The sequence below is a fragment of the Trachemys scripta genome, chromosome 2 (assembly GCF_013100865.1).
Source record: "Trachemys scripta elegans isolate TJP31775 chromosome 2, CAS_Tse_1.0, whole genome shotgun sequence".
Classification (NCBI taxonomy): Eukaryota; Metazoa; Chordata; order Testudines; family Emydidae; genus Trachemys; species Trachemys scripta.
The window spans coordinates 19,389,200-19,523,643 of NC_048299.1; the positions used below are offsets into that span (position 1 = coordinate 19,389,200).

Consider the following 134,444-nt stretch of genomic DNA (forward strand, 5'->3'; position numbering starts at 1 on the left):
TTTTTGTTAAAATTGTTTAAAATAGTTAAAGGAACTTTAAAAAAAGTTAAATCAAGTATGTCAGCCAGGTCAACATGAGAAACTTAAAATACTGGAAAAAGAAGAACAGGAGTACTTGTGGCACCTTAGAGACTAACAAATTTATTAGAGCATAAGCTTTCGTGGACTACAGCCCACTTCTTCGGATGCATACCGAAGAAGTGGGCTGTAGTCCACGAAAGCTTATGCTCTAATAAATTTGTTAGTCTCTAAGGTGCCACAAGTACTCCTGTTCTTCTTTTTCCAGTATTTTAAGTTTCTCATGTTGACCTGGCTGACATACTTGATTTAACTTTTTTTAAAGTTCCTTTAACTATTTTAAACAATTTTAACAAAAACAAATCTGATTTTTTTAAAAAAACTTGAATGTTGAACTAAATTAAAAAATTCATATGCTTGTTTTGTTAAAATATTATGTTTGCTGTTGAAGAAAAAAATCCAGAATACTTGTTGTTTAGTTAAATAAATCAATTTAAATGTCTGTCTGGTGATCTCCTCCTAATACAGCATGGCAAGAAAGTTCTCCAAATAGTAATGATTAACCTACTGAATTGTAGATAGTTCACCTCCCAATAACTTCATAAATACCTGCTTCAGTTATCTTTGGTAAATGAAATAACCAAACAATCATTCATTTTCTCATATAGCTGTAAAACTAATCTGAAAAGTTTTCAAAATAAATGACTTTTAAAATGTATAGTGTGTACCTTCTAAAAATGAAACCTACATCTAGTTGTGAAGAATATGTATTAAGCTTATAACCACCAAAAAGAATGCAATTTTACATAGAAATCCGTGATTAAATCGAGTCTTCCTGACTAGTGACTTAAATCATGATTTAAAGCAATTTGACTTGCACAAAACCAGGGTTGATTTGATTTGTAGAATATCAGGAAAAAAACATGGTTTTGGCCTAGTTTGAGTGATGGGAATGGCCTTGGGCTCTGTTAGTTCCATGCTCTGATTATATGGTCCTTTTGCAGTTATTGCAGTACTTCTGAAGGGTGAAGAATCCAGACCCATATGATTATTCAGTTTTTGGGGTATGAGGTATTGTTTAACTCCAGTTAGAAAAGATGTTTGTCTCCAGATGGGGAGGTGTAAGAACTTGGCAGTTAAGTTAAACGGTAGTTATGTTACCTTACTGGGCTGACTAAATAGTCAGCTGAAGTCTGTGTAAGCCAATGGGCAAATATGCTTGCCAGGACACTTATGATTTTTTTTTAATTGTGAAGAACAGGGAATGAACAAATTACGTAAAGGTTGGTTTTATAAGCTCATTCATTTGAGCCCTATAGATAGTCCTTGTGTTAGCTCTGGCTATGACCACAGAGCCTTTCTTATCAGATGTTTACATAATTTGTTGTTTAAATCCTCTTTCCAGTTTCTTAGACTGAATTCAGTTTGTTAGTGGACCATGGAATTGTTTATATTTTGTCACAAGAAAATTATCACTAATGTCCAGTGAAAACATGAAAATAACTTTCCTTTGAAATTTAGAAGTGAGAACAGCAGGATTTTTTGACTTCCTGTAGCTGAACAACTAGTCCCAGCAAAATCAAAACTTCAGATATAAATTAGCATAATTTCAGAGCACTATAAGAAGTTTAAAAATAAACCTGTCAACTTTCTCAAACTTTTTTCATCTCCCCCCAATTTTTTTTTTTTTTTTTTAGTGATTGTTGGATTAAATCATTTTGAGGAAAAATTTTTAAAATCTCTGGAAAAAATCTTAACTTTTTGAAATGTTTTATTTTCTCATAGTGGGGAAATTCCCCCTTGCAGTGGGGGAAGAAGGAAGGGAAGTAAAATATGAAGTGCAGAGGAGAGAAGGAAAATCCTAAAATTCAAAACCATTTTCTTCAAACAAGCAATTTCAGATATTTTCATCAAAAATCAATTTCAGCCAGCTTTACACAAAAGTAATTGCCTTTATTCAGCATAATCTGTTTTTCTACCTCAGTTACTTTCGGTTTCAACAAGTTAATCATTTTCCAATGCTGTCTTCCATTATGGATAACACTTCAGGATTTTTTAAATTTTAATACAGGGTTTTTAAAAAATCTTTCAAATTAAATTGGAAATTGTCAGTCTGTTAAGTCCGCAAACTGAACATATTGAAATCATTTAAACTAAATTAAAAAAAAAAAAATGAAGGTCAAACCACAAATTGTGGAAGTCATTGTTTAAGCACTTGGAACCAGAGTCTGTTGAAGGCCTAAAACCAGCTTTTTACAGCAGTTGCTTTTTTTACTAGTGCATAGAGAATATTTTCTTTTCAGTTTATTCAACTGGTTCAGTTCAATGCTGGTGCAAAGTTAAGAAACCAGTTGGAAAAAGCAGGAAAGCTTGTTTTCCTTTTCTAATTTAGGAATAATAAAAACTAGGTGTAAGAGGATGAGCTCTACTAGTTTTTAAATTTTTGATGGACGTGGTGTCCGCAAAAGTATTTAGTCTAACTTTTGCTGAATTCAGTGGAAGTCAAGAGCCTAAATACCTTTGTTTCCAATCACCGTGGCCCAAATATACAATCAGCTCAGTTCACTAGCTATAGATAATACTACCATTGTTTAATAAATCAGTTAATTTTAAATGCAAAACATGCTAAACTTTTTCTTGTATATCTAGTATACCCGCGGACACAAGGTCTTCCTGACTCTTGAGGCAAAGACAATAGAATTAGGAAAATATAAAGGGAGTAAAAAGACATTCTGCTTCGGCAGCACATAAACTAAAATTGGTTGGGGAATAAAGCACTCTCTGATTCTGTGAGTATGGGATCCCCATATCTGGTGGGCTGGTAACCTGATGTAAGTAATACTCCTGGGGGAATTCTGCACCAAAAAAAAAATTCTGTGCACAATATTTTAAAATTCTGCATATTTTATTTGTCAAAATAAAAGTACAATCCCACCAGTTACAATTATTTTGGTAATTTATTTCAAAATGCCTATCAGCAAGTACATCTGTAACAATACAGACGACGACAAAAGATTCAGGAAATGTTTTTTACAAATTCCTTCATAGGTATATTAATACAGAACTCTAAGTAATTCAATACAGAACTGTATTTCCGCACCCCCTCAGAAGCAGGGTAAATGCTTGGGGGAGTCCAGGGGTGCAGTGGAGCAGAGCTGAAGGAGAGGGAAGTAAATTGCTGGGAAGGAACCTGGGTCTGAACTTGGAGGGTTGTTGGGTATGGGTGGGAAAAGTATGTAACAGGTGTTTTTTGGGGGAGGAGGGAGGGATTGTTAGGGAGCTTCCGCCATGCAGACCTGGCTAAGATTGTAACTTGCTAAAATTTAAGTTTTAATTGCTAGATAACTTGTCTTGTTTGTAACCATATGTCTTTTCCTCTTGCTTAGAATCACTTTTAAATCTGTTTTTTGTTAATACGTTTATTCTTGATTGTTTTGTAATAATCTCTGTGAAGGGTGAGTCTTCAGCTAACCTAACAGATGTGTGCTCTGCCTTTTTGGAGGCAGAGAACCTAATTTCTGAGTATCCAGTGAGACTGACTGGATGCTGCAGGGAGATGTCTTAGGTGAACTTGGGAACTGGGATTCACTGATGTGTTTGTTACCTGTTAGGCAAAGTTTAGACTGACAGTCTTGAAGAGTTTGCTGGCAAGGCAGATAGGCTGTTGTGTCAGAGAGCTGACACTGAGTTTAGCAGCAGCAAAGCTCTCACTCTTGCTAAGTCAGAGTGATAAAACAGTGGCTCACAGTTCTGCTAGTTCTAAGCATGACATTACAGTTCACCAGATGTAGAAACTAAGCAGCAGAACATAGTTAACTTTGGCTGTAACTGTACCTTTCTCACTTTCTCCACCCACCACGTTCTAGCAGCAGCAGGGATGTGGATGTAACATGCACGGAGAGGAGACATCAAGTTCAAATCTCCCTGTGATGGGTTCCTCCGGGGTGCCACCTGGAACTGGGGTACCACTGAGTTCCCCTGAACCACCAGCCTGGGCTCCCTTTTACACTGTACTGCTATGACAAGCTGCCAAGCCCTCTCCAGGCTCCATCCTGCACATATACCAGCACACACAGGTACGGACACACCTCGCTGCAGTACATGCAGGCAGGCTTTTTAACCAGCCCCTGCATGGTAAAGCTTCAGCTAGGGTGCCTCCCAGTTCCTAAGGCACGCACACCCTGTGGAGTATAAACCCAAACCTATACCGTCTTGCGCTGCATAGGGAACTGTTCAGTATAAGCTCATGAAATTCGCCCCCTCCCTCAGTGTGGAGAGGAATATACAACAGCTTTCTGCCCCAAGTTATGACTCCCACAAACTTTTTAGATAAAGCAGAAACAAGTTTAACTACAAAAGAGAGATTTTAAGTGATTATAAGGGATATCAAACAGATCAAAGCAGATTACCTAGTAAATAAACAAACTGCAAACTAAGCTTAATATCACAGATCAGATATGAATAGCAAATTCTCACCCTAAATGATGATACAAGCGGACTGCAGATTCTTAAGGGGCAAGCTGCACTTGCTTACAGCTTGGAATCCCCAGGTGTTCCATTCACAAGCTAAAAATCCCTTTAGCCTGGGTCTAGCACTTCCCCTAGTTTAGTCTTTGTTCCTCAGGTGTTTCCAGGAGCCTTCTTGGGTGCGGAGTCATTGAAGGACCCAGATGATGTCACTCCACTGCCTTATATAGCTTTTGCACATGGTGGGAACACTGTTTCAAAGCTTGTTCCCACACCATCTTGGGAGGTCTATTTTCCCCACTGACTGAAGTCCAGCACCTGGTGACCTGATCACATGTCCCTGTAGCGTCACAGCAACTATTACTCGGATGCTGTCTGTAGCATCCTCAGGAAGGCTACCCAGGTGGGAGATAAGCTTCCCCGAAGACCTATTGTTCTCTCTAATGGCTCATTAACTTGATGGCTGGCTGGGAAGGACCCATTCTAGACTGAGAGCCTTTGCCTAGTGGGCGTTCATAATTTCAGATACAAAAATGATCCATTCATACAGATAGGATAATCATTCAGCAAATCATAAAATTCCCAATGACCTATGCAAGTCATGTGATAAAATACATCCTAACTATGTCATAATCATATCATTGTGAAGAATATGGGATGGAAGTGTGACACTGCACCCCAATTCCAAGAAGTCCCAGTTCCTAACTGTAGTGGGGCAATGCAGGGAGAAGGGAAGTGAGGATTGTAATAACATTAACTTGGTATTTCCATGGTGCTTATGAGCACTAGTTAGGGACCACCACCCAATTGTGCAAGGCATTGTACAAACCCAGCAAAAAGATGGTCCCCCTACCTGAAGGAGCTTAAGTCCAAGTGAAGGTGTTTGACAAGTAGCAGTAGCTGTCCCAGTACAGGAGCCCCTTCTGCCTACTGGTCGTCTTACAATTTGCCAGAGAAACTGCTCCCTGGATCCTATGGGTTGTGGTTGGCCTGGATGTTTGGCTTACCTGTGGGTTTTTTGTTTTTTTTTGTTATGTGACAGCCCTACTAAATACACAAATGTTGGGGGGAGGGAACTATATTGATGTAAACTAGAGAACCCCCCCCCAAACAAAACTTAACTTATTATTAACGTTATGCAGCTTCTTTTTTAACCAATGCAATATTTTATCTATTGTCTATCCCTGGAAAAAAAATCGCACTTTTAAACAATAATAGAATACCATTTATTTAAATGTTTCTGGATGTTTTCAACATTTTCAAATAGATTTCAGTTCCAGTACAGAATACAAAGTATACAGTGCTCACTCTATATTTCTGATTACAAATATTTGCACTGTAAAGAACAAAAGAGATAGTATCTTTCAAGTACTGCAGTGCAATCTCTTTATTATGAAAGTTGAACTTACAAATGTAGAATTATGTACAAAAAATCCTGCATTCAAAAACAAAACAATGTAAAACTTTAGAGCCTACAAGTCCACTCAGTCCTATTTTTTGTTTAGCCAATTTCATACAAACAAGTTTGTTTACGTTTGCAGGAGATAATGCTGCCCGCTTCTTGTTCACAATGTTACCTGAAAGTGAGAACAGGTGTTCACATTGGACTTTTGTAGCTGGCATTGCAAGGTATTTACATATATGCTAAACATTCGGATGCACCTTCATGCTTCGGCCACTAATCCAGAGGCCATACTTCCATGCCGATGACACTCTCTTAAGGGGGGGAGGGGGAAGCTAATTAAATTTGTGACTGAACTCCTGGGGGGAGGGGGGAAAGAATTGTATTTCTCCGGCTCAGTTTTACCCACATTCTGCCATATAGTTCGTTATAGAATTCTCGGATGGTGACTCAGCACATTTGTTTTAAGAACATTTTCACAGCAGATTTGACAAAATGCAAAGAAGGTACCAATGTGAAATTTCTAAAGATAGCTTCGGCACTCAACCCAAAGTTTAAGAATCTGAAGTGCCTTCCAAAATTTGAGGGATGAAGAGTGGAGCATGCTTTTGGAAGTCTTAAAAGAGCAACGCTCTGATGCAGGAACTACAGATGCAGACCCACCAAAAAAGAAAATCAACTTTCTGATGATGGCATCTGACTCAGAGGATGAAAATGAACGTGCATCAGTGCACACCGCTTTGGATCCTCTGGAATGGTGGCTGAAGCATGAAGGGACATTTAGAGCCTCTGGCATGTAAATATCTTGTGACGCTGGCTACAACAGTGCCATGCGAACAGCTGTTCTCACTTTCAGGTGACATTGTGAACAAGAAGCAGGCAGCATTATCTCCTGCAAATGTAACCAGACTTGTTTGTCTGAGCCATTGGCAAAACAAAAAATAGGACTGAGTGGACTTGTAACAATCTACATTTGTAAATTGCACTTTCAGGGTAGAGATTGCACTAAATGAGGTGAATTGAAAAATACTATTCCTTTTGTTTATAATGTTTACTGTGCAAATATTTGTAATAAAAAGTAAGTGAGCACTGTACACCTTGTATTCTGTATTTCTGTAATCGAAATCAATATATTTGGAAACGTAGAAAAAATCCAAAAATATTTAATAAACAATAGGATACCAATTGGAATTTAACAGTGGGATTAAAACTGTGATTAATCGGGATTAAATATTTTTGAGTTAATCGCATGAGTTAAATGTGATTAATCGACAGCCCTAGTATTTAAGTTTATGGTGTCCGCTTCATATAAACTAAACCTGAACTTTATAAAGCTGGCCATAGAGGCTGCATGCTCTAAATTTGTTATGTACTTAAACTGTGTGCAATTTTTTATTAAAACAACTTTGAGAAAGCTAATTTCAGGAATGTGGGACTTGAATCACTTAAACCATTTACTTACAAGGGTATGTTAGTGTGACGGGTTCAGTTGCACACACCCTTGGGACTTGTCACCAGATGTGCTGAGATTACCTCTGAGCCCATTTTCCCTGCCAGCTTGGGACTCCAGAACCCCATCTTGTTGAGCCAGACATGCTAGCCTTCTGCAACACAGACCCAGGTCTGGTCATGCCCCCAAAGCTGCAGACTTTAACCAAAAACTGCTGAGCAGGTCACTTATCTCCAGCACCCAGATATCCAGTTCCCAATGGGATCCAAACCCCAAATAAATCCATTTTACTCTGTATAAAGCTTTTACAGAGTAAACTCATAAATTGTCCATCCTCTATAACACGGATAGAAACACGCACAGCTATTTGCTCTCCCTTACTCTGGGTTTATCAATAAACAAAAGTGAGTTTATTAAATATAAAAAAGTAGGATTTAAGTAGTTTCAAGTAATTACTTCGTTCTGTCTATAAGTTACCAAACAAAATAAAACAAAACACGCATGTCTAAGCCTAATACATTCAGAAACCGATTACAAGTAAACCTCAACCTCAGAGATGTTCCAATAAGCTTCTTTAACAGCCCAGACTCCTTCCTAGTCTGGGCCCAATCCTTTCCCCGGTACAGTCCTTGTTCGTTCTAATAGGCATCTTGGGTGAAAAGCAGGGGCTTTCTCATGGCTGGGACCACCCTTGTCCTGCTCCACCTCCTTTTTATAGTTTTGGCACAAGGCGGGAATCCTTCATCTCTCTGGATCCCAACCCCTCCTTCTAAATGGAAAAGCCCCAGGTTTAAGACTGATTCCAGTATCAGGTGACATGGTCACATGTCACTAAAGACCTCATTTTTCATTACCCACGGGCTGGCGTACACATATACAGGAAGGCTTGCAGGTAAATAAACTATTTACAGCCAATTGTCATAGTCAGTGGGAACCATCAAGATTCTAAACCAGCATTAATGGCCCACACTTTGCATAATTACAATAGCACCTCAGAGATATACTTTATATTCCTAGTTTCAGATACATTCATACAAATAGGATGAATATATTCAGTAGGTTATAACCTTTGTAATACTTTACGAGAGACCTTTTGCATAAAGCATATTCCAGTTACATCATAATCACACATAAACATATTTCCATAAAACATATGAAGTGCAACGTCACAGTTAGCTTCATAGTTTTAACCAAATGAAAGTTTTGTTATTCTACTGCAATTAAGTCACTGTTTAGAAAAACTTGGGCCATGTCTACACTTACCCGGGATCGATGCTGCTCTGGTTGATGCAGTAGGGGTTGATTTAGCTTATCTAGTAAAGACCTACTAAATCTGATCAACTCTCTTACTCCATTGGAACGAGAGGAGTAAGGTAAGTCAGCAGGAGAGCATCTCCAATCAACACAGCGGGATATAGACACCACAGTAAGTCGACCTAAGCTACGTCAACTCCAGCTACGTTAATTAGGTCAATTTACCCTTGTAGTATAGACAAGGCCTCAGTCTAAAACTTTCCTCAGTTGGTTTTAGGTTGCTACAAACCATAGCCTTTGCTGCCTTAATTGATTCTGGATTAATCCCTCTTAACTAGTAATCCCTACATTTGTGACTCAACGCTCAGGCTTTGTTTATGTTTGCGGTGGTGTGAAGGGTACGTGTAGCTACACACTGCAGTGTGAGGCTCTGGCATGAAGGCACCGGGATACTACTCAGCAGTGTAGACATGGGAGGCATTCCGTGGATGTGCAAAGAGCCATGTATATAGCCTAAGACTCTGGTGTGCCTGTGCTCTTTTCATTTAAGCAGTGCCTCACTGGCTACACTGCTTTTTGCACTCTTAGTGTGTGCCGTGTCCGTACTCTACATGCTGCCGTAAGTAGACCTACCTTTAGTGAGATGATTCTGGCTTCTAGTTTTTCTTCCATTTGATCATTAACTTTGTTTAGGGACTTCTTGCCGACTGATAGCTCGTGATAAGAAATTGCTTTACAATGTCAGCACTAATTTCACAAATGTCTGAAGTAGCAGATCATGATACAGTCAGAAACATAGTTTTGGTTTCTTTCTAAGCCTGACTCAGATGTCTATGCACTTACCTTTACTCTCTCTGTGCGGCTTGTTTCAGGTACTTTTTTAATTCTTATAAAGCTGCTTTCTGTCTGGAAAATTTAAGTTCTGAGATAAAGCAACTTTTTAAGAAAGTTTGTCAACAGACAATGTAAGTGAGCTATGGGACTAGAAACAATTATCTAACTATGGCTGAGACAATCTTATCTCAGATTGCTTGTTTTAAATGCATCAGGCTTATATCCCATGCTGACTTCAAAATGTAAACCCCGTTTCCACATTTTTGATGTCTGTTTAGTTCAATTTAACATTTAAAAAAAACCTTCTGTTCAGCTTGTTAGGGACACTAGAGTATCTATGCTGAAACAGGTCCGAGATCCATATGAAGTCCAGTATCCTGTCCCCAATACCACATGCGTCAGAGGAAGATGCAAGAACCATACAGTAGGTAAATATGGGATAATTGGCCTTCCACATTGGGGCTTATCCTGATAGTCAAAATATAAGGTTTAGCGCTAAAAAAAATTCTGGAAGAGATACTATGTTCATTCTGGATATTGATATCTCTCTATATATCCAGTCCTTTTTGGAATCTTGTTAGATTCCAGTGCAGTGAAGTCTGAGTCCCCCTGTTAATGGATTGACAGAGCCTGTTCCTCAGTTTTGAACAGATGTAGCCAAAGTTTGGCAAGATTTGTTCTATGTTTGCTGGACACGGATGCAATTATTTTTCCCAGTGTAAACCTCTGGTCTTGCCTGCAGCCCCAGCTCTGACCTTGGCACAGCTCCATTGCTGGCTATAGCCCTGCCCCTGGGGTGTGCGGACAAATTCCATTACAGATGGTGAAGGGGAGCATGACATCAAAAGTTTGGGGACGCTGCTCTGTGCTGATGGGAGATGCTCTCCTGCTGACATAGCACTGCGCACACAAGCACTTATGTCTGTGTAACTTATGTCACTCGCAGGTGGAATATTCACACCTCTGAATGACACAAGTCATGTAGACATGGCTTGGTTTAGTTTGTGTCTAGGCATTCAGTTGTCTTTGACATTCATGTTTAATATCCTCACTTTAAAGTTGATGACTTTTTTCCCATGTGAATCTGCTGCTGAGTTTCACAGATGTATATGTGTTAGCCTGTGTTAGGGGTAGTATCTCCAAGCTCAGTGGTCAGATAGCATTGAAACTATTTGTATTTTGAAATACCCAAGTCTATGTTTTAATCTGCATATGTGATCAATGGTCACAAAGAGTTAAAAACACAATTTATTTCTGAAGATGATAGCAACATTTAAGCAACATGTCACTAGTTGAATAAATCTTTTTTCTGCTGTATTCCTGTGCCTTGGCATCAGTGCAGGAGCAGCTTTCGTTAGTTTATTTGGCAAATGTATTGTTGTAAACCAGCGGTTCTCAAACTGGGGGTTGGGACCCCTCAGGGTCGTAAGGTTATTACATGGGGGGATCGTGAGCTGTCAGCCTCCATCCCAAACCCTGCTTTGCAGCCAGCATTTATAATGGTGTTCTTATAAATTAAAAAGCCTTTTTAATTTATAAGGGGGGCACTCAGAGGCTTGTTATGTGAAAGGGTTCACCAGTACAAAAGTTTGAGAACCACTGCTGTAAACTCTCACTTGTACTATATGTTTGGAAGGTTAGGGGTCCACCTAGATCTCTAGGTAGCCAAAGGTGAATCCTCAACATTTATTTCTAGGGTGGGAGGTCTGTTGGTTCAGTTACACTTTACCCACAAGTGCTGTTGAAAAGCTATTAGGAGGAATTATGTATTGATTTCAAGGTGTTTTCTCTTCCTAACTATGTGAACAACACCTATTATATTGCAGATGCTACTGCAATAAAAACATCTGAATTCATGCTAGCCGAAAATGCATTCAAATGGATTTTGTCTGAGTTGTGGGTCTCTTCTGCACCTGAAAATTGAACTATACAGCAGTTCCTCTGCTTTTTCTTGACCTAGCATGGAGGGCATTTTTCACACCCAGGCTCCTTCTGTAAAGGGCAGTCAACTCATTCAGACTTTTTTTTTTTTTTTAGTGAAGCAACAAGATTTGGATGCCATGGCTAGTAAACAAACCTAACAGCTGTATATGGAAGGTTAATTGGAAAGGGTCAATGGACCAGCAGTCTGCTTGCCCCTTGATGCATTGATTGGACTCTGGTCTCTCTCTCTCTCCATTCCAGTTGACTCAGACTCACAGGGCCACATATTAAGAACTGTGCAGCCCACAAAAAGAGAACTAACAGTCTTTAAATAGCTAACTTGGAGGCTTTATTCCCTGCTCCTTTCAGTAGTGGGCTGAGTAAATTTGCTGAATTGGGGGGTAATAAAAAGCTTAAATTGCAGTCTTTACAAAACAGATGTATGAAGTTAAAATAGTGGATATAGGACCTCATGCACACTTCTATGAGTAGGTCTTGGTTCCAAAGATGCAGAGCTACTGCCTAAGAATTTCCCCCTTAAGCCATGTCCACATTTAAAAACAAACAAAAAAAACGAGAATAATCCCTCCCCGGTACTCTGTATTTACAAGCATTCTAATTAAAGCTGCTTTACTGTGTTAAATGCCAGAAGCCTTGGGAGCTTAGCCTACACTTCCAACTAACAAAATATTTTTTATAAACTTTCACTCTTTTATAAACCAGACCCCGGACATCTGCTCCCCTTCAGCATCAAGACAATTTGTATGTGTTACAAAACAAGCAGGTTAAGTTAAAGACTAAGCCTCACAGGTCTTTTCTTGCCACCTAGGATTTACAGCAATGTACAGAGTACAGCATTACTCATTTAGCTATACACTGCAGTGAAAGGCAGGTAGTGTCCATATTTGTTGCTGGTGTGTAGCTACATGCAGCAAGGGAAGGCAGTGGGTTACCAAAATAGCCAAAAATAGTAGTGTACATGTCTGAGGCGCTGTATAGGATGTACACTCTAGGGGGGTTCAGGCACTGTAGGGCACTCTACTTGCCTAATCCATAATTCTGTCTCCACTGCTATTTATACCTGTGCTAGCTGGGTGTGCAGTTTCTGTACTTTACATGCTGCCATAAGTGTAGACATACATTAAATGTTCTAATAAAAGGACAGACTTCCCAGTTCTCAGGGAGATTGTAGACCCAGCTGTGCTTAACACAGGGTCTCTGTCTTGATGGAAATGTACCACAAGGAAAATACCAATTATATGAAGTTTTGTAGGCTTTTCCCCACCCAACACTAAATATGTTAAAATAAAAACACCCCCTACTGTCCCTGAGATACTAAATCTCCTAAAGATTCATTTGAAACAAACATAGCCCCAAACAAAGTAGCTGCATTTTAGGTTTAGGTTAACATCTGGGGCAGTACTAAGCATGGTATTAATACTGTTGTTCCCCCCAATTTCAGGCTGTTCATGGCCTTTCAGTAACCCTCTGTCATAGGACCTTTCTTGACCAGCAGAAAGATGGTGCATTTCAGTTGTTAGCTCACTTGAGTTACCTTAACCTGACTGGCCGCATTTTAGCCTCGTGTGGAGCCAGGTAACTCAACTTCAAATTTGTTAGCTGGCATCTTAAACAGGATTTTTTTCAGTCATGTTACGTCAGTCAATTGAGCTAACATGACTGAAGACAGTACAAAACAGATGAAGGTGGAGAAATTTTTCTCTGCTCTAGCTGACTTCTAGAACTTGTTCAATTTACTGATGAACCATAGTTGCTCCTTGAGGGCACATTCAATAGTCGTTACCACCCAATGACAAATCAAACTTAAGTTAAATCTGAGTTTTTAAAAATGAGGACTAGTTCCTATTTTTAGAAAAGGTCAGCTGTTCTCTGAAAGGTACGATTCCCGCTGGTACGATAAGTTAGTCATAGAAGCATTTGACCTAACTTGTCACACAATCAACCTGATTTTCTTGTTTTCCCTATAGCTGCTTATTTCCAGGTTGTATAGCCTTAGAATGGGGTTATGACTACTGTAGGACACAGCAGTCAGTCATTAGGATTGCTTTTGTTACTTGTATATCCTTTCTGTAAGAAGATGTTTACAAGGACTTTAGAACTCTAGATGTACTGGTATATCTAGTAAAGCATGTGAACCGTTTATGAGAAATACTCAAATGTACTTTCAGTTTTAGTTTCTAAATGTTAGATAACATAACCCATTGTCAGGGTGGATAAAAATCTAAAAAAAAACTCTTTAAAATTGGATTTTGGTATAAATCTTAAACATGTTCTAAATATTGGGAATTATGGCTACCTGTATTAGGGCTAAATTTCACCACTGAACTAGTGGAAGTCACTGGCCAGTCACCTGGAACTAGTCTGAAGTGCTAAACCAGCTTTTTGCAGCATCGTCTTTTCTGCAGGTGTAAAGAGAACTTTCTTTTTATTTTATTCAGCTAGTTCAGTTCAGTGACTAATCGCTCATTCAAAGTTGAGAAACTGATAGGGAGTTGAAAAAGCAGGAAAGCTTGCTTTCCCTTTCAATTTGTCAATAACATTTAGATGTAAAAGGATTAGATCTTCTAGTTCTAAAATCTCAAAGGATATGATGACTGGGAACAATCAGCTTGATTAAATACAGATAATACTTTTTAATCAGTTTTAAATGCAAACCATGTTAAACTTTTTGTGGCCAGCACAATTAAGGTAACATTAAATATTAGTTAAATACACCATTTTACAATTTGGGCCATTTTCTAGTGTAATAAAAATGTAAAAAATTAATCTGAAAGTGTGTATAAAAAGCTATTTAATTGCTTAAATAAATGTGTATAGAGTGCATCCTTCTGGTTAGAAAAAAATACCAGATTATGCCAGCCAACGAGAATCAACTTTTCTCTAGGAAAATGAGTAAAGTAAATTGTAAAACAAGATTAAAAGTGGTGATTTAAAATCGCTTCACCCTGCCCATTTTTACATTAATGATGCTCCATAGTGTTCAACGTCATTTTTAATATAATGCTATTTCATTCACCTGTCCCCACGAACATAAGGCATTTTTTTGGTCACATCAGCTTGGAACTTTGTACTTAGGCTGAAAGTTTGCTGTTTTTTCTTTTGACAGTTGTGACGACTGAGAAGTTGAAGTAAAATCTGTTCCGTACTTGCTAAACATGTGAACAATAGGTGACTTCATTCTGAAAATGCAATTTCACTAGCACTTTAAATCTTTCATAAATTTTCTGCGATTCTGATAACTTTTTTCAGACTATAAATAAGGACTAACTACTGAACAGAATGTAGTTCAGTTTCTTTAATTCGTTTTGTCACATGCTCCCCTATACGATTTCATAACTTGGCTATTTTAAATAGCATTGCTCTAAACAAATTTGAAAAATATTGTAACTTGGACATTTTAACTTTATACGGTGCTGTACAAACTAGCAAATCCTTTTAAAACCTAATCTGTTTGGCTTTCCTAGAAGTTAATTACATATGCCATACAAAAACACAAAGATAACGTTAGTTGTACAGCTAAACACGCTAAAGAGAAGTTTCAGAGTTGTAGCTGTGTTAGTCTGTATCAGCAAAAACGAGGAGTACTTGTGGCACCCTAGAGACTAACATATGTATTTGGGCATAAGCTTTCATGGGCTAAAACCCACTTCATCAGATGCATGGAATGGAAAATACAGTAGGAAGATATATATATATATATATATATCCCATCTTTTCATATTTGCAGTGCAACTACACTGTAATCACGTATTTTCTATAGCCCTAGATATACATATCTCGTAACTGTGTTCTCTTTACTAATTTCACAAAGAATCAGTTTAATTTATACTTGGTTCTCTAAGGTGTATATTTAATGGAGAGTAAATGAATACTAGACATTTTCTTCTCTTCAGTCAGTACTTGGGTGCAGTTCAAGTGACGATTCAATTAACAGTGAAATTAACTGTAGGTGGCCCATATATGCTGGCAAACTTTCACTAGAAGGCTGTATGTATCTGACTGTTATGGGCTATGTCAGACATAAGAATGTCTACACTACAAATGCTGCAGCAGCTATGCCACTGTAGTGTAGATGTTTGAATTGACGGAAGGTAGTTAATCCACCTCTGAAGCCTGGTCCACACTAGAAAATTAGGTTGGTTTAATTGCACTGGTCAGGGGTGTGGGGAAAAATCCACACCCCTGAGCGGCATTATTAAGCTGAGCTATATCCCTGTGTAGACAGCACTGGGTCACTAGAAGAATTCTTCTATTGACCAACTACTGCCTGTGGGGAGGTGGATTGTCTACACTGACTGGCCCCTGAAGCGTTACGGTGGTGCAGCTGTACTGCTTTAGCATTTTAAGTGTAGACAAGCCCTCAGAGGTGGTAGCTAGGTTGACAGATGAATCCTTGGGTTGATTTAGCTATGTTTACACTGGGAGTTAGGTTGACCTAGCTGTTTTTCAGGATGAGACATTTTTCACAGCCCCGAGGAACATAGCTAGGTTGATCTGATTTAAGTGTAGTCCAAGTCACAGTAATAAACTCACAACTTTTAGGCATATAGCTTCTTGGAGAAATAGAATGTCATAATGCAAGTAAAGACTGAAAGCTCTTCAGGGCAGGGACTGTCTTTTGTACTCAGTACAGCACCTAATAAAAAGATGCCATGATCTTGATCAGAGCATCTGGGTGCTATTGTAACAAATAAATGTCAAAACCTAGGCCAGGTCTACACTAACCCCCTAATTCGAACTAAGGTACGCAACTTCAGCTACGTGAATAACGTAGCTGAAGTTCGAAGTACCTTAGTTCGAACTTACCTCGGTCCACACGCGGCAGGCAGGCTCCCCCGTTGACTCCGCGGCACTCCTCTCGTCTAGCTGGAGTACCGCAGTCGACGGCGAGCACTTCCGGTTCGACTTATCGCGTCCAGACAAGACGCGATAAGTCGAACCCAGAAGTTCGATCGCTCGCCGCCAAACTACTGGGTAAGTGTAGACCTACCTCTAGCAATACATATTTTGACTGAGTGCTTAATCCTGCAGTTTATAATGTGCTCAACATAATGGGGGTGCAGAACATCCCTAATCCACAAACTACTTGTTTGGAGGAAATAGTGACTTAGCAACAGGTCTATTTTGAATATTAGTATTTACCTTGGGAAAATGAATCCATGACTGGGTGCAGCTAAACTGAATGTGGAACATGATTAAACTGCAAACATAGCCAAGGACAAATTCTGTACAGTGCCATCTCAAACAAAAGGTAACTTGATCTGTGACAACTTTTTTCTAATTAATTTGAAAGTTCAAACATTAAACGATGCCAGGCATTCAGAACAATTACTTAAGCATCCTTGCAAATTCTACTTTATCATGGGCAAGTAACCTTTTTGTTTGAAAGAAAAAATAAAATATCAGTAGGTCTACATCATGCTAGAATGCAAAGGTTGACTTTTTGCCTTGGCTGGTAAGTTTTCATGACCATTTTGCAAGCCTACATCAAAAGGGATGTGGAGATGTCAAATTTTTCTCAACTGGTGGATTATTTTTTTTTTCTTGTTAAAAACTGGCTATTTCAGTAACACATGCCTTTTAGCTCCAAGGGTGGATTTCACAACAGATCTTCCTTATGCAGGCTGTCTCATTATTGATGGGTTAGCTTTCACCTCATTTAACTTTTGTTACAGTGAAAATCACTTGTGCTCACAGAAAAGTTTCCTGCCTTGAATATTGCTGTATTTTTTAATTCTTGATGTATATACTCCTGGCATTGTCATGATCGTGGAACAGTATGCTTTTAGTGCTGTGTACTAGAGCAGTATTTTTCAGCAACTGGTCCATGGATCAGCACTGGTCCCAGAGATCTCACTGATACAGTTTAGGAAGGCATGAAGCTGTTTCCTGGTATCAAAAAGTTTGAGAAACCTTGTACTAGAGAATTATGCCGAGACACTTTTTCTATGTTAGTTCTATTTGAATCAAATTGTGTAACATACTGGTGATTTTATGAGCAACAAGGATGTCCCAATAATTTCACATCTTGTTAGACATAGTCATATCTGGACTCCTATTACAAGCAAGTAACCTTTGGCTACTGTTCATAATAAAGGAGGCTGAAAGTCCTGGGGGAATTCTGCAACAAAAAAATTAAAATTCTGCACAATATTTTAAAACTCTGCATGTTTTATTTTTCAAAATAACATAATATAATCACACCAGTTTCAATTATTTTTGGTTATTTCAGAATACCTGTCAGCAAGTATATCTAACAATACAGACAACAAAAAAGATTTAGGAAATGTTTTTTGACAAATAGATTCCTTACTAAGCATATTAATTCAGAACTCCTGAGTAATAATTCATTTAAACTACAATACATACCTGTATTTCCTGTGCCCCTCAGAAGCAGTGCAAAGCTTGGGGGAGTCAGGGATAACAGAGGAGCTGAGGGAGCGGGAAGTAATTGCTGGGAAGGAGCCGTGAACTTGTTCCATGCTTTTCCCATCCATACCCAACAAGAAGTTTTTTTGTAGGTGCGGGGAGGGATTGTTAAGGAGCTTCCCCCATGCAGATGTTGGCTGACCCCATTCTCATGTGTCCTTCTACCCCATCCACATGTCCCTCCAACCCCACTCAGACACCCACTCCCCCATCTCCATGTGGGCCTGCACCTCCTACCCCTCTCCCCATGTGTCTCTGTGCCGCTACTCAGTCAGCCCCTGTCCCTATGTGGCCCTGCACCCCCTTCCCCATCTGTCTCTGTGCCCCCACTCAGCCATCCCTCCCTCCCTCCCCAGGTCTTTTGTTTTTGGCAAGAAACTGAAAAAGATCAGTTTTGGTTACCAAAATATTGGTTGGGTGTTTAGCTTAGCTGTACTAAATGAATTTAGGATTCAAACCTTAGGCTTCTGTGTCTAAAGTTATTGGCATGTGTATGAAAATTCATAAAACTTAATGTAGTCAAAGTCTAACCTAACCCCTTAACACTGAAGCGACTTTATTGTGGAGTGGCACATTCTGTGCTACTAAAATTTTCATAAATAAAATTTGTATCTGCTAGTGCTAGAAATACATAAGCACATATTTAATGGTAAGCACGAGTAATTCAAAGTCAGTACTTCAGTGTGACTAATCATGTGGGTAAATTTACACACTTACATGTGTGTCAAACATCTTGCTCTGTATAGGCAGCAATGGGAAAAATGGATTGTGCCACCAACCTCACAAATTCTAGGTCTAAACCCCTCTATGGTCTGAGTCCTCTTCCAGGTCCCAGCTCAGAGTAGAGGGCAAGGGGGATCTTGCTTCCCTAGGGATGTCTTGAGCCCTTTCCCCTTTGCCAGGATTTTGGTGACCCCTACCCATTTATGGCCGTCTGACTGCCTCCATTCCCCCTCGTGAGTCAGATTTGGGGGTTGGGTATCTTGCCTTTCTTGCGGTATGTGAGATCCACTCCCTGTTTGTGTACCAGGATCATCTATCAGTTCTGATAACATATCTGACACCAGTTGTTGGGGGTGGTTGAATTAAGCTGGGAGGAGAACTCTCTCCTGCTGGCTAAGAGGAGCTACATAGGAGAATTTACCGTGGCACAGATGCCGTGACACAGCTGAACCATTACAAGGTATGTAGTGTAGACGTAACTTGAGAAATTGCCTAGCACTGTGTGGCTTAGTGGAAAGACCACTGGATTGAGACTAGTCCTAGCTCTGCCTCTGGGCTGCTGGGTGACCTTGCCTGAGAGTTTCACATCTGTAAAATGGGTATAGAAGTGAAAATGTGAGGCATGATGTAAAGTTCTGAGATCTTCTGATGAAAAGTACTATATAAAAGCTAGGTCTCTTTATTATTACCACAAAAGTATATCAGCTGCAAATCTAAATGAGAACTACAACTAGCTGAATGACCACTAACTCCTACCACCAAATATTTTTCTTCCTGTTTTTTAAAAAATTAGGAAATTAAATGGCAAAAAAAACTTCATTAACACAGTTAATGTTGCCTGATGATACCTCATGACCTTTCAGAATCTAAAGTTGAGCGAAACTAAAACATCTGAAAACCAGGAAATAGAGGTAAGGTAAGCACCCATACAGCCTTCACTTTGTCCTCTTTGAGCAATGCCCCAATATGCTCAACACACACACACTTTCTCCCCTTTACTATAATAGACAGGCAGTGCCTGCACTTGCCCTATACAAACATTGAGCCTGCTCTAATGACAGAATTCTGCACTGTTACATTTTAACAACCACTTCATATCCTCTTACAACCCATTCATACTTCAGCACAGGGTAACACTTAGTTATACTTTCCCCACCCATCATTAAATCCACAGACTGCTGTTGTATCCCACCTCACTACTGACAATACCCATGGCATGAAGACCGAAGTGCCCTGCTGCTGACACAACCTGCACAATTCTGTATTGAAATGATGTAGACTGGAACCTCAAGGTACATACCCACTCTTTTCCTTTGGTAACACACACAGGTTGGTTGCGGGGCAACTCAAAACCGGATCTCATGTCGCTGTCAGAGTTGCCCCCAAACTACTTCAACTCACTCCACCACCATTCAGTACAGTTGCATATAACACAGTGCATGTAGATGGAATGCATGCAGATAATACCCAGTGGCTATTGCCAGTCCCAGAGGGCAGAGTTACGGTTTTATGGATGTTTACCTTAACTCTGGTTTTTAGAAATTTTAGTTTTGCTGAACTCGGCATTCTGGAGGGGCATGAGATACCACTGAGCAACCTTTACGCTGCGTTAATGAAGTTTGCCATTTAACTTGAGTGACTTTGTATTTCATGATTTCTTAAATGTTGGCTTGATGTTCCATTGAATTTGTCAATCAGGATTTAAAACTTAAAAAAAAAAAAAAAAAAACCAGAACTAGAACAATTAGGTTCAGAGATGACTGGAAATCTTAAAGTGGAGGAATATGGGGATCGATATGAAAATCCAGAGGTGGATAAAGAACTGGTTAAAGGGGAGACTGCAGCGGGTCATACTAAAAGGTGAACTGTCAGGTTGGAGGGCGATTACCAGTGGAGTTCCTCAAGGTTCAGTTTTGGGTCCGATTTTATTTAATCTAGTCATTACTGACTTCGGAACCAAATGTAGGAGTGGGCTGATAAAGTTTGCGGACGACACAAAGTTGGGAGGTATTGCCAATTTGGAGAAGGATCGGGATATCCTGCAGGGAGATTTGGATGACCTTGTAAACTGGAGTAATAGTAATAGGATGAAATTTAATAGTGAGAAGTGTAAGGTTATGCATTTAGGGATAACTAACAAGAATTTTAGTTATAAGCTGGGGATGCATCGGTTGGAAGTAACAGAAGAGGAGAAGGACCTCGGAGTCCTGGTTGATCACAGGATGACTGAGTCGGCAATGTGACGTGGCCGTGAAAAAAGCTAATGCGGTCTTGGGATGCATTAGGCGAGGTATTTCTAGTAGGGATAATGAGGTGCTGGTTCCGTTATACAAGGCACTGGTGAGACCTCATTTGGAGTACTGTGTGCAGTTCTGGTCTCCCATGTTTAAAAAGGATGAAATCAAACGAACGGGTACAGAGAAGGGCCACTAGGATGATCTGAGGAATGGAAAATCTGTTGTGTGAAAGGAGACTTGAGGAGCTCAGTTTGTTTACCTGAACCAAAAGAAGGCTGAGGGGGATATGATTGCTCTCTTTAAATATCAGAGGGATAAATACCAGGGAGGGAGAGGAATTATTTCAGCTCAGTACTAATGTGGACATGAGAACGAATGGATATAAACTGGCTGTCGGGAAGTTTAGGCTTGAAATTAGACGAAGGTTTCTAACCATCAGGGGGTGAAGTTTTGGAACAGCCTTCTGAGGGAAACAGTGGGGGCGAAAGACCTCTCTGGCTTTAAGATTAAGCTTGATAAGTTTATGGAGGGGATGGTTTGATGTGATAAAGTGATTTTAGTCAATAGGTCAATAACGTGCCATCGCTGGTAATTAGCAACAATGGTCAATGATGGGATGTTAAGTTACTACAGAGAACTTTTTCCAGAGGGTCTGGCTAGAGAATCTTGCCCGCATGCTTGGGGTTCAGCTGATCACCATATTTGGGGTCGGGAAGGAATTTTCCTCTAGGGTAGATTGGCAGAGGCCCTGGAGGTTTTTCGCCTTCCTCCGCAGCATGGGGCAGGGGTCGCTTGCTGGAGGATTCTGAGCGATTTGAAGTGTTTAAATCATGATTTGGGGACTTCAACAGCTGAGTTAAGGGAGAGAATTCTTCCAGGAGTGGGTGGGTCAGCTTTTGTGGCCCGCATCATGCGGGAGGTCAGACTAGATGATCATAATGGTCCCTACTGACCTTAGTCTATGAGAATAAGCAGGGATAGTTTAATGCTGAAAGGAGGGGAAATTATTTACAGAATAAAGCAAGGAGGTAAAAGCTAGCTGAGGTCTCTGGTAGAATTCCAGAAAAGCTGAATAGTCTCTGGAGTACATGAGTCTAAGTGGGGACTTTAGATGAACTGCCTCTAATACTGTATTTCTGTCTCTTAATGGCCTTTTTTTAAACTGGACAAGACTGTTGCTCTAAGCCAAATAAGTCAAAATTTGTTCACTAAAATTACATACCATAAGATGCCTAACTATTTGGCTGTTAAACATCTAATATTAATCTTAAAATAAACTCCATTTGGGTATTTTACTCTTAATAAATAACCTTAATCTTGTTTTCAAGGTGACTGATTTCATCTTCTAGATTTGAATCAGACTAGTGGGGCCTTTTCACTTGGCTATAATTTTCATAATAAAAGAGATGAATGACTAGCAAACTTGAATTTAATAATGCTTTATAGACAAATAACGTCTGTAGTAACTTTATGGCTGGGTTTGGATATATACATTCTTAAGATAATTAACTTTCTGAATTGGTTCTCAAGTGACTTATGACTGGTTTATTTATAATATATATACTTTATTTTAAAGAATACCATTCTGAAGCTTCCTTGGGATCTTATGAATAGCTACGAGAAATTAAACCTGTCTAGTTCCTTTAATTGAGCGCTCTCCGGTACTCCACCAGAAAGAGAGGAGTAATGCAAGTCAATGGGAGAGCATCTCCCGTTGATGCAGCACAGTGTAGACTCTGCATTAAGTCAACCTAAGCTACGTCTACTCCAGCTAAGTTATTCACATAGCTGGAGTGGCATAATTTAGTTTGACTTACCCTAGTAGTGTAGACAAGGCCTTACAATAGCAGCAGTACTCTGGTGTGAAGAAGGTGCTATGGAAATATAGGGTAGCCAGACTTCATAATGGCCTGTGACTATAGATGTATGGCGTAAAAAGTGACCACAATAGCAATAGATCTTGACAAATTTTAGTATGCAAGAAAATATATTAGTGTCCACGTACATAGTGTCAGTACTTCATATCCACTAATGAGAAATGACTTGAATTCCTGTCTAGTCCAATGTAGATATCTGCCTTAATAACAGAATCGGAGAACATAAAACCAAATTGCATCAGTATAACTTTTATTTTCTATCAACATAGGCTTGGACTAGTACTCCTTGTACTAACGTTTGTAGGAAGTGTTTGGATTTAAAAAAAAATCAATTCTATTAAATCATGTTACTCAGTTCTAGTACTGTACCCCTTTAGTAAAAGGTTCTTGTAATTGCAGGACTTGCTGTTAAGACAACTGTTAAAACATGGTGGATTATTATGAGGTTCTAGGAGTGCATAGGCATGCCTCACCAGAAGACATTAAAAAGGCGTAAGTACCATTTTCTTCAAGTAAGATCTTTCACACCTCATAAATGTATAAACTTGATATCTAGATATCAAATTTCATATCAAAAGTATTGGTAATTGATACTAGTAATTCAGAAAACTATTGAGTGCGCCAGAAAATCTGTCTTTCATTTTATGTACACACATCAGGAGAAATGTTTCTAAGGTACTTTTGTATCCTAATAGAGCACATTAACCATTCTAAAAATTGATCCCAAGCTCTTTTTAAAAAAAGAGAAACTATCTATACTTTTTGTCAGTCACTTTCAGATAGAGGTTTTATGAAATGCACTGGATTAGATCATAATCAGATGTTCATTCTAGTGTACTTATGCCAATTTTGTGTCTCATTTAGACTAGATTAGAAACTACAGAGTTAAGTAATTCTCTTATTGTAGATCATTTCCGGTTAGAACCTTTCTTAGCTCCCTCATGCTTCCTTGGCTTCAGCCTCTCATCAGTTTTCTTTTCTCTCCCTTGGTGTAGACTGCATGTTTACCAGTACCAAATCTCCTCTTGCTTCCTGGAAACACCCACTGCCTCAAGTCATTCAGCATTCTGATGCTGCACTCCTGTGTATGCACTATCCATCCACTATCTGGTGCCACTTTGCAAACTTGATCAGATTAAGAACTAACACAATAAAAGACCTGAAGCAGCCATTCATGCGTGTGGAGAAGAGCTTGTTTTGTAGATTGGGCAAAAAGCTTCTAGAAACCCTTAAGGTTCTAGACTTTTCAGAATTCTCAGGAATAGTCATTGTTTCCAGACTGAGCACTTCCTGGAAGTATACCCTGGTCCACCATTTGAGAACTGGCTTACCGTGCTATATGCAACTTCCTTTATACTAGGTTTTTAACTGGCTTCAGATTATCATTGTAGATCAGTTTGTAGATACCTCTTCAAAATGTGGAGTAATGATTTCAAATACTATTAAAGATTTCCACAGAGCACTGAATGGGGCAAGAATAACATTGAGCTGTTAGAGTACTTTACAGCTTCAGCCTAACCGTATGGTACCTAGAAGTGCTCCCTCCTAATCAATACTGACACTGCCCTGCAAGCTTGCCTCAGATTTTGAGGCAGCAGTGGTAGTGGCAACATCTGCTGTGTGGATCAGCTAAAGTTATCAGTCTGACTCCATTTCCTTCCCATTTCCAAATGTTCAGAATGCCCCAAACCAAGATGAAGTCTCCTCCATTTAAAAAAAAAAAAAAAAAAAAAAAAAAAAAAGTATATGAAGCAACTTCTTTGGAAATTAACTCTCCAGCTTTATCAGATGAGATCTGTTTTCCATGCTTTGACTTAATGGATTGAACATCTGCTATAAAAAGGTGAACACATTTAAATTAGGAAAGTTTTTAGAGAAATCAGATACAGCTTTTAATTTAGATTTTTGTGCATTACTTGCAACTATAAAATAGCTGTCTGTCAGCAACGCTAAAGTGAATGAGTGACACATCTTAGTTTCCAATCACTTTTTTCAGAAACAACTTGGTGGAAGCTTTCCTTGTGGAACATCTTCCTTTCATGGGCTGCCAAATATTATGCAACATTTCTAGTTTCCAGTAACCTGTACATGCTGTATCAGTTTCCTGCCACAGTCTAGTATAGAAGGCTTATGCTGATCAAACCCTGGTAGCGAATGAGAGCTTTAATTTCGTAGGCATACCTTTATGGATAACTACTTAACTCAAACATTCAAGCCTATGCTCCTGTTTGATCATAAAACTATCCCAAATATAATCTGTACACTTAAATACTGAGAGGGACAAGACTGTAAAATTGTTTTACACTAAATTATTATTCTTGGGAGTACTCTCCTAAGGCTAGGGATTGTGTATACGGTGTAGCCTCCAAATCTTTCAGCGTAGTTCCTCCAGCTGTTGTCTGTCCACCAAAAACACACTATCTGATTACAAACACTGAACGAGTTGCTACTACGGTATAGCATTAAATCCTACTTGGATGTTTGTTAGAACTCTGTGGAGAGCATGCAGCAGAAAGTGTCTGTGGTCTCCAGATCTACAGGCTTGGGCAAAGAGGTTTCTTTGTACCCTCTACCTCCACCTTCCTACATGCCAACCCAGTTCTCCATTCAGTCGTTGGCAGAGGAGGAGGTAGGGCTAACTTTTCTTGCAAGAATTGCCTCTGAAAACCAGATTGTCAACAGCCAACCTTCTCAGATGTAGCAAGGTTATTGAGAGAACAGAGGGAATCACGGAAGCAGCTAAAGGAATTTAGCTGCAAACAGGGCCTCCATCAGTCAGCGGCACCCAGGAGTAATTGATTCCCAGTAAAATATTTCTTTAGCAAAACTGGAGGGTAGCCTGACAGCTTAAGTTACTTATCTGTGTATCAGCAAAATTTCTTGGAATAGGTCTACAAATAAGATTTGAGCGACTAAATGTCCTAATTAGGGTGACCAGACAGCAAGTGTGAAAAATCGGGACGGGTTGGGGGGGTAATAGGCTTCTATATAAGACAAAGCCCCAAATATCGGGACTGTCCCTATAAAATCAGGACATCTGGTCACCCTATTCCTAATTCATGATTTCCTATTTTGACACCTGTATTTCTTATGTATATCTGTCTGAGTGCAGTTTACTGAAATAGAGCATGATTTATCTTCCCTTTTCATTTCAGGTACCGCAAACTAGCGCTGAAGTGGCACCCCGATAAAAATCCAGATAATAAAGAAGAAGCTGAGAGGCGATTCAAACAAGTAGCTGAAGCATATGAGGTTTTGTCTGATGGTAAGTATCTTAAAAGGGATCTTGGCAACTGGTCATCTTTGGTTATGGAATGCTGTAGTAGAAATGCTGAAGAACATAGTGCTTTAAAGGGGTTTTCTTAAATTGATGCACAAATGGCACTTTTTTTTGGTGGTGAGCAATTAGTTTGGTGCTCTTGGAAAGAAGTGGGAAGTAGTTGTACAGTCTGGTGCCGAGAGGGTGGGAAGTGAGAGATTCTGAGACACAAGAAATATTTTTGAATGAGTTAATATAACAGTTTAATCCTACATGTTAAATCCTGAGTCTACAGAGACCTGTGATTAAGAATGAATCTTAGAATGAAACTCTACAGAAGTTCATAAAGATTTGAAAGCATGGAATTTTGAGTAATATAACCTTGGAATCCATTAGCTGAAGCCACGGTGGTCATACTTCCTCCTAAACCCCTAAAAGTCGCTTCTCATCACTTGGTTCTCCATTTTTTTTTTCTAATTCATGTCCTATTAATTGGGATAACAAGTCCAATTTTTTTTTCCTTTTTTATCAACTAACCAGCTGTATGCAGGAACTGATCATGTTAGATGTGTGTGTATGTAGATCTGAATACCAAAAGCCTCCCTTCCTCTCCTTTCAGTAGCCAAAACAAGCAATAGGGTAACACTGAATATAACATTTAATTTCTAATACACTGTCAGAAGGGCAGTACCCTTTTAAGAATTTTGTGGCTTTCAAAATTCTGTGGGAGAGGTGATATGTCATGAGGGAATCTCCTAAACAGATTATGCAGCCTTCCCACGTAGCATGGTGGGTAATGTATGTGGAAGAATCCATGGAGTGGCTCACTGGCAAGTGGTTTGTGTCGCAATAAGAAACGTGAAAGAATGTATGGGTGTTTATAAAGTTAACTTTATAAATTTAGTGTAGAAGTTGTCTTGCTTTGTTTTGGGCTCCATAATAAGAGCGCTGACAAGGCTTACAGAATGTTTAGTATTGCCTGAAACTACTTGTTATGTGGGTTGGGAGCCTTAAATTCTAATCAGTTTTAATATTTTATAAGGATTAACCTCTTGTAGGAAACATTTACTTAGAATTGGTCAGAATCAAAATTGTATAGAATGAGCTACTATAAGCAAGAGATCACTTTGGTTTCCCTTCAGTGTAACTCCTTGACTCATAAGGAAGCATCTCTTTTGTCAGAGCATTGTCAGCAGCTAATCTGAACCATAAATCAAAGGATTTGTGCATCTTTTATATTCTGTATCCTCAGATAACTTACTGGAGCTGTTAGTATTTTTTAAACACTAAAAAAAAGGTTAATAAAGATCTTCCTTGGTATAACATCCAGAAATACATGTTATTTCTGGTGTTTGGTATAAACACCAGAAATAACATGTATTTCTGGATGTTATACCAAGGAAGATCTTTATCAGCCATCTTTTTATTTTTTGTCTGTGTTTAAAAGCACCGAACATTTTCCCCACTAATCTAGTTCATCCTTTGATGTTTTTTCACTCTTCTTCCTTCTCTGCTTCCCGAAAAAGTAAACTGGTACAATCGGGCATTTTTCCTCTTCACCTATTCCATATGCATTAATCCTGCCAGAAACATTCATTGCTCATGGGCTGGTCATAGGAAGTTAATTCCTGCTGGTAGCCTTAACGTGACTATTTAAGACCTACAATATAGAAACTTCTCCCATTTTTCCATATGCTTGTCTAATTTACATAAGAATGTCCATACTGGGTCAGATCAAAGGTCCATCTAGCCCAGTATCCTGTCTTCCAACAGTGGCAAATGCCAGGTGCTTCAGAGGGAATGAACAGAAGAGGTAATCAAGTGATCCATCCCCTGTTGCCCATTCCCAGCTTCTGGCAAACAGAGGCTAGGGACACCATCCCTGCTCATCCTGGCTAATAGCCATTGGTGGACCTATCCTCCTTCTCCAATGTTCAGGTTAATAGAGGAGTAACACCACTTCCTCCCCAGAAATGTCCTTGTGAACTTCACTTGCAACAAGTGACTATGGGAAAAGTTCTGCTAGAGCAGCACCATCGTTTGTCTAGTCTGCCTCTCAAAATAGGGCCTGGTTTGGCAGGCTACAGACTTGTTCACCCTGCCTCATGTTTTGGTTTCTGGTGCCTAATTTATAAGGCTAGGCAGAAACTTCCTCTGTGGGCAACTTATTCCAGAACTGTCATCCTCTAGGTTTCTTGCACCTTCCTGTGAAACATTTTCCTCTGATTGTTAAGGACAGGATATTGGACTCAGTGGCAAAGTCTCTTACCAGTTTTGCCACTGTGCCTTTAGTTATCTTGCTGAATATACAAACATGAAGACCATGTTTCTTCCTTCCAAGGAAGAGCTACCTTTCAGCATACTAAATCATCTCTCAGTGGAAATAGTAATACAGTATGGGGAACTTGACGCCTTATTCGTAGCTACTAGAACTAAATTGACACGAACAGTTTTGTCTTCACCCACAGTGCTTTGATGATCCTTAGCAAAACATTTGTACTCTGCATTTGCTGTAACAAACCTGGCTTAAATAAACTTGCTGTGATAAAATTCAACTGAGTACATTAATGATACATACTGCATTTCTACTGATGTAATTAACTTTTTTGTAGCTAAAAAACGTGACATCTATGACAAATATGGAAAAGAAGGCTTAAATGGAGGAGGTGGAGGTATGTAGACTTGGCATGTTTTTTCTTCCATATCATCTGAATGATTTTAACAAACTGTTCCACTCTGCAGACTCACTTTAGTTACATATTATTTCATGCTCTGAAAAGCATTTGTAGCCATAAGAGCTAAACTCTTTTTAAATGCAATTAAATTATGTAGAAACAGAGCCACTGGTGATGTTGTGTTATCACATACCATAGAGTAGCAACTTGACATGACTCTGATAGGACTAGTTCCAGCTAGTAAATTTGCCTATCTAGTCCAAAACAATATTTTAAACATATAACAGGAATTAGTCTGTATAGTCAAAGTAAGAGAGGAAAATCAAGTTAGACTCTAACTTGGCCCAACATTTAAATTTTGAAAATTTTTTACATTGCATAAGACCAAAAGAAGACTACATTTTTTTCTAAAATGTGTTCCAGTTATCAGGTGCTTTTTAAACAAATTGACATTAACCTGCAAAGCAGAATCTGAAAGTTTCATTTTTACTCAGTCATGTTTGTTTAAAAAAAAAAAAATTTAGTTTTGTTTTTGAAAGAGACTATCAGGTAGTCCAATAATAAATCAGAGGAGAAACTCTTCCCAAATTCTGCTAGGAGAGTCTACAATCATAAGCATAGTATTAACAACTGAAGTGTCTAATTTTAGCTTGTATTTGCCAAGTGCAAGTCAGATTCTTCATGTAATATAAATCAGTGATTTTTTTTTTTTTTTTTTTTGACCTGTGGTTCCCAGACTCCTGGGGGTCTACAGACTAAGATTTCCAAAGGGCTCTGCACCTCCATTCAAAATTTTTTTTGAACAGTCTGCACATGAAAAAAGGTTGAAAATCACTGATCTAGATCAAAAGCTGGCAAGTGATACTATCAAATAAACCATCACAAGATTATACTGATTCAGGCAGTAAATATGTACCAGACTTCAACACCAACAAAGAGCTCTGAGTTTAAAAAAAAAAAAAACTTCATTTTTAGTCAAATGTGTACCTTTAAGTATAATGAGAAATATTGATATCTAGAAACCTGCAGAAGAACATAAATGATAAAAAATCTATTGTAGAATACGATTAACTTTAGGGATATCTGGAAAGGGGATGGGCAGAGAAATTGAAACTTTAGTAATAAACTACAGATAACTGCTTTGTTTCCATATTTTACTAATTGGACAGTCATTTTCTGCTGTTGAAAAACTGATTACAGTAATTACAGATACAGTAGAGCTTTTTAGCAGAATGTGAGGAAAATTTAACATGAAGTCTCGCTTAATTGTATTAAATGTATTTTGAAGAATATATTAAGAAAATCCATCCAATGAGCCAGGAATGAACTATTGTGGAAAAACTAGAATTCTGTATTTTAGAAAATATAGAAACACATACAGCTTATATGTACAACTCAAATATTTTATGCTTTTGTAGTGTGAAGAGTTGTAAAATGTGACTTCTTTTTCTGCAGGTGGAAGTCATTTTGACAGCCCATTTGAATATGGATTTACATTCCGTAACCCAGATGATGTCTTTAGGGAGTTTTTTGGTGGAAGGGACCCCTTTTCATTTGACTTCTTTGGTAAGTCAGCGGCTTTTGGGGAGTGGTGGTGGAGCATCAAAGTAGTGGCTAAAATTCATATCTACATAACAGATGTGTATAATTTGACTTTCACTGGAAATAGTCCTATTACTGATCTCTTAGACGTTTTAAAATGTCTTTTTCTTTCTTCTCTCCTATCTCCCTCCTTGCTTTTTGCTGTTGTACGTAGGGTTTTGCGATCAGTTTTTGCTCTCTCAAGGTCTGATTTGTTTAAAAATAATATATCAAGTTTGCTATGGTCTTTCTAAAAGAAGAAACTAATAAATCACACAGAAGAATTTTGCTTTAGTAAATGTGGATTGCTCGGTCTGTATGGCATACAAACACTTTTTTCCCGAGTCTGGTGCCACATGATAGTCAGAAAAAACTACCCTCTCCCCCCACCAAAAAAAAAAGCAAAAGCAATAGGTGCAGTGAAACCAGCTTCTGAAGCTTCTAGCTACCATGGAGTTAAGGAAAATAATAAAGAATTAGGTTGTCAACAAAGCAGTTTAAAAAATACTTTATGCTTGCCAGCATCATGCCAATGAATTGTTTGCTTGTGAAGGCACCCACGGCCATACAAAAGATCTCAGCAAAAGTATTAGGGATCTTATTCAATCTCTGCCAGTGCAGCTGCTTTCCTCTTTTGATCCATAAAAGTAGAACACCTCCTGTGTTCAGCCTTTCACTCCTGGAACTGCCTAGAGGAACCAGAAGGAGTAACATCTGGAAGATTGCAAGACGAATTCTCTGCCTGTTTACAGACAAGACATGAGAAACAAGAGAGGCCTCCTGGCTATTCCATAGAGCTGAAGAGGAATTAATGCACCACTAATGCAAACTGTAGATGACTTTTATGATTAACTCCAGAATGGGAAAGGAACAAAAATCATTCTTTTATTATAGGAATTTGGAAAAAATGCATTAGTGGATCAGAGGAAGCTTGTCTACTAAATGTTCTCTGTACACATGTACAGTTAAGGTTGAGTGTGCAGTGAGAGAGATTTGTACCATGAATTTGTTTTGAGAGCAGTGTAGCTTCCCATAAAGTAACACATACGCACCAACATCTTTTCATAATCTTAATCAGAATGCATTTTTCCTTCCTCTCCCCTTGCCCTTCTATTTACATATATGCCAACACTATGTAAGCATATGAAAGATCAAGCTAGGTTGACAGAAGAGGCCAGTTTATTTCCCAGAGATTTTGCCGAGTCTACCAAAACATGCAAAACAAAAAGGGGAAGATGAAGAAATCTTAGGAAAAGGGGGGAGCTTATTTTCTAATGCTTTAAAGAGGCCGGAAGTGGGTTTTTTTTTTTTATGGTCTTGTATTTCTTTTGCCTTCGTTTTTAAGGAGGAGGAGAGGTTTGGATTCTCCCCGTATTGTTAATGAAAAAACAAATTTCGGTTCTTTTGGAGATGAGCCCCATTGACCTGCAGGAAGAAAAAAGGGCTTATGAGGGAGAGGGAGAAATGAGGAGGAAAGGAGTCAGAAGATTTTGTTTCCTATTCAGAAGCTAGCTCCATCTTCTTTTAATTGCTCTTTAGATTTCCCCCACCTCACCCCCTTTGGGCAGGAAGTGTGTTCTGCTTCCTAGTGGGAATGAAGCTGAGGGTTACGGCGTTAGTACTGGCAACATTTAAAAATGATCCAGGAACAAAGGTGGTTACTTCCTAGTGGAGTACTGATGAGTGGTGTGGTTATTTCTCAAGTACTTAAACATAACTGAGTGCAAGGAATCCTATGACAAACTGAAGCATCCCTACATGCTGAGACAGTTTCATTTCAGTATCAGATATAGTAAAATAACGAAGTAAAAATGCCTACACACGAGATCTTCATTTTAGTGATCAGCTTCTAAAACAAAGCATCCCTAATTTGAGTAACTGTTCAATACAAATATTAAACCATTTCGTTAGCATATAGAAATCATTTATTGTTGCTGCTTTCCTGTTTAAGTGGCCAGATAATGGGGCTAACGTATAAAGGAGGAAGGTGTTTATCGGTACGGTGACTTAAATTTTTTTTAAGATGACATGCAACTTCTTTGACATAAAACACTGGTAAGTGACAAAGTAGCTAAGAATTATGAACTAACTTACTGATTACAATGGGCATGTTTCTTTAGATTCTTACTCAGTGGTCATCAGTTGGCTGCCTGAGGAATCTCATGGAGGATCAGAGGAAGGGTTTGTGGAGGATCTGGAGGAAAAATCTAGTGGAGGAATGGCAGAAGAGTTAGCGGAGGGTCTGGAGGAAGAACTCAGTGGCAGATCAGCGGGGGAAGAATCTGATGAAATATTGGAGGATGTCGGAGTAGGATTAGAAGATTCGGTCTCAGCCCTGGGCCCCAGCAAGTCTAACACCAGCCCTGGCGACCTCATTAAAATGCGGTCACAATCCACTTTGGTGTAGCCCAATAGCCTGTCTTCTAACAGTGGCCAGTACAAGGTGCTTCAGAGGGAATGCCCAAAACAGGACAATTGATTAAGTGATCCACTCCTGTCATCTGGTCCCAGCTTCCAGTGTCAGAAGTTTCAGGACACCCACAACGTGATGGTTGCATCCTTGACCATCTTGGCTAATTGCCATTGATGAACCTATCCTCCACAAAGATATCTAATTTATTTTCCGAACCCATTTGTGCTTTTGGTTTTCACAACATCCTATGGCAAGGAGGTCTGCAGGTTTTATAGACCTCTGCCATGCCTATCTTCTAAGCTGAACAGTTCCTGTTTTTTAATCTCTTCTTGTATGGAAGCCATTGTATATTCCTAATCCCTTCTCTGTATCTTTTCCAATTCTAAAATCTTTTTTTTTTTTTTTAAATGAGGTGACTGGAACTGTATATAATATTCAAGGTCTGAGTGTATCATGGTTTTATATAGTGGCATCATGATATGTTTTTTCTTACCATCTATCCCTTTCCTAATGGTTCCTAACGTTGTTAGGATTTTTTGACTGCCTCTGCACACTGAGTAGATTTCCCCCCTCTCCTCCTGCCCCAGAACTATCCACAATGAGTCAGATTTCTTTCTTGAGCAGCAACAGCTAATTTAGACCCCACCATTTTGTATGTATAGCTGGGACTTTTCTCCAATATTCATTACTTTGCATTTATCAACATTGAATTTCATCTGCCATTTTGTTTCCCAGTCACCCTGGATAGTGAGAGAATCTAGTAACACTCTGTAGTCAGCATTACAGTGCCCATAATCTCGAGTAACTGTATCGTGCAAATTTTGCCACCTTACTGTTCAACCCCTTTTCGAGATCATTTATGAATAGGTTGAACAGCACAGGTCCTTGAGGAACCCAGCTATTATTTACCCCTTTCCATTGTGAAAACTGATAATTTAGGAAACAAAAGTAGGAATATCTTTTAATCAGTTCCATGAGAGATCCTTCCCTCTTATCCCATGACTGTTTACTTTGCTTCAGAGCTTTTGGTGAGGGATCTTGTCAAAGACTTTCTGAAATTCCACGTACATTATATCAACTGGACCACCCTGTCCACGTGCTTATTGACTCCCTCAATGAATTCTAATAGATTGGTAAAGCATGATTTTCCCCTTACAAAAGCCATGTTGACTTTTTCACAATGACTAATATAATCACAGTAAATATTTTATTCGGGAAAGTATAAAACCTTGATTGTACATATGAGAGGAGGGGCTTGTACATAACTTGATGCTTCCCTGATCTATACTACTATCTGAAACCAAGATAAAATTACATCTGTCCACAACTTATGTATGCATACATTAAATAACTGTGTCTTTGAATTCCAAAATAGTTGAATTTCAGTAGCTTGATGCTGATTACAGCCAGCAATCAGTATTTGTTATGGAAGCATGCATAGGCTCTGTACAAAAGGAAACCAGTCTCTAAGCTTGCAATTCTAGGAAAACAATTAAGATTGAGGAGGAGAAAGCAATACTACGTGCAACATGATCATAGGCATGTCAAGTTCCATTTTTATAAATATGCTTGTTCTGTGTTTTAGAATGTAATGTCTTTTGGGGGGCACTTAATTTTAAGTGAGAGTAGGGCACTGAAGTGTACATGGTGTAATCTATGGGGTAGAAAGTGGAGGACTAAGCATTAAAGATGGGGAATGAGGTCTGGGCAGCTTCAGGGTTGCAGCAATAGAAGTGGGCGTGGGGAGGAGGCATCTGGAGTCTAGACTCCATAGGATAGCTGTAGATTTATGTTGGCATAGCCCCCTAGTATAAGTGCAGCCTATACTGGCAGAAGATCTTTCTTCTTTTGGTATTGGAACACCATCTTTCTGGACAGTGTTAGTTACATCTGTTGAAGCATTGTTCTGTCAACATAGCTGTGTCTACACTTGGGGTTTATTGGTGTAGCTCTGTCAGCTGAGTGTCTCTCCCCCCCACCCCACACACAGAGCTTTGCTGATATAATTTAAGTGTAGGGTAAGCCCATGTATCATGAGTGGTGATGGCAACAGCCTGGAGACTTCTATAGTCCATCCCCTTCACGCTCCCCCTAGCTTGTGTTGCTATTTTGATACGGTTAAGGGGCATGTGGGTCTGGCACAGGTCACCTGTAAGTGGCCAGTGATGCAGTGAATTATAAAAATATATAGTATAGCTTTGACATGAGTGGTTTTTGTTTTTATTTTAATGCCAGGTAACTGAAGATAAACTGGACTATAAATAGAAAGCATAATAGTGGACAGTAATATAATATAGATCACTTGTATGCATGAGTGAATGACCTTCATAACTCACTAGTGAGTCATTCTCTAACTAGCAGGAATAAATTGGACTATAGCACTGTTAACTGCAATGGCTTTATTTGCTGGCTAATACGCTGGAGTGAGAGACTCTTATATGCTAGTCTTTGAAATTGCTACTCCAGGTATATAATGACTTGGAAATATTAAATTCCAATAATATTTTTGTGCCAAGAGTTTGTACTCAGATTTGCCAATGCACATATAGTATTAAAGGTACCTACAAAGGATTAAAAATATATAAAAAAAAAAATTGAGGTTGTTACAAACCTTGGGGTTTTTTGATGGAAAAGAGGGGCATTTTGGGGGAGAAAAACAATGCCTGTATCTTACCTCACAAATTTAAAGTTTGGTCTGTATTCCCTGGTTTTGCTGGAGGACCAGTGAGAGGTATAAGAGCTGTTTGCAAGTTCTTAACATCATATTTGATGGGGCTAAGAGTATTGGAGGTCTCCAACAAAGGCTTCCTTTATTCAGACTTTGTTAATTTGTCATTCATGTTAAGTAGGTGTAAGCAAACTAAGCAGAGGTTTAAACTGTGACTAAAAATCCCATTTCCCTTTCAGTTCATCTTTTTTTGCTTGTAATGTAATCATTTCACTAATTCTCAGTAATCTGTCTTCCAGCCTAGGTTGGAACTGGATTTTAATTGGGGGGGGGGAGGGGGAAGAGGGAGGGAACCTGCTCTTAGTCTCTGATCTTCACTTAAAATCAACTTGGAATTCTAATTGGTACAGTGGTTATTCTGAATTGGCCCAGATTCAGCAAGGACATGCTTTACTTTAGATATTGCCTTCAATGGGACTTAAGTATATGCTTAACTCTTATCCTGCATGGGAATATCTTCCATTCTCTGAAACATCACACTGAGATTTGGTTTAGAATTGGAAAGTTCTATAGTTGAAGAAAATATAAATGCTATTACAGACCTCATATGTTGGAAAATAACTTCTTACATTTCACTTTTAAACTATTTTTTTGCAATGTTACATTTTTCAACAACACTTCATCACTGGTCAGGCTAACATGCCTAAAATGGTTGTTCTGTAGATAACCCATATTTGTAAAATATTTTGTAAATGTTACCAGTGTCCTGTGCTGTGTAATATAGGGTCTTGTAAAGTTCCGCTGCAGTGGGAACTGAAATCCAAAATAGCTTATGTTCAGAACTAAAGATCTACAACTTAATGGTACACTGTGTTGTGTAAATCATGGTCCTACAAAATGCTGATGTTATGCTAGTATGGTGTAAAACTCAAACTTCAGTTTTCTTATACTTGTTACACCAGTTAATAAAAGTGTGGGGGGTTTTTAAAAAAAAAAAAAAAATTGCTTGAGCCCTAGCACCTCTTTCATTACAAATTAAGCACTGCCTTCAGCCCTTATTTTTTTTCTTCCCATAAAGCTCTTATCGTCTGAATTTCCTCTTAAGCATCTAACCCTCCAACTAGTTAATTTTAACTAAACTAAAACATTTGCAGATCACTTAAAGTTGTATTATGACTATTTTAATTCCCTGTCTCCAATACCCTTTACATTTCAGTCTTAATGGAACACTAATATAGTTGAGCCTGTCTTAAGCAGAGTCCTGGTGGTGGTGGTCCTCAGATAAATCTTGTATGAAGTTATACAAGTAGTGTTGGATATTTAGGGATTGAATCAAATTTCATCACATCAGCAATATTAAGTTTAAGCCCCCAAAACTCAGCTTGACAGACAGGGTATTCTACAGAGAGAAGGGCTTCTCCTGCAGTAACTTCAGATATTTGACATTCTCATGTAGAACAGAAAGCAGATTGTTGCCTCTCGGAACAAAAAAAGTCATCAATTCTTTAATTGTGCTATCAAGAAAAGTGGTTTTTTATAGTTAATGGCCATGTGAGGAGGAGACAAATTCCTAATTACCCAGATGTTAACTGACCTGAACTATCTAACCTACATGAATTTGATATAAAACATAGATTTGTGTGTGTGTGACTATATGAATATACATACTTATTGTATAAGTGATAAGATTTGCTTATGTAGCCTAATTCACATGGAACACAGTTTTCTGCTGAAAACTGAATTTCTGCATGTTCCCCCTGATGTTTACTAGTCACTTGCAAACTGGCACAGCACTAAGGAAGCAGGACTTTGTTTGCGGCATGCCATTACTTTAATAATAGTATCTAAAGTTCTGGAGACCAAGAAGAGTTGGGTGTGTGAGAGAGATAATATTGGTCTCTTACAGGTCTCAAAGGAACACAGAATTGTTATAGTGAATCAGATCTGTGCTCAGATATTCTGTCTGACAGTGGCCAGTACCAGATGCTTCAGAGGAACGTGCAAGAAACTTCCTTCTCTACTAGAAGTCCTCATACTTATTAAATATAGCAACTACTGAATAAAACTGATCACAGCCTCCTGCATTAAAATCTGTTTTTTTGTTTTGTAGAAGATCCTTTTGATGACTTATTTGGAAACCGACGAGGTCAACGAGGGAACAGAAACAGAGGTGGTGGGCCATTTTTCTCTGCATTTAGTGGATTTCCTGCGTTTGGGAGTGGTTTTTCTTCATTTGATACAGGTAAATATTTTAAAGCAAACTTCAAGCCAAATTTAATATTGCTAGAGAAGGAGTTTCTCTGGAACAGTAAATTGGTACAACACGGTTAAAAAAAATTATATATAACATGAGGCCTGTTACATCCCCTGTAGAGTCCCCTAGTTTTAAATAGAGCCACGGTGTTGTAGAGTATTTGTTATAGCTAAAATCTCATGAAAAGGGAGTAAGCCCTGTTAGAAGGAAATTGGATCTATTCTGCTTCTTGATCTTTTACTGACACCATTAGACTGGACAAGTCTTAACTTCTCAGTATGTCAGTTTCTATATCAAAATGTTGCTTGCCTTACCAGGGGGTGTGTTCAATGTTTTTGAGGTCTCCAAAAAGGGGGCTACAATAGTGTGTGCCTTTAAGCGAGATTATGGACTCCAAGTGCTCTCAATTATTGGAGCCTAGTTGAATGCTAAAGGCCTAGTTTTCGCCACTTCACTTGAAGTCAGTGGGAGTAACAGTTACCCAACAACTCTGAAATTGAGCAACTTGGTATTTGAAATTGGGGAGCTAGAATTAATAGACCAAAATTTGGTCGAGCAGACCTTCCTAAAGTAAGAGTTGTTAAAGGGTTTCTGATGAAATTGTTTACTGTGCTTTAATCAAATACTTACCACGTCTTCCCCCCAGGTTTTACTTCGTTTGGTTCATTGGGGCACGGGGGCCTTACTTCATTCTCCTCTACGTCATTCGGTGGCAGTGGGATGGGTAGCTTCAAATCGGTATCAACTTCTACTAAAATAGTTAATGGCAGAAAAATTACTACGAAGAGGTAAGTGATGTAAAAAAGATAAATTTTGTTGTAATAAAAACGAGGAGTCCGGTGGCACCTTAAAGACTAACAGACTTATTTGGTCATAAGCTGTCGGGGGTAAAAAAACACTACTTCATTCCACAGGGCTACCCCTCTGATATTTGGTACCATGCAAGTTGTTGTAATAGAATTAATCAGTATTTTTCTGATAACTTTCTTTATGCTTACAGTTTTGTTTTCCCGTAACTTAGATATCCAATTCTGTGTGAATTGTAATGATAGACCTATTAGATTCTCTTTTCTTTCCCTACCATTACAGGATGGTTCTCTGCTGTAGTATGTGTAAGCATGCAGGGGTTGGGCAAAAAGTACCTAATGCCCTGTAGCCAAGAGTTTATTTAAAAGTGGGGAAAACCCTTAACAGTACCCTGTGTAGCCTAATTGACGGATTGGTGCATTGAATAACTTCTTTTCTTTCACAGTAGTTAAGGGTTCAGTTTCTTGAACAGCTACAGCATCAGGAAGACTACCGATGTTGTTAGTATTAGAGACCCAAGGAGTACAGGACAAACAATTGAAGTTTATCACAAGTCCCTTTTATTAGCAAATCTATTAAACAGATAATCCCACAAACACTGAAATACAACAGTAGATAGTGTAATGTGTTTAGCTCTGTGACTGGCATCACTAACATCTTCTGCAGGGGATCCCCACAGTGTCGGTCAATATACTCATCTTCATTGTCACCATCACCAGTGAGTGTTATCCTGGCATCTCCCAAGGACTTAGATTGGGATACAGCTTCTATAATGTGTTATGCTGATGCCCACGGGTTCATGCAGATTTATGAAGGTTTTCACCCCTTTTCCTTATTTGAACTTCCACCTCCCACTACCTTTTGGAATAGCCTATAAAAAAAAATGAACAACTTGTTAATTTTCCATATTATTCCATTAATATTTACATTACTCAGTCACCATAACTTGTGGCTGGCTGCAAAATCCAAAAAAGATTATAACCAGCTTTCACCAATACATTACAATATATATTTCCGAAGTAGAATGTTCCATTGCTGCTAAACTGCTATCTTATGATACCTTGTCATGTAGGGTCATTGCTATCTTGGGACAAATTTTGATCTAGTTCACCTACTGGTTAGTTGCTTTATGTCAAGTCTGTCTTTAGTCCTGAGGCCTTGTTTGGCTAAGCTAAATATCTTACAGGCCTGATGGCTGTAAGCCATGTTATAACGTTAATTCTTTTATTTCCCCTTTAAATCCTGAAAATATATATATATATATGATATCTTTTTATTCTTGGGTACACCTTCTGAGAAGCTCAGCCACCTGTCAGCTGTTGGGCAGGGAGTGGATACTGGGATTACCAAAATGCTGCTATCATTGGAACTTGCTCAGGGATGATGCATCTTTTAGTACTGGCTTCTAGCTAGTAAGTGTCTGAAAACTGAAGCCCTTCTCACTAGGCCGCTGGAAGAGAAAAGGAGTATGCTCTTGCTTTCCCTTCACGCATGGAGCTATTGATTGGGGATTGAGGCCACTGTTCTGCTCCAACCCCAGCCTTCTGGTTGTAAGTAGCATGAGAAGCATAGCAGGTGGTCTACACTATGCTCCAACTTTCCTCAGCCTCTATTTTGAGAGTTGACCCTCCACCCAGTAGGCTTTCCCAAGCAACATTAGCAAAAGTGATCTGTTCAGTGTCCCTACTGACCGTATGGATTTGAAGTGCAAATAGTCTTGTCAGGTAAGCTAATAGCAAGAGTTAAGGTTCTCTACCAGGAAAAACTTATTGCTCACTACTGGTGAGTGAGCGTTCAAGCACTATACCCATCAGAACCTCTCCTCACTATTTTACACCAGTCTTTGGGAAATCCTCTGCAAATATTGTTTAGTGACAAAATAACATGCAATAAATTAAAGAGATGCATTACAAATGTAATTGACAGTTGTCAAACTGAAGTGTTCTTAGCCCCATGAGCTCTACTAATAAGTACTGAGACCTCCATACCACGTACTAAATCTTTAAGAAGTGGAGCGAGACCTCTCGGTTTGTTTGTTTTTATACCATCTGTAAACTAGCAAAAAAATACAAGGTTCTACTGTGTAAGTGAACTGGAGAGGTGTCCCTTAGAACAAACCTCTTGACACATGTTTGTAATTAAAGTGAATTAGTGACAGTGCCAAAAAACCCCAATGTTTTGGTATTTATCCAGTGTCAACTGGACAAATACCATGACACAGAAACTGCAGTTGGCATTCAAAACGATGCTTAGACAAGGCCTGGGTAACTGGATAGGCCTTGCATCATGCCTTGCAAGTAGCAAAATCAAGCCCTGGCAAACCCAATGTTGAAGAATTTAAATAGAGCAGTGGTTCTCAACCAGGGGTCCTGGGCCCTTGGCGGGCAATGACCAGGTTTCAGGGGGTGTCCGCCAAGCATGGCCAGTGTTAAACTCGCTAGGGCCTAGGGCAGAAAGCCAAAGTCCTGCTGCATGGGACTGCAGCCCAGAGCACCCAGCCCCACTACCCAGGGCTGAAGCCAAAGCCTGAGCAACTTAGTTTCACAGTTCCCCCTGGTGCGGGACCTCCAGGCAATTGCCCTGCTTGCTACTCCTAACTCTGGCCCTGGCTTTTATATGCAGACAGACAATTGTTGTGGCACAGCTGGACTGTGAAGTTTTTATAGCCTGGGGGGTGACTCAGAAAGAAAAAGGTTGAGAACCCCTGGAATAGAGGACCTTCTATCAGCCTGGAGGAACTGACATATCTGGATTATTAAGTAGAAAGTCTCTGCTGTTGACAGGGAGGCTGTCTCCATGCCTGTAATCCATTACATCTTTACCCATCTTTTGTAACCAGTTAAGAGGCACAGTCATCTCAACCAGTTAAAAGTAACACAGTACAGTTTGTGTCCACACAGCAGGTTTTCTGTCATCACAATTACTTCATATGGTCACACCATTGTATCAGTGGGTTCTGGGGAAAATCTGGACAGCTGTTTCGTAGCATGTCATGAGGGAATCAGTAGCTCAGAAGACATTCAGACTACAGAAAGTAGGGCAGTGCATCATGTGATGTCCTGTTGCATAGACTTGGGAAGAACAGGTCAAATTAATTACTTTATGCAGACATAATTAGGAGATTCCATCTACAGAGCAAACAAGTGTGGTTAACTGCTTATAGGAAGACAGTTGTTTCAGTCTAGGAGCAAAATGCTGTTAGCTGACATGGTGGTTAACCAAGTGGTACTCTCCATATGTAACAAAGCATGCTTAGAACTACCCAGGCCACAAACTTGTTACAAATGTTAAGGTGTAAGATAGACAGGAGCTCTTTATCTTTAAGTCTAGTTAAAAATAACAATGAATTGCTCCCCAAAGCTGATAAGAAGCCATTGCAACATACGGAACACAGATGTACTGTGCTCAACATAACTAGCACTCTGAGAAAAGGGGTGATGTTTGCATGATGACCATAATGTTATCCTTTTGAAAGAAGACTACCATCTTGTGACCTGTGACCAAGCAAGGAAGAATTCCTGGCCGCTACTACTACTTCCTCTCTAAAATTTGGGTGTAGTTATATAATTAAAAAAAAAAAAAAAAGCCAAGCAACCCTTGATAAGTCCACATTGAGACAGCAGGCAGTCCTCTTTGGAGAGAACATACAGCATTTGCCTGTTCATCAAACTTTCTCCTAACCACAATTGTTGTCTCGGATTCTTTACTGAGTAGATTCTGTCTCTGTCTGTCTGATCATCAAAATAGAATTCTATTGATTTATGAAGTGAAAAGCTTCTACATGTTTCTGTACTCTAAACACAGGTTACTTATGGATAGTATTTAATACAAACCAGCCCTAAATATGGCCTACATTTGTGCTTTGAACATACAATTATAATTCAGTGACCAAGAGAATAAAATGAACTGCTTTGCAAACCCAAAATTATACATTAAACATTTAACAAGGGGGGTAAACCCTACGTGCAGCATCAAGATTGCCTGGTGAAAACCAATCAAGAGGTGCAAAAGTTAATCCTGCTTGTGAACCTTAACTTGGCCATGTGTAACACTATTTTGGTGCTGTTGCACATGTTCTGTGTATTGTTTCATCCTGCTTACCTAGTTAAACATATCAGTGTAATATTGTGGGGAAAATATATACCATAAAATACAATATGCTGAACACAGCTGTCAGAACCTGAACTGTCGTGGTTCCTAACTACTACTTTTAACTGAAACTCAAAACTAAATTGCATATGATGCTTTTTGAATGGGAGGGTGGGGAGAAAAGGGGAGAGATGGAAAAAAACTTTGACCTAAGAGGAGAACTGTGATTATGGAGAATGTAGTGCCAGCTGCAGTGACTGTTACAATGCTGTCTACAACACTTCAGTGCAATACACTGGAGGACTGGGAGTTAGTCGCTTCCAGAGAGGCTTTTCAGTGGGCTGGGAGAAGATGCTAATTGTTGTGGCTTCCCCACTGTTAAATGTGATCACTTACTTACTGTAGTTGCATCAGCCAAGCTTTGGATCTAGACTTGGCACTGTATTTTATTACCTAAATATCTGCGTGTAGTGTACTTTAATCATATTGAACATGCTTTAAAACTATGATTAAATGGATTTTTGTCCAACAGAATTGTTGAGAATGGACAAGAGAGAGTGGAAGTTGAAGAAGATGGCCAGTTAAAGTCATTAACAGTAAATGGTAAGGAGCAGCTGCTACGCTTGGATAACAAGTAATTCAACGCACTTGTTAACAGAAATTTTAAGCTATAACAAGCACCATTTGAGGAGTAAAAGGAACATTTTTTTTTTTTTGAAGATTTCAAACGAACTCTTTCAGTATCTGTACTTAATCTAAAGTATTTATAAACAGCTCGTCGGAGCTCATGGTATTTTGTCATAGACTTTTGAGTTAATTGTTGGGACCACATCAGTAGGACCATTTTTTGTCCTTAAATTGTTGTAAATTTCTGTATGCACTTTGCTTTTTATTAAACATGATCCAAGGTGAGCCGTGATCCTTCAGTAGTGCTAGGGCAAAATGTACACTAACCACTAGCATGAATCTTGCTTTTCCCACTTTGTTTGAAATGTGAGCCAACTAGTAGTTTGTCTGCTGTGAAGTTAACATTTCAAGGATGAACTTTTCAATAATTTCAACTTTTTTTAATATTTAGTAGTGAAAGATGTTAAGTTACTGGTAATGCATTTCTGGTTTAAATAAATTAAGGATGTTTTCTAGTTGTGCATGAATGCCGACAACTTAGTTAGTTCTGACAATGTTTAAATATGTAATGTTTAAGCTTAGGAAAACAACAAAAAGTAAAGCTGGTGAGCTGGGTCTTTTGTCAATTGCTAAAAAATTCAAAATGAATAAATGCTGATGTTTGTGGTGCATTCTTTCATGGATGGCATTTGTAGCCTTCTTGTGTCTGTGTGTGATTTGGGCAAGTGGGGAACCATATTTTGCTTTTCAACACCTGCTTCCTTCAAGCTTCAGGCTGAGGGGCTTTTCTTTGCAGATGTTTTCTTCAATGTGACTGAAAACATGGCTTGTAGTTTCCTTTCCAAACCTATATGTGAAGTATCTATTTATAGGGTGTTTCCCCAGGACTGGCTGGATAACTCACTTCCCCCCACAATGTATACATTTCAGCTTGTAATAGTCTGCATTATTGTCTTGTAAATAAGATGTTTAACATGAGTATACAATATCTCTGAAAACACTGCATTAAAAGTCCTTTCCTTCATATATGGGGCAACATGCCCATCTGTCGATGGACTTCCACAAAATTATCAATGTCTGTCAGTAAATGAAAAGCAAACCCAAAATATCTAAATTAGCAGTATTTTCTAATGTTCTGGCATAGATGTAAAAGGAAGAGTAATTGTGATTCATAAATGTCAGCATCTTCAAACCTGAGTTAAGAAAGTAACTGTAAAACTCTGCTATTAATGTGGTGTCTTCAGCTGCATAGACTTGAGTACCATTGGTTTACACACTTACTAACCAACATTAAAATGGAGAAAAGTGCCTACTTACATCAATGGAATGGGGAGTGAGGCAAAGTACTAATTTGTAGATAATATAACATGGTCAGATTTTCAAAGCTAGGCAAAAGCAATTGTTTGCAAGACTCCTTATATGCCTGCTTTATACAGTAGATACTTATGCTCATTCATCAGGTATTTTGTGCACTGGGTATTTATGTATAAGTGATGCATGTGCAGTTTTATGCATGCAGCTAGCTCTGAACATCTGGCCTACAGTGAATTATTTAGGCTAGTTTAACATCCACAAACTTTATGTAAGACCTCAAAGTGTATGGTTTGAAGTGATCAGTTAATCCTTTCTAGAGAATACTGTCTGTGATGTTGCACTAATGAATGTCTATGAATTAAAATTCAGGAGGTGGATGGAAAAAAGTGGCAAACTATTCTTCAGGATAACTGATTCAATTTAAACCAAGAACAAATAACCTAACAAATTGTGTTAATTGTTGGTGACTGCAGTGAGGTTAAACACTGTGAGGTTATAACATTTTAAATTTTTCTCCCACTCAACTTTATAGTCAAACAATTTAAAGATGGTAGGAGAAGGAATAAAATACAAATTATACTTTAAGGTTGGGAGATGAGAAGGTAGGCACATTTTTAAAGTATGTGCCAAGGTCCTTGTAATAGCTCAAAACTTAATCTAGCAACTCTACATTTTTCCTCATCAGTTTTTCTCTCTCGTGCACATCACTTGTTGCCCAGAAGATGACTAAACAGAGAAACAAGAAGTTACTTAAAATGGTTTGAAATACATTTGTCATTGGGTCTGAAAATGTTAGCCACAATGCACTCCCCCTTCTACTGGCATGTCTTCAGTCTGTTACAACTCCTGCCTATGAAATACATGTGGCTTTTCAACCTCTTCATTTAGCTGTTTGGCATAAGCTGAGTTGTAAATTGCATAATGAGAGCTTAACATGGTGACTTCACTGAAGATCCAGTCTGGATGGTGCTTTCTCTGCCTTCAGATTTGCATGGTTGATATTTTCAGTGGTAGGCCCCATGCGGTTATGAAATTGCACTCTTCAAGTAAAAAGAGAAAACAGGCCAAAAAAGCTGGCCAGTTGGTCCACTCACTCTCTATTCAACCAGTAAAAGATCTGCACGGTATTTAAAAAAAAATAAAATCTACACACTGGCATCTGAGGGAGTTGACCCTGGAATCAAATAACTATTTTGATTTGGTCCCAACTCTATTACTTGACTGGCAGTCCCACTTTCACATACAGTGGTGTAAAGACTTTAAGGCTCCACATAGTTTCAACATGCAGAGTGCTGTTATTTCAGAATAAATACATACTTGCTGCTCACTCTCAATTGTCACTTGCTGTTCATTCTGGATATAAAAATCAAATCCTGACCTCCAACCCTTCTTCCCCCATATAGATCCATTGTGCACTTGCAACACAAGGGTGTGAGTTAGGCTTCTGTGCCTGAGACCCTATGACTCCATGTCTCTGGTAGCCTTACTGTGTTAGAATTCTCACTATTGTAATACAGAAATGCATGACTATTTTCTGCTCTGTTGTAAACTCACTTTTATTAGGTTGCATTTAAGAACTTTGCATCACTTTTCTTACTAATACATTCTTTGCATGCAAGGCCTGCTCCTTAGGAGTAAAGAGTTACTTTGGGCACCAAATTGAAAGCCTCATTAGCTTTCCCTTCTGCATGGCCACTAGAAAAATATATAGTAACTGGTAAACTTTTTCACTTCCAGCAAATATCTGTACAATGCTTTATCAGGTATGTAGAGTAAAATGGGACTAAATGTAAACTTGTCCTCTTAAAGCTATTTGCCTAAAAGTAAGAGAAATTTTGTGCAGATGCCCAATAAAATGCTAAATATTGGGCATTTGAAAAAGCAGGGCGGGACACATGCCAAGATCAGGGCCGGCTCCAGGCACCAGCTTAACAAGCAGATACTTGGGGCACCCAAGGGAGAGGGGCGGCAGGTCCCTCACTCCCTGTAGGAGCGAAGGACCTGCCGCTGCCAATTGCGGCTTTTTTTTTTTTTTTTTTGCTTGAGGCAGCAAAAATGCTGGAGCTGGCCCTGGCCAAGATAAAACTTCCTTCTGATTTAGAAAAATTAGAGGTGGTTTCTAAGAACTACTGTCCTTTCTGTGATCTGGACTTAGTTTTCAGTCTATTGGTAGCATGCAGTATTCTACTAATGCTTTTACTTGGTGAATCATCTCAGCCCCTTCTGTGCAAAACCTGGATAATTCTTTACAGAGCAGCAATTTAAGTACTGCATGTTGTACTATATATTATGTGGGGGTTGAATTATCCAGTTTTCAATGCTTTCAGTAGGACAGTCACAAAATGCTGTATAAACTAATGGTTTTGACTGAATGTATTTAGGTGGCAACATACTATTTGTTAATCTTGTTCATGTTTTTGAAATGTTTACTGCAGCATTCAGTCTTCATTTGTAATCCATAAGGAAGCTAAACCACACTGAGCTATATGGTATTAAATGACAAAGCTCTGCACATATGTTGTATAGCTTGGTGTGTGGGCTACAGTTATAACTATGGGATTGATGTTTCAGGAAAAACTTGTCCCTGCTGCAGTTTGTAGTGTCCTGCAGCAACAGTAAATTGTTTGCAAAGCTACTGATATGAAACTTTTAACTTCTTAAAATTCCATCAAAAAGGAGGTCAGTATTAGTTATCACCTTCCTGTCTGTGTTCATGCTCGTATTCGACTTTCCTGTTGTCTGAGTTTGCTTGGCTAAGCACAGTGGGTTTTATGTGAAAGTGATGCTTCTTATTGTTGTGTTTGTGTATAGTTGTGCTTCTGTGTGTGGTCTGGTCTGTGGGAAGCAGCTTTGGTCAAGGAGGTTTGGAGACTTGAGTATCTAAATCTGCCGGTTGTCATAGTGAGTGGACTCATTTTTCTGCCTCAGTTTCTTCATCATTAACATGGGCATAATGCCAACTCTCAAGACTGTAATCAAAGTAAAATGGTTATACCAGGATCATATTACGCTTGTAGTTAAAGTTTATTTTAAGAAAATATAGGATGGGATTTTCAAAAGCACTCAGCACTGGCCTAGCTATGCTTCCATTGAAGTTTAGTGGTAAAACTTCCACTTAAATGGAAGAATAATTATCCAAATTGAGTACTTGGGAAGACCCACCTCTAGCATCAATGCTTAGCACTGTTTCTTTATTAATAATTAATAAAAAAACTACAAAAGGATTTTCCACAATATGGATGCACAATAGGTATTATCCTGCCAGCAAGCTGCAACCCTGACTTTAAGGTTTATCTTTTTTTTTTTTTTTTTTTTTAAGGGAAAAAACTGTTGAATCTCCCATTCTGTCCAAGACTTGTTTACTTTGGAACTGAATTGTGACCAAAAATTCACTTCCAATGCTACCAACTAGATACAGATGGCTTCCTTTTTATCCCTGGATTTGAAGTGACTACAAGTAAAAAGTTTTCACCCCCTCATTCAGTTTCTTTGAAATAGATATTAAGACTTAAAAAATGGGTTTCTTTTAAAGATTACTTGCAAATAAGGACTTGTATTGCTTTACTGCTAAAACCCAGAAAGATCTTAGACTTTCGGCTCTTAAGGCCTGTACAATGTGCACGTATTACGTGAGGGTGTCCACATAGGGTAAATTTTATATCTTCAGGCTTCTAATTACTGTGGGATTTACTATTTGTTCTGAACTTGGATTTAGTAAAACTCTCCTTTTAATAGTAAAATGGAATGACAGGTCAAATTGCCTCAAGGCACTTCTGTTGAGTTTGGCACCTTTTTACAGTGATGCTTTGCTCCGTTATCTGTCTCCACTATACAAAGGGAATATTCCTGTATTTTCTGCCGTGCTATTTTTATTATATTTAGAGCTTGTCTACACTACCAGCTGGATCGATGGGCAGCAATCAATCCAGCGGAAGTCAATTTATCGTCTATACTATAGACTCAAATCAACCACTGATCGTTTTAGCATAGACTCCAGTACTCCCTCAATGAGAAGCGCAGGGGGAATCGACGGGAGAACACCGCTATGAAGACACCACAGAAAGTAGATTTAAGTACGTTGACTTCAGCTTTTGTTGTTCACGTAGCTGAAGTTGCGTAGCTTAGATTGATTTTCCCCCTGCCCCCATCCCCCCATAGTGTAGACCAGCCCTTAGAGTGCAGTAGTGCTCAAAATGTGCTACTGTTTTCTCACTTGAGAAGAAGACTGTTCCTTTCCTGAGGCAGTACCAGTCTAAAAAGGCAAGGGCTGGTGGGTGGGAGTGGGGAGAGACAGCTCATGCAAAGGATGGACAAAATGGATGAAGGTAAATAGAAGATTTAGGCTTGGTCTACACCAGCAACTTTTGTCAGTATAACTGTCGCTCAGGGATGTGGAAAATCCACACCCCTGAGAGGTCAGTATAACTGCGTCGAACTTCCAGTGTAGACAGCACTGACGAGGGCTTGTCCCTTTGCCCTATTACCACCTCTCAGGGAGGTGGATTACCAACGTCAATGTGAGAAGCCCTCCTGTCAGTGTAGCTAGCCTCTTCACTGAGGCAATGTCTTGACTACAAAGTTATGACTACCTAAGTTATGTCAGCATACAGTCATTGCTTGTGCATGTGCACACTTTGCTCCTTGTTGGTGGTGCATGTCCTCACCAGGAGTGCTGGTATCGATGTGCAGTGCACTGTGGGTAGGTATCAGACTGCAAATCACTACTGACCAATGCAGGGTGTTTTGGGAAGATTTTGCAATGCCTGATGTGGCCAACATGAGTCATGTAGGGGTGACTGGGAGCATGGGGTTGACAGTGTTCTCCATCCTATAATTTTATCTGTATCCCACAGTATATTTCACCTTTACAAAATCTGTACAAACCTGCGTGTCCCTTCTTGCTGTCTGCTATATCTGACAGAAGCGTAGAGCTGTGTAGGCTCCATACTATTGTCATGAGCATTGCAAGCACAGGGCACACAATTTTGCAGTATTTGCAGAGCTGCAAGAGGAGCCATGGGGAACATGATGATTCACTGCAGGTTAGATTGCTATGGTACATAGAAACAATTCAAGGTTGTTGGCATTCATGGAGCAGCTAGAGATGGTAGAGCACTGCTTCTGGGCACGAGAAACAAGCACAGACTGGTGGGATCACATTGTCATGCAGGTTTGGGATGACGAGCCGTGGCTGCAGAACTTTCGGATGCACAAGGCCACATTTCTGGATCTGTGCTGAACTTGCTCCAGCTGAAGGACAACAAAATGAGCTGCGCTGACAGTTGAGAAGCAAGTGGCAATTTCACTGTGGAAGCTGAATACTGGCAGAGTTTTCCACAGGCAGTGATGATTTTAGCTGATCTTTCACTCCTGAGGGTAACACAGGCTGCTGTTGGCATCCCAATGACACCTGTGCCCATATGCTGCTAGCCTGTGTACTGCAGTAGTGCCTGCTGAAGTAGTCAGAGTGGTGTGGGAAAGTGTCCTGCCGTGGCAGAAGGAGGAAGGCAACTCTGCAATCCACTGCTGAAGGTTCCTGTGGAGAGTACCTCCGTGGAAGTTTCATTGAGATGTCTATGGAACATCCCGGTGGACGTAAAGTGCTCCATGTGGCTCCCTCTGCCTAACTCTAGAGGGGAATGAAATGTAGATAGGAACTCTACCTCTCTTAGTGGTTCCACTACTGCTTCTAGCACAAGTGGAAAAAGAGTAAATCAACAGATGAGCTGCCACTTTGGGAGTTCCATCCCTATAATTTCAAAGCAAACTACATACTTACCAGAGGCTCCTTCTCCTACGTCGGGCTCAGTCGTGAGCTGCTGTTGGGACTGGCAGGACTGCAATGGAGTCAAAAACACAACCTGACTCACTGCATAGCTGGTTCCCCCTAGCAACTCTCCACCAGATCAATTGTTGGCCTCGCTGGCCTTCTGGTACACCTGCTGTAGTTCCATGGCTTTCACGTGACACTACTGCTGATTCCTCTTGTAGCCCTTCTGCGTACCCCGCGCAGTCTGCCATAGATGTCCACTTTTCTATGGCTGGATTGGCACTGTGTCTGTACAGCCTCTTCTCCCCTCAGGCCCAGGAGATCAAATATCTCCCCTGTCCTCCAGGCTGGAGCACATCTGCAGCATGTAGCCAGTCTGGTCAGCTAGGCGGTTACACTCAACAATGGAGCGCTGCTGTGTGTGCTTGCCAACCTGGAAAAGAAATTTCAAAAATTCATGGTGCTTTAAAGGGGGAAGGGTAGATTCCTGTCTACCTGACCCCTGGACAGCAGAGTGCACAACAGTGACCAGAGCAGTCAGTGTGGGACATTAGGACAGCACATGGAGGCCACTAACAATTGATGTCAGTAATGCAGTGTCTACGCTCTCAGTGTGTTGACCTCACTGCATCGGCTTTGACTCCATGCCACTCAGGAAGGTTGTGCTATTAAGTTGGTGTAGCGGGGCACTTGTTGGCAGGAGTCAAATTTGAGGGCTTTTCTTTACTACAGACTAAATCAGCACTGCTGCAATCAATGCAGCAAGCATCGATTGTTAGCGGGTCTGGTGAAGACGTGATAAGTCGATTGGCGAGTGTCTCCTGCCGAGATAGTGTGGTGTAGACACTGCTGGAAGTCTATCTAAACAACCTCGACTTAAGTTATGTAACTTCCGTAATTTAAATAGCGTAACTTAGATTGACTTACTTCCTTAGTATAGACCAGGCCTAAGTCATGACACAGCTGCAGGTAGGGCGTTGACCTAATGATGCAGTGTAGACCAGCCCTGAATTGCAGCAGCTGCATCGCTGCAGCCTTTTAAGTGTGGACATCCCTTTAGTTACGGATGTTATGAAGGGGAAAGTGGGTTTCATATGGGATTTAAATGAAAATAGTGGCTTTGCAGCAGGGTGGATTGATTTTTTTTTTTTTTTTTTTTTAAATGAAAGTGATTTAGATCTTGATTTAAAACTGATTTAAATCAGCTAGCAGGAAACCTGAATTTAAAGAACTGGTTTTAGTCTTGTTTTGCATTAGTACTTTGTTTTCCTAAAGAGGTTAATTCTCACTGGCTGATATAATCCATTAAAACATGGTGTTTTGCCACCATTTATTGTCTTTACGCTAAATTTAGTGTAATCCTTCTGGTTCACAGGCAGTACAATCAATATACATTTAATTATATAGCTTACACGTCTTGAGATTCTTAATTTTTGTTTTTTATTGTGAAAATAGTGAATATTTACTAGATTTTTTTTTTTTAAGATCAGGATTTGGGTTTGAAGTGTATCTTGGGTGGAAACTGGGATTAAAATACAAGAACAACATTTTAATATTGTTAAATAAAACTACTTTAAATGTTTGGCAGAAAAGTCTACTCTGCCAGTCTCAGGAGGAACATTGCCAGCTTTCAGGTGCTTCTGGCAAAATGACTATCTCCTCTGGGACACGTTGTTCATTTATGGAATGACTCATGCAGGAGCATGGAAGAATTAAAATCCATCCTGCTGGAAGGGCATCTTATAGCTGGGGATTCCTTGCTGGATGCTTTGGATACATTTGATACAGCCTCCTGCACCATGCCTACATCAGTGGAGATGTGAAGATCCTCCTGGCTCCAGTCATGGGGAATATAAGGGAAATACAAACCATGATGAAGGACCTTCCATTTGACGACTTGTGATCAGTTCAAATACAGGTGAGGCCCTCCACTCATGAGAGGTCTTGAGAGCCACTTTTCATTTTCTGGTCTTTATATGCACCAGTCCAAAGGAGAAAGCACATCAGACTACAAACCTCCTTCAGTCAGCATCCCTTTTTTTATGCTTTTACAACTCTGAGGGAATTGGAGCCACTGAGGGAGAAGCAAAGGTCCAGTGCAGATAACCCCCCACCTCTTTCTTAGGTATGACTGACTTGATAGGCTTCTTGCCACAATTCAGAGCCTGGCATAACATTTGGAGTATCTCTACCCTATTTAGCTATGGCCTTTTTCGGGGGAGAACCTGGGCTAGAATCGCTGTGGACAAGTGGGGCCAAGAGATTGTCTGCAACAGGTACTGCATACAGTTCCTGTCTCTCTTCAGGGACCCCGCATGAGATACTGTTGAAGCAAGAAGCTAATTCTCTGAATCTTGGAGCATTTGAAGAGGTGCCCTTAGGTCAGGTGCTGACAGTCAACACCGCAGCTATGCATTATGCCTGTAGACCAGGAGGAGCTAGGTCATCTCTACTGTCAGGAGGCCACGTGGCTCTGGACTAGCTGTATCTGTCACTGGATCACAGTGCTGGCCCCACCTCTTACAGGTGTTCAGAACTCATTAGCAGATCACTTCACACAGTTCTCAGGCAACCCCCCGGTGCTGACTGAGGACCCAGTGTTGTAGAGCATCTTTTGCAAGTGGAGATGGCCGCAGAAATGTTTATGTTCTACTGCAAAGTGGGTTCCAATCCGGGCTGTCCCTCATGCTTTTCTCATCTCCGGATACTGGGACTAATGTATGCCTTCCCTACCCCCAGTCCTCATGACATTAAGGGTCCTGAGGAAACTGAGGCAAGATGCTGGATCAATGATAATGGTAGCCCTGGCATAGGCCAGGCAGTTTAGGTGTTTGGATCTGGTGGCTCAACACAGTCCTGATTACTTTGCCTGACAGTGTCTGAGAACGATAGCCAGATCCTACACCCGGGTGCAGCTTTGTTACATTTGGATGCTGGTTTGCTGATAGCCATAGAGAGAAGCAGTTCAGGTGAAGTTCAGAATATTTTTCTCCAAAGCAAAAAGTCTAGTTGAGGCTGACCTAGAGAAACACTTTTATTTAGCTTTACAGCTTGGCATCTCAGCACCTGCTTTCTCCCTTTACAGCATTCAATTCAGTGATACTGGCTATTTACTAGACTTGAAACAATTGGCACTTTCTATTCATAAGGGTCCATTTAGCATCAATATCTGCACATCACTTTCCTATCAAGGACCCACTATTTTTTTCCCCACTAGCTAGATTCTGTGAGTGCCTTATCTGTTTTCCCCTAGCTTGGGACCCCCTTCTTCTTGGGACTTCAATAGATCTTCCCTTTGAGCCCTTAGCAACTTGTTTCTTATACTATCTCTCAGTGAAGGATGCCTTTTTTTAGTCATTACATTAGCTTAAAGGGTAAGGAAGAGTGAGGCGCTCAGGGATAGGTCCCCTTTATACAGTGTTTTATTAGATGAAGATTACACTACAGCCTCATCTAAATTTTCTTCCCGAAGTTGTTTGTGTTCCACAGGAACCAACTTATTTCCCAGTTTTCTTCCCCATGCCTCATTTAACCCCAGGGGAATTTAAACTTCAAATACTTAAAATTGTTTGGCAGTTCCCTTACTATCTTTTAACAGGTCCAAATCAGGAACTCACCTAGCCTGTTCATTGCCTTAGTCCTATCAGCAAAGGGTCAAGCAATATTACAAATTATCAGAATGTGTTTCTAAATGTGTAAGAACATGTTATGAGTTAACCAAGTTAGATCCACCTAGCTAGTCATTCCATTTTCAGATAGGCAGCAGAGGGATGATTAGGACTGGTCCTCCCTCTCTGCCCTAAACGGTGGTGGGAGGGGCGAGGGGACCTCTAGAATACAAATTCAACCTCAACGGAAAGATCTGATCTTGCGTGCATGAGGCACATGTGCACCACAAGTGAAATCCATGTGGACAACGCATCTTGAACCACGCTTATTGTAAGGTAAGCAACCATTTCTTGTCAGTGGACAAACAAAATACTGAGGTTATTGGTATTGCTGAAGTGGAAAAAACTCTAAGTGATAAAAAGGGACCAAAGGTATACCTAGGACCTTGAAGGCAGTTTTTCAAGGAGTTTGCATAGAACCTGGTGCCTGCCATGCCCTTGTATTCTTTGTATCTCGGCCCTTCAATGGAGCACCCTGAAGCTACAGAGGGTGAAGCGGTCACATTACTACTCCTGAGATGAAGAGATCTCTTGCCAAATGGCGCTTTTGTGGTAGAAAAAGGATCATGACTGGCAAGTTGCACTATATATTTTTTTTAAATTTGGATACTGCCTTAGTGTGTGTACATCTTAAAGCTTGCTCTAGTAAAGCTATGAAAGCTTAGCTTAAAATTTGTGCTGTTACAATTAAACAAATAGCCTGTCCCAAATTGTTTTAATTATCTTTGGTAGGATTTCATGTCTAAGATTACAGAAATATAACTTCCTTTTTCTGATGTCTCTCTCTCCCAGGATTTGTCTACATGAGACTCATCTGTATAGACACTTAACTTTGGCTTTTATCTTAAAATCATAGGACTGGAAGGGACCTCGAGAGGTTATCTTGTCCTGTCCCCTGCACTCATGGCAAGATTACGTATTACCTAGACCATCCCTGACAGGTTTTTGGCTAACCTGCTTTTAAAAATCTCCAATGATGGAGATTCAACAACCTCCCTAGGCAATTTATTCCAGTGCTTAACTATCCTGACAGGAAATTTTTCCTGATGTTCAACCTAAACCTCCCTTGCTGCAATTTAAGCCCATTGCTTCTTGTCCTATCCTTAGTGGTTAAGAACAATTTTTCTCCCTCCTGTTTGTAACAACATTTTATGTACTTTAATACTGTTATAATGACCCCTTTTGTTTAGTCTTCTCTTTTCCAGACTAAACAAACCCAATTTTGTCAATCTTCCCTCATAGGTCCTTTTCTAGACCTTTAATCATTTTTGTTGCTCTTCTCTGGACTTTTTCCAATTTGTCCACATCCTTCCTGAAATGTGGCACCCAGAACTGGACACAATATTCCAGTTGAGGCCTAATGAGCGTGGAGTAGAGTGGAAGAATTACTTCTAGTGTCCTGCTTATAACACTCCTGCTAATACATCCCAGAATGATCACTTTTTTTTGCAACAGTTACACATATTTAGCTTGTGGACCACTATGACCCCCAGATCTCTTTCCGCAGTACTCCTTCCTAGGCAGTCATTTCCCATTTTGTATGTGAGCAACCAATTGTTCCTTCCTACTCCAAAGTGGAGTACTTTGCGTTTTGTCCTTATTGAATTTCATCCTATTTACTTCAAACCATTTCTCGAGTTTGTCCAGATCATTTTGAATTTTAATCCTATCCTCCAAAGCACTTGCAACCCCTCCCAGCTTGGTATTGTCCACAAACTTTATAAGTGTACTCTCTATGCCATTATCTAAATCATTGATGAAGATATTGAACAGAACCAAACCAAGAACTATCCCTGCGGGACCCCACTTATTATGCCCTTCCAGCATGACTCTGAACCACTGATAACTACTCTCAGGGAATGGTTTTCCAACCAGTTATGCACCCACATTACAGTAGCTCCAGCTAGGTTGCATTTCCCTAGTTTGTTTATGAGAAGGTCATGCGAGACAGTATCAAGGTTTACTAAAGTCAAGATAGACCTATCTACTGCTTCCCCCCCTTATCCGCAAAGCTTGTTACCTTGTCAAAGAAAGCTATCAGGTTGGTTTGACAAGTTTTGTTCTTGACAGATCCATGCTGACTGTTACTTATCAGCTAGATGTTTGCAAATTGATTGCTTAATTATTTGCTCAATTAACTTTCCGGATACAGCAGTTAAGCTGACTGGTCTGTAATTCCTGGGGTTGTCCTGAGTTCCTTTTTTATAGACAGGCACTATATTTGCTCTTTTCCAGTCTTCTGAAATCTCTCCCATCTTCCATGACTTTTCAAAAATGATTGCTAATGGCTCAGTCAGCTCCTTGAGTGTTCTAGGATGTATTTCATCAGGCCCTGGTGACTTGAAGACATCCAACTTGTCTAAGAATTTTTTTAACTTGTTCTTTCCCTATTTTAGCCTCTGATCCTATCTATCTTACCACAGGGTTTTGTGCTACTTTAAAGGGTTGATTTTAAAAACAGATTGATTTAGTTAAATCATACAAGCTTGTGAGTAGGCAAGGCCTTAGAACTATCACTCAACCAGAGTCATGTAAATATTTACTTAATTTTTTTCTTCCAGAAAGTGTTTAACCGTAAACCTTTGAAACCACAGGGATTTTGCAATACAATCTGAAGAAATAATTTCTGTGCAGGTTCCACAACTTTCTTGGAACAAATACTACCTTTAAAGCCATGGGAACACTAGACCCCTAATGCAACCTTTCTACATTGGAGTTTACTATAAATTTCCTAAGACGTAGTATATTATCCACACTACTTTAATCAGATCTTTTAAATTTGTTCATAAGGCCTTGTCTAAACACAAGTTGTACTGCGTAACTATACTGTTATAGTTAAAATAGTGTAACTCCTGTGTATGGAAGCAGTTATGCCAGTATAAAAGTGTGTCTACTTTGCAGGAAAGAGAATACACTCTACAAATTGCATTACTTAACTGTGTTAACAGTTTTTAGACATTTCAATAATTTTTATCAGTACAAAATGTGCATACACTGCCCAATGATTCAGAACTGCTGATCCAGCTTTTTAAGGACAGTTGGTCATTTTTATTTAATGTAGGTTTATTGAAATGTATGTTAGAGATAGTCAGTACAACCTCAACAGAAAAAAGTCAGAAAATGCCGTTATTTCCAAATTGAAACACTTCGGGAAATCTTACCTCTTTCACAGAAATTTTGTCGTGGGGAATAAACAGGGAACAAGTTGTGAACGTTGAAATGTCCCTTTCTTTCATTTTTGGAATGAAACAATTTGACTTAATTTTGAAACTCTTTTCTTTGATATTTTTAAAAATGTTTTATATAATATGTTGAATATAGACTTTGACCAAAATATTTCATTTCAACAATCTGAAATTTTTTTTTAGTTTTTTCATGATGATCTTAGAAATGTTCAGGTTTCATTTCAAATTGGAATGAAAACAAATCTTGAAATCCCCAAATTCTTGGCAAGAATTTTCATCCTCAGCACAGTTGTAGTGGACAGTGACATTTATATTCTGGTTTCAGAGTAGCAGCCGTGTTAGTCTGTATCCGCAAAAAGAACAGGAGTACTTGTGGCACAAGTACTCCTGTTCTTTTTGCAGATTTATATTCTGTCAATCTTTGCATAAGAAGCAACACTTCATCTAGAAAATGATAGGTAGTGGGGCTTGAACTAGATTTAGAACTGGAGAGCTAAAGATAGCTAAGCCTCTAGTAAGGTGTTAGACTCACTCCGAGGTTTTTGAAATGTTACTTAAATGCTGTCTGTGTTCAGTGCTGTACATGACTATTTAAAATCACATTTCCAAAGCACTGCATATTTAGAGTAGCACGTTTTGAGTTTCTTATTGACTTTGAGCCATCTTGAAAGTATTAATCAAAAGGATAAAATGAAGTACAGTCAACCTTTTAATAAGGCTTAAAAGTTCTTAGGTGCTGTTTGTCCCTGAATTACCTTAACATAATTTGTGGTCTTTACCATCACATTTTCTTGTCTAAATTTCTTTCCTTTTGCAAGTATGGCTCTTTTTACACAGCAGTGAAAGAAAATGAGACTAAGCAAAGTGTTGTGAAGTGCATTAATTAAATTTAATGTTTTCTAGATTACAGTAATCTTAGATGTTGTTTACAATAAATTAAAAAAAACAGATGGAAGTGATTATATTTAAATGTGAGGATGTTTGTTTAAGCCTTCCCATTTAAAAAAAAAAGTTGATTGCACTCTGCTTGCTACTTGAAGAGTTATTCTGTCTCCACATATATAAACTTTCCAGGGACAAAGCACATAAGATTACATCTATGGTGGTAATATTTTATTACACTAAATCACTGTGACTGGGTGCTCAAATGTTCAGTGTATTGTGGTTTTTTCCCCCCTTCTGGACAAAAATTTCCTACTATAAAAGGCCATTTTAGAAGAATTGTTTTGCCTGGCGTCTCCCAGCTATGTAAGTAAATAGCAGACTTTAACTGTTAAGTGATTAGCATCTGACTCCAGATCTAAGTTCATTGCTAGTTTTTCTAGGCATGGTAAGAAAATTCCCTAAATTGCTACTGTCTTAAGTGTCAAGTAGGGGCCTGTTAATGGCAAACAGCCAATTATAAGGGATTTGAAATACAATTTATATGTAGGATATATAATACCACACAATGTGGGGCATAGCCTCTTCAGTTTTACATTAATTATCTTGATGTTTCTGGCTAGTCTCCTAACTTCAAAGGGACTAAAATAAACTCTTAAATTTTTTAGATTGAGATAGAAGTTTCAGTTATTAACAGTACTTTGTTCTAGGGCTGTAGTCTTGAATTTACCCAGTGCATAAGTGTGTATGCATAGAGAATTTCATTCAATGTATTTTTTTGGGTCTGCAATGATTATACAGTGTTTAATATTTCTGGATAGAAGATAAGCCCAGGGAGATATTCATTAATGATGACTTTGGTATGGTAGAATTGGGGTAGGTGTATACATAAAATTACAGCTTTATGTGCTGTAAGAATTTGCATCTGCTCTGGTTGTGATATGTTAACACAAGATTGTTTTAAACATTTAGATTATGGTTAGCAGCAATTATATAACCAAACATTCTTTACAATGTTTGTTTTGATCAAGGCTTTCTTTTGGGAATGTCACCCGATGTTAGTACCCAGATTCTGACCTAATTCTCTGTAAACTTAAATAGGGGAAAAACTACTAAATGTTCTCAGTTTAGTTTTCTTCTTTTGGAGCACAGAATCTAGGTTGTGGCAAAGAATAACAGGCATAGGCAAGACACCAGTATTGTCAGTTTTCTCTATTCTTATTGTTTTGAATCTGCTTTAAGGTCAGAACATTGACTACATGAATCTAGTACACATTTTTCTGTAACTTGTGCTAAAATGCACTAGAGGACAACTTTTAGTTATGGATCATGTAAATTAGATGCATTTTGCATTTGTAAGTATACTTAAACCCTTGGCATGTTTCTGCAATTAAAAGGGATTCTAAAGTAGCATTTTTAGATCTTTATGATATAATATGGCGATATACCTATCTCATAGAACTGGAAGGGACCCCGAAAGTTCGAGTCCAGCCCCCTGCCTTCGCTAGCAGGACCACCTGGGGGCGGGGGGGATAGCTCAGTGGTTTGAGCACTGGCCTGCTAAACCCAGTGTTGTGAGTTCAATCCTTGAGGGGGCCACTTAATGATCAGGGCAGAATCAGTACTTGGTCCTGCTAGTGAAGGCAGGAGGCTGGACTAGACCTTTCGGGGTCCCTTCCAGTTCTGAGATGGGTATATCTTCATATATTATCTTTCTAGAGGTCTATCAATACTTTAATCCTCAGAGCCCAGTTTCCAGTCAATGACAATGTGACCTTTTTCGTATGTGAATGAAGTTGCATCCAGAAATAGGACCTATCAAGAGAAATTGTGCAAAACTTATTTCAAGCGCAGATTCCAATTGCATATTAATTCTGACTGATATTTGTTTGAATAAGAGGGTTTAGGAAGTCCACTATAATTTATTGGCGCACAACCTGTTGTATGATGTGTCCTAAACAAAATTGGTCAGTTGTGGTTCTCTGTGTGTGTGTGTGTGTGTGTGTGTGTGTGTGTGTGTGTGTGTTAAGTAACGCTTGCACATTTCAATGCCTAGATTGACACAGGAATTCAATAGGAGCTGCGGGTGCTCAGCACCTTTAAAAATCAGGCCACTTCTTCAGATGCCTAAAAATAGAAATCCATTCTTGAAAATCCTGTCTGCATAATTTATGCTCTTCTAGCTCCATGTTTATTTTAATATAATTTCATCACGTGGATGCCACTGTCACTTTCACCTGTCATTCAGGCATATGGTGACTAATTCAAATGAAGAAATTGTTCCCAGTTTCTTACTGCTTCTCCAACCTGCCAGCTCTCTAGTTTGTTGTTTTCTCTTGACAAAGCAGCCACATCTCTTAGATTCAGTCACCTTTTTGTTTGGTGTCTGGCCTAGACCAAAGAATGGTATGGCACAAGAGGGGAAACCTCAGGAAAATGTAAGGCAAGAGTGCCAACCTCTTGCCATCCTTTTATAGCAGGCCCAGACTACTTCCACATAAGGCTGCTGCAGCCAGTTGACTGCAGAAGCAGGATCAAAGTAGGCATGTGCTTCATGCTTCAGGGCTCCCAGTGGAGGACCGGGCTCCCACAAACCTGCAGAGAGAGAATCCTGAAGGGGAGGATGTTACCCCACGTTCGCTTTCTTCTCTCTGCACGAGAACCTTATTCCAGGAGCCATCCATGGAATTAATAAACTAAATAACCTATTTCTCCTCCCTCCCCCCCCCTCCGTTGAGAGATCCTCTTTCCCACCAAAGAAGTTTGAGTATGTGCACAATCCTCTTGCTCCTTCTTTAGTCCTGTCTAGGGATTTTTCTTCTCCCTCCATTCCCCCAGTTTCTCTGTCACTCTGTTCATAGTTTTTAAAGCTAGAAGGACCACTGTGGTGATCTAGTCTGACCTGCATAACAAAGGCCATAAGACTTCCTGGATTCCTGTTTGAACTAGGGTATCTTTGGGGGGGGAATCTCAACTTGATTTAAAAAATTGCCAGTGATGGCGAATCTACAGTCCTTGGTAAAATGTTCACTCTTTCCTTCATAACCCCTTCTTCTTCATTTCAGCCTAAACACTAGCAATATTTATATTTTAGTAGTCCCCAGCCTCTGATCATGATCAGGTATCCCCACCCTTTCCCTACCAACGGCTTTATCCACAGGGCTCAGGGAAAAACCTGGTCAGTTCAAGTACCTGCCCTTTCCCACGGGGCTCAACGCTCTACAAGTCTCTGGGATCTTTTCCCAGTGAAAGAGCCTTACACAGCTGTGCTCTAAACATCTGTTTATTAGCAGCATGCACAGAATACAAATGCCAAGCAAATCTGTTATGCTCACTACTCCCAATATACAAACTTAACCTGATGGCCAGTAAGGATCCACTTGTCTGGGCTGTAGTGTTTCTGCATGACCGTGACATGCAGAGGGGACAGAATTCCAGCAGCTTGATGTTGAACTGCAGTCTGGAGATGGTTCCCAAAGAACTTTGTTTTTCATTTACATTATATAGATAAAACTAACTACCTCCTTCAAATTTACTAAACCTGACACATTATTCAATACCCCTAGGTAACAAAATTTAACCAATCACGTACTGGCATCTGTTTCCTCCTCCCTGCTCAAATCTTTGTTTTATCTCTCATGCCCAAATTACTTATTTATGACTTTCTTTGTGCAGATGGTCAGCATAAATTCGCAAATCAGAGCTTTATCTATTTTATTGTTTGTTGGCTCTTTTTGTATCCTCCTTAAACTTCCCAGCACATAGGTGTCTACTTTACAGCCCTTGGTGTTATAACTCCTGTTAGGGGCATTCCTGAGGTGGGGGTGCCCTTAATTTTAGTGGTGAGATCCCCGAGTTTCAACACAAGGCTAGTCAAAGCTAGTTTAGTGTGGGGGTGAGTTAAGTCCCAGGCTTACAGCAGTCCTTACCCCACAGTTTATGATCTGATAAGACATGATGCAAGTGTGGATGGTGGAGTAAGGGTGGGTGGAAAGGAATTGTGCAGTCCCTCGAATGCTAATCAAACACAGAATCTGTACTAGTGCAGCCATTCCATAGAAAAATACATTCGTTCTTACCTGCTTTTCTGTGGCCTGGCAACACATTCTCCACCAGTTGTGCATATCCTGGATAGGTGTGTAATCTAGGATAGACAGTATAACCTAACACATTGCAGCATTATCAGTTATCACCCTGGGAGGAGTCTGGGTAATATATGCCTCATCTTGACCGGGCATTTGCTGCCAGAGTGCAAGTATCAGTTCTGCTGTAGTCACGCCAGAGAAAATGATGAGTAAAAGAACTGTTTTGCATTTATCCTAATAGTTGAAAGAATTAAATATCTTTTCACAAAAGAAGGAAACTGAGGTAATTAACAATGGTCTGGTTCCTAAACCCCAGTTGTTCCTGTTATGACTCATGCTCAAGGCATACACACAAAGAAAACTGCCTTCCTGGTATGTATATTCTGATAATTTATCTGTTTACAGCACTCAAATGTGAAAAATCATAGCCCTTCTTTGTATCTCTAGATTGAACTTTTGACTAGCGTATTGGCACACGCAGAACAGTTCAGTGGTGCAAAAATAGTGATAAATGCCATGGGCAACCAAAATGGATGAGAATCTTTTTTTCGGCTTAAGTTGGAGATGGCTGAAAAATGAAAAGCAGAAAGGATTTGCGATGCTCAGTTGCAAAGGCTTTCTTTGAGGAGTTTCTGTAAATATGACTGACTAAAGCCCATTCAATCTGAGCTAAAATATCGTCAAGTCATCTTAGGCCTATGGAATGGCACTGTGGCAACCTGAAAGAGTTCATCTGCAAGGTCACTAGCCGCTCTTTCCTTGGTGTCTCCGTATTCTCAAACAAAATGCTCAAGAATTGCTTCGCTTTATTGCAGGTGCCCTTTTTGACACTTTGGCTGAGATGCTGGACAGAGAGACTGGTTCTCATGCCAAAGTTTTTTGTATCAATTTTTAACTGTAAGCCACAATAAACATATAAAAACTATGACCACAGGATTGTAGAGCTGAAAAATTTCCCACAAATGAAACACTTGCTGTTTCCAAGATATTTCCAAATTCCCTTTTTAGGAGATGTATTCTCTACTTTCCATTTTGCTCTGTCTTAACCAAAACCTGCCAAAGATTCTCTAAAGTATTTGGTTAGAACTTAGTTGGTGCATTTCAAGTGTCTTTGACTATCAAGTGTCACCATGAATGCTGGACAAATCTAGTGACAGCTATCTGTTTGTTCCTTTCCACCCAATGATCAGATCAAGCTTTTGAGGCGATCCTCATGAAAGAAACTTGGATGGAGTTAATGGAGAATCTTGGCATTCTTTAATTTGCAGTTCCATAAATCAGGGGGGATACATAGGCATTGCTTGGCTCTGCCTGTTAGGCCTGAATATCTGTCTAGCTTCATCCAATTCAGTTCACGTGCATCAAATTTGGATCATATCTTTCAAAAAACAACCTTATTAAAAAACAAATAAACCTTGCTTGGAACTGGTTCTGAGTTAATTGCCTGCATAGGTTTTTGCCATTAGAGAGATGCCCAGGTGTGAATCTCTATAGGCGATACTCCAGAATCTTGTTAAAATTAGTGTTTCCATAAGGAATTAATCCTGAGGGGCAACTGCTTGCTTTATTTAGCGCTTTGCAAATATACAAATGACCATCATAATGGAGTATAACATTATGGACACAATTATGCATAAAAACAATCTGTACACTAAACACACCTGCTTAAAGAAAATCACTAATCTTTGATGTGCTTCACTAACATTAGTGTTAGACTTAAGAATTCAACTAAAATGCTGCTACAGAAGTGGAAGTATAAGAAAAATGTTCTGAAAAGATCTTAGGACAAATATTTTCATGGATTGCTGGCTTTGCGGTAAACCCCTTTTGCTAGTCACCCTCTTCTGTGGCAAATAACAAATGGATACATTAAAGAAATTTCAGTTTTTCTGTGTTAAACAACATTTCTAGACCATTTCTTTGTTTAGTCAGTTTCTCCTTGTGTGTGAGGGTGAGGGAGGAGTCTTGCAGAGCAACAGGGAAGAGACACATTCATAATTAAAGAAAATATAATCAGAAAACCTCCAAAATGGAAAGAGAATCCTGAGGCACTTTTATCTAAAACTATTTTTACCTATGGGCTTGTCTGCACTTAGAATTTTTATACCAATATACCTACTCTGGCAAAAACACCCAGTGTATGTGCAGTACCAGTCTGACTTTACAGTGGTTTGAAATGAGTGAATGACACATGCAAACATTGAGATGTCAGATCAATGTCCTCTTGGTTTTCTGATCCTTTACCTCTCCATCACAGAGGACAAGCAGAATCAATGGAGACATGGTTATGACATGTGGCTTCTAAAGTTAATCTTGCTTTAACTGCCCCAGAGCATTTTATTTCTATTCACCTTTATTTTTATATTGACTTCAGAATGAATTCCTGCTACATGCTTCTCTTCCTGGCTACTAGGTGCACTTTTTGTTTTGTGTGATGATTCAAGTTTTGCTACACAAGTTATTCCCATCTAGCAACAAGTCTGTCAAGTTTAGATTTTTAAATCTAGCTTTGACCTTATAGCACCCTTCACTCTGCAGATCTTAGCAGCTTTGATCTGCAATGGCCCCTGAAGACTTCAAAGTATTTTTCTCTTAAGTGAGATGAAAATGTTTCTTCCTAGTAGTTGCCTATGACAAGCTGTGGAATTAGTTTTCTTTAAGAAAGGAAATAATGTGTTCTACCCTACAAGATGTTTGAGTTACAGGATTGGATTAGAGGAAGAGTCCTAGCAAGAAAACTATCCACCAGAATTTGAATACTGTACTTACGGGTCAGAAGTTCTTTACAGTTGGCTGGTGGAAGACTTCATACAGGTATAATCTTGTTCATGTGCCTTGTTGGTGGCAGTAGTCTTGCCTAAATATAAAATCACTTGCCTGAAAGGATGGTCGTATATGGTATCTTTTTGTGGGTTTGGTGACTCTTTCAGGAGCACATCTTCTGGGTTAGAAGGGAAATAACAACAGATCTGATCAATCATGGGTGAAAATTGGGCTTTATTTTGTTTTAAATGTGTAAAATTGTTAGTGCAGCATCATGATCAAAATTCAACATACAGATGAGGAAAGCTGAAATGACAATAGTTATTGGACTTGGAAGACTGTTATTGTAAACTAAGCAGGGTCAATACAATACAGAATTTGAAAACATGCAACTATAATTCTTTGCTTCTCCAAGCTTTCCATATGGTGTCAGCTGATCTAAGCCAATTTACTGAAATAAAAAATTAAGGCATTTGCCAACTTATTGTGCTAGAGTTGACAAAAGAGATGACTCTAAAACCAGTATTCATCACACTTTTGTGAAGCTAATCATAAAGCCCTTATATAAGTTAAAGCTATCATTGAATGCTTTTTGTTTTTAATCAAAGTTTATTTCACTACCTCTTAAGAATCTGAAAATAATTCTGCTCTAAAATAATCTCTTGTAAGACTGAAATTTCCATTGTTGCTATCAGTTCAAAAGTAAATCTGTAGATCACAGGCTGTCACTTGATTTATGTTGATGGCTTTACCTAGTGCAATTGTCATTTTCCTGTCTCCAAGACAGTTTTAAGTAAGACACTTTCTCTACATTTTAACTTTAAAAACGGTCAGGTTGGTATAAATATATGCATTGATAGAAGTAGAACACCAGTTTTATCTCCTGAGTGAAAGGGATTTTATAACTAATTTGAAGTCAACAGGCTTTAATCTAGATCTGAAAACGCTTGATCTAGCCCTCTCTTGGGGGACGGTGCGGGGAGGGGTGAAGCAAGGAGCTCTCCTCTAGGACAGCTAAGGAATATTTTGTGTTTATGTATAGCCTCTTTATCTGCCTCTCCTGAAATTCTTTATTCCAATCTTGCAATGTATCTGTGCAAGCGCTCTTTTGAAAGTTCAAATAAACGAAAGGAACATGACCAAGAGTGAATCTCGATGAGAATGAAATGTACAGTAGTTGGCTCATGAAATTAGGAGATTATCATTTGTCTTGGAGCTATTGAGTCAGTAACAGGATGTTGGTTGACCCTTACAATGCAAAGTATGATGTAACTAGCAACGTATGAGTAGTGTGGATTATGGAGAATTGTGTGAGAAGGTATCATTTTGAAAAGTTTGTGGAGGATGTGTAGAGATAGTATCTAGCAAGATTTAATGGTTTTGAATTCTTATAGATCCATTAGTTCCTCTCCACTGATAGCAGGGGTGGAATTGGTGAGACGGTACTTTTCCGCAGGGAGCCCTTGTGCTCCCAAACCTAAGATTTCACTTTTAGAAAATTCTTCAGCCTTCATGATTGTAGAGGTGTATGCCTGAGTCTGCAGGCCAGCAGGCTGCTTGAAATAGCTGAGAGGTGTGAGCTGCCTCTGTGGGTATCAACAGGGTGTTGATTCTGAAGCCTAATAACTATTTAAATGTTAGTGTCAGCTTTTTCACTGCTGGGGGAGAAAGCATGCAAGAACAGCTCGTTAATATATAAATCTGCACCTCTCCTGAGTGGCATGGCATTTTAGTGTCACGTGGATGGAGCATGATTTGTAGACAGAGCCTGGGAAAGTACCACCATTTCCAGTCTGACCCCTAACTAGCCTAGTGGTGAATCAAAGCCTGCTATGAAGAAAGTGGGAACAAAGATGAGGCACTGTACTGAGTTAGAGGACCTCGGTCTCTAAGGTGCCACGAGTACTCCTGTTCTTTTTGCGAATATAGACTAACACGGCTGCTACTCTGAAACCTGTCAAAGTTTCTGTTATCCAACACATCAGTGAAATGCTGAGTGATCTAGAAACCAGTATTAGCTGCAAATTGGACACAAGGGAGCTGATCAACAGCCACATGAATTACTCGAACAGTAGATCTTATCCACTGAGTTGTAAGAGACAGAAAATAGAGACTCAGAACTGTGACCTGAAATACACTTGCCATTAAATCATAAAGCAAAATGGAGGGAGGGCCTCCCGTGTTTGCTGTTAGGCTGGTTCACTCCCTGTTAGACAGTCATAGAGGAGCAGAAAAACTCTCTACTAAAAATGTCCTAAAGGATTTTTTAAACCATTCTAAATGCTTTTTTGTAGAGCTTGCAGTGTTGTAGCTGCATTGGTCCCAGGATATGAGACGCAAGGTAGATGAGATCTTTGATTGAACCAACTTCTGCTGGTGGAAGGGTTTCAGGCTTCTCAGAGTTGTTTTTCAGGTCTGGAGTAGGTAATTAGGGTGTCCAAGCTAAATACAAGGTGGGACAGGTTAAGAATGACAATTACGGGTGTGTGGTCCAGGGTGTATTTTTTTCTGTATTGAAGCAGGGGCTCTCGAGATATTTGGGTGGCCCGTTCCATGATGCAATCTGCTTCTCCAGTAGAGTGGCCTTGTTTAGTAAAGGCAGTTTTAAGTGTGTATAGGCATGTATTCCAGACTTTCTCTGAGATACATTGATAATATTTTCATCCTCTGCACTGTCAACCTAAACTCCATCAAATTCCTGCTTGATCGCTCCCACACCAGCATCAACTTCCTGGGCACCACAATCATCCTCAGCAGTGGAACCTTGCAAACAACTATATCCAAGGTTTCAGAGTAGCAGCCGTGTTAGTCTGTATCCAGAAAAAGAGCAGGAGTACTTGTGGCACCTTAGAAACCAATGGATCACTACAATTGCCTCCACAGAAATCACCCCAGACACACCAAGAAATGGTATCTGCAGCCAGGCACTCGGATACCACCAAATTTGCTGCAAAGTGAAAGTCCAGGATATGCATCTAAACACACTTTTTTCTAAACCAAGTGTGTGTGTGTGTGGGGGGGGGAATCAGTCAGCTTCTTTCCAAAAGGAACAGTGTCTAATGAAAAATTGTTTCTGTTTCATATACTTAAACTCAAGCAGTGGCCTGTCAATAGAATGGTCTCTGTTCTCTCTTACTGGAGACATGAGGATTGATATTCTGTCTCCCTCTCAATGCTCCATCTCAGAGGCCTTCCTTCTGTACAAGGACAGCGGAAATCGCCTCTTTGGGGCCTATTATGTCTGCTTCTACAGGAGTGACAATTGCATGTGGTTCTCCAAGGCCTAGCAAAATCATGTCACTACATTTCATAATGGAAGTTTTAGTTCCTTTTTGTGCTCACAGTAAACTTAAGAGCCGCTTGAGGGCGTCAGACCTAAATACTCTTCCTGTGTGAAAGCTTCAGCATAAATGCTGCCTCTGATAGTAAACTTTGGCAATGGAAGGGTAAATTCAGAATTATTTGCCACTCATTGGCTGGCATTTCTATGCCGTAGGCTGCACTATTTCAGTGTTATCAGATGCTGTCAGATGGAAAAACCATGAGCAGTAGCGTAACACACACTGGAGGGAAACCAAATAGGCAGCCTCTATCTTATCCTGCTAATACCTGCTCACTGTGAGAACATTACAGGAGCAGAGTCTTAATGACTTTTACCGTATTCATAGTACTGTACCATGCTAAGTTAGTGCTGATTTTTTTGTTTGCACAGCTCATATCCAGCATACTGCTTAACTTTCATAATATAAAGCAATAGGAACTTTGTTTTAATGTGTTCTTCAGTATCTGTTCTCTTTTTTCTAAATAGTTTCTCATTCTGAAAGTGGCATGCATGTTAACACATGTTATGTTAAACTACAGTGCACATTCTAGTCTTTAAGGAGCATTTGTTTGGCTGGCTGGAAAATGCTGTCTGTGTTAAGGTGAACACACTATCTCAGTGCTTTTGAATCTATGGTATTATCTATCTTAGATTTGTCTCTGGTGTCAAATAAGGTGAAGAAAGGGGTAGGTTTATGGCAAAGTTAACCAGAGTAAGTTGCTCAGTTAGGGGAGAGGAGCAGCAAAGGGGAAAGAAGGGGAATTCCCCTGCATTTCCATCCCATTAACGAAACTCAAGACTGTAGGAACAGCATGAGCTGGCATGGGAGTAGCTGGATATGAAGTCAGAGATAAAAGGACTGAGTCCATTGCCAGCTCTCAGAGCCAGAAGGGAAGAGGATTGCCTTGTTTCTGTTAAGCAAGAAACAGTGAGCCCTGCCCTTTCCCAGCGATTGAAGCATGCTGAAGCAATGGCCTTTCCATGACAGAAATAGAACAGTAGTGCTTGCTTCATCTCTCCCCTCCTTTTTGTTGTCCCAGATTGCCTGCTGTTCTCCTCTTTACTTACTGTTTTCTTCACACAACCACCCATATCTCCATTTCCTGTCCTGTTATAAGTAACATTCCTACTTTTTTCTCTAGCCACTTCCCTCACCACCTTTGGCTCATAAGTGGTTGTCAAAGTCCTGTCCCAATCTATAGTGTGGGTACATTGCTGTTGGAATTCCCATGCTACCTAAGGTTCCATTATTATGTCTCTAATGGGGAATCCCCAACCTACACCATCAGTTGCACATGCAGCAAGATTGGTGGAGGTGGGAGTTTTTCTGAGCAGCATTCCTACCTCATAGGTCAGGATTTAATGTGGTGTGACTCCTTGCCTGGGGTCCCCATGTCAGAACCTCAGAAGGTAGTAACCTTGGGAGAGCAACTTTAACCACTCTAAATCCAGTTTGGACTTCATAAAGTGGCCTTGATAGGAATAGGTTCCTATGGCAGTGTTGTGTGGGTTGAAAGCAGGGTGGTAATTCCAAAAGGGATGGAGAGAGACAGGGTGGGTGACGTAATACCTTTTATTGGAGGAAGGGATGGACTGAGACAGGGCAGGGCAAGCTTCTGGATAGAACATTGATCAAGAAACTGTTAAGCCTTATGATATCTCTACCATAATAACCAATAACAGTTGAGCATCAGAGAAATGCCTGGAAATGGATTAAATTGTGCCCTTGTAGAGATGCCCAAAGGAAAATCCATATTGGTGAATATTGGTCAAAGTGACCAGTTTATCCGAGACCAGTCCAAGTTAATACTTTCATTGTAGTTTATCAGATAAACTGCTATGTTGAAGCTACGCCCTTTATAGTTTGTGGAAATGCTGCCATGAGAAATAATGGTGCACACTTAGCAGCTGCTCTAACATTCCATGGATAGCTTCTGAATGATTTCAGGCCCTTTTGGCTAAGAGGCTATAACTGCATTTTTATCAGTAGATTTTAAAATGGCTGTTTATTTCATATGAACATATCAAATATCAAGCATCTTTTTTAAGACACGTTCATTGCTCGCCTAACAGAGCTACATTTTTCTAAAAAGATTTAATGAAAACTTAGCTTCTGTTGAGCATTGCAAAAATCTGCAGAGCACGTACTTAAGTGGATTTTATAACTCTCATCTTGTTGAGCTTTGCTGCAGTATTAGCATTTCCTGGAATTTAAAAAACAAACATAGCAATTAGTAATCAAAAGAATGTACACAATATAGTCTGCAGTAGCATACCCTGAGCACAGACTTTCCCGTTTTGCTATTTGAAATGTTATGCTCAAAACTTAGAAAGTGGCCTCTGAATTTTTGGGGGTTTTCACTTCGTGAGTTCCAAATTTTAGAAAAAGCTTGGGTCTGTTTTTTCAAAATTTTGAGGATCTGTAACTCCAGTTGAAGTTTGATGGAATCTGTGGGTGTGCAGCAACTCTGAAAATTTGGTCTAAATTCACCACCCAAAGTCAGAAATTTTAAAAGTTGGCCTTGGTACTGTTTTGTGTCTCTTTAGGTTTCAGGATATCTCTACTCTTCACATGGTTTGCTTTCTGTTTGTGCCGTCATGTGCTAAATAAACATAAGTGTGGGTGTGTGTGTACGTATGTACATACGTACATACATACATATAAAAAGTGGCTTTCAAGAGCAGAACAAGAGAACCAGTTTATCCACTTGGGTTTTTCTCAAAAAGAAGAACAGGAGTACTTGTGGCACCTTAGAGACTAACAAATTTCTAAGGTGCCACAAGTACTCCTGTTCTTCTTTTTGCGGATACAGACTAACACGGCTGCTACTCTGAAACCTTGGGTTTTTCTGTATATAATAATCTAGGACTACTCTGATAACTTCTTAATTGAACAAGTTATCTGCTCTAATGGGCTGTTCTAATCAGATTTATTTGAAATAGTTTAACGTTTTTACATGTGCTGATTTCAGATTGAGTGGGAAGAGTTTTGAGCAAATAAATCTTAGCACATCCAAAGGTGGTATACTGCTAAAGCTCTGTCCTGTCTAAGAGAAGAAGCTGCACTTGTGTCCATTGTGTGCCTCCTCATTCCTGAAAATACAGTTTTTATCCTTAGGAAGAGGTGAATGAAAACTAAAACTTCTAGAGCAACACTAAGCCCCATAATGTTTCATTGAGCTTATTGATTCCTAGAACAGCTCTCCTTGGGTGGCATCTTGGATGGTTTTACAAAAGGTAGACGGTGCCAAACCAACCTGATCTCCTTCTTTGAGAAAGTAACCGATTTTTTTTTTTAGACAAAGGAAATACAGTGGATCTAATTTACCTCGATTTCAGTAAGGCATTTGATATGGTTCCAAATGAGGAATTATTAGCTAAATTGGAAAAGATGGGAATCAATATGAAAATTGAAAGGTGGATAAGGAACTGGTTAAAGGGGAGACGACAACGGGTCATACTGAAAGGTGAACTGTCAGGCTTGAGGGAGGTTACTAGCGGAGTTCCTCAGGGATCGGTTTGAGGAACAATCTTATTTAATCTTTTTATTACTGACCTTGGCACAAAAAGTGGGAATGTGCTAATAAAGTTAGCAGATGAGACAAAGCTGGGAGGTATTGCCAATACAGAGAAGGACTGGGATGTCATACAGGAAGATCTTGATGACCTTGTAAATTGGAGTAATAGGATGAAATTTAATAGCGAAAAGTGCAAGGTCATGCATTTAGGGATTAATAACAAGAATTTTTGTTTATAAGCTGGGGATACATCAGTTGGAAGTAACAGAGGAGGAGAAGGATCTTGGAGTATTGGTTGATCACAGGATGACTGAGCTGCTAGTGTGATATGGCGTGAAAAAAGCTAATGCGGTCTTGGGATGCATCAGGCGAGGTATTTCCAGTAGAGATAAGGAAGTGTTAGTACTGTTATACAAGGCACTGGTGAGACCTCATCTGGAATACTGAGTGCAGTTCTGGTCTCCCATGTTTAAGAAGGATGAATTCAAACTGGAACAAGTATAGTGAAGGGCTATTAGGATGATCCGAGGAATGGAAAAGGAGACTCAAAAGAGCTTGGCTTGTTTAGCCTAACCAAAAGAAGGCTGAGGGGAGATACGATTGCTCTCTATAAACATATCCGAGGAATAAATACCAGGGAGGGAGAAGAATTATTTAAGCTCAGTACCAATGTGGACACAAATGGATATAAACTGGCCATCAGGAAGTTTAGACTTGAAATTAGACAAAGGTTTCTAACCATCAGTGGAGTGAAGTTCTGGAACAGCCTTCCAAGGGGACCAGTGGGGGCAAAAGACATATCTGGCTTCAAGACTAAGCTTGATAAGTTTATGGAGGGGATGGTATGATGGGATAGCCTAATTTGGGCAATTAATTGATGTTTGCCTATTAGCGGTAAATATGCCCAATGGCCTGTGATGGGGTGTTAGATGGGGTGGGGTCTGAGTTACTACAGAGAATTCTTTCCTGGGTGTCTGGCTGGTGAGTCTGGCCCACATGCTCAGGGTTTAGCTGATCGCCATATTTGGGGTCGGGAAGGAATTATCTTCCAGAGCAGATTGGCAGAGGCCCTGGGCGGTTTTCGCCTTCCTCTGCAGGGTCGGGCATGAGTCACTTGCTGAAGGATTCTCTGCACCTTGAAGTCTTTAAACCACGATTTGAGGACTTCAGTGGCTCAGACATAGGTTAGGGGTTTGTTGCGGGAGTGGGTGGGTGAGATTCTGTGGCCTGCATTGTGCCCCAGGTCAGACTAGACTATCATAATGGTCCCTTCTGACCTTAAAGTCTATGATTCTATGATCTTGTGCTTAGTGACTTGAGTCAATCAGGGCTCCACCACATTACATCTTGTGTACTCCTAATTATTTTTGATCAGTTGACTTAAGTGCCACCAGAATGGCAGAATCTCATATTAACCAAGGCAAGTTTTTAAGCTATTTAATGAAGATGTTAATTGCTGCAAAAAATCCCACTGTTAACTGACTATAAAGATCTGCAGACAGCACCTTGGAAAGCTTTATATTCAGATTGTTTTAAATTTTGTTTGCAAAATAAACTCCTTAAGGAATAACGCTTATCCGCTCTTTCATTTGTAGCCCTAATCTTCACAGCAGCCACTGTGTTGTCATGGCCTCTTGATCTCCTCATCAGGAGCAGGGGTGGGGTATGTCTACACTGCAGCTGTGCCTCTGTAGTGCTGTTAAGAAACAAGGACATAACTAGATGAGCAAAACTGGGTGCTCTTCTTTTACAAAGTCTTATTGGTCATTCATCCCCAGTGGTAAAAGTGAAGCCTCCAGGGGGCAGTTCTTGAATATATAGTTCCAGTTTTGACCCCATCTCTACAAACAAATAGAAGCAGAATTGTTTCCACACTGAGGTGGTTTTCCCCCCCCCCCCCATGTGTCATGTTCTATCAGCAGCTCTTGAGGAACATTAATATATGTTAAAGGTGCTTAGATATTCTGGGCACCCCTAGAGGAACCTAGGTAAGGTGGAGGGTGAAAATTAATAGTTTATTTTAAAGTGCTTTTATGAAATTTTGTAACTTCTGAGGCTCAGCATAGCTTTAGTTGTGAATTAGTGCGTTATGTCTCCACGTATCATCATGTGCACCTATTCCTGACAGTATTCTCAATAAGGGTATGTACTTTCACGTACTTAAAAAAATTCTTCCATTGGGCTGTGCATAGGCCAGTTTGTACTATTGTTGCTCAAGACAGAACATTATATTACTGGTAATGTAAGGAAATAAAAAGCATGTTCTAACCCTGCCTTACTGGAACAAACTCCTCTTTCAACTTAGATAATTTTACTGTCATTATTTCCTACTGAAAAGGAAATAAATGATGCAATGTCTTCAAGGTTTTCCTGCCAGTGCAGGTGTTGCATATTTACATCACTGTACCAGTAAAGTTGTGCTGCTTCATAACAGGGATTTCAAGTCCAGTCATGCTTAGCCCATACTAATATTACCTTCTTAAAATGTAGCTATGTAGAGGAGAATTTAACCTTCCCTTTAAAAGGTTTATAATTTATGTTGTATGAACATTCAGATGCTCATTGGAGCTGGAGAGATCTATCAATTAGGAAATGAGAATAATATAATCCCATATAATTTATGTGTGGTCGTAATATATAGTTGTTCTCTGTTTAGATATGACTACTAAATGAGGGCTACTTCTAAACTGCAATCCACAGGACAAAGAGAATTTAAATAAAATAATTGCCACTTCCATATCCCCTTCTGTCCAAGGACTTCAATGTGCATTGTGAAGATAAACTTACTTGCTTACCTCATGTGCATATTGTGAAATTATCACTACCCCCTTTTACAAATGGGAAACTGAGTCACAGATTAAGCACTTTGTCCAGAATGATGTGGGGAAATCTGTAGCAGAGCCAAGCCCAGGTTTCCTGCCTCCCAGTCCTATGCCTTAACCAAAATTATTCTACCTTGGCTTCTAAATGAAGGTATGTTTAAAATAATTGTTTGCAAACCTCTTAATGCAGAAGAGACTAAATTGCAATAATCACTCACTTTTTAGTGAAGTACTCAAGAAAACTTTTATTCTTGCTGTCCAAAAACCATTTTTCTAGCTCTTATGAATCTGGTTTTTTAAATAAACTATGTGAAGGGATGGAATTGCTAATGAACTGTGCCCCACCTATATAAAATATTACCTACCATATACAACTGCCGGCTACCAAGTACTTTTTTCTTTCACTTAAAGAAAGTTACAAGGGAAGAGGGGTTTTTCCAGGAGCAAATGAAGCTTGTACCTGGGTGGCATCCCCATTGAAAGTGCTTGTTTAGGGAAATAATCTGTTTTGTTTTAGGTGTGTAATACCTACAGGATGCAAATACTTTTTATTAAATGAAAGGCTTGACAGCTATCTTTTATTTTGACCGATGTGTTTTTCTTTTGATATGCAATATTGCCCTCTGCTGGTTAATGATGGCTTAAGTGAATTTAAGGCTTTTCCCTTTAGATCAAAAGACCTTGATCTAACAAATTATAAGACTATATTCGGCCCAATGAGCTGCTTTAACTGGCTGTAACAGAAGGCAGAATTTGGCCCTAATTAGATTAATTGTAAATACATTCTATGGTGGTTCTGATTTTTCAGATATGCAAAGCACCGGGAGCCTTGTTCTAGTTGTAGAAGTTCTGTGCTTCTAAATATAAATCCCAGCCTGTATAGCCTTACACTATGAAAGTATTTTCACTAGGGGTAGCAAATAATGAATAATTGATTCTAAGGGTCTAAATATTTCACATTTAATGGTAAACATACCCCCCAAAAATCTGTTTTCACAGGCAAAAATAAACAAACATATATGTTTAATCTTGTGTAGTATTTAGTAGACTAAGGAACTAAGATATAATCTTCAGATGCTTTCAGTTTTCAGAAGATTACCCTTCCCTACAAAAACACAGATACTGTGCCTCTCATTCAGTACAAACATTGCAGCTGACAAATAACTTCTAAATGTTTGTGTAAACACACTTGTGTGTGTGTATATATACAAATATATAGATTTTTTTTGTAATGTCCTGCAATGGCTGTTTTTTATAGTAGTTTTATTACTTGTATTGTATTCACCAATTGTCTGAATTTTTACAAACAAAATAAAGATGCACAACTGCGAAATCGAAGTAGGTAAAGAATACAGCATTCACATGCAAAGTAAGTTTTAATCTGTTTTAGTATACTATGGAAAACAAATATGAAAACTTAAGTAGTCAACTGGAGTACAGACACGGTCATCAATACAATATCTGGTGCACTGTACACTTGGTATTATTGCATATAGCTAATTGTGAGGAACATTCAAATGCTTCCCGATGTCATAAATCTAGGAAGGGGAAAATGTTTTTTCCTCAATGTATAATGAAGTGAAACTTGCTGTGCATTTGATTCAGAGGAAGATGAGCTAAATCCTTGTATACTGGAAATAGGGGACACAAGTTAGTGGAGATCGTTTGTATGGTGGGGGGGAATGGGAGAGGTGTTGTGTTTATAGCTTAATGAGAGACAGCTAACTGTATATTTTACTTGTTTAATTAGGGTAAATATTCACATCAATAGTATTTGTTCTTTAGCAGCGTTAACACTATATAGATGTGATGTCTGTGGTGTACAGTTAATGTTGTGTCCCTAGGCGGCGTTACACGAGGCAGTATATAAGGAAATGCAATTTCTTGCAATAAAGCGCTTACTAAACTAGGTTTAAGATTACAATTTCTAGAGGGGTGTAGTTCCTTCGTTGGAGAGAATATGAGACTAATCAAAATTCCTTGAGCAAACCTTTAATTCCAGGATAATACGCAGGACTTATAAATAAGTTAAAAGTATTTATTTCCATAACAGGTGCTGTATTGCTGCGTTCCATATCACAGAGCTGTACTCTGTTTTAGTGTGGATTGCCATCCCCTTCTAGGCAAGAGATAGGCTTGAACTAGTTTGGAAACATCCCTTGCTGGCTTTGCTCTTTGCTGACAATGCCTAAATATTTCATATTGTTTTTCCACAGCACGCTAAGCCTTTTTGTGCTTCAGGTGCAGCTGCATCGCTCAGATAAGCCCTAGACAGGGTGAAACCTGTCTTGTGTTGGTGACTTGATTTTGGCAGACCAGGTGTTAAGAAACTTTCTGTGTGCAACTTTTGGTACACAGCAACTAGCATGGCTGACAAGTCAGCTGGCTTCAGTGGGCCTGTGGCAGTTTGCAGTAGTATACTCATGTGCCCTTGACATGGCTATATAGTTTCCCTAGCCCAAATAAGTACCAGAGAAATCTCCTAATGTTTTGTATCACAGCATAGCACCAGAAGTACTAACCAAAGACCTTGAAGGGCTAGGCAGTGTACTCTTTGAAGATGGTCCTTCCCAAATTGCTTACTCTAAATGAGAAGGATAAAGAGAATGTTCTAGATAGGGAATGGTGGCACAAAGTAAGTGTCTTGCCCAAGGTCACAGTCTGGCACAGCCAGGGTTTAAACCCAGATTTTTGTATCCCAGTCTACAGTTTTAACTAAAGACCATCCTTCAGCACTTCATACAACTGAGGTCTAATAGGAAGAGCATCTGCCATGAAATTCAATAGAAGCCAGACAGTTGGAGCCTATCTCTTACCGAGAATGTAGTTGAATTCAATGGGAGTTGATGGCATTTGGCATCTTTCAGAGTACTTTAGTCCACTTAAAATAAAGTTTTAATGTGTAAAATGTCATTTTAGAAGCCTGGAACCAAGAGGACTTGTTGGACTTTTCTGCTGCTTTGTTAGGCTTTTTTTTTAGTGCTGTTGCTAGTTGATGGAGTGAGCTGCAGTATCTGCATGACACACCCAGACACAGAAAGAAGGGAGGGTAACTGCCGGATAGGGGATTAGGGTGTAAGAAGCTGAGCACAAAATCATGCTGAGGAGTGTGTTGCTGGAGTAGTGAGATTACAGTACTCTGAATTCTGGGTCTTTCAAACTCTTCCTTCATATTAGCTGAATAAAAGTCAAAACTGTTTCAGCCGTGTTAGTCTGTATCAGCAAAAACAACGAGGAGTCCTTGTGGCACCTTAGAGACGAACACATTTATTTGGGCATAAGCTTTCGTGGGCACCCGATGAAGTAGGATCTAGCCCACAAAAGCTTATGCCCAAATAAATGCGTTCGTCTCTACAGTGCCACAAGGCCTCCTCGTTGTTTTAGTCAAACCTATGGAATTCTGGGAGTGACAGGGATCTAGCTGGAACAGTTCAGTGTGTCCATGTTTGTGTAGCATATAGGTAGGTAACTTAGCACCCACCCCAGTATTTACAATAGTGCCCATTTTCATTTCAGCTGGTATAAAGCAGCCTTTCCTGAAAGGGGTACAAACATAAAACTCCTACAACTAATGGCTAATGCACATTTCTAATGTGTATCTGCTTTCAGATATAAACTATAAATGTGCACCGGAGAACTTTGATGTACATCAAAGGGAGAGCTGTGCGGCCTGTGTTCCTGCAGGAGGGGAGCAATCTCTTACCAAGCTTGCAAAGTAATTTGTTAGGAAATCAACTCCCTTGATCTGCCATGATAGCTTAATTGGTACATCGGACTTTTCCACTGAGTCTGATTTCTATTCTTACCATTTTTTAAAAGGATTCCTCTTAACAGACCTGGTGTAATGAGATTGATACATGTGTAAGAAGTGCCCGTGCCAAGTGCTGCATAGACAGCATCTCAAACGATAGCGTGGACGTGAAACCCTTCACAAGGACTCTGGTTTCTCCTGCAGGAAGCTAAAGATTTGAATTAATGTTTGTTCATTGGCTTTGATCGTGCACAGTGCAGAGCGCGCTCAGCTGCTTTCCATAGCAATGACAGCTGAAGGTGCTCTGCTCCACATGGGATCGAGGCCATTGCATTTGTCGGGTGAAGCCATACTGCCAGGGACCACCTATTAACAGCACAGTAAAACTTTAGGGAACAGCTTGCCAATTGTTCTCTTAAAGTCAATATAACAAACACAGCCTGGTTGCTCCTCTATGTGGAAATATCTGGCTTTTTTTTTTTTTTTTTTTTTTACAGAACTTCTCTTCTGTCTTGCTAGTGCCTTTCAAATAGGGGGAGGTTTGACTGTTAAATCTATGAAGGAGGCCAAGGCCTAACCAAAACATCGTACAGCATAGACAGTCAGTTCTGCCACCTCTATAATGCACCAGGTTATAGTCAGGAGTATGTTCAAAACTGCTGTTAAGCTAAATTCACTCAAATACAAGTATGATAAACACATCTGCCACTTGTGTAGGATTTTAATTGCTCCATGTGGCTGAGAGCTGAATTGTCCTGTGAAACAAGTAAAAAATTATACCCCATCTCCTTTTCCTGATCCTTAAAATATAATACTCCATATACAACAATGACTTTAAAAAGAAAACAATCCCTCCATGTGTAAGTATCTCAGCACTGTTTTAAAGCACACAAGAGTTGCTTAGGTAACTGGATAACAACTGACCCTGGATTACTGTTATTGCTTAATGCATACATAGTGTTTTACCATCTTCAAAGCATTTCCCAGACATTAACTAATGCAACACACCCATCCCTATGCAGCTGATGCATGAAATAGTGTGGAAAAACTTATAGAATGTGACATGCCAGTTTTGAGGCATATAAAATGATGCCACATTTCCTCAAATACTAAGTGATAAAATAATTGGATTAATAAAAAAACAAAAAAGCTCCTTTGTCTCCTATTCACTTCCCTCTTTTCCTTCAGTATTTTTCCTAATGTATAACTAACTGTTGTTCAGGTCTTCAGCTTTCTTTCCCATTATAGATTTTAGCTTCTCTGTGCCTTTTTCCTCCTGTCCCTGTTTGAGGTTTTTTCCTCCCTCAGTACTGTGTTCCTTTCAGTGTCTTTACTCCTAATGTGGTTTTGATATGGTAGCTCCATCAGAAGGGGCTGAATTCTCTGCTTTATTGTATTGATGTTGTCACAGCTAGTGCAGCAAGGCAAATTCACTTGAACTCCCCCAGTGGTACGACTTTTTCTTATATTTTACGGAACTCTTAATCTTATTTCCATCATGTTTCTTTTCTTCTCTTCTCGTGTGTGCGCATGTGCGCTCGTTCTCTCCCCCTTTCTTTCACTTCAACCCTATTTCCTCCCTCCTACTTTTCTTTCTTCAATTTCAGAATCTCAGTTCTCTTCCTTCCCTCCTGAGAGCCAAATTAACCCTCTCCCCTCATTCCTGGAGTCAGCCTAACTGGACTCTTTCCCTCTTGGCAGTAGACAGTGCTTCTCTCTGCTGCAGTGCTTACCCCTTCTGTGGAGGCCTCAGAGCTGTAGTGGGATGGCTTTTTCAGCTGCAGCAGGGGAAAAAAGGAAAAAGCCCTTGATCAGTACGGTGGGGCTCAGCTTGCGTGCTTTGCTGCTTGGGCATGAGTAGCTTGATTTTCCAACAGAATCTGGCAGGATAACTTCTGGCAGGGTGGATCCACTGTGGTAAGATTCTGGGGGGAAAGGGGGACATTCCCAGACTTTGTGCAGTAGCTCAGAGGACAGTAACATGGGCTGGTGGTAGAGAGTAATGTTATCCTTGTCTTTACCATGGAGAAACTGAGGCATGAAGAGTTTAAATGGCTTGCTCAAGGCTACAGACTGAGTCTATCAGGGTGTAAGTAAGTACCAGGGTGTAACTTAGTGTTCCTGACTTCCAACCTGATTTTCAGTTGTTTCAGGTTAAGCTAAAGCCTTGATGTGCTTCCAGCTCATTTCTCTTGACTTGTCTGCTTTTCAGGTGTGGCAGATGAGGAAGCTCTTGCTGAGGAGTGCAGCCGTAGAGGACAACAGGCCCTACCTTTCCAGTCTACCAATATCCGCCTCCCGAAGTCCCACAAGCCTGCCACTTTCCCCAAACATGCCTATCATAACGATGAGGTGGAAGAACAAGATAGAGCTCGGATTACAAGCAGCTTGGAGACCCCTTTATATACATCAGGTGTGCACATAAAGGTTAATGAGAAATGTACAGAAAATGACTCAGTTAGTCAAAAGAGAGAATCAAAAACCCAAGAAAGAAAGCATTGCTGTATACTGACTTAATGCTAGCTCCCCAGCAGGTAACGAATGCCAGCTTGTCGGCTTTCATTCTGTGCTCTGCAGTTCAGTCTAGATTCACAAATGCCCTGGCTGTATATGGCACATCCTCCAAAGGGGGGGGGGGGTTCAGGGGGTGAGTATGACCCTGTAAGCAGGAGCAAAAAGTAATGCTCTCAAAAATAATATCCATACTTTTTGCCTTTAAAGACAGGGAGGTCCTTAACTAATCAGTGTGCTTTCATATTTATTTAAATAAACTGCTTGGTTTTCCTTCCCAAATGAGAATAAATCCAGACTTCAGCAACTGAATATTGTTTCTGGAAGTGAGAATTCCTTGAGGCCTAAGTCTACAGTGAAGCCCAGATAGACAGACTTGCACTGGCATGCTAAAAGTAGCAGTGTGACCATTGTGGCTCGGGCTCTCCTGCTCCTAGATCTGAGCTTGAGTGGCTAGCCTGAGTCTCCACCAGCACTGCAACATCCACACTATTTGTAGTATGCTATCATGAACTGGCTTGCTTCCAGTTTTAGCATGGATATACCAACGGTGCTTTGCACGGATTGTGCATCTTGATCTCTAGTACTGAGAGCTGAGCAGCCTCCAAAGGTAAATAAGGAAGCCCAACAATTGCCATCATTACTTTCTGCCATAATTTTGACCAGGTGATCCTGTCATCCATCAAATTCTAGATCTGATTAGATTCCCCCTCCCCTCCCCCCGTATTCTTGCCTCCTGTAATACTTATGGCTACAATACATTTGGCAGCTAGGACAACAAAATCCATTTGACTACTTCAGTTTGTCTGAATAGCAAGTCCTTGGCCACACATAGAACCTGATCCTGCGGTCCTCAACACAATATATGGCCAAACCCATATTAAAGTTAGCTGGAGATTTTCATATCCAAGGACAGCAGCTTTTAGTGGCCGAAATGAAGGATCTTTTTCAGCAGTGGTGAAGCAGGCCCACTGCCATAGCTTTCAACAGGAGTTTTGCCTTTAGGAGCAAATGAACTTGAATAGGGCCTAGCAGAGGAGGTGATGACTCTCTCTAAAAATACCAAAAACATTGGCGGGAATATTTCTATTTATCGATCCTATTTCCTTGCTCATCGACGCTGAAGGACAAAAACCACTTATCTTAAGTTCCTCAGCTCCTGCTGTTTCTCCACCTATGATCCTCTGCTTGTGACATTGTCTTGCACCGCAACTCAAGAGATGTCAAACACAGAATTACTTTAGATTGGGAAATCAGCAGAAATGAGTGAATGTTTGAGAAACCTCCTTTTCCTGATCCTGGCATCCTGGAGTCCCTGGGAGTTTTGCCTGCATAAGGACTGCAGAATCAGGCCTTTAATGTGTATATATGATATAGCAAAAACTCTTTTAGGGATTAGTCTGAACCAAACCCTGGAGCTGAAGATCTGAAATGAGTCTGGATTTGAATTTTGTGGCTGTCCCTGTGTCTGTGACCTCCAAACCCTAGATCTGACCTTTGAGGGAATTCAGATTCCATTTCCTCTAACTGGAATGGGAATTGAACACTTTCTAAGCAGTATCCAAGTTTCTGACAAAACATTTGAATTTCCTTGTTGCAACTTTAACACCATTTACATAAAGTTTTTAGTTGCAAATCTTCTTACACCCCTGTGTCACTTTAATTACAGCCTAATGAAGTCCCAAGTAAATGTGCACACAGACCTAAACGTGACTAATGTAACTATAGGTCACCGTCTGCTATACAGAATCTTCTCATCCCTCATATAATCCCTTGCTACTTTTTTGTGTTCATTCAACAGATGGAAGGACTTGGGGTGGGGGGGAATCCTGACCAATTAAAGTAAGTTTTGCCAGTGACTTCAGTGGGGTCAGGACTTCACTGTCATTCTGTAAGTATTTTACAGCTACTGGTTGTTCCCCTGGCAGACCATGGTTGCCGAAGAAGCTTTTTGTAAGTTTACATGATAGGATTCAAAGTTCAAAAAAACCTTCCACCTTTCTCCATTAAGACTTTTTTGTAATTGAAGTTTAAGCCAAGAATGCATTTCTTACTGCTAGGTTATAAACCTCTGCATAATGAGCCTTTATGATAGGAAGTGGACTTTATGTGCACCTGCTGCCCCTCACAGCCTTGATTATGCAGCTGACCTCCAATCTGGCTGGGATCCCAAACATCACTGTGGCAGCTGCATCAGTTGCTCTCATGGAAGAATGTTAAGAAACTATCTAATGTAGTACTGGCATCTTTTAGAGTCTGATCCAAAGCCCATTGAAGTCAATGAGAGTTTTACCATTGACATCAATCAGCTTTGAAATGAGGAGGAGAAGCTAGCACAATGTTACCACCAACAAATGTCCGTAGGTCACCAGTGGGACACAGACCACAGTTTAAGAACCACTGCTGCAACACAACACCTGAGATAAGATTAAGGTAAAATTGAGTTAACTATTTTTGTTGAAGAAGCCAAATAATTTCCAACCATCTTCAAAAGTGGGATTAAATTTGTGGCCGTTGTGCAAAATTGTTGCAAAATAAAAAAAGAAAAAAGTCCCTGATAAGTGTGGTTGGGAGAAATTAAATGTGAGTTTCCCATTCAGTGGGACAATTTGTCACAAACAGAACATAATTTGGGTTAAAGGTATTGGGATAGAACAAATCTGTACTCACATTTTTATTAGCTTCTTGTTGCCTTCCTATAGAAATGTGTTAAATCACACATTACTAATGATTTTTAGTGGATAGATGGCTTAACTGCCTTTTAGAATACAGAAATCTATGTTGAAACCACATTTACCTCAAACAGTTCTATAATTAGAACAAGTTCATTTGCTATTTGTGAAGTCCAGATACTCTCCAGGTATATCTGAGTTTGAACTTTAAAAAGCTTAGTTGCATAGTGAAGTGGTTTAAATGTTATATTGTTAAAAATAGTGTAAATAATACATATAAATTAAAAGTTCTTAAATTGTAAATTAATATGGCAAGGTTTGTGTTTTCCCTTTTGAATGATAGGTTCCTGTATTAACCTATATCTTAAACCCTAATCCATTCATTACTTGACACCTATTTTCATCTGCTGGCATTATTGAAAAGGAAACCATTTTAAAAAACCTAGCTTAACTAATCTTGAACTAATTCTGGCATGGATTCCTCAACTGAGAAGCTACTAGAATTTACTGTATCCACAATGCAGTCTTTCTTTGCACATCATATGAATTATGTTACTAAATAGTAAAATCACCAAATGTTGGTTATCCCCAGTTTATTACTCTCTAATTGACCAAGGTATTATGATTCATCTGTAGAATGGATGGAAAAATGTTTGGCAAGCTGCATGAGCAGAGTTGCTGGGTTTTTTGGGAGGGTGGGGAAGAAGGTGGGAATGGAGACCTAACCCAAGGAATCTTTGGGAGGCAGGGATAGAGCTGAATAAATACTCCCTAGCCGCTGCTAGACTGCATGTGATATGGTAGCAGCTGCACTCCTCTGTGGTCAGAGGGTGGGAAAATTGGCCAGTGGATTTAGTCACTGGCTTGCTGCCTCCTGGCCTGGGCTCAGAGAGCTGCTTTCAGACACTGCTCTCATGAGGGTGGCATCCCCCTGCACAACTGTCCCCCGTGGAGAGAGCTATGTTGGTGAGTCACTTTTGGTGTAGGGCTTCCTAAGCTGCATAGCCTTGCAAGCTTCTGCTTGCCCAGGGTGAGTTTAAAAAAAAATCAGGGTTTCTTCATTAGCAGTATCATCTTTGCAAAAGGCAGGCAAGTAGACTTTGTTTAGGTCATTATATTTTCATGCAATTCTGCTAGGCTGACTAAACAAGTAGGTAACACGGAGCTTGGCGAACAATATAAAGGGAAGGCCTAAACAGGTGGTTAAAGTGTGGTGGTGTTCTCCACCCCACACCCTCCCTTCTTAAAAGCCTGTTTTACTTAAAAGTGAAGCTAAATTACTTCAAATGGCTGGAGGATGAAGCTACGTAAACTCAGGTTACAAATAAGGTGCAGCATTTGAGCAGTGAGGGTAGTGAACAATTGAAACAACTTACCAAGGCATGAAGTATATTCACTATCCGTTGAAGTCTTTGAATAAAGATTGTTGTCTTCCTAAATGATGCACTATAGCTCAACAAAGTTATGGACTTGGTGCAAGAATTAGTGAGTGAAATTCTATGGCTTGTGTAATGCAGGGTGTTAAACACCCGTCTGGTGTTACAATGTCTCTGAATCAAGTCGTATCTCAATAGTTATTTGTGGTATAACTTATTAGGTCTGAGGGCTTTGTAATGGCTCATAGGAAGGTATGAACAATATAAAGTAATTAACAATATCAAACAATCACATCTTGTTAGCCTTTGTTGTGTTTGGACTTAAAGTAATCCAAATATATTTTAAAGCAGAATAATAGAAAATATTTTCTTTCTACGTATAGACCAATCCCCTCTGCCCCTCCCATAGTCATATGTCACCCTAGAAAGCCCTGTGTACAGAACTGAGCCACTGCTGTTTCACTTCATGGGGAGATTTTGTGCAGGGGGATTCCACCCTCATGAGAGTCTGAGCATTACTTAAATGTATTCCTCTCTCTGGGACTAGAGGCAATGAGCCAGTGACTGAATCCATTGGCCAACCTTCCCACTCTCTGCCCACACAGGAGAGCAGCTGCTACCATACTTCAAGCAGGCTGGAGCAGCAGCCAGGGAGCAATGCTGCCAACCTGGAGCGGAGGAAGGATTGATTCACATCCATCCCCTGCCTCCCTGAGATTCTGTGGTAAAGCCAATGTAAAAAGATCAGATGTGTTCTTTGCTGCTGATCACAATGGGTTGGGGGGCAGGAAGAGGTAGAGAAACTGCTCTAGGGTATGCACTTTGTGCTAGTTACAGGCAATGAAACCAGCCTGCTGAGTGCATTGTTTCTCATTGCTGCCTGCCAATCTACTTGGCTTATTCTCCTCTCTGTGGGTCGAGGGGAGGGGGAATGGTGCTGCTCTCACCGTCCCACTGTTCTGCTGTCCTAGCAGAGCAAAGGATTCAGCATCTCCCACTTTTGCCTCTCCCCTGACCTGATTCTCTCAGGATGAAGAGGACCGCAGAGGAGCTGGGTGGTAGTGCTCTCTGCAGGGCACCAGTATATTTAGGTATACGCTCTGTCTATACGTCCCTCTTTGTTGCTTCTCAAGGGTGTGATGTGCTTTGAAGTCCTAGACTAAATACATCTGTCTCATGCCTTCTGGAGATTCAGAAACCTTGTGTGCTCTGAAGCCCACTTAAATGGAGGACCCGGAGCATTGGAAAAACTAAAGTAAGGGGCAGCCTTGGACCCAGTGAAGAGGCTGCCAGATTTATTGATCCCTGATGGGGGGGGGGGGGGAGAGTTTGAAGTCATATAGCTTCAGTTTTACTTCAGTGGGCTTTTTAAGGATAAAACTGCATTCAGTCTTTTGAAGTCTTCCATTAGGTGGAAGCTTTGTGGAGAAGGGGGTTCAGGTGGGGCATGAAGTAGAAAGGGCAGGTAAGGAAGTAGTGGCCTGTAACCAAGGTTTCAGGTTCTAGAATTGGGTCACAATTCCAGATGGTTACATTGGCTGGACTGCTTCACCTGGCTCTGTTTGTGACAGGAACAAGAAAGTGCCGAGTTAGTGGCTGCCATCTATCTTTAAATAGGCCTATTTTCTGCATATTGAGGCTTTGTGAAGATCTGACAAACCTTTACAGCCTCCCTATCAATGTATAATCTCTGTGTTGCAATACCTAACCTTTAGAAAAGTACTATGGTCATTTCTGGATGTGAGAATTCTCTCTCCTCTCCTCCCCCTTGACCCCCTCTTCTCTTTCCACCTCCCCCCACCTAAAAAAAAAAAAAAAAACCAAACTATTTGACTGAAGAGACTGTAAAAACCCTGAACCAGTTGCAACAAATCTTGATTGTGACTTCTCATCTTGTTGGCCACTGACTGTCTCTCTGACTCTCCAGAGACAAGTATTTCAAATTAATCAAATATTAACATTAATGAAGCAGCAGTGTCATTATCTCACCACAATTTGTAATCTGCCTGCTGTTAAATTCTGCTGCTTGATCATTCAAATAACTGTTTTCCATTGACTTTGGGGGCAATCTTGCATCTTATTGAAGATTACTAAATACGCTTCAGTTGGGAAGGTCAGTGGGACAATTCCTATAAGAGTTAAAGGGTTGAGCACCGTGTCTCATAAGGAGTTACTCAACCTGTTTGGGTCAGATTCTCTGCCGGTGTAAATCACCTTAGCACCACTATGTGTGGAGCTACGCTGATTTATCCCTGCAGAGATTCTGGCCCATTTTGAGAGGGGAGAGGGATTTCTTCATCACAGAAGCTTAGAAATGGAGAAGACCCATTACTCCTGTCTTTCCAGGAATGGTCCTTATTGGAGTGTTTTGGCGGTCTAGTTTTAAATGTCACTGTTTCCTGTGAGAGATCATTCAAGAGACTAGTCAGAGATCTTGCTGTCAGTCTCCCAGTTCCTTAGTTTCTATTCTAACATTTAGTGCTAGTTTTGGTCAATTATTTACGTAATGAAGCATATTGTGTCCATATACAAGAAGTTAACTTATATTAGATTGTCTGCATCCTGGTTAACTGATATAGGGTTCCTTTCTATGTTTTTGAATGTTTTTTTAAAAGCCATGTAGTGAAATATCAACTTCAGAAGTAGTGTCACCTATCTGTAAAAGCCTCTTCAGAGTTACTGACAGTCTTTTGTGAAGAGAAAATGAGAATAAGGGTGTAAATCATTAGGCTGTAATGGTTCCATTCTGAATATCATTGCTAACATAGTCATTAAACTGGCTAGTTTGGAGTGGCTGATTATGCTACTGATTTTGCTTTTCTCACTAAAAGGAAAAATCCTGTGAATTCAGCCCATTGGTAATTGATTCTTTTTTATAGGAGATTCTTCACCTGACCACCTTATTCTGCATTGTTTTCTCTTCCCTATTCCAAGGGGGCTGCTAGTGCCCTTCTGAGATAAGATCCCTCTGGTCTGTTGCATTCAGATATAAGGCAACTCAAGGAGTTTTTCCAATTGTAGGTCAAGTGCAGTTTGTGAAGGGGCTTGACTTTCAGAGTGAATTACTTTAATACATGAAGCAAAGTGTTGATGGTGCTTCATTCTTAGTGGTAAGCACATGTTCAATAACCTCTGTCTGATGGCAGCATCTGTGGACACCAAGGTGGTATGATGCATTTGAATAGGAAAAACTTTGTCAGCATCTCCACAAGTTACACTCTGAACACTGCTGTTTTTTCTCATCCTTAAACAGCCAAACTGGTTTTCTCTTTAACATGCCCAGGCTAATAGTCCGTGGCTGAACTATTAAATAAAGAGCACAGTTTCTTAAAACTTATGGTTACTAAGTATAAATTATGAAGTAATGCTGCTGTTCAGTGTAGGAGCTGAAATAATAGCCAAGGACGAAATTCACCATTGGCATAAATAGGTTCAATTCCAGTGAATTCAAAAGCTGTTTGATTGCTTGTTCCTGAAGTGAATTTGGCCCAAAAGAATACCATATGGTTCTGCTGACCTAGAGCTGGAAACTTTCCCTTAAGTGCTGCAGTTGTGAGGTGGGCAAAGCTCCCATCGATTTTAAATAGGTATTCTGCTTATGAGAGGACTTAAGGGTAAAGCCCACAGAGATTGTAAAGCACGATGGTTAATACATAGCTCTTGTCTAGGTTTTTTAATCAGTTGATCTCGAAGTACTTACATAGGTAGGGAAGTATCATTATCCACCCTTGACAGATGAGGGAAATGGATTTAGAAGTGAAGTGATGTGCTCATGATTACATAGCAGGTAACTAGCAAAATCAGGATCATAATAGACCACCACATTCCCAGTCTGATTCTTTATCCTACTTATCCCACTCTCCCTCTATATCTGATATGTAGTGGTGAGACTTAATCTGTTTTGTGTCTGCCCCATCCACTGGATCATGCTGCTGCTCAGTGACACAGTATCGCTGAATTAGAAGCATGTTCTTTTTCTTAAAGCTTTGCGTAGCAGATCTTTAAGGGAATTGTAAACAGATATCGTCAGTTTAAATCTATTGGCTTTATTTCAGATTAGAATTAATAGAATTCAGTAGACTTGAATGGAGATGGTTCTGTTTTCCATGGTGAGTTGTACACAACAAAAGTCTGGGTGGACAGTTTCATTTTACCCAAAGTTTGAGAGGAAGCAGGTGGGTTCTGATGCATCACTCTGGTTTTCATGTCTCTTAAATGCATGGGATAGTGTGCCAGTGCCAGTTTTAGGGGTAGGCCAGCAGGGCAGTCATCCCAGGCACTAACTTCTAGGGGGTGCCGTACTGCTTGGCCTCTTTGCTCCACTCTGATTGGCTGCCCTTTTTTTGTCTGGCTGGTGGAAGTGGAGCCAAAGAATTGTCCACCCTGGCTGATATAATGGCCAGGGCCGTTTTTGCAGTGTGATCATATGACCTGATGGAGAACCAAGGAAAAAACATATTTTTCCTTGATGCTGCAAAAACAAAGACTTCATTTGCATGTGCTCCCCTGAAGTGGAGCTAGATAGTTACTTGAGTTTATAAGTAGCTTAGTCCTTATATTTAATCCTTGTTCTCTTGCACAAGGCTTACAATATAAATCCACTTAGTTTAACTAGCTGATGACGCATGCGCAGGCTAATGTTCGGCGTACACAGTGGGCTCCACTAAATGTTAACGTTTTTGCATATTGTTTTTACTCAAGATCATTTTCTATCCTTAAAATGAGGAAGACAGTGCAAGTACTATGGTAACTTCAAATGCTGGGAACAGGCAGTAGCACTGTCTGCATATGCTCTAGGCTTATTTATTTGTGTGTCCATTTTGTAAGTTATCTTTATTTTTGAGGCTCTTCCTGAATGGCTTTGAAGTTCTTTGGTGCGTGTTTTTACATCTTTCCAAACTTCAAAGATACCGAAGCTTTTTCTTTCCTAGCTTTGTATTAGATTTAGTGGTCACTAAAGAAACAAACCAAATTAGGCCCAGTCTTCTTGAAAGAATATCTAAACCATTCAGAAAACATGTGTGCATTTATAAAGGAAAAGTCAATTGAATATTATGAACTGTGTTTTACAAGCCATATTTCCTCAGGACACAAAGAAGGCAGCAAGAGGAGGAAGCAGAAGCAGAGAGAGGAACAGAAGAAGAAGAAGCCAACCAAAGGAAATCACTAAAACGGACTCCTCCGATACTCAGTACCTTTACAATGACACCATATGTTATCGTTACATTTGAGCACACTTTTTTGTGTATATTTTTTTTTGGATTGTATACACTGTTAGTAAGGAAGATGATTCGTATTTAAAACTACACTAAAATTGCACTATATTACCCTTTAGCAGCACAGAGTGGCTTTTTTGCCAGTCAGATTGAGGACTTCAAAGTAGGCTGATCTTGGTTAGAGGTGCATTGTATTTGAGATTTTGGAAAATCTTGCAGAATCACTTACTACTTCCTTCCCGGCAACTAGATCTACTGTAGTCTAGTGTTTTCCTCTAGGATATAAGGGGTTGTAACAATGTCTCTTTATGTCTACTCCTCCTGGTATCCTCAGGCCTGTTAAAATATCTGAGTTAAACCTTGATCCTATTCCTATTGATTTCAGTAGGCGCTTTCCCATTGACTTCAGTGGGAGTAGGACTAAGCCTTTAGAAACTAGCTTTAAGAAACAATCTAGTAATAATGCACACTTCATAATTGCATTTTACATTAACTTTTTTCTATCTTAGGCAGAACAATTACTTTTTGTTATAATTAAATATGCTGTCACATTTATGTTGCATTGTGAAGTTACATCTGGTGATTTAAGAAAGCCAGTGTGATTTCTGATCTCCTGTAAATATTCATACTGATTCATTACGCATGGTAGACTCCCGGTGAGTCACTGAGTGAAATCATTCCTTGTGTTTTTCATCATTTTCAATTTCTACCAAGTCTCTCCAGACAAATTATCTAAATGCTACTTTAAATTTACACTTGATTTCTGCTGAGTGGATTTCAGATCCTGAACATGTTTTCAGGTTCCATATGATTCTACCAAGTAATTCTTTGCAGAAATAAATATCTAGAATGTCAGTCACACATGAGGAAAGTATATTTACATCAGTTATATTGCAGGACTAAACATTTTAGTTTGGAAACATTTTCTTCACCTTTTAAAAAAAATTTTGAGTCTGGCAAGATTACTTCCTTGCTTCCCCTAATTGTTTCATGTGCATGACACACTGCTTCTCCTAATCTTTTAATTGAGCACTAAGTAGAATCTTTCTATTGTCTTAACTACTTCCCTGCATGTTCCTTGCCAATAGGTTGCCTTTTCTCTTTAACCTATGAATAGTGATTATCAGCCATGTTTATTTTGTTCTTTTGTCTCTGCTCTTTTTGCTAGTATGTTGGTGATGTAACTGACTTAAAACTGGCACTGTTGGAAACCCAAATTTCCTGGAGAAATTCACTCATCCTTGGTATTTACAAAATGTAGCAATGCACACAATGATGTAAGGAAGATGCTAAACAGAAAAGTAAAATCTGCTGTTCTAGAATGACTGTTAAAATATAAGAAATCTTGATAATCTACAATATTTGGATGGTTTAGCATATAATGCTTGCATTAGGAATATGTAACCGTATGCAGATTGTTAGGGTACTTAAATTAGGTTTATCTGAAATTTAAGATTGAGAACAGTTTTTGTTTGTCACTTATAAGTACCACTTAATTGTTTTGTGCAGTGTTACTAATATTTAAAAATAAAGACAATTCTCTTTATTTGTCATTTTTAACTATAAAAAAAGTCTTGCTCTGACATCAGTTGGCTATGCCTAAATTAAGCTTCAGGGTATTAAAGAAAATGGAGGCTATACATTCACAAGACAGTCAAGTACCCACGAGGAATGGTTTCTTTAGCAAAGATTAACAATATACCGTATATTTGTACATATGGTAGACGTGCTACAGTGGGAACACAGTTAATTCTAGTTTTAGAGGGTATAATTTCCAAAGAGATTCCCTACACTTAAAATAGTTAATGCTGCTAAAACTAGAAATATCGTAGGGTTCATTCTGATGGAAATGCACCTGCTGTAAGCATGGCATTCATATTAACACCACAGGGTTATTTTGAATTCAGCTACTCTGTGGGATTTTGAAAATTGTTCCATTTGGGGATTTTTTTGTTTTTGGAAAAATCTCCCCATTACACACTTCGAGATTCTTTCAAATGGTGAGTACTAATGGCTTACATGTGTATGTTACAGTAACAGAAGGGTGACAAGAAGAGGTAACAATAGTTACTGCATCATTGTTTAAGAAAAGTTTTCATGAGTATTTCAAATGCTGGCTGCAGGGTGTGTGTGTGTGTGTGTGTGTGTGTGTGTCTGAGAATCAGAGAGAGAATACACATATTCGTTCTTAAGAAGTTGCATGGCATGCATGATGTTCTCCTCTGGTGTTATCTAGACGGATGATCTGCTAGGCCTCTCCAATCCTTGACGCTGGGAGCCAGCCTTACCCTGCTCTGCTGTGAGAACCCCCACTCCTGGGATCTTCATGCACAGCCTCTGGCATGTAAGCTGTTCCCAGCTACTCGCAACCGAATGACACTAGCCAATATCTCTGGTCCCAAACAAAACCCTAGGAACCTCCGTCTGGCGGTATCCAGTTATGCCCCCTGGACACTGCAAGCTTATACGAGTTCATCAAGAAATTGATATGTATCAGGCTTGTTATCCCAAGGGGAGCCTGTGACATGCTTCAAACCAAACGCACTGCTTCAGGTAGAATAAACAAACATCTTAACTATAAAGATAGATTTTAAGTGATTATAAGTCAAAGCATAACAAGTCAGAGTGGTTACCAAAAGGAAATATAAGCACGCAGTCTAAACTCTCAACCCTATTAGACTGGGCAGCAACTAGATTATGCAGTTTTTCTCACCCCACTGGATATTGCAGTCCTGTATACTAAGGACTTAAACCTGGGCCAATCTCCTGTGTTGGAGTCTTGTCTTCTTCTCAGGGTCTTGGTTGCTTGTAGCATAGGTGGGGGCAGGAAAAGGGCCCAGTATGTGTCCGCTCTGTCTGTTTTATACCCTGAGTCCATGTGCTTGTAGAACACAAGTCCAGGCATGACTGGGGGCATTGCTGATTCTCTCCAAGCAAGGTTGAGCAATTCCCCTGGTGTGGCCTCATGCAGGTGAGCCATTGCATTGTAGTTCCCTTGCTGGACAGTGGCTGTTGATGGTTGTTTAACACCCTGCCCAGGCATTGGTTACTTTCCTTGCTCTTGCCTCGGGGGGGGGGGGCGTGCGCTAATATCTGGCTGATTCCCCCCAACTTACAGCGTGCTTTAGTGACAACCTCACAACACAATTCTCATAACTTCATCTGCATTAATGATATACATAGATGGAGAGACTTCCAGCAGATCATAACCTTTCACTCGACACCTTACAAGGCATGCTTTCTATGTAAGATCACGCTGTGTAAATGAGGAATATGGGGATTACAGTATGCTCCCTCAGGTACAGAGCGTCACAGTGCGCTCTTGGTGGTCAGCTGTAATACTGAAAGGACTAAGCTCTTGCCTGTGCTTCAGCAGAACTGTAGGCTCAAGTGCAGGAAAGTGGAGTGCATTTAAGTGCACAGTAGAAAAGACTTACTGCACCCCACAGCCCTTCCTAAACCTCGGGAGTGGTTTTCTTGCCCACTACAGGGCCACTGGGATCCCATGACTCCAGCCAACAATACACCCTCTGCTTCAAGGGCTGCTTGATGTTCGATCAGTTGGGAGATCAGGCAGCACTTGATCTTAGCAGAACAGTGTCAGCAAGTGTTTCTGCTACAGGGCAGGGGCATATTTCCCAAGTTAACTTCTAGTGTTGTGTGATCAGTGTCGCTGCCTTCGGCTTTGCGTTCACCTGTTTGAATTGGCTGAGTGTTGCGAAGACTCCCTATACTAACTCAAATAAATCAGTTTTATTTTGTCACCATAGAAACCCCTATAAAGGCTTCCCCTCCTTGCTTCCCTTTTGCAGGAAGAGTCTGTGACCTTTCTGTGGATTCAGAATGTACTGTGTGTTTCTAGAGATGCCACTTCCACATTTTTCTTATGAAAAAGGCTATTTTTTGAGAAGTCAAATACCTAAAGACATGCAACATATATCCCCTACCTGTGACTGAAAATGAAGATTGCTCTACATTGCCTTTTTCTAAACTATTTCTTAAATTCATAACTGCTGTGACCCACCTGCTCTCCAACACTGATTTCAGAATACCTACCACCAAATTAGAGCATGCATTTGGTCTGAGTCTGAGATTTGGTTTATTATTACATTTAACGCCCAGTGTTTTTTCTCCCTGACCTGTTTCCATGTTTCTAATTGCACTTTACTTCTCGAGTCTGATCCTGTTGCATCTAAGAAATAATCTAAATGAGTATGATAAGAACCAAGATCTGAAATGCAGCTATCATTTGATACACAATCCTCTGCAGACAGTCTCAATCTTTTATCATATAGCTTTGTGCATTATTCAGTTTTACTTCCCATGTTTTCCTCTATATTGACTCTTTTCCCTTCTCTTTGACTCTTGCATTGGGGCAGAAAACAGAACAAACTAATAATGGCACTTTACAGTTTCCAAACAGGGTGTTGTGGGGATTAGGTACTTTGAATTATCCCCCTTTTCTAACAGATAAGCAGAAACAGTTTTAAGTGACTTCTCAAGGCCATCCACCAGTCAATGTAGGAGCTCCGTTCATGGCTCTTACTGCAATTCTCAGGCCCCTAATCATGCTGCCTCTCAGTCTAGTTTTAGGAGTCACTGGGTAAGGAAAGGAAGCTGCCTTCCATTTCTAGATTTGGCTGCTTAAATTGGGCACCTCAGTCCCAATAGAGGCACAAGAGTAGGTACCTAGGTCTGAAACTGCAGCAAATTCAATTGTCCTGTGTGAGCTTAGTTCAGCTTCTCATTCTTATTCTATCCCCTTTTTCTACTAGAAATCTTTAACTTTTTTTTTTTAAATGTCAGATTTGTAAGGTATCCTGGTGGTCGTCAGTGACTTTAGCACCCTCTCCTTGTTTAATATTTATTACATCCGGAAACAATACTGAGATGAGCCAACTGCCCCCATTCCTCTCAGTGGAGCTGTGTTAACTCTGAAACCTGTCCCTGTCCACATTAATTATTTAACTGCTAATCGTTTAAGAAGAAACTTCTTCCAGCTGTGCTTATCCTGAACTCTCCCATACCTCTACCGCTGCCAACAGCTTCAGTTGTCCCCATCCAGCTGCCGAAACTTCTTGCTTCCTCTGTGCCAATTTCTACACTAGGACTGTGTAAATATGAAAATCTTTGCCATGTGCAAAGCTGAAAATGTTTTTTAATGTATTCCAAAATGACATGGACTCTTGTATTGCATGTATTCATCTTCCTACTTAATTCAGAAAACTGCAATAGTTTAACTTTAGATGATGATGCAGAATTTCTAGCCAGCCACAGTGGAGCATAAGGGAGGGGGAAAAGGGGAGGCTCTTGCTGCATAGTTTAGGTCCCACGAAGTACATGGGACTTTGCTTGTGACATTTGATGGGAACAATCTGCCCTCTGTCTTGTACTTTCAAAGAAGACACGGATCCTGGCTTTAGCAGCCCCCGATGAGTCACAAGTTTATCAGCTGTTTTTGTGGGGTTCAGTACATATTTGACATGTACTGTACACCAACCTGAAGCATAGCTCTGACTAGATAAAATTTCTTTGATCCTTTGTTTCCTTTAGTAGAAACTTACATGTATTTTGCTAAAGAACCACGACAGAGTTCCTTTCCCAGATCTGAAGAGCTCTGCGTAAGCTCAAAAGCTTGTCTTTCTCCCAGCAGAAGCTGGTCTAATAAAAGATATTACCTCACCTTGTCTCTAGTAAAGAACATGCTCTTTATCCTTTAGTATAGAGTGCCGCTGTGTTCAAAGTTGTATTTAACAAGAAGCAGAAATGGGCTGGTTGTGGCGGTTGGTCACACACACTGATTTGAGTAACCTACAGTAAAGGTGGGTTGGTTGGAACCTTTTGCATTATCAGGGTGTTTGCTGCCCGTGTCTCCAGTGACAAGCAGGGAAAGTTAGAGGCACTGAAACATTCTCCACTGTTGTAAGCCATTGCCCCCGTGTAGGCTATTTATGTAGTGTTTCCAACTCTGCAGTTGGAATTTGAGGTTATCTAAATAAGCACAGCAACTATTAACAGCACTGCCCAATTTAACAAATGCTCCACACCAATTTGGGATGGGAAGTGAAGAACAGAGTATCTAACTGAAACTACAGGGGCTGCAGGGAACATTGGCTAATACCTCAACTCTTGCAAATACACCGTTGGCCTCTGTCATAACCACAAATGATCAGGAGCTTTGATTTTTCACATCTTATACAAAAGATGATATCCTCATAGCATGGCCCCATTCCCTCCCCATTCCTCAAAAACACCATGTTGGGCATTCCTTCACTACTGATTCAGAGCACCACCTGCTGACTTATGAATATCACTTCTGTGGCACCCCTAAAGGCTCCTTAAATGTCTCACATGAGGTATTGGCCCAGTATCTCCTTGCTTAGCTTGTGAGTGCTGACAGTCACAGCACAATGCATACAAAATAAATATTCTTTAATGCACAAAATAGGTAATGTTAAAAATGCCAGCCTGTCTGATCCTAGGAAATAAAGGGTTCTGACTATGAGGACTACGCAGGAGTCAGGTGTCAATAAACCTTGGAAAGGTAACTTGTTCCCCCTTTTGCAATGTCCATCGATGCAGCTGTCTTATCAGAGAGGCAGTACCTGGAATGTTAACTAGCAAGCATTGCTATTGCTTCCTGAATTTCTGCTGAGCTATGGGTACAGAAATGACAGTAGTGCTGTCACTTCCAAGGGACATTAGGCCAATTTAATAGCCTTTTTATCCAGCTCACAATGGTAGTTAATAACTGAAGTGATTTGGCCATGCCATTCCCCACTGTCTCCTGTATGTGTTGGCTATTGCCCCACTGGAGTTCAGGGCTGCCTACGTGACCTGGCAGCCCCCCTGGATAGGCTGTAGGGGAAGTAGCCAGACTACGGACCTAGTTTCCTAGAAAAGCAAGGGTCTGTGGGGAAGATATGGAAAGCAGGGGGAAGGGCCAAGGGTCTGAGCTTACTTCTGCAATTCAGGAGTGGAAATTATGTGTCCATTTGGCATCCAAATCCAAAACCCAAAGGTGATTCCAAGATCTACCATTTTCAGAAGGTGTTTCAGTCTGAAGTTCTGCTTCTGATCCATCTCTAGTTCAAATACAGTTTTGCCTACCATGGTTTCAATTCTAGTGCAGACTGGCCTAATACTCCAGGGAGGTTTCTGAATGTAACAAATCTTTTTTTTAACTATTCCATTTTGCGGTTGTAGGATGGTGGGGGTTTGACTTTTGCATTAAAAATATATTAATGCACAGCTGAACCATGGCCTTTTTTTTTGGTGGATGGCATTGGGGGTTTTTCTTTCTTCCCCTCAGATCAACAAGATGACTTTTTCCTCAGAACTACGCTTTTTTTCCATCATGAGTGCTTAGGAAAACATTGTTAAGCCAGTGTGTTATGTCGCATTAAGGGATGGAATGTGACTGACTCACTTGTATCATGTTCTATCTAGTATCATGTTTTATTGTGGTGTGTCAAAGCTGGAGCAATTCAACCAACCCCACTTGTGAAACAAATATGCTAAAATGACAAGATATTTCCTATGCTATTAAGTGAATTTTTTGCTCTGTGTGGTTAAGCAAGTTAAATAAAAGAAAGTTTAACAATGGTTTACCTCACACACTTTTCCCATCTACATGTGTCAAGGCCCCTAGTCAGCTAGCATTCACCCTTCTTGGGACCTGAGTCATCCAAATTAAAATGTGTCCATTTGCAAGTCCAAAAGTTGGCAAGGTTGCCTCTGTTTATTTCAGGTTTGCTTTATGCCCGTTCCTCTGACTCACTAAAATGAACAGGATTTGGCCCTAGGAGAAGGCACTAATCTTTACAGTGCTGTTCCAGATATCCCACCCCACATTTGTTCTTCCTGTGTATCTCGGAGTTTAAAGCCCCATTTAAAATATTGGGGTGAAATTCAGGAAATCAAAGGAATTGCACAAAGGGATAAAGCTGGCCTTGTATCTTGTTGTCTGGTTCAGGCAGTGGAAGAAACTCAAACAGGGAAAGAGTTTTCTAGGCATGCTTTGCATTTACACGGCTGCTGGCCACAATACTTAGAGAGGGTGCACACATGCTGATATACTACATACGTACGACTGTACGAAGTAGTGTGGCCCACTGGAGTGTCAGACTTTGGACCTAGGCTCTATTCCTCCCTCTGCCCTCTGATATTTTGGGAGACCTTAAGCAAGACATTTTGCCTTTTTGTGCAATGCTATGTATTTGCCATGACAGCATATGTAAATAGCTGGTTACATGGTAATTTGTGCACGCATTTCTTGCACATTTAAAAGTGTGTAGCTAACTGGGAGAATAAGCATATGTATGCCAAATTCCAGTCTGGATTATATTTTATTTTGAATGTGAGTGAAATCAGTCCTAGAGCCAATGCTATTAATCCCTCACTTTCACAAGACAAAGGCAGGTATGATTCAAGTTTCTCCTGTTCTAGTTCTGCTACTAAATCCTGTTGCTGACGTTCGGCACTCCCTGTGCTCTTCCAGCCCTAGCTTTCACTGATGTAGAAATTGCCAATTATGCCAAATGCTTTGTGGAGTTGATAAATGAAGATTAGGGTTTTTTTTATCCATGAAAGCTTATGCCCAAATAAATTTGTTGGTCTTTAAGGTGCCACCGGACTCCTCGTTGTTTTTGAAGATTAGAGTGGGGACCATTCAGATCATTTTTGCAGCAGTTTGAACTCCCCCTTTCTGTCTAAGGAGAATAAGTTCAGGCAGCTAAAGATCCTGAAAAATAAGGTGTTGGGGCAGGGGCTGGATAATGGAAGCATTGACAGACCTTTCGTTGCATGTCTCCTACCTCGTTCCTTAATTCCTTTGCTTTTTGATTTCTGGTTTCCTCTTGATCAATAACATTCATCCTACTCAATGAACAAACTTAGTTTCTCTCTTTAGGATACAGACATTACTGTTGCTCTGACCGGCTCCTATTACCAATTGGCACTGCCTGTCAGGAAACAATGACTCTTCCTGTTGTTCAGAAAGTCAACTTGATTTATGAGAGCAGCAACCAATAGCTGTCTGTCTTACAATCCTAGCACATGCTTTACTGAAATAATGTCATTACCTGTGATAAAGAGGGAGGCACAGCTGTTTAGCACAGCAAAGATGTTGCATTTTTGGTTACCATTCAGATTTTATTAAGAGAACTTTAAATAACAGAAATAAACCTCATTTGTGGTTTTAAGGACTTGTTCCAGCAGGGCACATGAAGGCAATAGCAATGGGCAGGAAAGGGAGACCAGGGGGTACCTGCTTCTGTATCAATGGGAGTGCTGCTGAACAGCCATAAGATTGCTTCTGCCTAGTAGCAGGAGTTTGGGCTGAGGAGGAGGGACACATAGCTAAGGACACCCATAAGCATGATTGAACACCCAGAATTAGCCATTAGGCCTGGATCTTGCTAATTCTTTGGCTGGAAGTTCTAGTTCTTGCTCATGTCAATTCAGCTTAGGTGTGTGTGCTCGCCACATGCACTGGTGCCAGGAGTTTTTTCCCTCAGCAGTATCCGTAGGGGACTGGCTCCGGTGGGACCCTCCCCGTCGGTTCCTTCTTGCTGCCAGTGACCAACAGGGCCTCCTGGGATGCTATGACTTTAGCATGTGGCAAGCCCTGGCCAAGTCTGAGGGCTCCCTCCCTGAGGCTTCTAGGAAGGTGTTCTGGGCAATCATAGAGGAAGGCATGACGGCGTCGGATGTGGCGGACACTGCCACCCGAACCATGGCCTCAGCTGTCACTATGCGCCGGGCATCCTGGCTGCTCCTCTCCGGCTTGTCCACGGAGGCTCAGGAGTCGATGCAAGACCTTCCCTTCAATGGGCAAGCCCTGTTTGCGGAACAGATGGACAATCAGCTCCATGGCATCAAGGACTCCTGCATGACCCTTAAAATATTGGGCCTGTATGTTCCCGGCCCTGCCTGCAAGCAGTTCAAGCCACAGCAGCCTCAGGGCCAGGGGAGCCCCCCTCACCAGGAGCTTCCCCATAAGAAACCCAGAGACTACAAGCAGTGTCCTCGCCAACAGCCTTCACAGGCTTCTCAGTCGAGCTCAGCCCACCAGCCGCCTTCCTTCTTTCCTCCCTGTGTGGGCATCTATAACATCGGACCAATGGTTCCTCAGTACAGTGGTGCAGAGTTACACCCTTCAGTTGCTTTCTATCACTCCTTCCCACCCCCCATCCCTGTCCCTATTCAGGGACCCTTCTCATGAAAGTCTCGTGCAAGAGGTAGAGGGGTTACTGCAGATGGAGGTCGTTCCTCCGGAGTTCAGGAACAAGGGGTTCTATTCCCGTTACTTTTTAATCCCAAAGGCCAAGGGTGTTCTGCGACCTATCCTGGACCTGTGAGACTTGAACTGCTTCCTAGAGAAGCTGAAGTTCCGCATGGTCTCCCTGGCCTTCATCATCCCCTCCTTGGATCCAGGAGACTGGTACGCTGCCCTCGATCTGAAGGATGCGTACTTTCACATCGCCATCTTCGAGGGACACAGACGCTTCCTCCAGTTTATGGTAGGTTCCAACCACTATCAGTTTGTGGTCCTCCCGTTTGGCCTAGCAACAAGGGCCGGCTCCAGGTTTTCTGTTGCCACAAGTGGCAAAAAAAAAAAAAAAAGCTGATCAGCGGCACTTCGGCAGCAGCCCAATTGCACCACTCCATTCTTCGGCGGCAGTTCGGCAGCGGGTCCTTCACTCTCTCTCTTCCTTTTCGGCGACAGCCCAAAGAGAAAGAGAGGGACTGAGGGACCTGCTGCCGAATTAACCGCCAAAGACCCGGACGGGCCGCCCCAATAGCAGACGGAGTGCCGCCCCTTTGTATTGGCCACCCCAAGCACCTGCTTCCTTAGCTGGTGCCTGGAGCCAGCCCTGCTAGCAACAGCACCACGGGTATTTACCAAGTGCATGTCGGTGGGGGCTGCTTACCTCAGACGTCAGGGAATCCAGATCAACCCATACCTCAACGACTGACTAGTCAGAGAGAGCTCCAGGTCCAAAGGGATGTCGCGATGCTGTTAGCCACTTGCCATCACCATGACCTGTTGGTAAATGACTAACATCCATGTTAGTTCTGGAACAGAGGATAGGGTTCATCGGAGCGGTGCTTGACTTGACCTGCGCCAGGGCGTACCTGCTGCTGGAGAGATTCAGGGCATTGACAAACCTCATTGCAGAAGTCTCCGCATTTCCCCTGACCATGGCCAGAGTTTGACTGCGCCTCCTGGATCACATGGCAGCATGCACATACAGCTCTACCCCGATATAACATGAGCCGATATAACACGAATTTAAATATAACGTGGTAAAGCAGTGCTCTGGGGGGGCTGGGCTGCGCACTCCGGCGGATCAAAGCAAGTTTGATATAATGCGGTTTCACCTATAACACAGTAAGATTTTTTGGCTCCCGAGGACAGCGTTATATCGGAGTAGAGGAGTATGTGGTGTGCCACACCAGGCTCTGGATGCAACCCCTGCAGCAATGGCTGGCGACGGTCTACTCCCAGTCCAGGGACCACCTGGAGAAAGTTGTTACCATTCCCGCAATGATACTTACCTCGCTGTGATGGTGGACCGACCCCGGGAAAGTGCTGGAAGGAGTTCCCTTTGTCAGCACTCCTCACTCAGTTGCGTTGGTTTCAGATGCCTCAGACCTCGGCTGGGGGGCACACCTCGGCACTCTCCAGACCCATGGTATGTGGTCCCCAGAGGAAATGACCCTACACATAAATGTCAAAGAGCTCAGGACGCTGTGCAGGGCATGCGTAGTCTTCCTGCCTCACCTGTTGGGCAGAGTGGTCAGAGTCTTGATGGACAATATAACTTCAATGTTCTACATCAACAGACAAGGGGGAGCAGGATCCTCGGCCCTCTGCCAAGAGGCACTCCATCTCTGGGACTTCTGCATCAACCACGGAATCCATCTAGAAGTGCATCACCTTCCAGGTGCCAGGAGTACTCTAGCAAATCACCTAAGCAGGGACTTCTCCTTTCACCTGAGTGGGTGTGCTACCCGGAGGTAGCAGGCACTATCTTCCAGAGATGGGGAACACCCCAAATGGATTTGTTCACTACCTGACAGAATGGGAGGTGCCACAGGTTTTTATCCAGACAGGGTCTGGGAAAGGGCTCCCTCTCCAACGTCTTCCTCCTGCGGTGGGCAGGAAGCCTGATGGACGTGTTCCCCCCACTTCTGCTCATTAGCAAGGTCCTCGTGAAAAATCAAGAGAGACGAGGTTCAAGTTATCATGATCGCCCCGGCGTGGCCTCACCAGCACTGGTTTGGAACGTTGTCGAGCCTGACAGCGATCCCTCTATGGCCCCTGCTGAACCGTCCGGACCTGCTGTCACAGGATCACGGTCGACTCTTGGACCCCAACCTCGTGTCCCTCACTTCACAGCGTGGATGTTGTGTGGCTGAACCCTGAGGAATGTGCCTGTTCGGAAGGGGTCCAGAAGGTCCTCGAGAGTAGAAAGCCCTCAACCAGACAGACTTACCTGGCAAAGTGGATGAGATTCTCCCACTAGGCGACCGAATAGGGCATTTCCCCTTCGCATTCTTTGGTGTAGTCGATCTTAGACTAACTGCTTCATTTGAGGAACCAGGGCCAGGCACACCCATCTATCAGGGTGCATCTGGCGGCCATTTCCGCCTTTCATCCGCCCGTCCAGGGACAGATGGTGTTCTCCCATGACAGGACAGTTGTGTTCCTCAGAGGTCTTTAGAGACTTTTTCTACAAGTTCGGTCCCCAGTCCCTCAGTGGGATCTCAACTTGGTTCTGTCCAGGCTCACAGGCCTGCCCTTTGAGCCTTTGGCCTCATGCTCCCTGTCTCACCTATCGTGGAAGGTAGCTTTCCTGGTGGTGGTGACATCGGCGAGGTGAGTCTCCAAGCTACAAGCCCTGACCTCAGAACTGCCGTACATGGTCTTCTATAAGGACAAGGTCCAGCTCTGGCCCCACCCAGCCTTCCTTCCCAAGGTGGTATCTACTTTCCACATGGGCCAGGACATCTTCCTTCCAGTCTTCTTTCCCAAGCCCCATGAGACTGGTGAAGAGAGGCACCTTCATGCTTTGGACGTAAGAAGGGCCCTGGCTTTCTACCTACATCGGACAAAGCCTTTCCATAAGTCGACTTAGCTTTTCATCTCTACAGTGGATAGGTTGAAGGGCCTCCCGGTGTCCATGGTGAGGATTTCTAACTGGATCACCTCTTGCATTCGACCTGTTACGAGTTGGCAGGAGTCCCTTCACCGCCGATTGTCGGAGCCCACTTAACCAGAGCTCAGGCATCTTAGGGCGGCCTTCCTGGCACACTTTCTGATCCAGGACATTTGTCGAGCCATGACGTGGTCCTCGGTGCACATGTTCACAGCCCACTACGCTGTTACTCAGCAAGCCAGAGATGCTGCTGGGTTCGACAGAGCTGTGTTGCAATCTACACATCTGTGAACTCCTACCCGCCTCCAAGGGGTACTGCTTGGCAGTCACCTAAGTTGAATGGCCGTGAGCAAGCACTTGAAGAAGAAAAGATAGTTACCTTGTTCTGTAACTTGTGTTCTTCGAGATGTGTTGCTCGTGTCCATTCCACAACCCGCCCTCCTTCCACACTGTCAGAGTTTCCAGCAAGAAGGAACTGAGAGTGGGGGGAGCCATGGCTCCCTATACATCTCAGCATATGGGTGCCACTCCAAGGAGCGCCAAAGCCAGTCCCCTATGGATACTGCTGAGGGAAAAAACTTCCGGCACCAGTGCATGTGGAGAGCACACACACCTAAGTTGAATGGACATGAGCAACACATCTCAAAGAACACCAGTTACAGAAAAAGGTAACTGTCTTCTCTGAGGAATGATGGCTTTGCAGAGAGATGACAGAGAGCCATCTGACAGCTGTCTGACCCCAGGCCCCATGTGCTTTTTGAGAACGTGATGCAAATCCAATGGCAAAAGAGATTCACGCAGCAGTGGGAATGGTCCCAGGGAAGATCCTCTGATGAACCTGTCCCACCATAGGACCTACTGCGCAACCAGCTTCTCCAGAGCTTGTACAATCAGGACCAGCTCCTCAGCTCGTCAGTGGAGCAATATTCATTCATGACATCTGAGGAGCTGTTCACAGTCTTTTAAAATCATTGGTGAAAGGGCAAGTTAGTCAAAAAAGGCCAGACTGAATTTTCACAACAGTGATGTGTTGCGCTCTCTCTCTCTCTCTCTCTCTGTTGATCTTAGAGACCCCAGGACTTGGAGTCAAGTGTTTGCATGAGAATTCTCAGCTTTTTAAAAGTGAGTTTCTAACCCTCATAGTTATGGAGAAAAGCTTGGAAACATGAACCCTACAGGCTCAAAAACCAGAAAGCAAATAAAACTGTAAAATGTAGAGCCCTGGCTAACGATTTTTGAACGTGTGGGGCTGACAGTACTGTGGTGCATGCAGCACATGTTTCTGAGTTAGGCCTCAATCCTACAGTGAGCTCAGTGCTGATCAACCCCCATTGAGTTCAGTGGGCTCCTTGCAAGTTCAGGCTATTGTTCACCACGTGTTCTGTTCTTTAGAAGCCAGCCAGAGCAGCTGTGTATATATGTATCTTGACCTTGCATGTTGTATATATTTAGTAAATGTGAATATTTGGATCTCACCATACCCATGTGGTTTCTTCATGCTGCTATTTTTGCGTAAAGGACTCAGTGATCCATTTATGGGCTAAATTCTGCTCTCCTTTTGAACTGATCCAAAATGTTTCCATGCAAATTTGAGTTTTCAGCAAAAACTTGAAAATTGAAAGATTTTTGTCTGAAATACTTGGTTGAAAAAATGAAATGGGGTGATACTTTGTAAAGGGAAAGGGCTTTGAGATCTATCTATAGTATTTGTGTGGCCCCCATTTTCTGAGCTACTCACAATCTTTAATGTTTTTTAATTCTACACCCTTGTAAAGTACCATTATCCTGAAGTACAGATGGGAAATTGAGGCACAAAGAGCAATTTGGCCTGGTGGTAGGGTAGAGGAATGAACCAAGGTCTCCCGAGTCCCAGGCTAGTGCTGTAGCCATTGGGCCATCTGTCTTCTCTACCCGGAAAAAGGCAGTAGTAAGAACTACCTGTTACTCTTACCTCTGTGCACAACTCCTATTTATGCTGGTGGGGCACACACATTTCAGGGCAGAGTTGACCCTAAATTTGGAGTCAAGTATCGGGGGTAGCCGTGTTAGTCTGTATCTACAAAAACAACAAGGAGTCTGGTGGCACCTTAAAGACTAACAGATTTATTTAAATAAATAAATAAATCTGTTAGTCTTCAAGGTGCCACCAGACTCCTTGTTGTTTTCCTAAATTTGGAGTAACTCCATAGACTTCAGTGGAATCTCTCTGACTTTACATGCATGTAGCTGAGAGCAGAATTTATCCCTTGTCTTTTTTCCATGTTCTGTAAAGCATCATGTACACTTATGGTAGTGTTTTAAAAAAACAACAATAATGTAGTTTCTAAGTAAGAGGCCACTTTACTAGTCATTTAATATTAACTGCTGTTGTGTGGGTAATATTTATTTACAGTTTCTTTCAAATGTAAATTTGAGATTGTTCATCTATAAAACTGAATTTGTTTTTTAAACATTTGTAAAGCACCTGGAGCCACCTATGGAGGTGAATATAAATATATGAAATATCTTCCCTTCCTCCTTGTGCTGTTCCATGCCATGCTTGATGGGGATTGAATGAATTGAGGGGATGTTAATCAAATGAACTGAATTTTGGCACTTCAGGTATGTCAACACAGCCCGCAGAAGCGAGCCTCCCAGCCTGGGACAACAGACTTGGGCTCACGCTAGCACTCTAGAAATAGCTGTGTAGACAGCGCTTGGAAGTGGGCTCGGGCTCTGAAGCCGAGGGAGGGGGGTGACCTTCAGAGCCTGAGCTCCAGCCCAAGCTGCAGCTTCAAAGCGCTGCCTATACAGCTACTTTCAGAACACTAGGCTGAGCTGTCCGCACCAGAGTCTATCAACACAGGCTGGGAGGCTTGCTGCCACGGCTGTGTAGAGATACCCCTAAGGGCCTGGCTCAAAGCCCACTGAAGTCAAGAGGGGTTTTCTCAGTGGGCTTCAGATCAGGGTTTTTAGAATGTAAGCTGTTGTGTTTGTACAAGCACAACGAGGCTCCAACCCTGATTTATAAATAATTTAATAGATCTGTATGGCCAGAAAGGGAACACTATAGTCCCGTTTGACCTCCAGAACACAACCCTAGCCATAGAATTTCACCTACTAATTCCCGCATCTAGCCCAGTAGCTTATGCTTCAGCTAAAGTATCTTGTTAGGGGGCTTATTCCTTCACCCTCTCACTTCCCAGGTCCTTCTCGCATGAACAGAGAGTAACAATACCCGAAGTCCAAAGGCGCAAACAATTCGATGTTTATTGGGGTGAACTTCCAGCAAGCATGATTCCAGTTTCCTTCCTTAGTGTACCCCTTCCCAGCTCTGACACCACAGAGCCTTGCCTGTGTCCCTGTTCCTGTTCCCATTCCCCCCCTTAGCAAAACATGATCCCAATTTCCCCACCCCCATTCCCTGTTCCCATTCCCCCCCCACTTCCTGATTGACTGCAGACTATATAGTAAAACTTGAGTTCTGCTTAGCTATACCTTAACCAATTATTTTACTGAAATTTAACTAACCATGTATAACATGGTTATTTAACCAATTATATTGTGCCACCTTAATTGGTTTACACCCAACAAAATTAATTATACAGCAGACAGAACCAATTACAGAACCAGACAGAGACCATGCAAATAAACATACAAAACAATACAGAAGCGAGGATTTCACATTCCAGCTATTGATAAGTGAGTTCTTGCTAGACAGGATGCTATCACACTAAGTTTCCTTTTACATCTTCTAGGCTCTTCCCTTTCTCTGGAGGTGATAGAAATACAATCCTGTCCTGATATTCCTAACAGCCCAATAGCACCTTATTTTAATGTGACTATTTGGAATGTAAGAATGTGACCGTTCACTTCTCAGCTTATGGCTGTCTCTGCTGCTTAGCCAAAGGCCTTACTTAGCCTAAGACCCGGGCCTCAGACTGTCACAGTACGACAAGGCCCTTACACAGACAGCCAGTGATTTTGATTCTTTCTTTTATACCTCTAGAACTAGCTAAGTGATAAGAATACACGTAAATTCTTAAAGTATAGGCCTTTACAGACGGGCCTGAATATCTATATCCTAACACATCTCTTTTTAGGAAGACATATAGTTGATTTAAATAAATGATTATTTCTTCATAGTTATCGCCTTACAGAACATGCCTCAACCTCTCTCAATCCAAAGAATAAGATGCTCCCTGTCCCCCGCCTATCTGTCTAGGTTGTGTAGTCTCTGCCTCTCTCACAGCAGGAGGTTCAGAAACTAGAAAGCAGGTGGAGAAGTTTAGGGTTTGATTGATACAGTGTTTGAATCAATTTAACTATTTCAGGGAGCGGGCTGGTTTTTATTTTATTTATTCAATTTACCAACAATTAAACCAGTACATCCCCTCATATAAGCAGTTATATCAGTATAAAGGTGTTTTATTACTAAATTTATAGGAATATTCTATAGTAGTATCAGCATTTTTATACCAGTATAACTACTCCACACTCAGGTTGTATTGCTTTAACTATAATAGTAGAGTTAGTGGTACAATTTGTATACATAGACAAGGCCTCACACATGTTACATAGACTAATGTTAAATAGGCCATCAAGCTAAATCTCACTCCTGAAGGTGCAATTTTATTTTGACAAACAGAACTATTACATTAGGTAACAACTAATACATAATGTCTGATAAAGAACTCTAGATGCCACTGAACATATTGTCTGAAAGATTCTACATTCTTCCAGTTTAAATTATGCACTGCATTCTGTACAATTCTTTCCTGCAACAAAACTAGACAAACCTCTCTTCCGATCTGTCAGTTGCTGTGCTATTTCTGCTAATATAGATAAGTATTCAGTGACTTAAATCATGAGCTTCCTTCCAAGTGCAATAGTTAAGAAATCCCGTCAACGCACATTAACATAAACCAGTCTTCTCAAACCAATTTGGATTGCCTCAGAATGTGGAATTTATTACTGGGATTAGTTAACTTAAACACTGACTTAGTAAAAAATAAGCCCTGTTATCATTTATGAGCCTAGAAAGAGCTGGTTTGCTCCACTGAGTTTAATGTACTCTGTTCAATTTTTTGAGCTCATAAATAAAGCAGTGTTTTGCTTTACCTTCAGTAACCATGGCATCATGTTCCTGAGACTCCAGATTAAATTGGAATGGATGCTAAAAATCTCTTCTTGGCATCCACCAAGAACCTTTCACATTCTGTGATACCTGCCTCTTATTTTGATATAGCCACGCAATAGTATGTCAGACATCGAGTCTACAACCAGATCTGTTGGCATGAAATATTGTCACCCTCCCTCCCCCCCGCAACAACTTCTCAGTCTTCTGCAGTTTCTAAGGGTTCAGTGCTGTGGAATTTATCAGTCTGGTGCTCTGGAGGAATCAGGCCTTCAGAGATCTGAAGTTAAAAGTGAGAAATTCATTGAAGTTGGGGTAACGTGGAGTCAACAAGTGATTTGCTATAAGGCCACATTGTGCCGTGCATGTTTGAACAGCTCCACAATATGGAAAGATGGTCTTGAGGTTGAGTTTGGGCTGGGACTTAGAAGATCTGAGTTCAATTCTTGACTCTGCCCCAGACTTTGTGTGTGAACCTTGGGCAGGTCATTTAACCTCTCTATGCTTCTGTTCCCTATCTATAAAATGATAACATTGTTTCCTTTCTCCCACTCTTGAGCCCTCATCTATTTAGATTGTAAGCTCGTTGGGGCACGGTCTGTTTCATTAGTATGTAGGACAAGCACATAGTAAAATAACGTGACATGAACTTACTCCATCACATGGAGGTATGGATTAGTAAATCATATGACTTAGCAAAGATATATAAGGTGCTTCCCACTTCTAGCAATAAGGAGGATGAAGCAGATGTTTCCAGTATCATAAAAACACAAAGCCATAGAAAATGGAGGTGGGAGATGTCTGTTTGTGATCTAGTGCATCCTTCTGGTAATGCATATCTTCTAGTCCTTTCTATCTAGCAAGGTACTTGTTATATCAATCACTGTAGTATCTGAGGATCTCCCTGAATAATAGACTGTTTTTTCTCCCATCCAGGCCTGTCAGCAAAAGAGTTGGATTAATTTATAGCAAGTATGTATATGTGAAGGAGACATTGAGGGAAAACTATGTAGAAGAGATTAATACATTTTGAGGCCAAAAGGAACCATTATGATTATCTAGTCAGGTCTACCACGTAACACAGGACATAGAATTTCACCCAGTGACTTCTCCCTCAGGTCCATAACTTCTGGTTGAGTTAGAGCAGATCATTTAGAAAGACATCAACTCTTGAGTTAAAGGCTTCAAATGATGGAGAATCCACCACTGTGGATTGGTGGATGCATTGTGATGGTAAAGTCCAGCTCTTACAAAAGTTGCATCTCTGCATTCTCAAAACTGCTGCTACTAGTTAACAATTTCATGGTTTCAGTCTGACATTGCTATCGTGAGAGCTCAAGGTCCTAAAGGTCCCTTTGCTAGCTAGAATAGCTTCTGGTTGGAGTTTTTTTAGATTGTATAACTTTGTTCCTAGATAGATGTTCCAGTAATCCAATGTGGAGATCGTGTGTGGATAACCATAGCCAGCTTTGTCTTAAGGGATGGTGCTCAGTGTTCTGCCCAGTCGCAGGGCAAGATGTGGGGAGTAGACTTTTTTGCCCTTTTTAATGTATATATCTGAATATTCAGTAGCACAGGGAAATCCAAATGGAGCTGAAGGCCTTAACAAGAGAGTACAGATGCCCTCAATTAGAGGAAGTTAAAGAAAAGGAAAGTTCTGTGAAACGATTCCTTCTGGCCACTAGCATCGTTTCAGTCTTTCGTGGGTTATCTCTCCACTAGAACTTTCTTTTAGTCAACACAAGCCCAAACATATCTATACATGCTGAATACATTGAGTCAGGGTCTTTCCTATGATATGGTGGCAGAAAGGGGTTGTAAAGCCAACAGATTCAACCAGATGGGAATTCTCCTAGTGTTACCAAAGTCCCTGGTCAGCATAGCAATTCCCCCCTCCCCGAGTGGTGAGATTGTGACTGGAAGAAAGAAGGTGTGGCCAGAACTCGACTCAGTTCCAGCAGTTGGAGGCCCCTTGATACTATGGTCAACAACATAATTTGAAGTAGCCTTAAGGCTAATCTAAAAAACTCTAGGAACTGGGCCAGTGTAGAACAAACCCCAGGATTAGCGTGCCTCATTATAGGCCTTCTGTGGGTACAGCCACTGTCTATTGGCTGCGGTTAAGAATGTAGGCTAGAATATAGGCTCCTTAAGTGCCCATATAAAAGCAGTTTAAGCTGTCTTTTTCTGTTTTAGATAAAACATAATCCAACTCAAGCTGACCTTGCCAAGTCGTGCTACAACGATGCTATGAGATCTCTGAAATCAAGAGCAGAAGAAGCAATCTTTAGAAAGATCCTAACAATAGCAACATTTAATGGAATTGTATAGCTTATCTAAATAAATAAAAGAGGAGAAGTTATTTCTTATGGCAAAGGCCGATCTTGGAGATTTCCCTTGAGGGAAAATCAGTAAAGCAAAAAAATCTCCATTAAACCAAAGGGATGTGTCAGCTAGACAGCAGAAATTGGAGAAACCACTCAAGCAAGAAGAGGATTAGGCTATCGCCTATCAAAACACATGTGTACCAGTTTGTTACAGTGAGTTACACAGAAAGCTGTTCCCCCCACCAATTGTAGCTACTGCAAAGATGGGAGGAGAATATATATAATATATAAAATATGCATTCTTTAAGCTAAGATCTTCCAGATGGGACCATTACAAGTCTGTTCTGTTCTTATCCTGGTAACCTAGAAGGAAGACTGAAATGGATACATTGTGGGTACTTTGAAGACAGGAACAGTAGCTCTGAATATGCAAGTGCCTTTGACCTTCAGGTCATAGAATATTTGCTTCCTACATTATTACCAAATTTAGGGGGTGCACTGTGTAGTGGTGCACACTGTAGAATACAGATGGGAAGGGACCAACTTCCACTTTATTTTTCCTGTAAAATGAAGCATTATTTGCATAGCCATTCCCACACTATTACATCATCTTAGTTACATAGCCTCTCCCATAGTGGAACCATTAAACCAACATTTCTTTCCTCCCACTCAATTTTTGCTATGTTAAGTTCTCAAAGTAACATGTTCTGTTTCACTTGTCACAAGTTATTTCGAATAGATTTTTTTTCAGTAAATGATTCTTGATTAAATTCAAATTAGCACCACCAAGCCTTTTCCGTGGCCTCTGTGTGATTCTGTACTCTGTATCAACACCTTTGTTTGGGCTTTTTGGAAGTGAGCATGTGGATCATAATAAGCTATTGCGCCATCAGAGTACTTGTCCTGGGCTAGAACAAAACAACTTGTCACCTTTGCTTATCTTTTTAAATATCTACTTTGATCTGCATAGTTTAGTGAACATTTTTTGCCTCGCAGCATTGCTGGAACGATATTCTTCCCCCATCATCAGTCAAGCTTACCTTACTAACTAATTTCTCCCTAAATAAGGTCTAAGTTTGGAATTTAACTACTTTTTCTTTAGGCCATACTTGCAAAATTGTTAATGTCAGCATATATAAAATTAGGTCTCCAGGCTTCAGTTTCAAATATGGCTAATTTTGAAGTAATATGTATCTGTCCATCTCTGTCTAGCTGTCTATATGGCCCCGCCATTATAATATGGCTGCCAACTCTTCTGTGAGATAGGGACAACATAACTCTTCTGTGAGATAGGGACATATTATTCTCATTTTGCATGTGGCGAATCAGGCACAAAGAGATTGAGTGGATTGACCAAGTTCACACATGTGATTTAAATATGGCATTGATCTATTTACTTCCATGCTATGGCTCTCTGCAATGTGTGTAGCTCATTACTCAATTTATATTCCACGTGGAGTCCATATCTTCACAGCTGTGGCTTCTTATATTAGATTCTGACTAAAGACAACTTTCAAGTGACTTGTGATCAGTTTCTAAATATTTTTCTCTTCTGTATTAAGTTGCCTAGCACTTCCTATTGCAAAAATTCTTCCAGCAGGGTTTTGGAAGAGCTGTAGTATCTCTTAAGTTCACAGCAGGAATTTGAAATTTAGGAGGAGAATATTCCTGAGGTCAGTGAGATGCCTTATTAGCCCCATGAAAAGCCATTAATATTTTTTAAACTATGAACTGCTGAAAATGGCCACTTCCCAGTGGTGCTTTGCTTAGTATAGCTTGCTGCTGGAGCGCTGCCAAAAACTGGTCAACGTTCCATTTGCACTGTCCATGTACCGCTCTTGTGTTTTACCCCATTGTGTCACACTGCTCTGGATGGGACACACACAAAATGGCAGTGGCAGCAGCGGCAGCTGTTGTTGATACTTTCTTCACCAAAATGCCCTTTGACCTATGGGAGGAGCACTGGGCTGAAAACCAGGAGACTGAGTTCCAGTCTCAGTTCTTCTATTGATTTGTGCTGGTAATTCTGTGCCTTCACATTCCTGTTTATTGAGCAAGGCCTCATACTGCACTGAGAGGTTACACAAGCTGAGAACAGAACCCAGATCTCTAATATTGTAGACCCAAGTACCAGGCTTTTAGCCACACTGCCTCTGAGAAAGAATCTACCAAATCTTTATACTGTCTGCAACCTCCCAGAGACCTCTACAATTACTATTTTAAATAGCTCAGGAGCGGAACTAATACCAAATGTCATTCAATTACGCTGTTCATATAGCACAAATTTTATTAAGGCACTAGCTCACAGCCTCAGTCATTTAGCTTTTCTTGCCAAAATACCTATTCTCTAGCTGACACGGAGACCATTTTTGCTTCTGAGATCTTAGCTTTGTACTTTAATAAAATGGGATAATGTTAATTTTATGGCTTTATTTAAATTTCATGGATCAATAATATTCATACTTTATTTTGCCTCTCAATTAGAGCTATAGAATTAATTAGCCCTATTGCTAAGGACATGAGGATGCCTGTAATATTTTATGGATATTATTCCATCTGTTTGGCTGATTGTGATTGTGGTGTTTACTGCATATATACGAGGGGTTAGTTTAGGAGGGGCAAGCAGCACCTATGCAGGAATGGGAGAAACAATGGCTCCTGATAACAGCTACTCTGCAGTAGATAACCATTCACTTTGGAATCAACCGCTGACCCCCAATGAGCCACTTAAACCAATTTAACCACGCTCAAGTGACACAGGAAAAAACAAAGGAATGACTAATAAAGGGACACTCTCTCCCTAAAGTGAAAAGACAGCTGGTTTTTAACTACAGTTAACCCAGACTCCAGAGGTTGGTGTTGTGACACCCTGGTACCTCAATATTCATCACTGTCATGTAATTAGGATATGTTTTGTCCAAAGTATGCCTTGTGAGGTATCATTCTAAAAGTCTTCATCTGCTAGACATTAATATCTTATTGGATTGTATGTGTTATCATCGTATGTGAAGTTATGAAGTTTGGCTATGTATGTGTTACTGAAACATGTTGTGAAGTTGAAAACACCCTCAAGCAGCCTTTCAGGTACAACAGTAAAAAGGCCAAACAGTGTTAATGGCTTATTGAGGAAATGCACACAAGTACAAGGATTACCCCAGGAACTGTGAACAATAGAAAAATCTCAGAGACAGCACTACACAATGGGAACTGTTTGACCCAGGACACAGCAAAAGCGCTTTCCAGCATGTGGGAAGAAGATATAAAAGGGAGCCAATGACATCATGATGGTACCTCACTCTCCCTACAACAACATACCTGGAAACACCCGAGGGGCAAAGACTGAACTGTGGGAAGTGATGGTCCCAGGCTAGAGGGATTTTTAGCCTGTGTATGAAAACCTGGGAAAGCCAAGGCAGCTTGTGCCTTAAGAATCTGCTAGCCTGTATATCACAAGGGGTGACAATTTGCTAATTTATATCCTATTTAGTGTGTTAAGCTCAATTTGCGGTTTTGTTTATTTACTAAGGTAATCTGGTTTGAGATGTTTGCTATCCCTTATAATCACTTAAAATCTATCTTTTGTAGTTAATAAACTTGTTTTGTTTTGTCTAAAGCCAGCGAGTATGTGGAAATTATAACTTGGGGCAAAAAGCTGTTGCATATCTCTCTCCACATCGAGGGAGGGGGCGAATTTCATGAGCTTACGCTGTACAGTTCTCTGTATAATGTTGGGTGTACCCTTCAAAGCGGGGTGTGCACTTGAGTAACTGGGCAGGTCCTTAGCTGAGCCTTCCTATGCAGAGCAGATCTCAGCCTCTGTGTGAAGCTACAGCTGGGTGCGTCCCTACCTGTGTGTATGCTAGTGAAAGAACAAACTTGGAGAGCGTAACAACTTGTTACAGCAGCACAGTGTGAGAGGGAGCCCAGGCGGGCTCAGTGGTACCCCAGTTCCAAGTGGCACCCTGGGGGGAACCCATCACAAGTGTGTCTGGGATAAGACCATTTACTGAGGACTATAGGTAAGATGGATATGTATGTAGGCCTTTTATTGTGGTAAAGACTCTTTTCTCTGGTTATCCTTTGTTGTGTCCCTACTGTTAAGATTAAAAAATACTTTGTTCTGAAGAGGCTGTTTGGGGTCACTGTATTAACTACCAGTCACAGCTCTCAAGGGAAGACTTGCAGGGCTCAACCCCAATAGGGCCCTCTGAATAATCATGGTTGGTGCACAGATGGCAATAATGTGGGGAGTTGATCTAAGAGTGAGAAAATGGTGGGATCCATCCCAGGACAAGTGAAGGCAGGAGACTTAAGACCTGAAGGGGGTGCACTCAGTGAGACCAAAGGAGGGGACAGAGGTGCAGTCAGCCCTGAACCATGGCCCCTATCTTTAGGTTAGGGCCTCCTTTTACAGTAACACCCAGCTTTTCCATTTTAAGAACTTTGGTTTCAACTTTATTACGGGAAACTGGGATTTTTCTTTGGTGCATGTTTCATTGATCTTGGGCAAATCATTATCTTAATAGGACATTTGCCTAACTAACGCCCCTAGGGTAGCTAACTTCTACTTTTCACAAGCACTATGCCATTGATGTGGGCCACATTCAGCAAAACTTATTAAAATAAAAGAAGAAAAAGATGTACCATATTGGCAATTATGTACATTTATGTTTGATTTTGGTGACTGCTACTGCTGCTCCCTAATACCTGGCATCTCTTAGCTTGAACCAGTACATCAACATTTGGAGCGAATGACCCGGCTGTGGCTATCTTGAATCTCAAATTCAGGTGGGGTCACTTAGCTGAGAATGTAGTTTAGATTTGTTGAGATTTATGATGGAGAATACTTGCTCACACATGTACTTGCTCAAAGATGGAAAGAGTTCTTGCTGCAAAGGACTTCAAATTGGGATCATTTGATTCCAGATATTGGTAAAACTTGGGAACGCCAACATCAGGAAAACTTGCCTTTCTACAGAGTGTCACACTGCAGTTCAATATGCTTCATTTGGAGCTCCTCTGGTCCATCATGCATTTTGACAGAAAATGGCGTGCTGAAAACTGCAAATTCTCCTTTATGGTTCCTGAGGTCAGAGAACAATTCTTGAATTTTTTTCTCAGTTTAACAATTTTGCCCACATACCTTCTTGTGGTGTCACCACATTGAGTCCCAACAGTGTCATGTAGTGATTTCAAGATGGAAAAATGTGCCAAGTTATTCTGGGAAAGTTGCTTCTCCCACAGCTGAAGCTTAATTTCAAAGGCATGAATGTTGTCCTCTTATTCTGTGACTACTTACATGTACTCCTGCTTTCTTGTGTTGAGTGAGTTCTGGTGCTCCGTAATACCTGCTATGAAAGCAAGGTCTTGAAGCCATCATTGTCCTGTAATTCAGTGACATCTTCCCCTTTTTTGCCTGACCCTTTTTCAGCTTAATAATATTTGGATCGATGGCCAATTGATCCGACTGTGATAAGGTTCTTACTCCAGAATCGGGCTACACAGAACTAATGCTATACAGTTCAATATCTTCCAGGGATTTTGGGGTGGATGACAAGGGCACTCACACTGAGGGCAAAGTAAAACCTTAGATATCTTTATTAAAATAATAAACAAAGCCAGAAAAAGAGCAAGCCACATAAAAAGGTAGAGATAATACAATATCAGGGTTATCTGTGGTAGGATTCTTTGCATAAGTGCTTAGAATTGCATACTCACACCCTTCCTTGAGGACTTGGTGCAAGAGACAAAAGAGATAGGCCTGTCGTTGGCATGCCATGGTGTCCAATGGTCCAAGTTCCTCAATGTGTTGAAGGGTCAAATAGTAGAAAGCAAACAGTGATGGAAGAAGCCCAGAAAAGAACAAGCCCCCAAACCACATGATGGCTGTCCTGTTATAAGACCTGAACATCATCTGCTCATGCTTAGTCCTCCATGCCAACATTTAGCCTTTTCACCCTCATAATATTGAGATAACCTATAGAATAAGTACAACACGTGTAACTGCCATCTTAGCTCATTATCATGCCAGTCACCTCTTGCTTAAGCAGATTTGCGGTTATTACTTCCATGTTTCTTGTGGTCGCACTGACTGGTACATTCTAACTCCTACCGTTGAGCAAGGTCTCCTTAGTTCCCAACATCTACAGGTAACCCTTAGGCCATTTCTCTATGCCCAGGGTTACGACCTACTTAAGCTATGCTAATGCTTAAGCTAATGTCTTACAGGATACAGGCCTGTAGGTTTCTTATGTTACAGCTGAATATAGCAGCTAAATATAATGAAGGCAAACCAGTGAATATAATAGGCAAGCTTGCCCTATGGGCTATACCTTTCTGTTCCATGAAAAATTGAATCTCACCATAGACTTCAAAAAAGTGCTTCAACACAGCTCCCTGACTTAGCCACCAAACTTCAGTGTGATATGGCGGTCCACCATGAATGTCACATTCTTCCAACAGCTGAACTGCTGATGTTTGAGACCTCTAGCTCAAATGTTTTAACCACATCCTTACATGATTCATTTTCAAAGTTTTACTACAGCAAGCATATTGATGTACAGTGCAGTGAAAGCTGCTAAGCTGTGTGCTATAGTTGATAGTTTGCAATTTGGCCTTCAGTTTTGTCACAACTCCAGCTTTCTTGCCCACCATTGATGATGCCACTATGGCCAGACTAACAGCACTTGTCCGGTCCACATGCAATTTGTTCAGATCTTCTTCAAGTTGTTGAAGAGGTAATTTGCTGCAGTCTCTCATTGGCACCAGTTCTACAAGCTCCTCTGCTAAGCCCATGTTCTCATCAACTCCATGAATGGACACTGCTAGCTGAGATGCATCACTTACATCTGTGCTTCAATCAATTGCAACTGGACAAAGCAGCAAAGGACTTTGCTTTGTCCCAGGATTGACTGTTGAAATTCTCAGATACATCATTGATTCTCTCAGCAATTGTGTTTCTTGAGAGGCTGATATTTCCTAAAGTTAGCCACTTATCTGGACACAGTATTTCTGTAGCTTTTAGCATACAGTTCCTCAAAAATTCTCCCTCAGAAAATGGTGTCAATGACACAGCGATTTCATGAACAATAATATAGTTCGCCTTAACAGCAGCATCGCTTACATGATGAGAATTAGTAACCACTGATTGCTGCTTTTTCAACTAGTGTGCTAATTCAGAGTATTTATCTTCACGTAACTTTCCTATGTACTTATATTTTTTACCATGGTTTGCATCATCATGTCTCTGAATGTTGTATTCTTTTACCACAGCTATCTGTTTCTTACAAATCAAGCACATGGGTTTTCCATTCGTGTCCACAAAGAAATATGAAATTCTCCATTTCTTTTATCAGAGGGGTAGCCGTGTTAGTCTGAATCTGTAAAAAGCAACAGAGGGTCCTGTGGCACCTTTGAGACTAACAGAAGTATTGGGAGCATAAGCTTTCGTGGCTAAGAACCTGCAAGTCTTGCATCTGAAGAAGTGAGGTTCTTAGCCACGAAAGCTTATGCTCCCAATACTTCTGTTAGTCTCAAAGGTGCCACAGGACCCTCTGTTGCTTTTTCCATTTCTTTTGAAATTCATGACAATCTTGATTGATCTTTCTCTTCTTGGATAAAGACATGATGGCCACTTGTCACAAGCTGAATGAAGAAATGAAGAAAGGAAAGGGTAGAAGTAAAAATATCTTCTCTTCTATTCTTTTTATTATTATTATTTCTATTTAAAAGGAGTCTGTCACTCCAGCAGATGCAATAGGAATTCATCCTTTGACTCATTTGAAGTTTCCTTTTCAGGTAAGTGCTCTTCAGTTCCATTTCCCCTTACCCAGACATGTATCAGCTTCTGCCAGACGTGTGCCTCTCCAGCACCTCTTAAATACGACCAATTGGTTCTATACCTGTTTGCAAAGTTGTGCTAGATTACGGCACTGAAGTCTGGATTATGTGGGTGTGATTTATAGAGCACACCAGTGTGTTGCACTCTAACTCCCCCGTATGGACCCTGCTGCTGTGCACTGAATGTTCCTTAATGCACCTGGATGTAGTCCTGTTTAAAACAGCATTACATCAGTGTGCACTCTCAGGTTCTACATGGGAGATTTACAGCATAACACAGTAGTGCATTCTCCAAACCACAACCCTGTCGTACTGACTCCAGCATCATGTAGACAAGCCCTAAGGTCAACAGGAAGTCAGCGGGCTGGGTGAAATTGTACCATAGACTGGATCTGGCCTGCGGGCCATATGGTTGACAGCCCTGCACTAATGGCACTTAAAAGTAGCCAAGTATTCAGCACATCTGATACCCAAAGCAAATCATGCTCTCCCTGGAATACTCAGGAGTGAACATTTAGATCAGAAAATAAAACACGGTGCAAGCACATATAATACTGTCCTCTCCTGGTTTTCCTCCTTTCTTGCTAATTGTTCCTTCAACGTGTCCTTCGAGGATCCTCCTTATCTCCTCCCCTCCAACTTTCTATGGGGGTGTTTATAGGGCTCTTTCCTGGGTCACCTTCTCTTCTCCTTCTGCATTAACTCTGCATAATCTCATCTGCAAACACAAATACAGCTACTACCATCTCTATGCTGACATCTCACAGGTCTACCTTTCTTCTCCAGCCCTGTTTCCTTCTATCCAAACTAAAATCTCAGCCTGTCTCTCCGACATCTCCTTGTGGATGGCTAACCATCATCTCAACCTCAACATGGCTAAAATGGAGCTCTTAATCTTCCCCATCCCAACCTAAAACTCTCATCCACGCTTTCATCCCACATTGTGCTTATTGCAACTTCCTTTGCTCTGGCCTTGAAAAATGAGAAGTTGCCCCACTCATTTCTGTTCAGAATGCTGCTGCAAAGATTATTTTCCTAGTTTGGCACTTTGACTATGTAACCCCTTTCTTTGCATCCCTCCACTGGCTCCCCCTCATCAAGCATAAGCTGCTTGTCTTCCCTTTCAAGACCCTTCACGGCCTATCCCCAACCTACCGATCATCTCTCATTCACTGTCGAAAGGTTGAATTCTGGCTCCCATCGGCCCTTAGTGCCAGTCTCCACTGCCTACTGCTTACAAAAACCTTTGTACTCTGCCCCACGATGCCCCACACACTTGGAAGGAGCTCTCCATGAACATCTGCAAAGCTACCTCACGGTCAGTTTTTCAAATCCCTCCGTAAAACTCCTTTGCCTGGAAGCCTACAGAACACTTGGCAATGGCTGGGCCGCAGGTGTGCTGATACCACTGGCTATCATGCTGACCAATATTCTCACTGTTTCCTTGTACTCCCCCATCTTTCTCTGCATCCATCTGTTGTCTCTTGCCTTATACACTGATGGTAGCTCTTTGGGGCAGGGACCATCCCATTATTCTGTATTTGTACAGCAGTGAGCACAGTGCGGTCCTGATCCATGACAAGACACTATGGTAATACAAGTAAATAATAACTATGAAGGAGAGTAATAATTCTTGTTTAACACAGCACTCTGCCTAAATTTCTCCTCAGTCTTATGCTTTTGAATTTCATTTGGAAAAGTATCAGAGGGGTAGCTGTGTTAGTCTGGATCTGTAAAAAGCAACAAAGAGTCCTGTGGCACCTTATAGACTAACAGACGTATTGGAGCATAAGCTTTCGGGGGTGAATACTCACTTCGTCAGACGTCTGATGAAGTGGGTATTCACCCACGAAAGCTTATGCTCCAATACATCTGTTAGTCTATAAGGTGCCACAGGACTCTTTGTTGCTATTTGGAAAAGTGAAGTTTACACCACTTTACTACTACAATCATTCTTCTAATATTGATTTATTTTAAAAACACCAAAGATTTTTCTTAGCCTTGTGAAATGATATTGCATTTTATTTCATTCTATAGTAGGATCTACCAGATGCATTTTTTTTAATACGCAGTTTTTTGAGAAGCCACTGGAGGGACACCTCCACTACAAAAGAAAAAGCAGTTGCAGCCAGCACACACACACACACACACACACACATGCACCGGCACTCAAATGGAGGCCTGAGCAGATGAGTCAGTTCTGGATAAAAATCAAAGGCCCAACGTGATTGAAAGTTATTAGTTTAATATACACTGGGGAGAAGAAAGAAGGATAAGAGTGCTTCATGGTCAAAGGGTTACCATTAAAGCCCTGAATTTCATACAGCTGATGTTGTAGGGTCTGATCATGCAATCCTTACTCACCAGAGCAGTCCCTTTTGATTTCAGTGGGACGATTTGCATGTGCGGGATGGCTTACGTGAGTAAAGGTTTCAGGATGGGGTCTTTACCATTCACTGGAATACAGTTTGAAGTAAAGGGATGTGTGTGTGTGTGTCTGAGATGCAAGTAGCAAAGCAGGAATCTGCACATGTTGTCATTTAATTCTCCGTGCAGAATCTCACCTTCCTCTCCTCCACCCCCCAATAACCCCGCTCATGTTATTGCAAGATCACATTTGACAAATTATAATTTCCCCAACCAAATAGAGAAAATAATATTCATGGCCATCATTTCCAGTACCTTTCAGTTAAAATAATTCAATCACCCCAAAAGTGGTACTGTAATATGAAGACAACATGTCAAATGTGTCCAAAACATATCCCAGAGCAAAGATTATTCTATCCTTATATGAAATGGAAGGCTGAAAATTTTAATGTTTGTGTGTGTCAAAATTTATATTAAAATGATTGTTAAGCTCATCTATAGAATTTGGAGACTGTTATGTTTATTCCATTTTTTTTTTACAGTTTATGTTTCCTCCACAGAGGGCTCAGTTAGATCCCAAATAATGACTAGCTGAAGACATGTTATAGTCTTTCTCTAAATGTTTTTGTTCTTTAAGATGCAAAACATAACACATCTTTTGTAGCATGAAAATGTGCATTTTGCAGTCCCATAAAACTGTCCTGTGACTTCCCTTGTTTAACTTTTATTGACCAGAAGACCAAACTTATAATATCCACATGAAAATAAAACTACAGGGAAAGGTTTCAACCAGTAAACCATATTTCATTGTGCTGTATAATTTTGGGACATTAAGCTATGTTTTGCTTTAGCTTTTAAAAAAGTATTTTTTCAGTTAATTATAAGATTCTTTGCTAAATTTAGCCTACTTGTTAACATAGATCCTTATGTTAAAGGCAATTATTGATGTGGACTGTGTCAATCTCAAATGACAATAGATGTCTTGGGTAGTATTTTTGAAGTCTTTTTTTTTTTTTTTAACAAGAGCATTCTTTAAATCACATAGGACCATTTTGGTGCCATTCTTTTAAAAATCAAATCCCCCATTTAAATCCTGCTTAAATTCAGTGGTATGCTATGGCCCATTGCTTGCTTATTTTTGTACAATGTTGAAAATTAAAATTTAGAAAGGAGATCATAAATATTTCATGCTCATCCACCAAACTTCTTCACAGCTGCTCCATTGCATTTAAATGCATTTGATATTAGAAATATTTTGTTAGTATCCTTTCTGCTAACAAGCATCCTCAAAACACCAAACACAGAAATAACTGTGGTTTAAACAAAGTTCTGTTGTTCTTCCTGTCTTATTACTGTATTCTTGTATTTCAGGTAATAGGTAGCTACACTGAATGATGCTTAGCTGCAGCTGTATCCCTGAAAAAATATATATAACAGTGGTTCATCAGCTAAGGGAACTTTTATTAATAGTCAGAAAACTGGTATTATTTATTATGCAGCAGGGTATATTTCAAACCAAGCTCCTACCTGATACAGCATTTCTCACTGTATCATCATATATGATACAGTACCCACCTCAGATGAACAATACGGAGTTTTATAGTTTGCAATATGACTGATCTGAACTTCCTTGCATGTGCGTCTCACCTTTATCTATTAGATATATTTTCCAGGAGCACCATTGTAATCCTGTATTCACCGGTTATATTTATCACAGCTGGTTTAGGTAGAGATGGAATTAATTAGGAAATGTCAGCTCATTAAATGAAATTCTAAAAAGGTAACTTGTAGTCTTTCGTGAGCAGGCATTTTGCAAAATGAATACAGATTCCTGAATCAAATTGCATTTATTGTAAAATATTAATTTCTTCTTTCCAGTTGCTTTTAGGGACAATGTACATGGTTCCAGTTAAGTTTCTAATTTGATGTGAATGTCAATGTAGAGGTCATGATTAAGAATTTATTTTAATCTCTAAGGAAAGGCTGAACAAATATTTAATTTGCATTTTACATTATTATTGAATAGATTTTTCTTTTTCTCTTTTTTCTTTTCTTTTTTTAAATCCCTCTGCAGTTTATTTTAGTTCTTCATTCTTTGGTGGAAAAATTACAGGAATAAGCTGAAAAACAAAGTAATAATAACAGGTAGTGTTTACTTGTTTAATGCATGATCCTTCTTTTATTAATTTACTATCAATTAGGTACAGCAATATTGAAAACACAAAGCAATGCAGTATATTTTTAATTCCTCACATTCTAAAGCCTAGATATTTCTCCAGTTGAAATCCGTGTAAAAACTCCCATAGATATCAAGGGGAGAAGGACAAGAACCATAACACATTAATGGGGGAAATTTGCAACCAAACACTATCTCCCATGATGGAGAATTCTGTATCCTTTTAATAAACTACTTGATTCCAGTGACACTGAGACAGTTTCTGTATTGAGGTGCTAATGTCACTTATGTAATGTTAAACAAAATGTAACAAACTAGTGAAGAACATTGCTCACAGGGGATAACTTACTGTACTCCTTTCCCTCTCCCCCTCAGATGAATCTGTTTAGACTGAATCCTCTTTCATTTTAGTGTCACAGTAACTTAGACAGCATTAGAGAAGTGGGTGGATTGAAAGAGATCCTGCCTATGTGACTTGGGCAGTTGTAGGCTGTATGGTGAAGGTATGTATCCTTATCCAGCTCAGGGAACTACTGGTGCCATGCAGAACGTGCCTGGAGTATATGTGCAAACACTACAGTGCAAACAAACCTTTCTTTGTCATAGGAACTACTTCTACAGAGCTGCAGTGGGAAGGAGAGTCACTTTTATGTGAAGATAGTCACATTAAATACAAGTGCTATAATTTTTCCACTCTTTCTGGTATACTGTATATATATATATATATATATATATCAGAACTAGGCATAACAAGGAGAGGAGTGCCTACTACCAGAAGTGGGGAATATATGATTATTGTGTTAAACTCATAATATAATTTGTCATATTAATGTTAAATTATAAATACCGAACAGTGAGTTGAAGTGTCCTTGAATATATTTAGAGAACTCTGTTTTTTGGTAAGATGTTAAGATACTTTTAAAAGCATGAGGCTACCCCACAGAATCTATAGGTTGCATTTATAGCCTGCAGGCATCTGCCTACCTGGCATGCCCCAGTGGCAAAGCTCACAATTTCAGTGTATGTAGCATTGGGCTATTGTTGCATTAAAATCCATTAGACTGGATCCTTCCTGCAGTAAAACTCACAGGACGGGGCTCAAAGGTTGGAAATCTTCCCTAAGAGCCCCTCACAGAGTTCTGCCCCAATTGCTGTGATGCAGAGGGGGAGTTTGCCCCTCCTTTCCACTGCAGAATAGGTCCTGGGACTTGCTGCCAATCTTAATAGATGCCTAGGGATCCATAGGAAGCCAGAGCCATCTGTATGGAGGCCCTTTGCCTCTACACAAGCTTTAGTTTTTGGCATCCTCCCACCCTGATCCCTGGCATGACTCCAGTGGACCTTGTGATGTGGGGGGTTGTCAGCAGAAAAGTTCATATAGCTCCAGACTGTATATTTACCTGCACAGGAGAGGGAGATATAGCTGTGGCTGCCCCAGACTCCACTTCTCTCTGTTCAGACCCCAAAATCATGAAGTGAGTGTGGATTGTGCCACGGTGTTGTGCCTGGAAGAGCTGAAGGGGAGCTCAGACCTGGGGAGGGTGAACCAGACCATTGTCTTTAGAGAGGCCTGAAACAGATACCAGCTCCTGTGAGTTTGAAGGCAGAGGATTTTGAAGTCCATATCTCAGCGTTTTAGCCCAGGCCCCTCTCTAATTATATTATATTTGTGCACGTGGTACCTGTTGTCCGATATGACCTAGTATAATGTTCACACTTGTGGTACTGTCTAAAACAAAGTGAACTTGAAAATGCTCTGTAATGTGTCTCAAGCGCACAGTGCTTAGCGAGACAGGGAGCATGTGCGATACAATTGCCTGCATGTTTTGAAAACAGAGTGTATGGTCTTAAACAAAACCCAAATCCATCCAGACTGGACTGATCATCAAGCCTCTGATGTCCCCCCAATCTTACTGGTTACCTGGACTCAATCTTCCTTTGTTCTTACCGGATATATGCAGTGTTGTAGCCATGTCAGTTCCGGGATATTAGAGAGACAAGGTGAGCGATCCTTACCTGATGCCACATTTATCCCTCCCTGTACATGCCGCTACTGAAAGAACAAGAGTTAGTCAGTCATCGGTTAAGAGGGAGCAGCAAACACTACATGCATGTATTCTTGGATTTTTTTCTTTGTGAGCAGCTATAAATTGCTCCTTGAAGATGGGAATGCCTTTTATGGCTGTCTCCATCTGTACTCGCTCTTCTTCCTCTTTTGAGCTGAGGATGTTTGAGAAGCACAGGTCATGTTGTGTGAGAGCATGGAACATACGTAGCTTCAGTGTGTGTATCACAGCTGCGCTGTTTTGTTCATACAGGCAGTATAACTGGTGGGGGGGGGGGTCTGTTAAATAGAGCTCTTTCTATCAATAGACTTAGACCACATATTTTCAAGAGGAATAAGATTGTTCAGACAACAGTAATAATAAATAAGGTCTGGTTGCTTTTTGTTTCATTTTATATGGTGATTAGTCTGAAATAGGTATCAATTATATTTGCACAAGAGTATTTTTCTCACTGTTTTTAGCCTTATGTGTTGCCCTGATTAAGGGCAATTGATCTTCACTGTCACACGGAAATGGAAAAGCAAACATGAGCTGAATAACTGTATATGCTGGACTCAAGAACCATAATGTGAGAGAAGGGGGATTGTGTTGTGGATTAGTCAGACCATGCAGACGAGTCTATCAAATGAACAAGGTGTCATATCCAGATTTCTGGTTAGTGAACCTTTCTGTCCCAGCCTCTACATTTATCATTGTCTCCCTGACAGGAGCTCTGCCCTGTTATCCTGACTTGTATGTCATTTATCAGTGTTAAGTACAACAAAAGAGTATCTCTTTAAACCCCCTTTACCCTTTCACATGCTTCTACCCTTGAATAATGATATCTGTCTCTGCAGCCACAAATATTCCATTTCATCTCTCCTTATATTCTGTTAGTTGTTCAATAAATGATTAAAATAGCATTGGTGGACTTTAAAATGAGAATTATTATATTATTGCTCAAGTCATGTGTAATAGAAGAGATAACAGCACATCAGTGTTTTTGCCCCTTTATATGCCTGTCAAACAAATAGAATTTTATTAAAAATGTCTGAACCAAAAACAGAACAAAACAAAAAGCACCTCTCCCAATAAAATACAATTAAAATACCCCCTCCCCAACCTGCTGCTGTGAATATCCACAATTGTTTCCAGAGCGCAGTTGTGTTAACTATGTCCTGAATATACAGGTCCTAAATTAAAATAGTCTTTGTAAATGTCTGCAGAAAAGACTAACTGCACGTTAGTGGGATTCTACTACAGCTAGAGTTTGTATTTCCAAAAATTTACAGACTGTGAGATCTGCATCAGTAGAAAATATTCTTATTTCCTAGGCTGTTAGGATCAATGTTAGTTATACTAAATACCAGAAACTTTTCAGAGAAGGAGTTATTTTCGAGGGAGCATATATTACCTCATATTCTCCTAGGAGAGACGACTTATCAATATAGTCACTTATTACAGAACTTGGTTCTAAACACAGTCCACACCCTTCCAACTCCCACTGAAATTAATGGGAGTCTTTTCATTGACTTTTAGTGGGAGTTGGGTCAGACCACAAAATTGTATAAATTGTAAAATCCCATTTTAAACTGAGATCTAGAAGTAGCAAATCATAAAGGGAAATACCCTGATGTTTTTAAATATCCCAGTATTTTTTTAGAGCGTGGAATTTTGTGCCTCTATATTGCTCAACATAACAAAAAAACCTGTGCATAAACTAGAGTTATAGTGAGTTGCTCAAAGGCAAAAGACTATGGACATACACTCTCTATTCAGCTGTTTGTCTCATTTTACTCCTACTGTATTGATAGTGTAATTAACTGGCTCACATGTGGATGTATAATCTCTCCACTGGATAAGGCCATATTTGCTCAACTGTGTGTCATAGTTTCTATACTGCTAAACATAGATAATACATGTAAAGGGAGTTCTCATTTAATTCAAGTGCTGTGCTTTGTAGCAGGAGGTTTTGATTTTTATCTAGAGCTGGGTAAAAAAATCACAATGCATAATTTGTCTGAATTTAGCTTCTTTTTAAGCTCTCAGAAAATCTATGATCAAGTGGTGATTTCCTCAGATTATTCATTAATCAAAAGTATTCCATTTCTCATGTGATATATTTTTTTAAAAATCTCAAGATGGATCCCAACCCATCTTTGTGTTAGTGAGTTTGTGATTGGCCCGATAAATCATCTGGTGGCATTTGTGTTCACTCATTGGGTGCTTTTGGAGCAAATACTTAAAAGAGCAAATTTTAAAATTCAGTTTCGGGGAATACACCTGTAACTATGAAATTCGCTTTTTGTGAACATTCATGGAACTATAATTCAGTTGCATGAATATTTATAGAACATGAACACAAAAGGAGCATGAACATGGTTGAAGCAAACGTATTTCAAATTTCAAGCCAATAGTTTTGGAAATACTTTTTTTAGAGTATCTGTCTTACTCAGGTTACACCTTTCCCACTCTGAACATCCATGGTTTGCAGCATAGGGGCACCAACAAATTCCTTAGGTAATCACAGGTTTGACACAGTAGTTTCCATGGAGGGCTGTACAAAAAGCGTTGATTTGAACACCAGGTTCTATTGTTTGATTGGGATCTGCAGTGGTCACCTCAAATAGGTCAGCTTAGAAGTAGATCTGAAAATGGACCTACAATGGACCATTACTGCTCAGAGGAGAAAGAGATGGTTAAAAGGAAACAATCACTATTATTATAAAAATAGTTTATCAAATCTTGACCTAGAATGGGAAAGGAGGGTTGTCCGTTAGTTCTGCAGGCGCGAGGCAACTGACAAAGAGATCAATATTTTTGTTTGAAATACACATACTACTGTTAGGGATTAAACTGGGGTGCAAGAATGTGATATTTTGCATCAATGAGTGGGAGACAATAAAGAAGAAATACATAGCTACATTTTTTTTCTTTTTTAATTTCTTTAAGATGTGCCCACTTAGCTGCAGCTGTGAGTGGGAGCCTTGAGAAGCATCACTAAGGCAGGAGTGGGCATGTGAATTTAATTAAACTCCACTCGGCTGGTGAGGCTGGAGTGCTATGTTTTGTTATTCGTGAACTTTCATGATGCATTTTGATTTCGCCTACAAAGACATTATTCTCTCTCTCTCTCTCTCTCACACACACACACTGTCTACAGGGAAAGAACATTGGAGGTTATGACCAAACCAATTAAAACTAAAATGAGGAAATTCAGACATTTGGAAAGCTAATGGCACTTTTCATTTTCAAAGCATGTTATGAACATTACCTAATTAAATCCCTCCACATTTCTGCAATAGCTACATATCATCAACCCTCAATTACAGATGGGGAAAACTGAGGCACAAGTAATGATGGTCCTAATTCAGCAAAGCACTTAAGCAATTGCTTAACTTTAAGCATGAGAGTAGTCTCATGCTCAAATGCTCTGCTGAACTGGGACCTTAATCACTTGTCCCTCAGATTTCCCCATCTGTAAAATGGGGATAACGAGACTGTGTGCTTAAAGATAAGCACATACTTAAATATCTTGCTGAGCTGGGGCCAAAATAATTTGTGTAAAGTAGAGAGGGAGGCAGGGGTAGCAATGCAATTAGAATGCAGTAATTCCTGGCTCCAAGTCCTCTGCTTAGACCATTAGACAAAGTGGCATTCTAGTCTTGTCCTTATCTGGTGGAGGTCTGAGGAGCTTAATGGTCCCAGCCAAGTAGTTGGTACAAAATTTGACATCCTAATGTGCAGGAAGGCTCTGAGAAATGCTGAACATGTGTTAGTGCTTCAGCAAAAAGGAGGGGTGTAGAATCCTAGCTAGCAGTGGTTGGGGGCCAGGCTATACCACCTAGGCAGCGTATCCCACCGTTTAGCTGCTACAACATAGCAGCTGGTCCTCACTACTAGAGCTCTGCTGATGCTAAGTAGAGGTTCTCTCTTAATGCTTATGCAGGGGAAATTGAGCAAAGGCACAGGGCAGAATGTGGCTGTGTGCATGTTGAACTCTCTGTTTGCCCCCATTCCACCTTCTACTCAAAACTAAAGGAAATCTGCAGTGATTGATTCTAATACCTTAACCAGGGCAGGATCTGCCATCCTGAGTCACACTGAGTAGGATCTTACTCTTCAGATCAGAAATTGGCATATATTTATTTACATATTAATAAGGGGACCAATATTGTAGCCACTCTGCTAGACTTCAATGGAAGTCCCACCTGCTACGGAACTGGCCAGAAAGAATGTATCCAAAATGCATTTCAAGCAATTTTTAGACCTACCTTTCATTGTTTTCATGGTATTAGTGTTGGTGTCTCTACATGGCAGCTGGGAGCTTGCGTCCCAGTGTGGGTAGACAGACATGCTAAAAATAGCAGTGTCGCTGGGGCTAGTATGGGCAGTGGCTCAGGGGGTCCAGAGGATTTGTACTCCAGCAGCTAGCCCATGCTCCCCACAACGCACTGCTCTTTTTAGTGCCCTAGCTTGAGCAGAGCTAGTGTATGTCTGTCTAGCCATGCTAGGAAGCACACTCCCAGCTGCAGTGTAGACGCACCCTCAGGGACAGCTTCCATCTTACCGGTGCTCCCCAGGAAGAACCAGTCTAATTACATACCGTAGTTTGCATTTAAGTTTTGCTACTGTTTTGTTGAACATTGATTAATGATGGTTAAAGAAGCACTGTGATTTTCTAAGGCTGCCTCATAACTGTGTCCCCTAGTAATAGTGACCATTACCAAATTCCATTCACACACACAATTGTTTTAGAACATACTGAAACTTGTTTGCCGCCGGCCTGCAAAGCCACCTACTTCTCTGACAGATTCCTGTGCAGAATGATGCTCTTCCCTGCCTACGCCATATCACTTTCAGCCTCAGCATCAAACTGGCACTTTCGGTGATGTCATCTGATTATTTATTTTTTTAATGCTCATTATAATTTAATTAAAATAAATGCAGGTTGCTAATGTTTTGGGGATTTTTGCTTTGCCAGCTAAGGGACATTGCTGGGGATCTGGTTGTTCTACTCAGACCTAGACGATAGGAGTCAATTGATGAATGGCTGTTTGAAATGCAGCATTCCTAAGTATCAGTTCTGTCCCCCATGTGATTGAAGTATAATGGTACACTTCTCAGTGAGTTCATTTCTAAACCCAGGGCAGAGTAACACCAGCCTGCTGATAGCATTCAACTGTATAGCTTTTGACCCAGGACCCTGCAAATTGGTTCCCTGTTCTGGAGCTGTAGAGCTAGCTGGATGCATCTGTGCTACCTTATCCTCAACTTTGGTGAAACGCCTTGCTGCTGGGTGGAGGTCACTGGTGTGAAGTCTCTCTTTGTGCCCTTGCTTGTTGAGGTGATTCATTGGGAAGTAGCAAATGAGGTGAAGATTTGTGGTACTATTTTCAAGCAGACCCTCTCAAAGGGAAGCTGAATGTGGTGCAAAAATATTGTTTCAGTTGCATAGTCTTCTCATGCTGCACCCTTTTTATCCCACTATGACCCTACAACAGCAGTGCATGCCCTTGTGACCCCACATTGCTCAGTTAACCGAATTCATTCTTTGCAAGGCTTACACCAGGGCACCTCCATCGCTTGCAGTGTGCTTGGAATGCAGTAGCACACCTGTTCATTAGTTGGAGTATCTGTCATCATATTACTCCTCCCTTGACTTCTTTCTAGTGGCATATTGAATGCAAGCTGATACTGTGGGGTTCCAATGCTCTAGATGGTACGGGCTCTGGCGAGATGAGAGATCTGCTCTCTGGTTGTGTCTGCACTAGTCTTTGCCCCTTGCATTTTCTCACTGATGGTAGCAAGATAGGGAATACTAGTGTAGACAGGACCTCAGTGCCCATCAGTATTTTTTGTCAGCTTGGATCAAATCTTGCCAACCTGATGGTAAAAATGCCAGCAGATACTAATGTTTTGTCCACAGCAGCACTCCCATTAGTGCCACCACCCTAGAGCTAATGTCTGTAAGAATATTTAAGATATTTTCCCCTGGAATGACCAGGAAGACTTGTAGCCTCACAGATGTTCTCTGTATGGCAATCCTTAGATCTTGGTGGGATGTTCTCATGGAAAGCTGCTTCCTCTACATTATTTCATGGTAGAGCTGGCCACTTCTTTTTAATCAAAAAGTTTTGACCAAAATGCCTTTTAAAATTAAATTTTCATGAATTTTTTTGATTCTTTATAAAATATATTGGTTCTTCACTGAACAAAAAAAGTGGCATCAGATCTATACAAAATGTTTTTTTTTTGTGTCCTTCTCCCTGGCTTTCTCTTCCTCCCCTTTTCCGGTGGGAGGAAAAATGGGCGAGAAGGTGGGGAGAGGAGGGAACCAGAATTTTTTTGTTTATTTTGATGAAAAAACCTGCAGCAAATTGTGAATGAAATGAAAAATGCTTGCTATTTTTCTACTTCCTACCCTCCCTGCCGGAGTCTTGCTGCCAATACCTTCTCTTGCACCTCCACTCTTCAAAGACTTCTGAGTATGTGAGGCAGGAATTCCTTCAGAACCAAAGCTAATAGAGTCAATATTATGCCCGACAGGTATTTTCCAGGCGGTGCCCAGGGCTCAGATGATGCTGTGTAGAGTTACCACCACCAGTTCCAATCTTTCCTCCCAGTAGTATAAGGGGCCCACCATCAATCTAATGTAGGTCCCGTCCCCCGACCCATCAGGCCCCGCCCATATGTTACCCTAAGACCTAGGGTATTGCATCTGGGGTCAAGACAGACACATGACTGGAAACAAAGGGTGTCATGTGACCTCTCTAAGAACTCCTCCCACTGTCCTCTACCAATTAGGATGGGGGTCACCCTTGTAGGACCTCCCAGAGAGGAGATTTGACCGCTCAGGGGGTGTTCCGGGGCAGGGTGATCCTGGATTGTGGAAGTGGATTGTGTGACCCCTCTAAGAACTCCTTCTACTGCCCTCTACCAATAAGGGTGGGTTTCAGCCACAGAGGACCTCCCCAAGGATGGATTTGACCAATTGGGGGGAGTTATGGGGTGGGGTAACCCGCCCAGAAAAGGGTCGTGTGACCCCTCTAAGAGCCCCCCCCAATGCCCTCTACCTATTAGAGCACAGCACCACCCCCAAGAAGTTCCAGCACCACACAGAAAAGGCCATTTCATTCTAAGAACTCATGTTTTAGAAATCGTGGAAAGGCTGAGAGGAAACATGGACTCCTTCACCACCCCCGTGAGAACTTCAGACTTTGTTTTAGCTCCGAGGGCCTTCAGCCACCCATGGGGGAAGCTCTACATCAGCGACAGTTCCGAGGTGAAGGACGGAGAAGCCCTGGGGAACCCTTTGGCCCAGCCATTGATGGATATGCTGGAACCCGATCCTGAAACCCAAGGATTCATGAGACAGTCCGATAAGCGTGACGGCCTCTCATTGTCCACCCGTACAGAGGAAGGCGAGCATGGCTCACGGGAGTCAATGGTGGACCAGGTGAACAGATAAAATGTCGCTCAGGTAAATGAATGATTAAGAAGTGACGGTCAAGAATGGGGTGTAATGGGGTTAGGAACCGACCTGGGTTTGCATAAATCTTAAAAATAAGCAGTGTGGGACTTACACTGTTTATTTTCTGAAAATCTCTTGTCTCGACAGCTCAATGATGCCTTTCTAGAGGCCTTTGAGAACTTACACATCAGTAGTCCTGTGGGAATAAATCTATTATGCATCTGCTGTTTTTGCTTGTGTCTGAGAGACAGATCTCAAGAGGAAAATCCGGAAAAGGACAAAATGGAAGAATGAACCAGCTCAGACTCCCTAATGGTAGGATCATTGTGTCCATTTTCACAGGCGTCTGTAAAGGGCATGTTAAACCAGGTGATTAATAAAACTTGTTTAAATTTGTCCATATGAATGTGTCTCCTCCATATTTGTGTTAGTAGATGATGGTATAAGTAATAGTCATGTCTACGCAGATGGTTCTGTTAAAGAAAATATATTACACCCCTGCGGAAGTTGGAAGCTTCGGCGGGGTGAACCCTCTTTTTCAAGTGGCCAAAAAGCATAGTAAAACTTTGAATAGAAGACAGGTAACAGCTTGGCTTTCAGACCAGGACGCTTACACTTTTTACAAACCATCTTGAATAAGTTTTAAAAGAAACGACCATTGTTTCAGAAGCAGATGCGCAATGGCGAGCAGATTTGGTGGATATGCACCGGTTCTCCAAATACAACAGCAGTTTTAAGTACATCTTAACAGTGATAGACATTCTATGCAAATATGCCTGGGCCTTAGGCCTAAAATACAAGACAGGTGGTGAGGTATCCAAGGTCTTTAAAGCTATTTTCAGCGAAGGTCGCGTACCTCAAAAATTACAAACCAATCGGGGGAAAGAATTTTTAAACTTTTAAGCATATTATTAAAGCAACATGGTGTTCACCATTTTGTTACTAATAATGAAGTCAAAGCAGGGGTTATGGAGCGATTTAACAGAACTTAAAAAGCTAGGATGTGGAGATATTTTACAGCCCATAACACCTTTCACTCCATCGACGTGTTACCTGGCTTCATAAAGAGCTTTCACAGAACTATATGTACCAGACCCGCTGATATTAACCCTTCAAATTCTCTGAAGGTATGGAAAACAGTTTACGGAAATGGTTTAAAAATAAATTCGGTTGTTCCTCTTTTAAAAAAGGCGACCACGTGAGACTACCTAAAACCAAAGGAGCTTTTGAAAAAGGTTACGAACAAATGTTTACCGATGAGATATTCATAGTGGATGAAGCCTTAACCAGGGGCCGGAGACTTGTATACCGATTAAAAGATTATGAGGGTTAGACAGTTACTGGATCTTTTTACCCTGAAGAATTACAAAAAGTAAACCCCAAACGAAACAGGATTTACAGGATTGAAAAAGTTCTATTGGAGAAAGGAAGAGGGAGAAAAAAGCAGCTATTGGTGAAATGGTTGGGATGGCCCGATAAGTTTAACAGCTGGGTGGAAGCTTCTCAACTCTGTGACATTTAGACATGAACAAAAACTATTCCTCCTGCAAAGAGAGAGAGAAAGAGAGAGAAATGAGCGATGGTGGGTTTTACATACTTTGCCCAGCAACGCCAACTCTGGGGTTTCTCCCCAAAACACCAGCTCAAACTTTGCAATACAGCTAATTAAGCCCAGGGCTGCCCAGAGGATTCAGGTGGCCTGGGGCAAAGCAATTTCGGGGGCCCCTTCCATAAAAAAAAGTTGCAATACTATAGTAACATGTATTTGGAAATATAAAAAATAACCAGTGAAATACATTCAAAAAATAATTTTTAATAATTTGAAAATACACAAAATAGATTATTTAAAAACATTAAATGCTTTAATGGTATGTATACATTTGCAATTACATAATGGGCTGTTGCTGGGTGATGGTGATGGTTGGTGCCAATGTGCTCTCGCTGCCTGGGGGTGGCGCTGCTGTTGCTCAGGGCTGGGTAGGGAGCTGGGCTCTGGGTCGGGGGATGCCTGGCTCACAGGGGCTGGGCTCAGAGCTGGGGGTCAGGGCTGTGGGGGGATGGGGTCAGGGGG

The 134,444-nt window shown here is 40.6% G+C and overlaps 1 protein-coding gene across 2 annotated transcripts; it reads left to right on the forward strand.

The window, feature by feature from the left end:
* Positions 1 to 22,984: 22,984 nt before the first annotated feature.
* DNAJB6 (DnaJ heat shock protein family (Hsp40) member B6) lies at positions 22,985 to 91,416 on the forward strand. 2 transcript variants are annotated; one of them, XM_034760011.1, is made up of 10 exons: positions 22,985 to 23,127; positions 25,791 to 25,900; positions 28,507 to 28,566; positions 30,025 to 30,135; positions 37,342 to 37,473; positions 38,132 to 38,273; positions 42,914 to 42,984; positions 80,301 to 80,501; positions 82,401 to 82,441; positions 89,735 to 91,416. In XM_034760011.1, exons 1-9 carry the CDS (start codon positions 23,063 to 23,065, stop codon positions 82,430 to 82,432), a joined length of 924 nt encoding a protein of 307 aa, XP_034615902.1. In that variant the 5' UTR covers positions 22,985 to 23,062; the 3' UTR covers positions 82,433 to 82,441; positions 89,735 to 91,416. The 2 variants fall into 2 exon arrangements, with proteins under 2 accessions (XP_034615902.1, XP_034615901.1); XM_034760010.1 differs by lacking the exon at positions 82,401 to 82,441.
* The last annotated feature ends 43,028 nt before the right edge of the window (positions 91,417 to 134,444 follow it).

Coding starts and splice junctions, on each gene's coding strand:
- DNAJB6 (XM_034760010.1), top strand. CDS start 23,063: ATGGTGGATTATTATGAGGTTCTAGGAGTGCATAGGCATGCCTCACCA. Junction 37,474..38,131: donor TTTTTCTTCATTTGATACAG/GTAAATATTTTA, acceptor TCTTCCCCCCAG/GTTTTACTTCGTTTGGTTCA. Junction 80,502..89,734: donor GACCCCTTTATATACATCAG/GTGTGCACATAA, acceptor ATATTTCCTCAG/GACACAAAGAAGGCAGCAAG.